We start from the raw sequence: 120,799 nt of genomic DNA, 5'->3' as shown, positions 1-120,799 counted from the left end.
CACCGTGTTGGCCAGGCTGGTCTTGAACTCCTCACCTGGTCTTGAACAGGTGATCTGCCCGCCTCCGCTTCCCAAAGTACTGGGATTACAGGAGTGAGCCACCTCGCCTGGCCAGATGCTCTCTTTCCCCTAAGGTTGCTAATTGGCCTGATGTGAGCCTGGATGGAGCAGCTGGTGGTCTTTGCCGTCATGTTGGGAGAATCTGCCTGAAAATAAAATCCTGCACAGAGGAGAGCAGGGCTGAGGGACGGAGTCCTGACAGCATCATCTGGACTCTTGCACCCAGTTCCACCTGGACTTTTATTTATTATTATTATTTATTGCCAACCAGTAAATTCCCTTTCAGCTCCCCCAAGTTGGGGTTCTGCCCTTGCGACATCAAACAGCTGGGGACAGAGTGCTGGGATTCAGAGCAGCACCAGTCAGACGCCAAGTGCCCATTGGGGGGCTGCGGGGAAAAGTTGAGTGCAAAACGCTGATTCTGCCTTTCACAAGCCAGGGACACAGGCAGCAAGGGGGTGCCTAGGACAATGTCCTAGACCAGCATCGTAGACATCCGGGCTCTCATTTGATCTCCTCCCCAAAAAATAAGCAGAGGAAGCATAACCATCTCAGAATGATGAGGAGTCCATGGCTCAGAGAGATGAGGTCACTTGCGCAAGGCCACACAGGAAGTGGCAGAGCTGAGGTTTAGCCCAGGTGTTTTCAAGTCTCAGCCAGGGCGCTTGGTGTTCCTTTGGCCACTCCCAATGGGGCTGGGTTCTGCCTGGAATCACAGCCAATGTCTGCTGAGTGCCCGCCATGTGCCGGGAACATGTAAACTGTAAGCACTTTACATGTTTTTTTCTTTGTTTGAGACAGAGTCTCACTCTGTTGCCCAGGCTGGAGTACAATGGCACGATCTCGGCTCACTACAACCTCTGCCTCCCGGATTCAAGCAGTTCTCCTGTCTCGGCCTCCCCAGTAGCTGGAATTACAGGCACCCACCACCACGCCCGACTAATTTTTGTATTTTTAGGAGAGGCAGGGTTTCATCATGTTGGCCAGGCTGGTCTCAAACTCCTGACCTCAGGTGATCCGCCCGCTTCGGCCTCACAAAGTGCTGGGATTTCAGGCATGAACCACCGCACCTGGCCACTTTACCTGTTTTTTTTTTAATTTTAATTTAACTTTTTTTTTTGAGACAGCGTCTCACTCTGTCACTTAGGCTGGAGTGCAGTGTCATGATCAAGACTCACTGCAGCCTTGGCCTCCCAGGCTCAGGTGATCCTCCCACCTCAGCCTCCCGAGTAGCTGGGACCATGGGTGTGCACCACCATGCCCACTAATTTTTGTATTTCTTGTAGAGACGGGGTTTTGCCATGTTGCCCAGGCTGGTACTTTATTTTATTTTATTTTATTTATTTATTTATTTTGAGAAGGAGTCTCTCTCTGTCACCAGGCTGGCATGCAGTGGCAAGATCTCGGCTCACTGCAGCCTCTGCCTCCCAGGTTCAAGCGATTCTCCTGCCTCAGCCTCCCGATTAGCTGGGACTACAGGCACCTGCCACCACGCCCGGCTAATTTTTGTATTTTTAGTAGAGACGGGGTTTCACTATGTTGGCCAGGCTGGTCTCAATCTCTTGACCTCGTGATCCACCCTCCTAAGCCTCCCAAAGTGCTGGGATTACAGGCGTGAGCTACCGCGCCTGGCCTGGTACTTTTATTTTTTAATAGCGACTGGAGGCTGGGCGCTGTGGCTCACGCCTGTAATCCCAACACTTTGGGAGGCCGAGGAGGGCGGATCACGAGGTCAGGAGATGGAGACCATACTGGCTAACACGGTGAAACCCCGTCTCTACTAAAAATACAAAAAAAAAATTAGCCGGGTGTGGTGGCAGGCACCTGTAGTCCCAGCTACTCAGGAGGCTGATGCAGGAAAATGGCATGAACTGGGAGGCAGAGATTGCACCACTGCACACCAGCCTGGGTGACAGAGTGAGACTCCATCTCAAAAAAAAAAAAAAAAAAAAAAATAGCGACTGGGTGTCACTATGTTGCCTACATTCGTCTCAAACTCCTCGGCCTCCCAAAGTGCTGGGATTGATGTAGGAGGTGGGACTCGACTCTGGAGGCAGGGCTCACACATTGAACCAAATCAAGGACTAGCTAGGCTGGGTGCTGTGGCTCAAGCCTGTAATTAATCCCAGCACTTTGGGAGGTTGAGGCAGGTGGATCACGAGATCAGGAGTCCAAGACCAGCCTGGCCAACATGGTGAAACCCCATCTCTACTAAAAATACAAAAATTAGCCGGGCACGGTGGCACAGGCCTATAGTCCCAGCTACTTGGGAGGCTGAGGCAGGAGAATCGCTTGAACCCGGGAGGCAGAGCTTGCAGTGAGCCGAGATCGCACCGCTGCACTCCAGCCTGGATGACAGAGCAAGACTCTGTCTCAAAAAAAAAAAAAAAAAAAAAAAACTAAGACAGGTCCTGGCCTCCTGGCCTAAGTAGCTTTCCATAAAACATGTTTGCCAGGCTGCCATGTCAGTTTACCATTGCCATGGCAACACTAGGACGTTACCTCCCCTTTCCACGGCAACAATTTGACAACCGGGAAGTTACCACCCTCATCCTATAAATTTCTGCATAAACTGCCCCTGATTTGCATACAATTAATATTGGGTATAAATACCAGTGCAGGGCTGAGCGCAGTGGCTCATGTCTATAATCCCAGCACTTTGGGAGGTCGAGGCAGGTGGATCACCTGAGGTAAGGAGTTTGAGACCAGTCTGGCCAACATGGTGAAACCCCATCTCTACTAAAAATACAAAAATTAGCCGGGCATAGTGGCACATACCTATAATCCCAGCTACTTGGGAGGCTGAGGCAGGAGAATCGCTTGAACCCAGGAGGCAGAGGTGCAGTGAGCAGAGATCATGCCACTGCACTCCAGCCTGGGCAACAGAGTGAGACTCCATCTCAAAAAAAAATGAATAAATAAAACAAATACATAAATACCAGTGCAGAACTGCCTCTGAGCTGCTATTCTGCGTACCCTGCCTAGAGGGTAGCCCTGCTTCTCAAGGACCAGTACCTCTGCCTCTCCTGTACACTGCCACTTCAATAAAAGTTGCTGTTTAACACCACTGGCTCACCCTTGAATTCTTTCCTGGGCGAAGCCAAGAACCGTCCTGGGCTAACTCCCAAAGTTGGGGCTTGCTAGTCCTACATTAGGATTACAGGATTGAGGCACCTTTCCCGGCCTACTGCAATCTTACAGTTGAGCAAATAAGATACGAGGGGCTAGGTTCTTAGCCAAAGCCACAAAGCCAGGCAGCATCAAGGCCAGATCTGAGCCTAGGGAGTCTGGCTTCCAAGCCTCCTGTGGCTGGAAGTTCACTCACTCATGTTCCTTACTACATCACATCAAGGCAGATGGAGCCCTGTGCTTCTGCTTGCCTTGGTGAGTGTGGCTTACTGGAAACCAGCCTCTGTGTGTATATGTGTGGGGTGGGGTTTGGATGGGAGCTCTTTCTCTGATCACATCGGCTTCCCCAAAATGGCCCCTGCCCAAGTCACAATGGAGAGTCCTCGCTGAACTGCTCACAAAGCACCGTGGGCTGTCTGTTAAGAGGCAGGAAGTGTGGGGCTAAGACTTTTTCGTAGATACCCAAAGAACTGAAAGGAGGGTCTCAAGAGATATTTGTACACCAATTTTTTTTTTTCTTTTCAGACAAAGTCTTTTTTTTTTTTTGAAATGGAGTCTTGCTCTGTTGCGCAGGCTGGAGTGCAATGGCGCGATCTTGGCTCACTGCAACCTCCGCCTCCCGGGTTCAAGCAATTCTCCTGCCTCAGCCTCCCGAGTAGCTAGGATTACAGGCACATGCTACCATGCTCGGTTAATTTTTGTACTTTTTTTAGTAGAGACTGGGATTCACCATGTTGGCCAGGCTGGTCTCGAACTCCTGACCTTGTGATCTACCTGTCTTGGCCTCCCAAAGTGCTGGGATTACAGGCGTGAGCCACTGCGCCCAGCCCAGGTAGAGTCTTGTTCTGTCACACAGGCTGGAGTGCAGTGGTGCAATCTTGGCTCACTGTAACCTCTGCCTCCTAGGTTCAAACAATTATCTTGTGTCAGCCTCCCGAGCAGCTAGGATGACAAGCATGCATCGCAATACCTAGCTAATTTTTTTTGTATTTTCAGTAGAGATGGAGTTTCGCTATATTGGCCAGGCTGGTCTCAAACTCCTAGCCTCAAGTGATCCACTCGCCTTGGCCTCTCAAAGTGCTAGGATTACAGGCACAAGCCACTGCAGCCAGCCCACCAATGTTCATAGCAGCATTGCTCACAACAGCCAAAGGTAGAAGCAATGCATGTGTTCATTGACAGATGAATGGATAAACAAAATGTGCTATATCCAAACAATAAAATATTATTCAGCATGAGCAGTGGCTCATGCCTGTAATCCCAGCACTTTGGGAGTTCGAGGCAGGTGGATCACGAAGTCAAGAGTTTGAGACCAGCCTGACCAACATGGTAAAACCCTGTCTCTACTGAAAATACAAAAATTAGCTGGGTGTGGTGGCGGGCACCTGTAATCCCAGCTACTCAGGAGGCCGAGGCAGGAGAATCGCGTGAACCCAGGAGGCAGAGATTGCAGTGAGCCGAGATCATGCCATTGCACTCCAGCCTGGTGACAGGCGAGACTCTGTCTCAAAAAAAAAGAAGGAAGAACACTCCACCAGGCGCAGTGGCTCACATCTGTAATCCCTAGTGCTTTGAGGGGCAAAGGCTGGAGGATTACTTGAGGCCAGGAGTTTGGGACCATCCTGGGCAACATGGCGAGACACCACCTCTACAAAAGATAATTAAAAAAAAAAAAAAAAAAAGAAAAAAAGTGGGGGCCGGGTGCAGTGGCTCACGCCTGTAATCCCAGCACTTTAGGAGGCTGAGGTGGGCGGATCACGAGGTCAGGAGATCAAGACCATCCTGGCTAACACGGTGAAACCCCGTCTCTACTAAAAATACAAAAAATTAGCTGGATATGGTGATGCACGCCTGTAGTCCCAGCTACTTGGGAGGCTGAGGCAGGAGAATGGTGTGAACCTGGGAGGCGGAGCTTGCAGTGAGCCTAGATCACGCCACTGCACTCCAGCCTGGGCCACAGAGTGAGACTCTGTCTCAGAAAAACAAAAAAAAGGAAAGGAAATTCTGACCCATGCTACACATGGATGAACCTTCAGGATGTTATGCTAGATGAAATTAGCCAGTCACGAAAGCACAGATAGTGTATGATTTCGCTTAGAATAGTCAAATTCAGAGACAGAAAGTAAAATGCTGGTTTTCAGGGGTTGTTGGGGAGGAGGATACAGAATTTCTGTTTTATAAGTTGAAAAAAATTCTGGAAATAGATTATGGTGGTGGTTGCACAACAATGTGAATGAATTTAATACCACAGAACATTTAAACATCTAAAGATGATTAAAGCCAGACGCCGTGGCTCATGCCTGTAATCCCAACACGTTGGAAGCCTGAGGCAGGAGGATCACTTGAGCCCAGAAGTTCGAGACCAGCCTGGGCAATAGAGCAAGACCCTGTCCCTATTTTATTTTTTTTAAAGATGATTAAAATAGTAATCTTTATGTTATATATATTTTACCATAATTAAAAATAAATAGTTTTTTGGCTGGGCATGGTGGCTCATGCCTGTAATCCCGACACCTTGAAAGGCCGAGGCAGGTGGATCATTTGAGGTCACGAGTTTCAGATCAGCCTGGCCAACATGGTGAAACCCTGTCTCTAATAAAAATACCAAAATTACAGCTGGGCGCTGTGGCTCATGACTGTAATCCCAGCACTTTGGGAGGCTGAGATGGGTGGATCACGAAGTCAGGAGATCTAGACAATCCTGGCTAACACGGCAAAACTCCATCTCTACTAAAAATACAAAAATTAGCTGGGAGTGATGGCCGGCGCCTGTAGTCCCAGCTACTCGGGAGGCTGAGGCAGGAGAATGGCATGAACCTGGGAGGCGGAGCTTGCAGTGAGCCGAGATCGTGCCACTGCACTCCAGCCTGGGTGACAGAGCAAGACTCCATCTCAAAAAAAAAAAAAAGAAACCCGTTCTCCACTAAAAGTACAAAAAAATTAGCTGGGCATGGTGGCGGGCGCCTGTAGTCCCAGCTACTCCAGAGGCTGAGGCAGGAGAATGGTGTGAACTCGGGAGGCAGAGGTTGCAGTGAGCCGAGATCGCGCCACTGCACTCCAGCCTGGGCGACAGAGTGAGACTCCATCACACACACACAAAAAATTAGCTGGGCATGGTGGTGTGTGCCTATGGTGCCAGCTACTCGGGAGGCTGAGGCATGAAAATTACTTGAACCTGGGAGGCAGAGGTTGCAGTGAACCGAGATCACACCACTGCCCTCCAGCCTGGGCGATGGAGCAAGACTCTATCTCAATAATAATAATAATAATAATAATAATAATAGTAATTTTTTTAAATTTTGAGACAGAGTCTCTCTGTCGCCCAGGCTGGAGTGCAGCAGTGTGATCTCAGCTCACTGCAACCTCCACCTCCTGGGTTCAAGCGATTCTCCTGCCTCAGCCTCCTGAGTAGCTGGGACTACAGGTGCATGCCACCATGCCTGGCTAATTTTTGTAATTTTAGTAGAGGCAGAGTTTCACCATATTGGTCAGGCTGGTGTTGAACTCCTGATCTCAGGTAATCCAGCCGCCTAGGCCTCCCAAAGTGCTGGGATTACAGGTGCAAGCCACCATGCCCAACCAATAATAATTTTCTTTTAAAGAGTGGTCCTTGGGGACTACCTACTCTCAAATCCTGACTCTGCTACTCAGGAGCTGTGTGACCTTGGGCAGGTTGCTTCCCTTCTCTGTGCCTCATTTCCTCACTTGTAAAATGAGAATAATAATAGCACCTACCTCAACAGAATTGTGGTGAGGCTTTAACAACTTCATGCCAATAAAGCACTCAAAACGGTGCCTGGACCAAAGTAAGCACTCAGTAAAGTTAGCTATTATTATTTTCATACTGGTCCCTTTGGAGCAAGATTGGATGGGAGAAGGAAGATAATGACCACTTCTTCTCTGGGTTCTCAATCTCTTTCCCCAAGTTCCACCAACCTAAAGCCACTGGATTGTCCGTACTTCCAGCCACAGTGTGGACTAGTGGAAAGGACAAAAGAGTCACAGCCAGCCTGGGGTTTCAACCCAGCCCCTCCACGAGCTGCTGTGTTAGGGCCAATTAGCTTCCCTCTCTGTGTCAGAGTATCCTCATCTGTGAAATGAATAAACTACTGCCTCACAGGTGGAAGTGAAGAATAAGAGAAAGAACAGGGTCAGGTGCGGTGGCTCACACCTGTAATCACAACACTTTGGGACGCCGAGGTGAGTGGATCACGAGGTCGGGAGTTCGAGACCAGCCTGGCCAACCTGGCGAAACTCCATCTCTACTAAAAATAAAAAATTAGCCAGGCATGGTGGCGGGTGCCTGTAGTCCCAGCTACTCGGGAGGCTGAGGCAGGAGAATAGCTTGAACTTGGGAGGCAGAAGTTGCAGTGAGCCGAAATCATACCACTGCACTTCAGCCTGAGTGACAGAGCGAGACTCTGTCTCAAAAAAAAAAAAAAAGAAAGAAAAGGAAAAAGAAAAGGAAGAACAGAAGAGAAAGGGCACCCCACACATATCCATTCCTCTCTTCCTCCGTTAAACCGGAGCCAGGGGCTGGGGCTGGGTGTGTGTGCTCCTCCCTTCCCAGGCTCTTGTTGTTTTCAAAGGACCAGAGAAATGTCTGGAGGACTGCCGCTTCAGTCCACGTGACCAGGAGGAAAGTCATTAACAAAAGGCCAATGTTTGGGGAAGAGCATTTGCCCTCCTTTCAGGGCCTCAGCTGGGGGTCAGGGAGATAAGGCGGGAGCAAAAATAAAACTGAAAATGTGTTTACTCTGAGATGAAAGTGCATTGCTAAACACTAACCGCAAGGACTTATATACAAAAACCACATGTCTGGGGGTGTTCTGGAATGTCACAAACTGCAATGGCAAGAAAAGGCAGCAAGCAGGACCAGGACTCCACTCCGTGGGAGCCCCCACTGGTGCCCTGGCTCTGTCACCTCCTAGGGTCTGTGATCTCTCAAACTGGACCTCAGACAGCCTGAGCAGCCCACCCAGCCACATGAGCCACCGTGCCCAGCCTAATTTCTTTCTTTCTTTTATTTTCTTTCACTTTTTAAACAGACACCAGCAGGCCAGGTGCGGTGGCTCACGCCTGTAATCCCAGCACTTTGGGAGGCTGAGGCAGGTGGATCACCTGAGGTCAGGAATTTGAGACCAGCCTGGCCAAGATGGTGAAACCCCGTCTCTACTAAAAATACAAGAAATTAGCTGGGCGTGGTGGCGGGCACCTGTAGTCCCAGCTACTCGGGAGGCTGAGCCGAGATTGTGCCACTGCACTCCAGCCTGGGAGACAGAATGAGACTCCGCCTAAAAAAAAAAAAAAAAAAAAAAAATTAGCCAGGCGTGGTGGTGGGTGCCTATAATCCCAGCTACTTGAGAGTCTGGGGCAGGAGAATTGCTTGAACCCGGGAGGCAGAGGTTGCAGTGAGCCGAGATAGCGCCATTGCACTCCAGCCTGGGCAACAGAGCCATACTCCGTCTCAAAAAAAAAAAAAAAAAAAGCCACGATGAATGAGTTACTCTTGTGAGGAGCCCTCTCGAGCTGGAGTTTGACTCCTGGGAGATGAGATGCCATTGTAACCGGGCAAACATAGGAATAGCTGTTCCACTAAAGTCTCACAAAGCCACTGGCTGGAGGAATTTCTCTAGGGACTCCCAGGAGCAGCTGAGGAAACATGAAGGGGTGGACATTCCCAGAAGCCAAAGAAAGGTCGTTTGGTTACAGAGACTGGTGTCTGTGTTCTTCTAGAAAACGTGAGCTCTGCCGAGATCAGGGAAGACTCTGGCAGGGACCACCAGGCAGAATCCTCCAGACAGACTAGAATGAGTACAAAGGAGAACAGAACAGCTGTTGCTGGGCGGCTGGACTGAATAGACCTTTCTCACGTGTTGTTATTATTTTTATTTTTATTCATCTATTTGGAGATAGTCTTGCTCTGTTGCCCAGGCTATAGTGCAGTGGTGAGAACTTGGTTCACTGCAACTTCCACCTCCTGAGTTCAAGCTATTCTCCTGCCTCAGCTTCCTGAGTAGCTGGGATTACAGGATTGAGCTACCATACCTGGCTAATTTTTGTATTTTTAGCAGAGACGGGGTTTCAGCATGTTGGCCAGGCAGGTCTCAAGCTCCTGGCCTCAAGGGATCCACCCGCCTCGGCCTCCCAAAGTGCTGGAATTAGAGGCATGAGCCACTACACCCAGACTGTTATTATTATTTTTTAATTTGAGATAAAACAGAAGCCATGTACCTTTGAATTATTCTAGCCAAAGGTCTCCTGTTGGGGCTTACACAGAACCACTAACTGTCAAGGGTCTGAAAGATGTTTTTCTGCTGGAAGCCTCAGTTTCCTCGTGTGTAAAGTGGGGAAAATAATAGTACCTGCCTCCTGGGACTTAAAGTTGTCTATGAGAAATGCTCAGTGCTGGGCATGGTGGCTCATGCCTCTAATGCCAGGGCTTTGGGAGGCCAAGGTGGGAGGATTGCTTGAGGCCAGGATTTTGAGACCAGCCTGAGAAACATAATGAGACCCTATCTCTACAAATTTTTTTTCCATGAGGCATTTTATTTGTAAATATATGTATTACATCCCTAGAAAAAGAATCCCAGGATTTTCCCTCCTGTGTGGTTTCGTCTTGCTTCTTCATGGTCCATGATGCCGGCTGAGGTTGTCAGTACAATGAAACCAAACAGGCCGGATGGAAGCAGATTATTCTGCCATTTTTCTAGATCTTTGAGCTGCACATCAAATCTGGGGCTGATCACTCCACACTTGTTTAGCCTGCCTGTGAGAGTCACAACAATTTTCCCAGCTCTGTGATCATCAATGATTTCAAATTCGTCAGTGTAATCATGCTTTATCATCACAGTGAGAAATCAGACGATGACTTTGGAGCACGGCCTAATAAGCACCTGGTGTTTGCCTCTCTTTTTGGCATTGTTGATGCTCTTGAGAGCATCAGCCAGGGGCCGGGCGCAGTGGCTCACGCCTGTAATCCCAGCACTTTGGGAGGCCGAGGCAAGCGGATCACAAGGTCAGGAGATTGAGACCATCCTGGCTAACACAGTGAAACCGCGTCTCTACTAAAAATACAAAAAATTAGCTGGGCGTGGTGGCAGATTCCTGTAGTCCCAGCTACTCGGGAGGCTGAGGCAGGAGAATGGCGTGAACCCAGGAGGCGGAGTTTGCAGTGAGCTGAGATCATGCCACTGCACTCCAGCATGGGTGACAGAGCGAGATTCCGTCTCAAATAATAATAATAATAATAATAATTTTTCCTCCAAAAAGCACTTTGCAGAACCTCAGCAAGGCTGAAAAAAATAACAATAAAATAAAAATAGTCCGGGCACGGTGGCTCATGCCTGTAATCCCAGCACTTTGGGAGGCCGAGGTGGGTGGATCACCTGAGGTTGGGAGTTCAAGACCAGCCTGATCAACATGGAGAAACCCCTTCTCATCTAAAAATACAAAATTAGCCGGGCGTGGTGGCTCATACCTGTAATCCCATCTACTTGAGAGGCTGAGGCAGGAGAATCGCTTGAACCCGGGAGGCGGAGGTTGCAGTGAGCCAAGATCGTGCCACTGCACTCTAGCCTGGGCAACAAGAGCAAAACTCTGTCTCAAAAAATAGATAAATAAAAAATAAAAAATAAAAAAGTGCTGGACACCCAGACTGCAGACCTAGTTTCTGGCTTCTACTCTTTTCTTAACTTGCTGGCAAGCCTGAGGCAAATCCCTTGTCACCTCTAGGATTCTATCGGCACATCTGCGAAATGGGCGTTGTTGTCTTACGACATAGGGTTTCAAACATGTATGTTTCACAGTGAAACGCTTTGTGCAAAAAAAAAATCTTACGCTAGATGCCGGCACTGTTAGGCCTCCAGTACTCTGAACCCTGGTGGGACTTACATCTGCTAGCACCTGTGACACTTTGCCGAAGGGCTCAACCCAAGCTCAGGAGGCTGCAAGTGCTGAGGACGTAATGCCCTTTGGGTGCAGCTCTCGACTTCGCCCGTGCTCCCTTAACGCTTGGGCAAATAACTGGGAGGTCCTGTTCACTTGCTAGATAGCTCCTGCTTCCCTTCTCTGTTTCACTCTCCCACTCCCTTACCTAAGTTGCCTGGGATCACAATCCAAATCAACCACGTGTACTCAAATTTTTGTCTCCGATCTGCTTCTGCTTCAAACCAAGTTAGGATCCCCAAATGCAAAACAAGTACCAGCTATGGTCCCAGGAGACAGGCGGGTCAGTGAGGGCTGAGCTGTGCAGGGGCCTTCCCCAGGGGTGGGCCTGCACATGGGCCTTGAGCGATAGATTACTTTATTATTTATTTATTTTTATTTATTTATTTTTTGGGACGGAGTTTCGCTCTTGCTGCCGGGGCTGAAGTGTAATGCTGCGATCTCAGCTCACTGCAACCTCCGCCTCCCAGAGTCAGGCAATTCTCCTGCCTCAGTCTCCCAAGTAGCTGGGATTACAGGCATGTGCCACCACACCCAGCTAATTTTGTATTTTTAGTAGAGACAAGGTTTCACCATGTTGGTCATGGCTGGTCTCGAACTCCTGACCTCAGGTGATCCACCCGCCTCGGCCTCCCAAAGTGCTGGGATTACAGCCGCGAGCCACGGTGCCTGGCCTCAATAGGATACTTTAACAAGGAAGGGATTGACCGAAACATGGTCAGGTTGGGCGAGCAGGGTGGGGAAGAAAGGGACTAAATAGAAAAGCCCAACTAGAGAGGGAAGCTCATGAGCTAAGACACCCGGTGGTGGGACCCTGACGTGACAGTGCTCTGTCCCATCCTCCATGGTGACCAAGTTGCTCAGTGGCAGTTCTCTCCGTATCTTCCCTTTTCACCCAAGACCATGTTCCTCTTTTGACCAAGAAAGTAGCCCAAAAGGGATTATGGTCACTTTCTTATCAGGCCTGTGGTGGAGGCAGAGGATACACGTCAGGCCCTTCCCAGGCCCATGGCCCCAAGCAATTCCTCCAAGGATGACATCCCAGCTCCGCCAGGGCCACTGCAGGACACCTTCCAAACTCTGAGCCGGACGAGGGAAGGAGCTCCATGCAGTGTCCTGCGATTCGGGCCCGATGCACAGTGGGCAGCCTATTCCTAGGGAGTGGGCACTGGGAAGGGAGTCCAGCTGCTGACTTACGTCATGGCCTCACCCAAGAGTCTTTATCCTGAACTTCTTCAGAATTTCCTCCTGAATTTCTTCAACAACATCCACACACCAAGATCATGGGACAGGATATGTGAAAGAGCTTCATGAACCACAAACCATAAACAATCGTGCAATTCAGCTACAAGTTATTATTCCAGTGGCTTCTGGGGGGCAAAGCCCTGTCCTTATTCCACATTGTGTCCCGGAGCCTGGCTCAGGGCCTGATGAATGGCAGGAGCTCAGTCATTGCTTGTTGAATGAATGAATGAGGGAATGAATGACAGAGTGGATATGTCATCCAGTTTGACAATTCAATCCAACCAACTATCGCTGAGGGCCTACTATGTGCAGGAGCTGGGCTGGGCACTGAGGAAAATCACAAATAACAGATGGGTTTGTTTTTTTTTTTGAGACAGAGTTTCGCTCTTGTTGCCCAGGCTGGAATGCAGTGACACGATCTCGGCTCACCGCGACCTCTGCCTCCTGGGTTCAAGTGATTCTCCTGCCTCAGCCTCCCCAGTAGCTGGGATTACGGGCTCCCGCCACCATGCCTGGCTAATTTCTGTGTTTTTAGTAGAGACGAGGTTTCTCCATGTTGGCCAGGCTGGTCTCAAACTCCTGACCTCAGGTGATCCACCCGCCTCAGCCTCCCAAAGTGCTGGGATACAGGCGTGAGTCATCGTGCCCGGCTTAAATTTCAGTTTCTTTAAGCCAACTGAGTCAAGTTTCCGTCATTTGCAAAAGATAAAGTCCTGATTAATACACTCAAGTTTACGGATGTAATTCAGTAACACCCCTTCTCAGGGATGCCTGCCCTGAAAACCACGTGGCTCCTCCCTGCTCCAGCACTCTCTCCTCCTACCATTTGGTTTTATCCTCTCCTTGTTGTTCCTTAGCATCCTGCATGTGAATTGTGCCACTCCAATAAGATTTGAGACACTGTTTAAAAACTTTCTTTTTGGCCATGCACAGTGGCTCACGCCTGTAAACTCAGCGCATTGGGAGGCCAAAGCAGCAGGATCCCTTCAACCCAGGAGTTTGATACCAGCCTGGGCAACATGGCGAGACCCTGTCTCTACAAAAAATAAAATAAAAAAAATTAGCTGGGTGTGGTGGAGCACGCCTGTGGTCCCAGCTATTCAGGAAGTTGAGGTGGGAGAATTGCTTCAGCCCAGGAGGTTGAGGCTAGGCTACAGTGAGCTATGATCACACCACTGCACTCCAGCCTGGGCGACAGAGCAAGACTCTATCTATAAAAGAAAGAAAAAAAGGAAGAAAGGAGGGAGGGAGGGAGGGAGGGAGAGATTGATTCACAAGGCAAAGAAAAGAAGAAAAGAAAGAAAGAAAGAGAGAAAGAAAAGAAAGAAAGAAAGAGGAAGGAAGGAAGGAGAGGGAGAGAGAGGAAGAAAGAGAAAGAAAGAGAGAAAGAAAGATTTCAGAAGACTCTAACAAAAAAAAGAAGAAAAAAAGAGAGAGAGAGACAAAAAGAGAAGGAAAGTGAGAGAAAGAAAAAGAAAGAGAAAAAGAGAGAAAGAAAGGTGGTTAAAGAAAGCTCAGGTGTGGGGCCAGGTGTGGGGGCTCACACCTGTAATCCCAGTACTTTGGGAGCCAGAGGTGGGCAGATCACAAGGTCAGGAGTTCAAGAGCAGTCTGGCCAATATAGTGAAACCCCGCCTCTACTAAAAATACAAAAAATTAGCCGGGCGTGGTGGCACGAGCCTGTAGTCCCAGCTACTCGGGAGGCTGAGGCAGGAGAATCACTTAAACCCAGGAGGCAGAGGTTGCTGTGAGCTGCGATTGTACCACTGTGCTCCAGCCTGGGTGACAGAACGAGACTCCATCTCAGCAAAACAAAACAAACAACAAAAAAAGAAAGCTCAGGTGATTTTTTCAATTTCTTCTTTTTTTTTTTTTTCCCAGAGACAGCGGCTCACGCTGTTGCCTAGGCTGGTCTTGAACTCCTGGCCTTAAGCAATCCTCCTGCCTCGGCCTCTGAAAGTGCTGGGATTACAGGAGAGGCACCACACCGGCCTCAGGTGTTTTCTGTGCTTCTGTGCATTTCTGCTCCTCTCTGGGTTTCTATCTCTGACTCCCCGTGTCTCTCTCTTCCTCCCACACTCTTGCCGTCTTTCTCTGTGTAGTAACTTACTTTCCCCCTCTTGTTTCCTTTTCTCCTGTCTCTGCTTCTATGCCTCTGACCACTCATCTTCTGTTACCTTCTGTCTCTGGTTCTCTCCTTTCTGTCTCCCATTGTATTTTTTTTTTTTTTTTTTTTTGGTCTCTCCCAGGCTCTTCCAACTCCTTCTGCCCTTTCCCCTTCCTCCTCCTCCTCTCCTTGCCCCACTTCCTCCCTCCCCCTCCTCCTCTCTCCTCCCACCTCTTTCCCTGCTCTGTCTCCCCCTGGAGCTCCCACACAGGGTCCCAGCTGGCCTCTCAGAGAGAAGAGGCTCCCTGGGGGCCCAGCAGGAAGTGCAGTTTCCCCTTTGACCTGTCAGCTGGTCACTGGGGACGCAGCTTCCCTCCCACTCCTGTCCACCCAGGCAGCCTGTGCAGGCTCCCTGGAGCTCGGGATAGAGTTTTGAATCTTGCCATTTGAGGGGCTCTGAAGACAGGCTTTACCCGGAGTGGGAGAGAAGGGGACTGGGCTCCAGGGGAGGAGAACCCCATTTTCATGGGGCACCTCCTGGGTGCTGGCTCTCCACTGGGTCCTGGGGAGAGAGATTGTCAAAGGCCACAGTCCCTTTCTGGGAGACAGACACAAAAGGGAAAGAGCTGAGGGATGGGGGCAAGAGAGGTCTCAGTGGAGGCAGGGCTTCCGGGCCAGCCTGGATGAAAAGAACACCCCCACACATTACAGGGCTCATAAGATATTTTTACAGGGACTGATGACCCTTAGGAGGGGTGGTGTGGTGTCAGAAAGCGTCCAGGAGTCGGAGTCAGAGGTCTGGCTTCCGAGTGCATTTCCACCGTGCTGTGTGCAAACTTGGCCATCTGGGGTAACCTCTCCCTGCCTGTTTGTGTCAGAGGCATTGGAACCACGGCAACTCCATCTTGAATAGGGGCTCCCGGGTAAAATGAAGCTGAGACCTACTGGGCTGCACTCCCAGATGGTTAAAACATTCTAAGTCACAGGATGAGATAGGAGGTCAGCACAAGATACAGGTTGTAAACACTTTGCTGATAAAACAGGTTGCAGTAAAGAAGCTGGCCCAAGGCCAGACACGGTGGCTCACACCTGTAATCCCAGCACTTTGGGAGGCCAAGGTGGGCAAATCACCTGAGGTCAGGAGTTTGAGACCAGCCTGACCAACATGGAGAAACCCCGTCTCTACTAAAAATACAAAATTAGCCGGGCATGGTGGCACATGCCTGTAATCCCAGCTACTCGGGAGGCTGAGGCAGGAGAATGGCTTGAACCTGGAAGGCAGAGGTTGCTGTGAGGCGAGATGGTGCCATTGCACTCCAGCCTGGGCAACAAGAGCGAAACTCCGTCTCAAAAAATAAAAAAAATAAAAAAAATAAAATAAAAAATAAATAAATTTGTGGAGCCCTCCTACTGTTCGTAAAGCAAAATGCTGAGTGCCGTAGAGGGATACACAGAAAATGAAAATGTGGGCTCTTAGGCTGAGCCTGGTGGCTCATGCCTGTAATCCCAGCACTTTGGGAGGCTGAGATCATCTGAGGTCTGGAGTTCGAGACCAGCCTGGCCAACATGGTGAAACCTTGTCTTTACTAAACAACAACAACAAAAAAACCAGCTCAGTAAAGGTAGCTATTGTCATTACTACTATTTTAATTCTTTTTTAAAAAAGCAAACCATGTCTCCCAAGCACATCCTACCTGGAATGCCAATGGGCAGGACAGAGAAAGTGGAGTCCTGGGTCCCACCCTTACCCACCGCATCAGCTCCACAGCCGTGGGGTTTTTTGTTTGTTTTTGAGACGGGGTCTCACTCTGTCACCTAGGCTGGAGTGCAGTGGCATGATCATGGCTCACTGCAGCCTCAACCTCCCGGACTCAGGTGATCCTCCTGTCTCAGCCTCCTGAGTAGCTGGACCATAGGCATGTGCCACTATGCCCCGCTAATTTTTTCTATTTTTTGGTAGAGCTGGGGGTCTCACTGTGTTGCCCTGGCTGGTCCCAAACTTCTGGGCTCAAGTGATCCTCTTGCCTCAGCCTCCCAAAGTGCTGGGATTCCAGACATGAGTCGTCACCGATACCTGGCCCCTCGGGCCTTCTTATTTTTCTCAAGTATCTCATGTTCACTGCCCCTCACCCAGGCCTTTACTTCTCCTCCTCCCTCTCCAGAGGCAGTGTGCCTAGCACTTCAAAGCAGGGACTTCAGGCTGGGTGCAGTAGCCATGCATCTAGTCCCAGCAACTCAGGAGGCTGAAGCAGGAGGATTGCTTTAGGCCAGGAGTTGGAAACCAGCCTGGGCAACATAGTGAGATTCATCTCTACAAAACAAAAAAGCAGGAACTCTGGAGTCCAAATACTGGTCCCTGCACTTATCTGCTGTGTGTCCTTGGACAAGTTACTTACCCTTTCTGGGCTCTGGCCCCTTCATCTGTGATATGGGGATATCATGGTAGCACAATCACAGGGCTGTGTGAGGAATAAATGGGGGTCCTCACATCTGGCCTGCAGCAGCGCCTGACCCCCGGTGCACACCCCCCAGGCTCACTGTTTACTTCACACAGCATAGACGTGGGCCCTCCTGAAGGCCATTTCTGACACCCTACATCCTACTCCCCTGCCCTGCATCCATTCCATAAACCCTCATGGAGTGCTCCCCGGTGCCAGGTTGCGCTGGGCATGACGGGGAGACTAGCAGGAACCAGGCAGGGCCTCCTCTGGGAGCTCTGAGACGGGAGCCCAGAACCCTGGGCGGGAAGCCCCAGGAATTTGCTCTTGAACATTCTCGGGCTCCCCAAGGCCTCCTTCCCTGGGAGCTGAATGAATTGGCCTCACCTGCCAGTCCCCAGATGACCCCGGGAAGGAGCTGAGAGCCTGGGACGGGTGCTGGTTTCCTTCTTCATTTTGTTCCTCTGGGTCTGTCCCTGTGCTGAGAAGAATGGCCCCTGGCCCTCTTAACCCAGGAATGCTGAGCATTTCTTAACACCACTAAGGAGGAAGGGGCGGAGGCTTCCTCCCCCAAGCTCTAGAAGGATCCAAATTATTTGCTAAAACCACAGTCCAGGCAAGGTCTGGGCAGATGGGGGTCTCAGAAACCAGGCAGAGATTCTGGCTCTGATTACTCTGTGGGGAGCGGGAAGGGCAGCTGTCCCTAAAAAGGAAAATTAGCCATGCATGGGGGTGGATGGATGGAGGCAAGACAGGAAAAGAACTCTTCTCCCGCAGGGCTGTGGGGCTGCCCTGGACACGCATGGGCAGCTGGTCCTCCCAGCCCAGGCCCCTTCTCATCCCACTCCCTACTCCAAGTCTCCACCAGGTCATCCTTTTCTCTCTTCCCAGGACTTATTTGTCAAATGCCTCTTTCTAGGGCCTCTGTTGGCTGGAGTCTGGTCTCAGATCCTTCATTCCATAGCTCTTTACTACGCGCCAGGAGCTGCGCTTACTGGGGGTCCAGGCAGCTCAGGGAGGGGGACAGTGTGCTCCATGCGGGCAGGGCCTATGTCGTGTCTTCCATGGTGTCCCCAGGGCCTGGCTCAGCCTGGCCACAGGCTAGACACAGGAGCGGGACTCGGCAGGGTTGGCCCGGCTTTCCCAGCACCTCCAGGCCCACTCTTTGTCCTCACCTGCATCCCACAGCTCCTTCCTCTCCCCGTCCTTTCCCCAGCTCTGCTCCCCCAGCCCCCACTCCCGTTTGCTCAGCTGCCTGTAGGGGCCTGCACGGGCCTGCACTCCACCTCCACTGGGCCCACAGCCAAGGTCAACAGCCAAGGACCAGCCTCCTGGCCCTGGAGATGTGGGTGCAACACAGGCTCCAACTGAGGGGCACCAGACCCCCCGGACTATTCCTAGGCCAGCTCTCCCCTACCCACCTCGGCCACATTCTGAGTGGTCTCCCAAATACAGACTCAGGAGGCCAATCTCCTGGGCTCCTGTATCAGTCAGGGCTTAACCAGAGAAACAGAACCTGGAGGAAATATAGAGGCAGAGAAAAAGATGGACAGATAGATTGCAAGGAATTGGCACATGTGATTGTGGGGCTGGCTGGGAAGGGTTGACAGGTGCAGGCAGGCCGGCGGGAGGGGTGGGCTGGGGATCAGGCAGGGACTGAAGCCGCTGGCCGTAGGTGGAATTTCTTCCCATCTCCAGATTCCTAACTCCATCACATCTGCAAAGTCCCTTTTGCCATGTAGGGTAACACATTTGCAGGTGTGGGGGATCAGGACGTGGACATTTTGGGTCATTATCTGGCTCACTGCAGCCCCCGAGGGCCTACTGCCCTTCCATTTATTCATTCACTCATTTCTTTTCTTTTTTTTTTTTTGAAATGGAGTCTCACTCTGTCGCCCAGGCTGGAGTGCAGTGGCGCGATCTCGGCTCACTGAAACCTCCGCCTCCCAGGTTCAAGCGATTCTTCTGCCTCAGCCTCCAGAGCAGCTGGAGTTACAAACGTGAGCCACCATGCCCAACTAGTTTTTGTATTTTTAGCAGAGACAGGATTTCACCATGTTGGCCAGGCTGGTCTCGAACTCCTGGCCTCAAGCGATCTGCCCACCTCAACCTCCCAAAGTGCTGGGATTACAGGCGTGAGCCACCGCGCCGGGCCTCATTCACTCATTTCTTTTCCCAGGGTCTACCTACCCAGGCTAGGCCTGCTGTGCTGAGGACACCAAGGGAGGCAGACCGTGGCCCTGCCCACCATAATTAAGTGTTGGAGGCCACTGTCTAGTGGCAGAGGCAGCCACAGAAACAGATAGAGATACAGAGAAACAGGTGACTCAGGGAGGTCAGGGCACAGGACCTTTATGACATGTGGGGAGGGTGAGGTCTGAGAATGGAGGAGGGAAAGACCGGCTGTGTGGAGGGAAGGGGGTGCCTGTGGGGCCTCGCCCCCAGAGCCCTGGGACCCTGCTGTGCTAGGGGTGCAGAGTCCACAGCGAGGGACAGTGCACAGTTAGGCAGGCTCTGTGCAGTCAATTTTACTCCAACCCTTTGTTGGCAAGAGGGGAGGGAGTCGGTTATATTAAAACAAACACAGAGCAGGGAGTGCGAAGGCCACATTCACAAGGTTCCTTCAGTAAACAACAAAGACCTGGAGAACTGTCGAGTGAGCCTCTAGTTCAGTTCCTTGACCCGGCTTTTCCCTCCCCACTTTCTCCTGTATCCCACCAGCTCCTCTTACAATGAGGCACTGCTGTGGGTTTGAGAAGCGCTGAATGGCCCAGAGCTCAGCCTGGACTAGAAAGACTCAGGTGCACCGGGCGTAGTGGCTCACGCCTGTAATCCCAGCACTTAAGGAGGCCGAGGCAGGCGGATCACCTAAGGTTGGGAGTTCAACACCAGGCTGACCAACATGGAGAAACCCTGTTTCTACTACCAATACAAAATTAGCCGAGCGTGGTGGTGCATGCCTGTAATCCTAGCTATTCAGGAGGCTGAGGCAGGAGAATTGCTTGAACGTGGGAGGCGGAGGTTGCAGTGAGCTGGGATCGCGCCATTGCACTCCAGCCTGGGCAACAAGAGCACAATTCCATCTCAGAAAAAAAAGAAAAAAAGAAAGACTCAGGTGCTCCTTCATTCATCCACAGACAGTCACAGAGATGCCCAGTCAGGTTCTTCCTGCCAACATGCACATCTGAGGAAGGGACCTGGCCAAGGGCTGGCTGGTCAATAAAAGGCCCCTCCCTTCACGGCCTTCCCTGTCCCCACCCCCTAACCTCTGGCTTTCACCAGCTTCCTCTAGCTTCTTTTCAACACAGCTTTCACTGCTGGCGGCCTCTGTGTCTTTGATATCCCACTGGGTGCCGGGCTCTCTGCTCAGCAGTGCGGATGCAAGAGGAAACCAGGGTGGCCTATCAAAGCAGCCCCTGGGTTTGAATCCTGGCCCCACCGCTTAAAGCCGAGTGGGGCAAGTTTCCTTTCCTCTGCTGTCAAATTAGGGTATTTCCCCACCCTCACACCTGGCTTAAGGCGCTCATCTTCAGCTCAGGAGGAATCCTGCTCATGGTCACAAAGGCCCAGTTTCTCAACCTCCTGCTGCAATAGGCCACACCCTCCACTTCAAGAACAGTCCCCAGAAAAGCAGCCACTGTGACTGCTGGATTCACCACAGCGTCGCCAGTGTCTCTCACCAGGTCTGGCACGTGGCAGGGACACAATAAATACCCCCCTTCATTCCTTCAGCTAATGCATATTAATCAGCAGACAAGTGCTAAGACTTAGGCATATCATTTTTCATTTTCCAGCTGAGCAAAGTGAGACTCAGAGAGGTCAAGTGGTTTGCCCATGGTCACACAGGAAGTAAGTGACTAAGCTGATATTTAGAACTAGTTCTTCTACCAGACTTTTTCCACTTGACCCAAAGTATCAAAGTGTAGAAATGTGGAGGCAAGGAAAGGGGTGGTCTTTTGGGGAGATGACCAGAACAGCAGATAAGAAATGGGCTGGGGCAGGTTCCCTATGGGCATTGAAGGTCAAGTGGGGGATAGGAAGGCTTAGGCTGTCTTCCTATAGGCCACAGGACTGGAGGTTTGTTCCTGCTTTGGGCCCTTGTAAAACTAAAGTGGAGGCCGGGCATGATGGCTCATGCCTGTAATCCGGGCACTCTGGGAGGCTGAGGTGGGCAGATCACCTGAGGTCGGGAGTTCGAGACCAGCCTGACCAACATGGAGAAACCCTATCTCTACTAAAAATACAAAATTAGCCTGGCGTGGTGGCGCATGCCTGTAATCCCAGCTACTCAGGAGGCTGAGGCAGGAGAATCGCTTGACCTGGGAGGCAGAGATTGCGGTGAACCAAGATCATGTCATTGCACTCCAGCCTGGGCAACAAGAGCGAAACTCCGTCTCAAACAAACAAAAAATAAAGTGTCACAGGCCGACGGCTTATCACACTACTCAGTTTTCTTACCTGAAAACATGGCAGAGATGTACTGATAAGGGTTAATAATCCCAGTGGAAAGTTTGAGCCTTGGAGTCAAATATATCTGGGTTAAAATTCCAGCACTACCACTTCCTGGTTGGGGGATCTCGGCAAACAATAAAATGATTTACCCGTCTGCCTCTCAGTGTCCAGCTCAGGAGAATAGGTCTGATCTTTTTTTTTTTTTTTTTTAAGACGTAGTCTCGCTCTGTTGCCCAGGCTGGAGTGCAGTGGCGCGATCTCGGCTCACTGCAACCTCCACCTCCTGGGTTCAAGCAATTCTCCTGCCTCAGCCTCATGAGTAGCTGGTACTACAGGCGTGCACCACCACGCCCAGCTAATTTTTGTATTTATTTATTTTTTTAGTAGAGATGAGGTTTCACCATATTGGCCAGGCTGGTCTCAAACTCTTGACTTCAAGTGATCCACCCACCTCAGCCTCTCAAAGTGCTGGGATTACAGGCGTGAGCCACCATGCCCTGCCTGATCTTTTTTTTTTTTTTTTTTTTCCCCAAGACGGAGTCTTGCTCTGTCACTCAGGCTGGAGTGCGGTGGCGCGATCTCGGCTCACTGCAACCTCCACCTCTCTAGTTCAAGCGATTCTCCTGGCCCATCCTCCCGAGTAGCTGGGATTACAGGCACGTGCCACCACACCCAGCTAATGTTTGCATTTTTAGTAGAGATGGAGTTTCGCCATATTTACCAGGCCGTCTCGAACTCCTGACCTCAGGTGATCCACCCACCTCGGCCTCCCAAAGTGCTGGGACTGCAGGCGTGAGCCACTATGCCCAGCCACTCTACGGGCTTTTCATTTCTTTTTTTTATTTTTTATTTTTTTTTTGAGACAAGGTCTCGCTCTGTCACCCAGGCTAGACTGCAGTGGTGCAATCACAGCTCACTGTAGCCTCGACCTTCCAGGCTCGAGCTATCCTCCCACCTCAGCGTCCCAAGTAGCTGGGACCTCAGGCTCATGCCACTGTGCCTGGCTAGTTTTGATTTCTTTTTTGTAGAGATGAGGTCTCACTTTGTTACCCAGGCTGATCAAACTCCTGGACTCAAGCATCTTCCTGCCTCAGCCATCCAAATTGCTGGGATTACAGGTGTGAGCCACAGTGCCTGGCCTCTTTTTCTTTTTTTTTTTTTTTTTTTTTTTTTTTTTAAGAGTTGGGGTCTCAGGCCGGGCGCGGTGTAATCCCAGCACTTTGGGAGGCTGAAGTGGGCGGATCACTTGAGGTCAGGAGTTCGAGACCAGCCTGGTCAATATGGCGAAACTCCATCTCTACTAAAAATGCAAAAATTAGCCAGGTGTGGTGGCGCACGCCTGTAATCCCAGCTACTGGGAGGCTGAGGCAGGAGAATTGCCTGAACCTGGGAGGCGGAGGTTGCAGTGAGCTGAGACTGAGCCACTGCACTCCAGCCTGGATGACAGGGCGAGGCTCTGTCTTAAGAAAAAAAAAAAAAAGTCAGGGTCTCACTCTCTCACCCAAGCTAGAGTGCAGTGGCATGATCATACCTCACTGCAACCTCCAATTCCTGGGTCAAGCGATCCTCCCACCTCACCCTCCCAAATTCCTGAGATTACAAGTGTGAACCACCACACCTGATAATTTAAAAAATTTTTTTGTAGAGATGGGAATCTCACTATATTGCCTGGCCTGGTCTCGAACTCCTGGCCTCAAGGGATCCTCCCACCTCCCAAAATACAAAGATTACAAGCATGAGCCACCACACCCAGCTAATTTCTTATTTCAGTAAATGGGGCCTGGAGGTGGAAATTCAGCACTGGACGCAAACCCTGGAGCTTCTAGAGCCTAATTCAGAATATAGTCAGAGAGTGGACACCCACCAAGTCCAGGCACCTGGTTCCTGAAGCCCCCAAGGATTTAAAATAAGGTGCTCCCATATAAGGTAACAAGGGTGGTCAGATTTAACAAATACAAATATGGAACATCTGGCTTGAATTTCAGATAAATAAATAACTTTCTAGCATAAGTACGTCCCAAATATTGCATGGGACAAACTTACACTAAAAAATTCTTTTTCTGTATTGGAAATGCAAATAATTCAAATTTAAGTAGGCATCTTGTATTTTATTTGGCAACCCTAAACACAGTGAAAGAAAAAAATGAGGAAGTTCTGTATGTGCTGATATGAAGTGCTGTCTGTTTGGGCTGTGGTAACAAAATACCTTAGACGTGGGTAATTTATAGATGATAGAAATTTATTAGCCAGGTGCCGTGTCTCACACCTGTAATCGTAGCACTTTGGGAGGCCGAGGCAGGTGGATCACCTGAGGTCAGGAGTTTGACACCCACCTGGCCAACATGGTGAAACCCTGCCTCTACTAAAAATACAAATAAAAAATTAGCCAGGCCTGGTGGCATGTGTCTGTAATCCCAGCTACTCGGGAGAATGAGGTGGGAGAATCGCTTGAACCCGGGAGGCGGAGGTTGCAGTGAGCGGAGATTGCGCCATTACACTACCGCCTGGGCAACAAGAGTGAAACTCCATCTTAAAAAAAAAAAAAGGCCTGGTGCAGTGGCTCACGCCTGTAATCCCAGCACTTTGGGAGGCCGAGGCAGGCAGATCACGAGGTAAAGAGATTGAGACTATCCTGGCCAACATGGTGAAACCCCGTCTCTACTAAAAATACAAAAATTAGCTGGGCATGGTGGCGGACGCCTATAATCTCAGCTACTAGGGAGGCTGAGGCAAGACAATCGCTTGAACCAGGGAGTCGGAGGTTGCAGTGAGCTGAGATCACGCCACTGCACTCCAGCATGGGTGAAAGAGCGAGACTCTGTCTCAAAAAAAAAAAAAAAAGACTGTAGGAAGTATGTTAAGTATAAGCAACTGGAAACGTGGAAACGTGGGCTGCTTCTTGGAAGAGGACCTAGGTGGCAGGAACAAGAGAGGGTAGAAGACTTTGTCTTACTGTGCCCGCTTTGTGCCTTTTGAATTTTGTACCATGTAACTATTTCAGGCAGGCAAAAAAAAAAAAAAAATAATAACATAATTAGGCTGTTTTGTCCTGACCCCACTCCCTGAATCCTTAACCTCCTGCATTTTAGAAATACTCCAGGGCTTGTCTTATTCTTACCAAAATTCCTGTAGGCCTTTGACTCCTGACTCACCCTGTCTGCAGTGTCCCCCAGCCTGCAGGGGTGGGTGAGTCACAGCCACCCTCAGCCACCAGCTGTTTTCCATCTGCCGGCCTTTGTGGGGAAGAGTCCCTTCCAGCTGTAGCCCCTGCCTATGGAAAAAGTCTCATGTCCTTTTCATCTCTCCCCCCTGCACACTGTCTCTCACCCCAGACTATAATTCAAGTGAATTTGACCTCCATTTATTGGACATGCCAGGCACTGTGCTAGGAATAATGAAAACCATCAGACGAATCTGAAGGGGATGGATCACTAGACTAAGGGGGAGAAATGTGGAGATGGGAGTAACTTTCTGCATGTCTTTGCAGGAGGTGGCATGTGGGAAGGCTTCTTGGAAGAGGTGGCATCTGAGCTGTGGAGGGAACAGCACTCCAAAGGGTAGTCCAGAGGGACCAGCGTGAGCAAAAGCCTAGAGTAAGAAAGAAAGATGACGCTGGGGCCGGGTGCGGTGGCTCATGCCTGTAATCCCAGCACTTTGGGAGTCTGAGGTGGGTGGATCACTTGAGGTCAGGAGTTCAAGACCAGTCTGGCCAGAATGGTGAAACCTCATATCTACTAAAAATACAAAATTAGCCAGGTGTGGTTGTGCATGCTTGTGATCCCAGCTACTAGGAGAGTAGGCTGAGGCAGGAGAATCGCCTGAACCCAGGAGGCGGAGTTTGCAGTGAGCCAAGATCGCACCACTGCACTCCAACCTGGGCGACACAGTGAAACTCCGTCTCAAAAACAAAAAACAAAAAACCAAAAACAAAAAAGAAAGATGAGGTTGGAAAGATGACTGAGGCTGGATTCATAGGGCTTAATGACTGATAATGTGAATCTGGTGGTGTCTGAGGAGAAGGTTGAACAGAGAGGTATGTTCTAGAAAGCTTGCTCTGTCATCTCCTTGAAGTTTCTCTCTTTTCTAAAAATTTTTTAAGCCAGGTAAGGTTAGCAGTGGAGGGTTGTGTACAACTTCAGTGACACAAATGTGAATAAGTTCTGATAACCGACTGCCATCGGGCCAGCCTTCCTTGAAGTTTCTCTTGCTGGGCCTGTGGTGTTCACTCAGTGGAGACAGTGTTTGTCTGAGAGTTGTAAGAAAAGCATTCTCTAGAGCAAAGCTAGGGTCTTCGGGAATTTCTCAGCAAGTCTTTATTGGGCACCGTGATGTGTACAGCTCAGCACTAAGCACAGGGCAGAAGGCAGGAAAAGCAAACACAGACACAGGGGCTTGCCCTCGAAGAAATTACAGTCATGGGGAGGAAAACAGCACATCTTTTTTTTGTTTGTTTTTGAGATGGAGTCTCGCTCTGTTGCCCAGGCTGGAGTGCAGTGGAGTGATCTTAGCTCACTGCAACTTCCACCTCCCAGGTTCAAGCGATTCTTCTGCCTCAGCGTCCTGAGTAGCTGGGATTATAGGCGCCCGCCACCACGCCCAGCTAATTTTTGTATTTTTAGTAGAGACAAGGTTTCACCATGTTGGCCAGGCTGGTCTTGAACTCCTGACCTCAAGTGACCTGCCCGCTTCGGCCTCCCAAAGTGCTGGGATTACAGGCATGAGCCATCGGGCCCAACCTAGCTCAGTGCTCTCTACACAGCGCCCACTGCCTCCCACGAGGCTGGGAGCTCAGGGCTGGCATCAGGGAGGGCTTCTAGAAGCAGGGCCTTGCCAGGCACTGGACGCCAGGCTGTCCCATGTGTGTGGCACAGATGGGTGCTGCTCCAGGAAGGACACAGGCTTTCCCCTGGACCTCCCTAGTCTGTAACCTAGGTGACTCTGTCCTGGTTGGGCTTGGCTCTCAGCAGCCAGTCAGGGTGACCTGGGAAGAAGGCCACGATTTCCATATAATTCTTGCCATCTAGACTGGTCCGGTAGCTCATGCCTGTAATCCCAGCACTTTGGGAGGCCGAGGCAGGCAGATCACCTGAGGCCAGGAGTTGGAGACCAGGTTGGCCAACATGGCAAAACCCTGTCTCTATTTAAAATAAATACAGAAATAAAAATTAGCCAGGCATGGTGGCACACAGCTGTAGTCCCAGCTACTCAGAAGGATGAGGCATGAGACCCCCTTGAACCCAGCAGGCAGAGGTTGCAGTGAGCTGAGATTGTGCCACTGCACTCCAGACTGGGTGACAGAGCAAGACTGTCTCCAAAAAAAAAAAAAAAAGCAACCGGGCGTGGTGGCTCAGGCGGGCAGATCACCTGAGGTCGGGAGTTTGAGACCAGCCTGACCAACATGGAGAAACCCCATCTCTACTAAAAATACAAAAAATTAGCCGGGCGTGGTGGTGAGTGCCTGTAATCCCAGCTACTTGGGAGGCTGAGGTGGCAGAATCGCTTGAACCCGGGAGGCGGAGGTTGTGGTGAGCGGAGATCGCGCCATTGCACTCCAACCTGGGCAACGAGAGCGAAACTCCATCTCAAAAAAAAAAAAAAGGCTTAGGGAAATGAAGTGACTTGCCCACAGTCCTGTAGGCAGTGATGTCAGAGCCTTAGCAGCAGCACCCTGGGCTGTTTCCATAACACCATTTTGCCAGCACTCAGGAAATCCACAGCCCTCCCGCAATGGACATTCCTGACAAGGTGCTGAAATCTTACCATGAACTCCCTTCCCTCCTAGTTACCACAAATGTCCCCTTAAAAGGAGCAGGTGGCTGGGAGCGGTGGCTCACGCCTGTAATCCCAGCACTTTGGGAGACCGAGGTGGGTGGATCACCTGAGGTTGGATGTTCGAGACCAGCCTGGTCAACATGGTGAAATCGCATCTCTACTAAATATACAAAATTAGCTGGGCATGGTGGCGCATGCCTGTAATCCCAGCTACTTGGGAGGCTGAGGCAGGAGAATCGCTTGAACCCGGGAGGCAGAGGTTGCACTGAGCCGAGATCGCACCACTGCACTCCAGCCTGGGTGACAGAGTGAGACTCTGTCTCCAAATAAATAAATAAATAAGTGGAGAGGTAACCCTGAAGGCGTAATCAGCCATTGATACCTCAGTGTAAATTAGTTATCAGACCCTGAGTCTGCCAGCTGAATGCAGAGCCCTGCCCAGAATGACACAGGACAGGTGAGGAGGGAGTGACCCGAGGGCTTCGGCTGTGCCCTGGGAGCGGCTGGGTGGAGCTTCTTCAGTTGCACCTGGCCCTGGGCTCCATGTCAAGGTGGCACTGAGAAGGGAGGTGCCCACAGTGGAAGCTTATGGTGATGTGGAAAGTGCACCAGGCCCAGGCTCTCCACCCACTACCTACGTGGCCTTAGGCAAGCCGCTTACCTCCCTGAGCCTTAGCAACCTCATCTGGGAAATGGGGATAATGCCACTGTATTTAAGTTGCAGGTGGGGTGGGCGTGCTTCAGAGGATGCTCCAGGGAGCTTTAGAATCCCCTAGGTGGCTCCTTTAAACACAGCTTATTGGGCCTCACCCCCAGTTTCTGCTTTAGTCTTCGGAGGGGCTGAGAAAGTGTGTTTCCAACAGGCTCCCTAACAAGCTCCCAGAGGGGTCTCATAAGAGGATCTCTACGAAAAGCTAGGAGATGGGGAGGGAGGGTTGCAGAACACAACCTGGAAAGGACTAAATGCAAACTTCACACTCTCATCACCACAGCTAGACACAGGGTGCCCAGAAGGGGATGAGATGACAATGGCATACAGGGCAGATCAGGGCTCTCAGCTCTTTCCAACAACTGCTCCCATTAATGCTAAAGTATCCCATAAAATGCAAGATGTCAAATCATTTTCTCTCCCTCCCTCCATCCCTCCCTCCCAAAGTTCCCCTCCCTCCCTCCCTCCCTCCTTCCCTCCCTCCTCCCTCCCTCCCTCCCTCCTTCCTTCCTTCCTTCCTTCCTTCCTTCCTTCCTTCCTTCCTTCCTTCAAGACAGAGTCTTGCTCTGTCACCCAAACTGGAGTGCAAGGGTACGATCACGGCTCACTGCAGCCTTGAAGGTCGCACCTCCCACCTCAGCCCTGCAAGCAGCTGCAACCACAGGCGTGCACCACCATGCCTGGCTTTTTTTTTTTTTTAGAGATGGGGTCTCACTATATTGCCCAGGCTGGTCTCAAACTCCTGCGCTCAAGAGCTCCTCCTGCCTCAGCCTCCCCAAGTGCTAGGATTTGTCAAGTCATTTTCTTATGCCAGCACTCTGCTAAATGCTAAATGTTTCACATGAATCACGGTACATCAACTTCCCCCCCACCAAGTCTGTGAAGAAGGTTAGCAATACCCCCATTTGACAGGTAAGGAACCTGTGGTGCATGGAGTAATGGCCCCCAAAGATGTCTACAGTCCAATCCCTGGAATCTGTGAATATTACCTTACATGGCAAAAGGAACTTTGCTGAGAGGATTTTGTTAAGAATCTTGAGATAAAGAGATTATCCTGGATTATCTAGGTGGAGGTGATATAATTTTGAAGACCCTAGAAAGGGGAAAGCAGAAGGCCAGCAAGTCAGGAGGTATGAGGACGGAAGCAGAGGTTTCAAAGATGGAGGATGGGGACACCAGTCAAGAAATGTGGGCAGCCTCGGCTGGGTGCGGTGGCTCACGCCTGTAATCCCAGCACTTTGGGAGGCCAAGGCGGGTGGATCACCTGAGGTCGGGAGTTCGAGACCAGCCTGACCAACATGGTTAAACCTTGTCTCTACTTAAAATACAAAAATTAGCTGGGCGTGGTGGCATGCACCTGTAATCCCAGATATTCGGGAGGCTGAGGCAGGAGAATTGCTTGAACCTGGGAGGCGGAGGTTGCAGTGAGCCGAGATCACGCCACTGCACTCCAGCCTGGGCAACAAGAGTGAGACTTTGTCTCAAAAAAAAAAAAAAAAAAAAAGTGGGCAGCCTCTGGATTATGCTGGAAAAGGCAGGGAAACAGATTCTCACCTGGAGCCTATATAAGGAACATCACCCTGGCCTGGTGCGGTGGCTCATGCCTCTAATCCCAGCACTTTGGGAGGTGGAGGTGGGTGGATCACCTGAGGTCAGGAGTTCGAGACCAGCCTGACCAACATGGAGAAACTCCGTCTCTACTAAAAATGCAAAATTAGCTCGGCGTGGTGGCGCATGCCTGTAATTCCAGCTACTCAGGAGGCTGAGGCAGGAGAATCGCTTGAACCTGGGAGGCGGAGGTTGCAGTGAGCCAAGATTGCACCACTGCACTCCAGCCTGGGCAACAACAGTGAAACAAACAAAAAGGAACATCACCCTGCTGACGTCTTGATTTCAGGCCTGTAAGATTAATTTTGGGCCAGGCGTGGTGACTTATGCCTATAATTTCAGCACTTTGGGAGGCTGAGGCACTAGAAGCCCTTGAACCTGGGAGGTGGAGGTTGCAGTGAGCCAAGATCGTGCCACTGCACTCCAGCCTGGGCAACAGAGTGAGACTCTATCTCAAAAAAAAAGGAAAATTAAAAAGTAAAACTAAATTAAAAATTTTTTAAAGATTCATTTTGGACTTTTAATCTCTGGGATTGTAAGCTAATGGATTTGTTTTATTTTAAGCCACTAAATTTGCAGTAATTTGTTACAGTGACTGTAGAAAATTCATCCTAAACCCGAGGCTCAGAAACGCAAATGTGGTCTTTCTGTCTGCAGAAATGGGGCTCAGACTCAACCACAAGTTGACTCAACAGCTGACAAGGGTCAGGAGTTGAAAGTACCAATAATGCCAAATTTCTTTTCCCGGGGATGAGTGTTGGGGAATTCTGCTGTTTTTAAATGTCAGAATTGTTATGGGAAAGAGGAATGGTTTGGGTCAGGCAGAGCAAAGAGTTTCCATATTTTGGACCAACTCCAATTGATGAGAACTGGCTGTGCAGAGCTCTGTGAAGCGGGAGCTAAGTCTTGAGGCTGAGCCCAGGCTCCCATGGAAAGGGTGCTGGGATCGACTGGCAATGTCTGCTCTGGGTGTTCCATGGGAGAGGAGCTGTGTCTGCTGTTCTGGATTAGATGAGTTTCCCCTGTGCTGGCACTGGGTCTGACTCTTCCCTGGGCTTATTAGTATGCCTGAAACAGAGCAAACAATTAATTTGTGAGGGAGGGAGGAAAGAGGAAGGAAAGGCGGAGGAACACAGTGAAAGAGAAGTTTGCATTCAGGGAGGCCAGGACCAGAACAGACAGGTGGCCTTCTGGGGTGGGGAGCTTCTGATTGGCCTTCCCAGCATCTCTCACCTCCCTCTTCTGGTCATAGCAACCCCTGTCTTTGAGGATCATCTTAATCTATTCAGGATGCTTATAAACAACAGAAATTTACTTCTCACGATTCACAGTTCTGGAGGCTGGAAGTCCAAAGTCAAGGTGCTGGCAGATTCAGGGTCATATAGATGGCACTTTCCTCACTGTGTCCTCACATAGCACAAGACACAAGAGAGCTCTCTTGGGTGTCTTTTATTTTTCTTATTTTATTTGTATTTATTTATTTTATTATTTTTATTTAAATAGAGATGGGGTCTCTCCATGTTGCCCAGGCTGGTCTCAAATTCCTGAACTCAAGCAATCCCCCCACCTTGGCCTCCCAAAGTGCTGGGATTACAGGGGTGAGTCACTGCACCCAGCCAATTTATTTTACATGGCTGTTTGTGCATTGAGTGTCTTTTATTTTTATTTATTTTTTTATTTATTTTTGAGACAGTCTTACTCTGTCACCCAGGCTGGAGTGCAGTGGCATGATTTCTGCTCACTACAACCTTGACCTCCTAGGTTTAAGTGATTCTCCTGCCTCAGCCTCCTGAGTAGCTGGGATTGCAGGTGCGTGCCACCTCGCCTGGCTAATTTTTGTATTTTTAGTAGAGATGGGGTTTCACCATGTTGGCCAGGCTGGTCTCGAACTCCTAACCTCAGGTGATCCACCCACCTCAGTCTCCCAAAGCGTTTGGATTACAGGTGTCGGCCACCGCACCTGGCCCAGAAAATCTGTTTAGTTGGGACTTGAGAAAGGGACTGGGGTCCATCTGGTGGGAATGGGAGGGAGGTTCAGGGCCTGCTGCCAGTGAGACCTGGGTTTGTTCCCTCCCCACTGGCTGTGTGACGAAGGCAAGACCCTTCATTCTTTGAGCCTCAGTGTCCTGTCTGTGAAACAGGCAATGAGCACATTTATCTCACATGTCCCGGTGAGGCACATCGGGATAACATAGGTGAAGCCCTTAACACAGTTCTGGGCAAAGCAATGTGGCTTCTCTCCTCCCCAGGGGCACTTGCACCATGTGGAGAGAAACTAGGTTAATACATCCCTGCCACACATAACTACCGAGTGCCTGCTGTGTGCTGGCCACAACACTAAGAGCCTTACATGTGGTCCTTCATTTAATTTTCAAAGTGATGACGATGATTCTCAGTGCACAGATGGGGACTCTGAGCCCAGAGAGGCCAAATAAACTGCTCTCAAGGACACCAGCACTTTCTGCAAAGAGCCCCAGATCCTAACTAGGACTTACGTTGCCTGCACTGGGAAGAGACCCAAATGCCTCCCAGCTGTAGGAGTCCCTGATTGCAGATGTAGGGTCTCAGTCCCCGCCCCAAGAAGCTGTAGGTCCAGTTGAAGAAGAGACACCCACAAGGAAGAGGAAATTGAACGGAGAAGGCAAAGCGTGACTGTGGGGCCTCTGCTATATCCAGGGTCTCCAGAGAAAGGACTAGAAGCCACTATCCCAATTCTGAGGACTCAGGGAAGCAGCAAGTTCCTGGGAGGAAACAGGATCCCACGGGTTTCATATCCTCCTCCTCACTCTTCTAGGTGGGGAGGGAGGGCTCCCCCACATCCCACATAAACACACAGAAAGGAGAGGCCAGGGCAGCACAGGCTCAGAACCTGAAGGACTTGGGGACGTCACCAGCCCCATATCCTTGTTTTATACACCAGGTAGGGCAGGAACTATGGCAGGTCCACAGAAAGGGGCCGGCAGAAGCACAGCCACGACGCAGGCCCCCTGGGCTGTCCAGTTTCTCCCGGACAGAATATTTCCCTTCCCTAGCAGCCCCCAACGTGGAGCACTGGATTTGGAGTCAGGAGACCTGTGTCTTCTGCACTCACTCTGAGACCAACTCCTGTGTAATCGTGAGTGAGCGCCTTCCCATCTCTGGGCCTCAGCTTCCACCTCTCTAAAATGAGGGGGTTGGATTTCATCCAATGTTATAAGAGCCAAAGGTAATGAGTTGGTAGCGCCCCCACCACTCCAGGTTTCTCCAATCTCTCCAGGGGCCTCAGAGACCCCAGACAGGAGAGGAACTTGGACCGAGGCTTGGGTGGGGGTGGAGGTGGGGATTCCGAGCCTTGGCTCCACCCTCTGCTGAGTGCCAGGCCTACAGGCAGGTGGTAAGAGCAGGCAACAGCCATCCCCTACACAGAGGGATTTGGCCCCTCGTGGTGGGACAGAGGCCAGAACCCAGCTGGGGCTTCAACCACCCTTCTCTCCTCCACAACCCCCTCCCAGGGACGGTGGCATCTGAAGCCAGCCTGGCAAGGGAACTGGTTGCCAAGTGGGGACTTCCTGGAGCTGGGGGTGATGGGAAACAGGGTGACGGGAAACGTCTTGAGGTTGCTTCCTCCCCTTTTGTTTGGATCTCAGACTGACCTGGGAACCAACTGGGCAGCCATGGGGTATTCTGATGGTGGGGAGTTGGAGGGGGAGAAGGGACCATCCCCTTAGGCTGCTTTGCAAGTTAAAATAGCTGTGAAGATCTCCCAGAATTCTAAAAGCTAAAATACCTTATGAACCACCACCAGATCATTATGCCTGGAGTGGAAGGATGCTTAGAGGAATCCCTTTTTTTTTTTTTTGAGACGAAGTCTCGCTCCATCACCCAGGCTGAAGTGCAGTGGCGCTATCTCGGCTCACTGCAACCTCCACTTCCCAGGGTTCAAGCAATTCTCCTGCTTTAGCCTCTCGATTAGCTGGGATTACAGGCGTGTACCACCACGCCCGGCTAATTTTTCTATTTTTTAGAAGAGACGAGGTTTTATCATGTTGGCCAGGCTGGTCTCGAACTCCTGACCTCAAATGATCCACCCGCCTCGGCCTCCCAACATGCTGGGATTACAGGCGTGAGCCACTGCGCCCATCTCGAATCCCTTTTTAAAACTTCAGGTATGGCTGGGTGAGGTGGCTCATGTCTGTAATCCCAGCACTATGGGAGCCTGCGTTGTGAGGATCATTTGAGCCCAGGAGCCTGGGCAACATAGGAGACCTCGTCTCTATTCAAAAAAATACCAAAAACCAAAAACCAAAAAATCGTAAGTCATGACCCACTGGTGGATCTCGAAATTAATTAAGTCAGTACTCTGAGTAAATCAGAATTTTTCTTTGAAATGGAGTCTCGCTCTGTCGCCCAGGCTGGAGTGCAGTGGTGTGATCTTGGCTCACTGCAACCTCCGCCTCCTGGGATCAAGCAATTCTCCTGCCTCAGCCTCCCAAGTAGCTGTGACTACAGGCATATGCGGCCACGCCTGGCTAATTTTTTGTATTTTAGTACAGACGGGGTTTCACCATGTTGCCCAGGCTGGTCTCAAACTCCTGAGCTCTGGCAATCCGCCCACCTCGGCCTCCCAAAGTGCTGGGATTATAGGTGTGAGCCTCTGCGCCCGGCCGTAAATAAGGATTTAATAATGATGATGATAAAATAGAAGAGAAAATATCAGAGCACATCCTGGGTAGTAATAGTAAACTGTCTTGGCTGTGCGGTGGCTCATGCCTCTAATCCCAGCATTTTAGGAGGCCAAGGCAGGAGGACTGCTTGAGGCTAGGAGTTAAAATCAGCCTAGGCAATACAGTGAGACCCCATTCCTACAAAAAAAAAAAAAAAAGAAAGAAAGAAAGAAAGAAAGAAAAAATTAGCAGGGTATGGTGGTGTGTGCCTGTAGTCCTAGCTACTCCAGAGGCTGAGGCGGGAGGATTGCTTGAGCCCAGGAGTTCAAGGCTGCAGTGAGCCATGATCGTGCCATGGTACTGCAGCCTGGGTGACAGAGCACTCTGAAAAACAAAATAAATACAATAAAATAAAATGGTCAAAATGGCCTGGTGCAGTGGCCGGTGCCTGCAATCAGAGCTACTTGAGAAGCTGAGGCAGGAGAATCACCGGAGCCCAGGAGGTTGAGGCACCTCTGAACTCTAGCCTGGGTGACAGAGTGAGATCCTGTCTCTTTAAAAAAGAAAACAAAAAAGCAAACTGTCTCATGAAACTCTTGTTTCCATGTTGCACGCTCTGCCAGGTTGTGATATAATGTATTTCTTACTCTGGGTCACAGTCACAAAACCTTGAAATGTCACTCACTGGCTTGGCTCATGCGTCGTAAGCCTTTGTTCACCAACAGGGGGAAGTGAACCAGCACACAAGGCCCTTCTGGTCCTGCAGAGCTCACTGCCTTCCTCAGCTCCTGGCCCGAACTTCCGACCACACACTGGGGCCACACCCTCTGGGGGGCCCCACCCCAGCAGCTGCCCATGTTCACACCTCTTCAGTTATTTCAAATTCCCCCTCTCTTGGCCTGATGCCCAACACTTCCTTCACCCAAGGAGGTCCTGTTCAAATGTCACTTCTGGCTGGGCGCGGTGGCTCACGTCTGTAATCCCAGCACTTCGGGAGGCCCCGAGGCAGGCAGATCACCTGAGGTCAGGAGTTTGAGACCAGCCTGGCCAACAGGTGAAACCCCGTCTCCACTAAAAATACAAAAATTAGCCAGGTGTGGTGGTGCATGCCTGTAGTCCCAGCTACTCAGGAGGCTGAGGCAGGAGAATTGCTTTAACCTGGGAAGCGGAGGTTGCAGTGAGCCAAGATTGAGCCACTGCACTGCAGCATGGGAGACAGAGGTAGACTCTGTCAAAAAAAAAAAAAAAAAAGTCACTTCATCTGCCAGTCATGTCTTCGTCAACCCCGAGGCGCCAGGCAGGACGACCCCTTTACCCTCTGAATCAATTGGTCTGTATCAGGATCTGGCAGAGGGAGCGGAAGTTGGCCCCTCTGATTTAATGGATGAATCAGGAAAATGTGTGACTGAGCCATGGATTCATGGGGATGGGGTCCTGGAGCAGAGGCTTGCTGTGCACCTACTAGGCGCTGTGTACCTCACAAGCCACTGGGGACATCAGACCACCAGAATAAGGCCACTTTCCCCAAGGAAAGTGGTCAAATGTGGGAGCCAGGTGTGCTAATCCCCACCCCAGGGTGATAACAGCCCCAATAAAGGCACATGCAAGGGGGACCTTCGGAGCTGATGACACTGTACAGGCATCTAAGAGGCTGGTGACAGGGTCACCAAACAAAGGTCTAGAGCAGGGCTGAGTGAGGTAGGGGGGGTTCTTCCAGGCAAAAGGCAAAAACTCTCTTGGTACCATGTAGGTCTTCCACAGCACATGCCACATTAAAAGAAACATTTGCCTGGCGAGTGGCTCGAATCTATAATTCCAGCACTTTGGGAGGCTGAGGCAGGTGGATCGCTTGAGCCAAAGAGTTTGAGATCAGCCTGGGCAACATGGCAAAACCCCGTCTCTACAAAAAGTACAAAAGTTAGCCAGGTGTGGTAACCCATGCCTGTGGTCCCAGCTACTCGGGAGGCTAAGGTGGGAGGATTGCTTAAGCCTGGGAGGTCAAGACTGCAGTGAGCCATGATTGTGCCACCACACTCCAGCCTCAGTGACAGGGTGAGACCCTGTCTTGGAAAAAAAAGAGAGAGAGGAAAAATTTTATTTTACATTTATGTATTGAGGGCAGGGACCATGCCTGCTGGGCTGCTCACCACTGCTGAGCAGGATTCCTGGTGTGGCATCCCAACACAATAAATATTTACTGAATGTATACTCAGCAAACTGCAAAGGGTTCAGGCTGGCCTGAGAGTAAAGTGAAAGAAGGAAGTGGTAGAAGAGCCCAGAGGTCTGTGGCCCCAGAACCTGGAGGGCACCTGTGGGCTAGGTCTTTCTCCTGCAGGCACTGGGGAAAAGTCGGAGGGTTTATTTAATTAACTTATTAATTAATTAATTTATTTTTTGAGATGGAGTCTCACTCTGTCACCCAAGCTGGAGTGCAGTGGTGCAATCTCAGCTCACTGCGACCTCTGCCCACTGGGTTCAAACGATGCTCCTGCCTCCTGAGTAGCTGGGATTACAGGCATTCGCCACCACGCCCGGCTAATTTTTGTATTTTTAGTAGAGACGGGGTTTCACCAGGTTGGCCAAGCTGGTCTCGAATTCCTGACCTCAAGTGATCCGCCTGCCTCGGCCTCCCAAAGTCTTGGGATTACAGGTGTGAGCCACCGCGCCAGGCCGGTAGGAGGGTTTAAACAGGAAAGAGACAAGCAGTCAGATTCATAGTGTAGAAAATCCTCAGGTTCTGGTGTTCGGGTGGATGCCTGGGGTGGGCATCTGGAAATCAGGGGCAGGTGTTAGTAATAACCCAGGCGAGGAGACTTGAGTCTAGAGGCAGCCAAGTGGGGCCCTCTAGCGTGGAGGAATTCACGTGCTGCAGGTGTGCGCCGCTGAGGCGGAGCCAGGCTTTGGAGCTGCCAGGGGCTCTGAAGCCTCCCTCTCAGATCTCTCCCCTTTTGGCCACAGATGGGAAGGAGAGAGGCACTCACCCGACCCAGCGTGGCAGTAGTGTCCAACCTGTCACTGTTGGGCGTGGTGGCGCGTACCTGTAGTCCCAGCTACTGAGGAGGCTGAGATGGCAGCAGCACTTGAGCCCAGGAGTTGGAGGCTGCAGTGAGCAGACAGCGCCACTGAACTCTAGCCTGGGTGACACGGCGAGACCCTGTCTCTAAAAAAAGAAAAGAAAAATTACAGGTTGGGCACAGTGGCTCACACCTGTAATCCCAGCACTTTGGGAGGCCAAGGAGGGTGGATCACGAGGTCAGGAGTTCAAGACCAGCCTGGCCAATATGGCGAAACCCCGTCTCTACTAAAAATACAAAACTTAGCTAGGCGTGGTGGTGTGCGCCTGTAGTTCCAGCTACTTGGGAGGCTGAGGCAGGAGAATAGCTTGAACCCGGGAGGCGGAGGTTGCAGTGAGCCGAGATCATGACACTGCACTCCGGCCTGGCAACAGAGCGAGACTCCGCCTCAAAAAAAAAAAAAAAAAAAAAAGAAGGAAAGAAGAATTACATAACAGTAAGCAACCTAGCTAGACTTGCACCAGGCCCTGCAGCTCTAAAGCACTGGCTTTTGCGGAGCGGCACTCACTCCGCATCGTGGCATAGGTAGATTTCTTTTCTAAAGGTGAGTTCAGTGTTGGGCACTTAGCAGGCGCCCCGTGGGCTGCGCCGTCCTGGAGGAAGGCTGATTCCTCCCACCCCGACTCCTGGCTCGTGGGTGGGTAATCCAGCACATTCTCCCCACCCGGCAACCAAACTTTGTGGCCGAACAAGCCCTCCCCGGCTTGTTCCGCTGATCCCAGGCTCCTGCGCATCCGGACGCGATGAGGAGCAGGTGAGCGAGGCCGGGGTGTTTTCGAGGGGGTCGTGGGCGCCTGGGCTGCCTCCCCGCGGACGGCGGACTGGGCCGGGGTGGCACTTCCTGGCAGAGAGGCGCGGAGGGGCGTGGCTTTGGAGAGGTGCCCCTGGCGGGCTGGCGGGCTGGCTGCGGTGAACGGCCGGCGGACGCAGGTGACGACAACCGCTCCATTAAGGGCGCGGCGGCGCGACGCTCGCCTTATATGGGCAGGCTCGGCGCGGGAGGGGCGGGGCGTTCCACCCAGCTGGCCCCGCACCGAGGCCCGGCCGAACCCCCGCGGGGGGGAACTTCTCTGCGAGGGTGGAGCCTCCCCAGCGGCATCCCCAGGTCCCGAGAGGGGTCCCTACCCAGGCTAAGACCCACGACGGGCTCCACCCTGCTGGGGCTCAACTTGCAGAAACCCTGGGGCCTGCCTTCCCCAGGGGTCTGCCTTCCTCAGGCCCTGCTAGGGCACTGACTCGGCTTGTGCTTTGGGGCGTTTTTTCCTTCACCCCACCTGGGCCGGAGGTCCTCGCTAGGTAGCCGAGGGAGGGTCCTTTAAGTGAGCTCGCCTTGGAGCTCCCAGATAACCAAGCCTGCGCCTCCCGGCTACATGGCGAGGCTTCCCCCATTCGGTCAGCCCCAAGCAGGTGCCTTTCTCTAACTGGCACAAAGGAAGTCTCCTAGCCAGGCTGAGCCCAAGCCTCGGTAAACATGAGCCTTGGATCCATTGGAAGTGTTTGGCTAACTGGGCCCTCTTGGCCAGACAAGACTTTAACCCTAAGAGGAAGCTGCCAGCGTGACGCAGCCCACCATATTCTCCCTCCAAGCTCTCTTCATAGCCTGGGTCCTTAAAAACCCAAATCTGTCCAATTGCTACTTGCCGTCCAGTCGTTGACAGTACTCCACTTCACAGCCTCCCCATCACCTGAGTGTCCTCCCTGGGCTCAGTGCACAGGGCTCTGTGAGCTTACAGTTCCCTGGTTGCCGTTCCGTGCCTCCCAACCCTGCACCTGCTGCTCCCTTCTGGAAAGCCCCTTCCTTGCACACTCCCAGACACGTGCTCATCCTTCAAAGAGATACTTCTTAGTGTCTTCTTCCTGACATTGTAGTGATCACTTAACCTTTCTGAGCATCAATTTCTTCATCTGCAAGACGGGGGTAAAATAATCCCCACCTCACTGTGTTATTGTGAGGATCAAATGAGTTAATGTTTGTAAAATGCCTGGCATATAGTAGCTGCTCATGAAAAACTCGTTGTTGACCAAATTCCTCTTCCTGTGCTCTAATTGCTCATGTATGTGTTGTGAGTGCCATGAGGGCTGGCCTCTTCCTTTTCCAGCTATGCATACCCAGTTCCTGGCACATATATAGATCTTGAACCAGTGTTTGTTGGCGAATGAATGAATTTCAGGCAGTAGGGGTCGGGGAGAGAAGAGACCCCTAACTGCGATGGTCATCAACCCTCACATCTGCCGGGATGTAGGGCATTCTAACTCTCCCTCAGTTGCCCAGAGCTTCATGGCAACCGGGAGGGACACAGGATGGATATGGACCCCATTTTCCAGATAAACCTATGAGTGATTAGAGGTGAAGTAACTTCCCCATGGTTACGCAATGAGTGGAAGAGTTGGCATCAGGGTGACCAATGTGTACTTCTTTTTTTCTTTTCTTTTTTTTTGAGACGGAGTTTTGCTCTTGTCACCCAGGCTGGAGTGCAATGGCGCGATCTTGGCTCACTGCAACCTCTACCTCCCAGGTTCAAGCAATTCTCCTGCCTCAGCCTCCCAAGGAGCTGGGATTACAAGTGCCCACACGCCCGGCTAATTTTGTATTTTTAGTAGAGATGGGGTTTCTTCATGTTGGTCAGGCTGGACTCAAACTCCCAACCTTGGGTGATCTGCCCGCCTCAGCCTCCCAAAGTGCTAGGATTACAGGCGTGAGCCACTGCGCCTGGCCCAATGTGTACTTTTTTTTTTTTTTTTAAGCACTGAGAGTTCCATGTCCCAGGAATCTCTTTAGTCTCAGGCAGCCAGGATGGTTGGTCACCCAAGATCAAGTTCCAAAGGTTAGTCTCTGAGGACCACCACCCTCCAACCTCCCCTGCACCCATCCCATTATTCCCAAGTATTTTACTGAGTTCCTGAAGGGGACACAGTGCTCTCCAGCCCAGAAGGTCCAACAGATTTTAAAAAGTCACACTGTGATTCCCCAAAAAGTTACACTCACAGCACAGTAGGGATGGGAGACAAGGACATTAGAAGGGCATTGAGGCCAGGCGTGGTGGCTCACGCCTATAATTCCAGCACTTTGGGAGGCCGAGGCGGGTGGATCACTTGAGGTCAGGAGTTCGAGACCAGCCTGGCCACCGTGGTGAAACCCCGTCTCTACTAAAAATACAAAAATAAGCCGGGCATGGTGGTGCACACTGGTAGCCCCAGCTACTCGGGAGGCTGAGGCAGGAGAATCGCTTGAATCTGGGAGGCAGATGTTGCAGTGAGCTGAGATCATGCCACTGCACTCCAGCCTGGGCAACAGAGCGAGACTCTGTCTCAAAAATGAAAAAAAAGAAGGCCCAGGTAGGAGTTTGCTTCACTTTGACGGGCACTCATGGGCCGCTCCTGCACCCAGGCCCTGGGCCTGGGACCAGGAACTGAGAGAAGGCTGGCCCCCACCTCTGGGACTCCAGCCAGGTGGGAGAGACAGGTGTGTAGACACAACGCCAACAGTTTTGTTTCCTCGATGGCTGGAGAAAGGAGTGATCGACCAGGGTTTCTGAAGAACCCCCTCCTGACGTGGCCACTCACCAGCTGACCTCAGGCCTGTCCCCTCCTTTGGCTGGGCCTGGACCTTCTCTGTCAACTCAGGCAGTTGGAGCCGGTCCCTGAGGGCCTTCCTGCCCTGAAGTTCGTGACTTGAGGGGAGCCGAGTTCTGGGAAATGCATCCTCTGGAGAGGAGGCACCAGAGGCCGCGCATGCCTGAGTGAGTGTGGGGGCATGCCCTGGCCTCAGTAGCCAAACACCAACTTCATCTTCCCAGGCTACCCTGGCCCGAGCAGCTCTGGCTCCTTCCCTGCCTGCCTCGTCCTCCCAGGCCACTGTCCAGGAAGCTGGCCTCTCTGCCTGTTCCCCACAGCCCCTGGGGGTGGGGCCAGAGTAGGGCAGAAAGGGCCTGGGCCTGGCCCAGCAGAGCCCCTGCTCCTCCTTCGGAGGCTCCTGTTCTTGTTGGCTGAGAGCTGCAGTCCTGTAGCCATCCTGGCTGTGGCTCAGTGGTCAGGGGCAAGTGCGGAGCAAACACTGTGCGTACTGGGCAGCCATTTCACAGTCATTCCTAGGCTGCATGGGGTCCCCAGTCGGGCAACTAAGTGCAGACGTGAAACAAAGAGCTTTCCAAGATCCGGAGATTTGACCCTTGGAAAAGAGACTCCCTAAGGGAACTGGTTCCTGTCACTCCCCAACCACCACTTTGAGAAATAATTTTCTCTCCCTCAACCTCACTGCCAGCCTCAGTCAAGAGCAACCCGAGGACTGGTAGTGGGAGCTCAGGGCCACCTTGGGATTCTCTGCTCTCGCTGCTGGCTGAGCCCAGGCAAGGCCCCTGCCCTCTCTGGGCTTCCATTTCCCTCTCCTGCTCCCAACTTGCTAGCTTCCTTCCCCATCTCAACATCATAGGGACCCTTCGAGATGGGAACTACTAATAGGGGAAATCATATGGGAAACCAGGCCGGGCGCGGTGGCTCACACCTATAATCCCAGTTCTTTGGGAGGCCCAGGCGGGAGGATCACCTGAGGTCGGGAGTTCCAGACCAGCCTGACCAACATGGAGAAACCCCGTCTGTACTAAAAATACAATTAGTCGGGCGTGGTGGTGGGCGCCTGTAATCCCAGCTACTCGGGAGGGTGAGGCAGGAGAATCACAGGCGGAGGTTGTGGTGAGCCAAGATCGCGCCATTGCACTCCAGCCTGGGCAAAAAGAGTGAAACTCCGTCTCAAAAAAAAAAAAAAAAGGCCGGGCGCGGTGGCTCAAGCCTGTAATCCCAGCACTTTGGGAGGCCGAGGCGGGCGGATCACGAGGTCAGGAGATCGAGACCATCCTGGCTAACACAGTGAAACCCCGTCTCTACTAAAAATACAAAAAATTAGCCGGGTGTGTTGGCGGGTGCCTGTAGTCCCAGCTACTCGGGAGGCTGAGGCAGGAGAATGGCGTGAACCCGGGAGGCGGAGCTTGCAGTGAGCTGAGATTGCGCCACTGCACTCCAGCCTGGGGCACAGAGCAAGACTCCATCTCAAAAAAAAAAAAAAAAAAAAAAAAATTATGGGAAAGCACTAATATGTCTGTTTCACAGGGGACAGAGGACACAGTGGCTCAGACACAAAGAGGTGCCCAAGGTCACACAGGAAGTGGCAGAGGTGCTGGGGTCCATCCAGGCCTCCCTGGGGAGAAGAGAGGCACAAGGTCTGACACAGAACAAGTCCTTGGTAAGGTTACACACGTCATTCATTCATCTTGCAGAATTCTGGGCTCCTCCTTTGTTTTTTTTGTTTTTTTGTTTTTTTAATTTTTGAGGTAGGGTCTTGCTCTGTCGTCCAGGCTGGGGTGCAGCAGTGCAATCATGACTCACTGCAGCCTTGACCTCCTGGGCTCAAGCAATCCTCCCGCCTTGGTCTCCAAAGTGCTGGGATTACAGGTGTGAGCCTCCATGCCTGGCCTGGGCCTGTGCTCCTCCTTTGTGGCTGGCCCCATGGGAAGGGTAAGGGCATGGAAGGGTGCTCAGGGAAGAGGTACACTAGGAATGGGCTTGGAGAGGGCTGTTGTCTTAGGATCCGAGTCTTCCTAAAGTGTAGTCCAGGATCCCAGGGGCTTTTAAAATGCACATTCTCAGCTCCCACCCCAGACCCAGAACCATAACCAGATCCTTGGTCGGGCATGGTGGCTCACGCCTGTAATCCCAGCATTTTGGGGGGCCGAGGCAGGTGGATCACCTGAGGTCAGGAGTTCAAGACCAGCCTGACCAACATGGTGAAACCCTGTCTCTACTAAAAATACAAAAATTAGCTGGGTGTGGTGGCAGGTGCCTGTAATCCCAGCTACTCAGGAGGCTGAGAGGCAGGGGAATCACTTGAACCTGGGAGGTGGAGGTTGCAGTGAGCTGAGATCATGCCACTGCACTCCAGCTTGGGTAACAGAGTGAGACTCCATCTCAAAAATAAAATGAAATAAAGAATGACCACATCCTTATAGGAACCACTATTTTAACTCAGAATCTCAGAAAAACCAGGATTTGGGGCCTGGAACTTTCTTTGTTTTATTTTATTTATTTATTTTTTTTTTGGAGACGGAGTCTTGCTCTGTCGCCCAGGCTGGAGTGCAGTGGCGCGATCTAGGCTCACTGCAAGCTCCACCTCCCGGGTTCATGCCATTCTCCTGCCTCAGCCTCCCGAGTAGCTGGGACTACAGGCACCTGCCACCATGCCCGGCTAATTTTTTGTATTTTTAGTAGAGACGGGGTTTCACCGTGTTAGCCAGGATGGTCTCGATCTCCTGACTTCGTGATCTGCCCACCTCGGCCTTCTAAAGTGCTGGGATTACAGGTGTGAGCCACCACGCCTGGCTGGGGCCCGGAACTTTCTAAGGCAGAGGCGGCAGACACAAAGAGGAGGCTGGAGGTGGGGCAGCACCGAGCCAAGTCTCAGGACATCCCTGCTGCCGAGCCTCCCCTCCCACAAAGTAAACCGGCAGGTGGGCAGTGCAGGCGGGGCCCAGCTCGGGTTTCACTCCTTCCCTGCTCTCGGGGACAATAAAATGCTCCCTTTGCCCTGGAAATCCCACTTGTATAAAATCTAAAAGAAGAAATAAGCTCTTGTGTTCAAACAGGTTTGTTCCAACCTCATTTATAATGGAAAATTATAATGAAAAATTCCTCAGTATCCGACAATGGGGGAGAAGTTAACAGTGTGACTGGAGCTGAGTGACATGCAAAAGAGTGTTTGTGGAGTGCAGGGAGCTCCTGCTATGTGTGTAGGAGGGTGAAGAGGGCATGGGGAGAGGAGTAGCGACCCCAGAGTCAGATCGTCTAGGTTTAAATCCTGTCTGCTCCTTCCTAGCTGTGTGACCTTGGGTCATAACCCAAAGCCCTCTGTGCCTCCATGTCCCCCTCCATAAACTGGCACTGGGCTGGGCATGGCAGTTCACGCCTGTAATCCCAGCACTTTGGGGTGCCAAGGCAGGTGGATCACCTGAGGTCAGGAGTTCGAGACCAGCCTGGCCAACATGGTGAAACCCCGTCTCTACTAAAAATACAAAAATTAGCCAGGTGTAGTGGCAGGTGCCTGTAGTCCCAGCTACTCAGGAGGCTGAGGCAGGAGAATCGCTTGAACCCAGGAGGCAGAGGTTGCAGTGGGCCGAGATCGTGCCACTGTGCTCCAGCCTGGGCAACAGGCAACAGAGCGAGACTCCGTCTCAAAACAAAACAAAACAAAACAAAACAAAGGAGAGAGAGACTTGGGGGATGTGTGTGCCCAGAGGAAAAACCATGTGAAGACCCAGCAAGAAGGTGGCCACCCGCAAGCCAAGCAGAGAGGCTTCAGGAGAAACCAACCCTGCCAGCACCTTGATTTTGGACTTCCAGCCCCAGAACTGTGAAAAAATAAACATCTGTTGTTTAAACCACCCAGTCTGTGATAATTTGTGATGGCTGACCTAGCAAACTAATACACATTACTAACACCCAATAAGAGAAGCGTTTAATAGGGCGCTTACCACGTAATTGCATCATGTTCTGACATTACATTTATGATCTCATAACCATGAGGAGGGTCCTGTCCTCCCATTTCAGAGATGAAGGAAACTGAGGCTTGGCTAGTGACAGAGAGGGCTGTAATTGGAGCCAGGACTGTGTGACTCCAAGGCCCCACCAAAGCCTCCTCCTGGGATGGACCATGGACTTTTCTGCCTCTGTGCCATTCATACGCTCTCCCCTCTGCCTGGAATACCCTTCCCACCGCTTGCCTCTCAGGACGAGTCCCATTCGATTCTTCAAAACTTTTCTTGGCTGGGCAAGGTGGCTCACACCTGTAATCCCAGCACTTTGGGAGGCCAACGCGGGTAGATCACTTGAGGTTAGGAGTTTGAGACCAGCCTGGCCAACATGGCGAAACCCTGTCTCTACTAAAAATACAAAAATTAGCTGGGCCTTGTGGTAAGTGCCTGCAATCCCAGCTATTCAGGAGGCTGAGGCAGGAGAATTGCTTGAACCTGGGAGATGGAGGTTGCAGTGAGCCGAGATCACACCACTGCACTCCAGCCTATGCAACAGAGTTAGACTGTCTCAAAACAAAAACAAAAAATAACCCTTCTCAAGCATCACCTCCTTCCCATGCTTTACCCGACAGCCTCCTTTTGCAGAAGTGCTGCTTTTCAGGGCTTGCGGCCAGTCTGTACTCTATCACCATGGTGGTAAATGTCATCTCTCCTATAGCATTTAGACTTTAGATTGTGTCCATGTGTTTGCTGTGAACTCCTGGAAGGCAGGGGCTGTGTCTTGCTCTAGTTCCTATCGCCCAGCAGGCCCAGAGGGGCCCCGCACAGACGCTTGCTGGCTGAGGTTGCCAGTTTGGCCTGGAGAGAGTATTCCCACCTTAGGAGTGGATCATGAGGAAATGGAATCTCCTGCCTCCTTGTGGGGTGGGGGTTGGGGGAGATGGATAAAAGAGAGAGGCCCCGCCCAGCGCAGTGGCTCATGCCCGTAATCCCAGCACTTTGGGAGGCCAAGGTAGGTGAATCACCTGAGGTCAGGAGTTCGAGACCAGCCTGGCCAACATGGTGAAACCCCATCTCTACTAAAAATACAAAAATTAGGTGGGCTTGGTGGCAGGTGCCTGTAATCCCAGCTACTCGGGAGGCTGAGGCTGGGAATCGCTTGAATCCAGGAGGCGGAGCTTGCAGTGAGCCAAGATTGTGCCACTGCACTCCAGCCTGGGGGAAAAGAGCAAAATTCCATCTAAAAAAAAAAAAAAAGCAGATCAAGGTCCCTACTCTGGGCATGAGAGGAAGGATCCTCTGACCCTCCTGGGAGCAGCAGTGTGGCAGAGGAGGAGGAGGAGGGCATGGGGTCAGCCACCCTCAGCCCATTTCCCAGGGTGTGGAGTTAGGCACGGTCACTACCTCTCTGGGCCTCTGTCTCCACATGTATGAAATGGAATCAGTCCCTCCTTCCACAGTTGTTAGGTCGGAGAAGGCACCTCTGGTGGTGTGGGCACAGAGGCTGGACACTGGATGGCTTCTTTGCTGGGATGCTGAGGTAGGGGGCAGACCAGAGACAGACAGCTACTTGCCTAAGCTTGCCCAGCAAGCTGGCTGAAGGTGCAGAACTGGCTTGTCCTCCAGTCGGTAATTAACAGCTGTGTAGCAGGGGTGTTCTTGCTCCCAGGAGACGCTCCGTTGGCCGCCACAGAGGTATGCGTGAGAGTGCGCTCAGAAGTGGCTGGGAGGCATGGAGAATAGAGGAGCAGGTTCAGGGTGAATTCCAGTGGGCATTCTCCAAGGGTGAGGTCACTGCCTCCAACTCCCTAGGGCTGCCTGAGACACAGGCACCACCAAGCCAGCTCCAGAGCGGGAGGAGGTGGTGGCAGGGACCTGGGCCAGGGCACAGAGCTGAATGTAAGGCCCTCAGCCTGGTACAGCGACAGGCCCCTCCCATGGTGCTGGGGTCCTTATCTTGGGAAGCCTGGTGTTTCCTGTTTAAGATGTGGCTGGGGGTAGGGGAAAGGAGAAAGCCACACAGCTAACACTTCTGGAGCTTCCAATGGGTGCCAGCGTGCTTCCACCTGCTGAGCCGTGACCTCATTTGCAGGGACTGTCATGAGTCCCAACTTGGAGATGGTGCAACTGGGGCTCAAAATGGTGAAAAACCTCGTCCCAAAAGGAAAGCAGTATAGCTAATGAGCAAGAACAAAGAGAATTTGAAATTAAAGACATTGGGGTTCATTCTTTTCCCCTTTTTTAAAATTTATTTTTGGGCCGGGCATGGTGGCTTATGCCTGTAATCCCAGCACTTTGGGATGCTGAGGCGGGCAGATCATTTGAGGTCAGGAGTTTGAGACCAGCCTGGCCAACATGGTGAAACTCCGTTTCTACTAAAAATACAAAAATTAGCCAGGCATGGTGGCAAATGCCTGTAATCCCAGCTACTTGGGAGACTGAGGCACGATAGTTGCTTGAACCCAGGAGGCAAAGGAGGTTGCAGTGAGCAGAGATCATGCCATTCCACTCCAGCCTGGGCAACAGAGCAAGATTCCATCTCAAAAACAATAAAATAAATAAATAAATAAAATTTATTTTTTATTTTTTTATTTTTTAGAACAAGATCTCACTCTGTCACCCAGGCTGGAGTGCAGTGCTGAGATCACAGCTCACTGTAGCCTCAAACTCCTGGGCTCAAGCGATCCTCCCACCCCACTCTCCCAAGTAGCTGGGACTACAGGCACACACCACCATGTCAGGCTAATTTTTTTTTTTTATTTTTTGTAAAGACAGGGTCTTGCTATGTTGCCCAGGTTGGTCCCGAACTCCTAGGCTCAAGCAATCCTCCTGCCTTGGCCTCCCAAAGTGCTGGGATTACAGGTGTGAGCCATCGTGTCCGGCCACGTCGGAGTTCAAATCTGAGCTCTGAACTCCATTCATGCCAAGTAACTGAAGCCCTCCAAGCCTCAGTTTCCTTGTCTGTAAAATGGCGGTAACAATGGTCCCTGCCTTTGGGGTTGCAGTGGAGACTCAGTGAGAGGATTCGTGTAGCACGCACTCAGTAAGTGCCAGCTGTCACTGCCAGCCTATTTCACCATCGTGAACACAGAGCCTCAGAATGGAGAAGCAGCTTGCCCAAGGTCGCACAACTTGCAGGTGGCACAGGCAGGATCTGAATCCAGATCAGATTCTTCCCACCCTACTTCTATCACCGTGGAAGGGCTGGGGGGGCCCTGCTGCCAGGAGGTGGCTGGAAAGGGAGGTTCCTTGGAACAACCAGCGGCCCAGGCTTCCTGCAGAGCCAGGGACCCCAGCCCTGGCCAGGGCAAGGGTCACGCCTGAAGCTGGTGTTCCAGGCATCGGAGAGGAACTGCGGCTGCAGGCCTGGCAGCCTTACTGTCGCCAGCATCCTGCCCTCCATGGACACGGCCCCAACATTGTTTTCTGGGCCCTTCCCTGCCCAGAGCCCACACATTCGGGATTTCCGCAGCTTGGCCAGAACTACCTTCGCTTCCTGGAGCAGCTTTCCCCAGGCGGCTGGGGTGGGGGTTAAGCTGGCCCTGGGCCCTGGCAGGGGCAGGCACTGCTCGGAAGGTAGTGGCAGCAGTGCCGTCAACATCCTCTTGACCTGACAGGTCCTTACCCGAGTTCTCCCTCCTCAGAAACACAGCGACCCTCCTCACTCCCTTCTCCTGAGGCCAGGGTAGAAAAGGCCCTGCCTCATTTCCACTTTAGGGTAGGCTGGAGTCAGAGCATGGGTTAAAATCCTAGCCCTACTACAAAGGTGCTGTGACCTGGGCAAGCCTCCCCTTCCCTCTGCCTCACAAGGGATGCTGGGTAGCCTGAGGTGCCTTACGCTGCCCTGACATCAGCTCAGGGATGACCGGAGCCCTGTGCTCTGAGGTCTCTGGGCATAAGCTCCTCGAGGACAGGGTCATTTTCCCTCCTGTGTTCTGCAAGATTATTTATTTTTTATGTTTTATTATTATTATTATTTTTGAGATGGAGTCTCGCTCTGTTGCCCAGACTACAGTGCAAAGGTGTGTTCTCGGCTCACCGCAACCTCTGCATCCCGGGTTCAAGCGATTCTCCTGCCTCAGCCTCTCGAGTAGCTGCAATTACAAGCGTGCACTGCCATGCCTGGCAAATTTTTGTATTTTTAGTAGAAACGGGGTTTCGCCGTGTTGGCCAGGCTGGTCTCGAACTCCTGACCTCAGGTGATCCGCCCGCCACGGCCTCCCAAAGTGCTGGGATTACAGGCGTGAGCCACCGTGCCCAGCTCCATGTTCTGTATATTTAGAAGGAACCTGTGTTGGTGGCCACCAAACGCTCACTCTGAGCCATGCTGGCGCTGCCTGGAGGTGAGCGTGCCTGCCCAGAGTGGTGTCTCAGTTGTCTCACTGCCCACCCTGGCGCTCCGTCTCCTCTGTGGGCTGGCACCTGCTCCCTGGTAGGGCGCAGCTGAGGGGCACAAGGGAGCACAGAAGTCAAGCAGCCAGCCCAGCAAACTCGAGCTTCCATCCCTGCCGCCTCTCTGCAGGCAACCACGCGCACTTGGTGTCCAGAAAAAATATACAGGGGCCATATCCCGGGTTGTCTTCAGGCTTGGGAAGCCTGCGACTTTGTCCCCTTTCCCCGGCTTCCCAACCTGGTGGCCAAAGGCTTCCAGCAGGTGTCTGCCAACCCCATCCACAGTCATGGGGCCCAACGTGGCACCCAAAGATTGACCGTGGGCTGACAGCCCAGAGCCAGCGGCATCCCCAGTGAGGTCAGTGTCCTGGAATTGGTCAAACAGGATCACCCGGAGGATTCTGTGAGCACAGCCAGCATGACTCATGGCCATGATCAGCCTCATGGGCAGAAGCTGCCAACCTGGGATGGCCACAGCCACCGGCTCACCTTGCAGGGCAACACACCTTTTAAGGAGAAGGAGCTGGAGCAGCGCCCGGGTCCTGCCTCTGGCCAAGGCCTCTGCCACACTTCTCCACGCCCACCTGGGCAGAGAGGCCAGACCCCCACTGGGTTCAAATTTGGCATCATCACTTTTCAGACATGACCTTGGGCAAGTCGATTTCTCTGAACTGTTTTTTTTTTCACTTACGATATGGAAATAATACTTGCCTCACAAGAGTGGAATTCGATGAGGTAATGTGTGTAGAAAGTGCGTGGCAAACGGTCCCTTTTAAGGAGTGGCAGTGGAGTCCGGTGGAAAGGGCCAGGTCTCAGGAGTCAAGGCGCCCCAGCATTGTGCTCTGGCCCCACCCTGGGCTCACTGGATGTCTTCGAAAGAGTTACTCAACCTCCGATCTGCTCCGCTCCCACTGTGTCAAATGAACTGACACCACCTGCCTTGTTGCCTGTTGTGAAATGAGGATCACACACACGCCACCTTCTATCAGATGACAGGAGGCAGCGAGGGTGGTTCCTGGGGGTGGGTGTGGAAGGCTGCCTGGCCTTGAATCCCAGCTCAGCCACTCAGGGGCTTTGTGACCTGGGGAAGGCTCCTCAACCTCTCGGGGCAGGTCTCAGGTGGAACCTGAAGGGCAACGCCTTCCCATGGGGCTGTGGTGAACTGAGACCCTCAGAACAGTGCCAGGTACCTGGGAGGTGCCTCCTGAGCCTAGGCAGGTCCTGCTCATCTTATCCAGGGCTTTTGGCCTTTGCAGGATGTTCACTCCACAAGCTTCAGTCTCCACTGACACCAGTTGCTGGTTTTGTCCCCTCCATGTGCCTGTGACAGCCCCCAGGGTCTGGGGTCCTTCAGAGGCCACGGGCCCCTCTCCTCCCTCGGTCTCGGCAGCCTTCCCAAGGCAGTCCTTGGGTGGGCCCCTGGAGAACGCAGGTAGTTCTAATAGGAACAGGGTGAGCCTCTGAGAATAGAGCAATACCAGCCCCATGGCATCCCTGGGGCCACAGGGTAGGGTGTCAGGATCCCCCTGCCACCAAGCACCCAATTCACAGGAAGCTGGGGCCTCATCCAGGCAACCGAGCCCTAATGACAGCTTGGCCCTAGGAGCGAGGCAGATGGAAGGCTTTCTTGACTGGCAAGCCTGGCTCCCCTGGCACACTCCTCTATGGCCAAGGGGAGCTGGGGGACAAGAGGGGGTATCTGGTTCCAAGGCCCAGAAGTTCCTGCAGGTACCCGTGGGAAGGATAGCCTGATCCCCACAGGGCCAGACACCTGCTGGGGCAGACAGGAGCCTGTCAGTTGGGGAGGCCTCAGAAGGGTCATGGGGATCAGCTGTGGGAGCCCAGGTTTCAGAGGCAACCACGTCTGGATAGAAACCCCAGCTTTGCATCCCATGAGCCTCAGTGTCTTCATCGGGGTAATGGGGACAACAGCCTCTTGCCTTAGGAGGGCACGAGGACTGGCACGTGGCATCCTTAGAATAGCAGCCACTGCTGACAAGCATATTAGTGAACAGGAAGGGCTGGCTGGAGAGTGTTGTGGAGTTAGGGGAGGATGCGGGGACAGTGGACAAGCCCCCCTGGGAAAGGGTCACAAGTGCTCTGAGCCCACACAGATGCGACATTGCAGATGGTGCAGACCCTTGCTTTATTTGTCTGACTTGTTCACAGTTCAGCCCCCTGCTCAGAAAACCAACGGGCCAGCTAAGGAGCGAAGGAGACGCCTTGAGACTTCCAGAGTCGAGGTTCTCCAGGGCTCCCCAGCCCATCAATCATTTTCTGCCCCTCTGCCTGGGAGGCAAAGTGGGAGGCAGCTCCCTGGGGGGTGGGGATGGGCGACTAGAGGGGATTTCAGTGTGGGACCCAGGGTCTGCTCTTCACAGTAGGAGGTGGAAGGGATGACTAAGTTCTTTATCACAGACCTACAAAAAATGAGATAATTAGATATTACTCCCACTAGTTTGGGCTTTTTTCTTTTTCTTTTTACAAAACAGCAGCAGGAAAGAGAAATGTACGTGGCAGATGAGCCAGGCACGAGGCTTCAGATTGGAAGGGACCAGAGATGAGGACCAAGGTGTGGCTGCCTGACCAGGAACGCTGTGGGCTGGCCCGGGCTCTCACCACGCATCCTGGGAGAACTGCCATAGGCCTTAGAGGGAGGGATGAAAGGCGTGTGGGAGTGAAGTCAGCGGTCCCCGGATCAGCAGCAGCACCATGCTCTGACGGCCCCTGGGCAGTCCACCAGCTCGGAAGCACTCAGGGCTGGAGTCTGGGCTCTAAGCATGGGCCCTAGGAGCCAGACAGGAGGGAGGTGGCAGGAAGGGCTGGTGTGGAAGGGCTGAGTTCTATTGGGGTCCCATGTGGGCAAGGGAACCAGGACTTGTCCCTGCTTGTCAGCCAATCAGCTTCTTCAGGAAGGCCTCCAACTGATCCTCATCCTTGATGCCCACAAACTTATCCACCACGTCCCCATTCTTCATGGCCAGCACAGTGGGCACTGCCGACACCTGCGTGGAGAGGACAAGGGGGTCCAAGTGAATTGGGAGTGAACACTTCTCAACTACCACTCCCGAGCCTTTGTGGGGAAGGCTGGTGGCTTATCCAGGGCACTGACTTCCCAAAGCCATGGGCAGGCCTAGAGGAATGTGGCTCTTCCCTCGGTGCAGGGGTACTGCAGGGCCCGGGGGCCACCCGCTGAAGAAACTTCTTCCACTGCAGGCTCCCAACAGTACCCTTCCTCCCTTAACCACAAGACTGACTCACTGGCCCAGTGGTTTTGCTGGAATGACAGGAGAGATGAAAATAACCCTTGCAGCTGCAGGCCAGGGCTGGGGGCAGGGAGGAGCTCAGGGGAAGCCTGGCCCGGGAGGAGACAGAAGCTGGGGGATAGTTCGAGTCCTGGCTTTGCACTCACTAGTAAGAGGGCCTTGGCCAGGTCACAGCACCTTTCTGAGCCTCAGTGTACTTTTCCATAAAATGAGGGTAATGTCTACCTTCAAGGTTTGGGATGAACATTAAAGATTCAAGTATAGGCTGGGCACAGTGGCTTACATCTATAATCCCAGCCCTCTGGGAGACTGAGGCTGGGGGATTGCTTGAGTTCAAGAGTTCCAGACCAGCTTGGGCAATATAGTGAGACCTTTTGTTTACTAAACCCCCCCAAAATATTAGCCAGGCATGGTGGTACATGCCTGTACTCCCATACTCAGGAGGCTGAGGCAGGAGGATCGCTTGAGCCTGGGAGACTGAGGCTGCAGTAAGCTGTGATTGTGCCACTGCACTCCAGCCTGGGTGACAGAGTGAGACCCTGCCTCAAAAAAAAAAAAAAAGAAAGATTTGAGTATAAAGCAGAGCTCAGGCTGGGCGCGGTGGCTCACACCTGTAATCCCAGCATTTTGGGAAGCCAAAGCGGGCAGATCATTTGAGGTCAGGAGTTCGAGACCAGCCTGGCCAACATGGTGAAACCCTGTCTCTACTAAAAATACAAAAATTAGTCGGGCATGGTGGCGGGCGCCTGTAATCCCACTACTCGGGAGGCTGAGGTGACAGAATTGCTTGAACCTGGGAGGTGGAGGCTGGAGTCAGTGGAGATTGCACCACTGCACTCCAGCCTGGGTGACAGAGTGAGACTCCATCTCATAAATAAATAAATAAATAAAGCAGAGCTCAGGTTCTGGCTGATGCAATCCGGCTCCTACCAGCCAGGTGAGCTGGGGCATGCCCCTCAGTAACTAAGCCTCAGTGTTCTCAGATGCAGGAGGGAGATACTAATGGCACTTCCATTAGAGGGCATGAAAGCTGAATGAAATAATGCAAGTAAAGGCTCAGCACAGTGCCCAGCAAATAAGCTTAGGAACCTGGCATTGTGCCTGGCATACAGTGGGCATTCATAAAACAGTGACTACCGAGGGCATGAGGAAAAGTCCAACACAGGCCCCACGAGAGCACGTTAGCTTGCTGCCGTGATGAGTGACAGGGTCCAGAAACTCAGGGACTTCTACTGGACAGCATGAGAGGAGAGGCTTGGCCATACACAACTTGACGCTTATTAGCGGGTTGCAGGCAGATGGCAAGGGCAACATTCTTGGTCTGTGAAGCATTTACTCAGTTCCCTCAGGGACCTGCATAGGTTACGTGGAACACAGATGAGGCTGTGGCCCACCAGACTGGCATCATGAGGTCTCTGCTGCCGGGGATCCCTGCCTGGCATTCGTGGGCATTTGAGAAAACCATTTAAACAGAACAAGATAGGCCGGTCGCTGTGGCTCATGCCTGCAATCCTAGCACTTTGGGAAGCCGAAGCGGGCAGATCACTTGAGGTTAGGAGTTCGAGACCAGCCTGACCAACATGGTGAAACCCCGTCTCTACTAAAAATACAAAAATTAGCCGGGCGTGGTGGCGCATGCCTATAGTCCTAGCTACTCGGGAGGCTGAGGCGGGAGAATCACTTGAACCCGGGAGGCGGAGGTTGCACTGAGCTGAGATTGTGCCACTGCACTCCAGCCTGGGCGACAGAGCAAGACTCCGTCCCACTGCCCCCCAAAAATAAATACATAAAAATAAACAGAACAAGATAAACACAGACTTTTCTTACACATAAATTAAACTACAAAGTAAGAGCAGAGATTCACACAAACATACCAGGTCTTCACATATCCCAGTGCTGCCCTGCCACGGCCCATCTTGGAAGCCGGTAAGATTTAGAATGTTCAAAAACCGTGCACGTGGTAGTTAGGAAAGGCATGCAGGCCAGACCATCCCGCCATCACCCACTAACTTTACGTGGCAGGCCCTGCACCCCACTCCTCATGGACACTTTGGGGACAAACACAGCAGGTCAGAGGACACAGTCCTTGTCCTTGTTAGTGCCTCAGGCCCCTTCAAAGGCTGTCCCTGGGCTGATGTGGGTGGCAAACCCTGTCTCCAGGCAGAGCAGGGCCCGAAAGAGTTTACTCCAGGAGGCTCCAGCACCTGAAGCCACCAGGGCCTTCCCAGGCATTCTTTGGTGCCCTCTAGTGGTCTGCAAAGGCAGCTGGAGTGCCTCAAAGCCAGAGCCTCTTGGCAGAAGCACAGAGCTCAGCCACCGGCTCCCACTTGCACACTGTCCTATTCCTTTAATTAAAATAAATGCTTTATGCCACTATATAAGAAGTGGCCTAACTTTTTTCATGGCAGGACTCTAAGTTCACTGAAGAGCCTCAGAAAGTGGACTCAGTGTTCCTTAAGAACTCCAGATAGGGACAAGCACAGTGGCTCACACCTGTAATCCCAAGCACTTTGGGAGGCCAAGGCAGGAGGACTGCTTGAGGTCAGGAATTCACGATGAGCCTGGGCAACATAGCAAGACCTCGTCTCCATAAAAAAATTAAAGAAAAAAAAAGCACTCCAGATGAAGGCCATAATGATCTCACTCATGTAAACCTCCACACATGCTTGAACATGCACAGACCCTGCTGGTGTCAGGTAGACAGCAGATGTGCTGTGAATGGAGGTCTGGTCATCATTGATCAAGGGGATTTTTTTGAAGTTGAGCTTAAACACACACACACACACACACACACACACACACACACACACACACACACCGCACTAGGGGCTCACAGGAAACCTGAGCTGGAATGGGACTTCCCTCAACCCTGACGAGGCGGCTGAGGCTCTGCTGCTCCCGTGTTTGGCTCACACATCAGGAGGGGCAAGTGCCTGTAAGCACTGCCTTACATGGAAGTGCACAGGGCCTTGGCACATTCTTCTGGGTGTTTTGAGTGTGAAAGAGGCAGTGACTAAGCCAACTGAGGGGCCGAGAAAAAGATATGCTATGACGTGCTGCCTGTCCTATTCCATGAAGCCACTTGGAACCTCCTATCCTTGGATAAAGACCCTCTGAACTCGGCAGGAGTGAGAGAGTAGGGGAGTGTGTACGTGTGTGCAGTCTCTTTCTGCTAACCCACAGCTTGCCTGCACCGCCACTGGGCTCCGTGTCCTGGCATGTCTTCTCCTGTCTCACCCCGATGGCATCCATAACTCAGCTAAGGGCCTACCAAGGGAAAGGCACAGTGCTGGGTGCTGTGGGATGTTGCAACCTCCTCCTCGCCTCATTGCAGTTAAAAGGAAAAGATCACTGTCACATGCTGGGTGCTTTTTCGTGTCAGGAATGATATAAACACCTGTATACACTATCTCACACTCTCCTGGCTGTGGGTAGGATCATTTTAACGATGAGAATACTGAGGCTCAAAGGGTGAGCAACTGTTCCAAAATGACGTGGTGTAGGCCAGTCGTGGCAGCTCCTGCCTGTAATCCCAGCACTTTGGGAGGCCGAGGAAGGTGGATCATCTGAGATCAGGTGTTCAAGACAAGGCCAGCCAACATGGTGAAACCCCATCTCTACTAAAAATACAAAAATTAGGCCGGGCGCAGTGGCTCATGCCTGTAATTCCAGCACTTCAGGAGGCCGAGGCGGATCACAAGGTCAGGAGATTGAGACCATCCTGGCTAACACAGTGAAACCCCATCTCTAATAAAAATACAAAAAATTAGCTGGGCATGGTGGCGGGTGCTTGTAGTCCCAGTTACTCAGGAGGCTGAGGCAGGAGAATGGCGTGAACCCAGGAGGCAGAGATTGCAGTGAGCGGAGATCATGCCACTGCACTCCAGCCTGGGTGACAGAGTGAGACTCTGTCTCAAAAAAAAAAACAAAAAAACAAAAATTAGCCGGGCGTGGTGGTGGGCACCTGTATCCCCAGCTACTCAGGAGGCTGAGGCAGGAGAATGGCTTGAACCCAGGAGGTGGAGGTTGCAATGAGCTGAGATCACGCCATTGCACTCCAGGCTGGGTAATACAGTGAGACTCTGTCTCAAAACAAACAAGGCCAGGTGTGATGGTTCATGCCTGTAATCCTAGCACTTTGGGAGGCCGAGGTGGGTGGATCACCTGAGATTAGGAGTTTGGGACCAGCCTGGTGAACACGGTGAAATCTCGTTTCTACTAAAAATACAAAAATTAGCCAGGCATGGTGGCACACGCCTGTAATCCTAGCACTTTGGGAGGCTGAGGCAGGAGAATTGCTTGAACGCGGGAGGCGGATGTCGCAGTGAGCCGAGATTGCGCCACTTCACTCCAGCCTAGGTGAAAGAGCGAGACTCCCTCTAAAAAAAAAAAAAAAGCTGGGATCTGAAACAAGATCTGTTTGACTTTGCAGTCCAGGGGGTCAAACTCTGTCGTGCTTCTGCCCAGCAGCAAAGAGAGAGACATCTACTGAGTCCCAGCAGGGGGAAGAACATGTGGGGACGCATTAAAGGATTTCATGCTTCAAATGCAAAATGTCAAGTGCTTTGTAAAAGCTTTTAGATATGAGAGGGTTCTTGGAAAAACGATTATTGAAAAAATCAACGACATGACATTCTGGCAAAATTAGGGAGACAGTGAAAAGATCAAGAGTTGCCAGGGCTGGAGGGAGGAGGAAGGAGAGATGCACAGGCAGAGCAGAGAGGACATGGAGGCAGTGAAATGACTCTGGATGATGCTAGAATGGTGGACACCGGCTATGACACATTTGTCCAAACCCACAGAAGGCACAACACCAAGAGTGATCCCCAGTGTAAACTTTTGGCTTTGGGGGATAATGATGTCCATGTAGGTTCATAAGTTGTGACAAATGGACCACCCTGGTATGGGCTGTTGATAGTGTGGGAGGCTGGGCATGAGGGAGGACAGGGGACTTATGGGAAGTCTCTGCACCTTCCCCTTCCTCTCAATTTTGCCATGAACCTAAAACTGCCCAAAAACATAAAATCCTCAAAAAGAACAACAACAAAAAATGAGATCAGTGACTGCTGGGGGGTTAAGGGGGTGAGGGGCAGGGAGGAGAGGTGAACTGCTGGAAAACAGGGGAACCGAGGGCGGTAGAATGGTTCTGTATGGTGCTGGAATGGTGGACACATGCCATTATACATTTATCCATCAACTTTCTCACTGGCAAGCAGTCTGTGCTGAGAGCAGCAGCTGAGACACAGCCTTCCAAAGAGCAGTTCCTCCCCCACAGAAAGTCAGTCCGGGGCCTTCAGAACCAGAAAGTCAGTCCAGGGCCTTCAGAACATTGGCTTCTCTCCATGTTGGCTCAGGACACCCAGCCTTGGCATCACCTGGGAGCTTGTTAGAAATGCAGTCTTGGTGGCTGGGCGCGGGGGCTCATGCCTGTAATGCCAGCACTCCGGGAGGCCGAGGTGGGTGAATCACTTGAGGTCAGGAGTTTGAGAACAACCTGGTCAACATGGTGAAACCCCATCTCTACTAAAAATACAAAAATTAGGCCAGGCGTGGTGGCTCATGCCCACAATCCTAGCACTTTGGGAGGCCGAGGAGGGCTGATCACCTGATGTCAGGAGTTCGAGACCAGCCTGGCAAACATAGTAAAACCTTGTCTCTATTAAAATTACAAAAATTAGCTGGGCGTGGTTGCGGGCACCTATAATCCCAGCTACTCGGGAGGCTGAGGCAGGAGAACTGCTTGAACCTGAGAAGCGGAGGTTGCAGCGAACCGAGATCGTGCCATTGCACTCCAGCCTGGGCGACAGAGCAAGACTCCATCTCAAAAAAGAAAAAGGACTTTAGGCCTTAAAGAAAGCCATCATGGGGGGCGCTGTAGTTCTCTCAGAGGAAACTTCTTCCTCAGGCTCTCTCCAGAAAGAAAAGAGGAAGGAAGGAAAGAAGGGAGGGAGGGAGAGAGGGAGGGGGTCAGGAAGAACCCTGGCGGGAGCTTCCTAAACCCTGCAATGATGTCACACCAGGATTTGGCTAAACAACACGGCTGAGACCAAGTGATGTGGGCCCAGCAGCCTTGAGGCCTTTCTGTGTGACAGCGCAGTCCCCAGGCAGTGGACGGGGTGGGAGCGGCGGGTGGCGGGGAGATTGAGAGGATTCCACAGGAGGCATCTCCCTCACTTCCCAGGCTTCACTGCAGGCCTTCAGTGCCCACTCCCACAAGAGCCTCCCGGGGACGGTCCTCAGCATTCCCGCCACCCCAAGAGACACTGGGGCAGGGCCTGTGGGCTTCTTTGCATCTGCAGTAGTTACCATAGTCCCTGCACATGGCTGGCCCTCAGGGGCTGTCTGCGGAAGAGTTACGAATACATTGTCTGAGGCTGAAGCTGTGGTGTCTGGCAGAGCCAGGAGGCCTGAGACATCTGAAGCCCATGCATGACCTGTGGGAGGCCCTAGGAGCCCCAGCCAGGGCTCTCACCCGAGGCATAGCCAGACAGGGGAAAGCCAGGGGTGTCCAAATGGGCAGACAGATGCCTCCCTCCCTGAGCGATCAGTGGCCAAACTTTTTGAAAAAGTGACTCACCCCTCCCCCAGCCCCTGTAAAACAGCCCTCAGTTACTAACTCCCAAGGCAGGCCTGTTCCAGTGGCCATCACGTTTGTCTGCCTGGTCTCCATCTCCCCTGCTTCTGGTCATCGCAGATTGATATTCCTTTGGGTAATTACTCCCCATTCCCTGCATAGCTCAAGGGGCGGCCAGCCTGTTCTCACCCCACTCCCAACCACCAATTTCCTGCCACAGGGGACTGGTTCAGGGATGGGTGCCTCTATTTGAGCTAGTCTAGTAGGAGTGAAACCTGGACTTGTAAACTCTGAGGAAGAAAGAGGCCTCTTTCATTCACTTGTTACCTGGAAGAGGAAGGAGGGAAGGGTGAAGGCTCACTCCGGCCAGGTTAAGATATTTCAAGAAAATCAGAAATCCAGATTTTCACATGAAATCTGAGTTTCAAATATCAACATCTGGTTCCTGTTACTTTAAAATACTTCGAGTGCCAGACTAAAAGTGTCTGTGAGCCAGGTTGGGCCCAGAGGCTGCCAGGAGCGCCCTCGGCTCTGTAACAGCGCTACCTTTAGCATGGCTATCCAGAGACCCTCCCAATCCAGCTATAGTCTGCTTTCCCCAGCTCCGTACTCAGCCCTTCACTCTGGTCACCCAGACAAAGTGGGCCTCTCCCCTTTCTCCAATGCAGTGGTCTCCAAGGCCCAGAGGTAGCCCCCACCCCAGACACCTCCAGGCAGCTGGCCCCTGCCGGTCTGTAAGCAACCCAGGCTCATCAGACCTCAGAGCTTTTGCTTTGCCTGAATGGTTCTTCCAAAGACCCACATGCTTCAGTCACTCCCTTCCTGTTTTTGCTCAAAGGTCAGCTTCTCAGGGAGATCTACCCTAGCCCACCCTTTAAAAAAGAAACCCGCCGGGTGCGGTGGCTCACGCCTGGAATCCCAGCACTTTGGGAGGCCAAGGCAGGCGGATCACCTGAGGTCAGGAGATCAAGACCAGCCTGGCTAACATGGTGAAACCTTGTTTCTACTAAAAATACAAAAAATGAGCCGGGCGTGGTGGCGCGTGCCTGTAATCCCAGCTACTCCGGAGGCTGGGACAGGAGAATTGTTTGAACCCGGGAGGCAGAGGTTGCAGTGAGCCGAGATTGTGCCATTGCACTCCAGCTTGGGCAACAAGAGCGAAACTCCATCTCGAAAAAACAGAAACCCTGCCTCATACGCAGTACTCCCATCCTCTCTTCCTGATGTATTTTTCTCCATTGAACTTACTATCTAAAACATGGGTCAGCAAACTATAGTTCACAGGCCCGATACAGCCTACTGCTTGTTTTTGTAAATAAAGCTTTATTGTAACACAGCCACGCCCATTTGTTTGTATAGTGTCTATGGCTGCTTTCAGCTACGAGCACAGCTGAATGGTTGTAGCAGCGACCACTGCCCTGCAAGGCCTCAAATATCAACTGGTCCTTTAGAGAAAAAGTTTGCTGACCCTTGATTTAAAATACTAGAATGTAAACTCAATGAAGGCAGAGATTTTGTCAGTTTTGTTCATTGCCTTATCCTCAACACCAAGTAACAGTACCTGGCACTCAAGGGACTCTCAAATATCTGCTGAATAAACGGACAAACCAACCAACCAAGTGAGACGACCCCATGTCTTTGTGCACGCTGCTTCCTCAGCCCTTCCTCCTTCTCTGCGCATCCTTCATGGCTTGGCTCAGAGGTCCTCTCTAACGTGAAGCATTCCCTGTCCCCTCCAGCTCCCCCACAAGCAAACAGTCCCTTCTTCCTTTATGCGCCTCCTCTTTTAGCACTTCTATACTGAGATGATCTTTCTACCTGCTGTTCTCTCCTGCTAGACTAGGAGAGATCTTGCTTGGAGACAAGATCTCATCTTGTGTCAGAATCACAAATGCTGGCACATCGAGCTCCCAAATGACTGCTCATTGAACATGTGGGTAGACGAATAAAGGAATGTACCAACGTCCGAGACTAAGTGAATGACGTGCTGTTTTTGGGTCACACGATCTACTTCCTAAAGGTGGTGAAGAGAGACAGGTGGCTCAGAGGATCAAAAGCCACCTCTGCAAAGTGCTCTGAGCTCCTAAAAGCTCCGGAAAAACCGGCCGGGCGCGGTGGCTCACGCCTGTAATCCCAGCACTTTGGGAGGCCAAGGTGGGTGGATCATGAGGTCAGGAGTTCGAGACCAGTCTGGCCAACATGGTGATACCCTGTCTCTACTAAAAATACAAAAAATTAGCCAGGCGTGGTGGTGTGCGCCTGTAGTCCCAGCTACTTGGGAGGCTGAGGCAGGAGAATCGCGTGAACCCGGGAGGCAGAGGTTGCAATGAGCTGAGATCATGCCATTGCACTCTAGCCCAGGTGACAGTGAGAGACTCCGTCTCAAAAAAAAAAAAAAAAAAAAAAAAAGCTCTGGAAAAACCAAGACACCTTGCTTACTGGCTACCTGTGCTCCCCAAGATACCCCTGGGCCCGACACCTCCTATACTGGCTGCCCTGTGGCAACTCCCTGTCAATCCATACCTCATACTCAATGGCGAGGTCTGTGTGGTCATCAATATCCACCTTGGCCATCACCACCTTCCCGTGCTGCTTGGCCACCATCTTCTCTAACCTCGGCCCCAGGATCTTGCAGGGTCCACACCACCTCAAAAGGCGAGAAAGGAAGCATCCAGTCAGTCAAAAGAGCACTCAGCATCCCCTACTGGCTTCCCAGACCTGCATCTTTCCAAGGAATCTTTTGCCCTTATTATCTCTGTTTACCATGTTTAAAAATTAAAAATTAACACACCAAATGGTAATGCCAGGAGATTCTGCACATGGGAAATCTTCACAGATCCCAGACTTCTAAAACACAGGCCTCATCAGAAGACTCTTAAAATAAAAGTGACTCATTTCAGTATATCTCAGATAAATATACTGTCATATAAAAGGATATGGGATTGGAAGTTAAAAGGTTCAAACAGAGGCTCCTCACCAACCAGCCAATTATTCTGCGGCCCTAGTTTCTTTTTCTTTTTTTTTTTGAGACGGAGTCTCGCTTTGTCCTCCAGGCTGGAGTGCAGTGGCGTGATCTCGGCTCACTGCAAACTCCGCCTCCCAGGTTCACGCCATTCTCCTGCCTCAGCCTCCTGAGTAGCTGGGACTACAGGTGCTCGCCACCACACCCGGCTAATTTTTTGTATTTTTAGTAGAGACGGGGTTTCACCGTGTTAGCCAGGAAGGTCTCGATCTGCTGACCTCGTGATCTGCCCGTCTCGGCCTCCCAAAGTGCTGGGATTACAGGCGTGAGCCACCACGCCTGGCTTGGGCCCTAGTTTCTTCATCTGAAAAAGAGAGATTATGGCTCTCAAAGTTATTAGGAGAGATCAACTAAGGCAACGTGGGTAAACATGCATTGGAAGTTGTGGGGATATTTCAAACACCATGTGGACTCAGAACTAAAAGGAGGGGAACCAATGGCCAGGAGTGTCTACAGCGCACCAGTCCCTAGCTCACTTTCTCTGCTTTTACCAAACACACCCCTCAACTCTGCAAAGAGAACACACCTTCCAAAGAAACTGAAGCCCATACGAGTTAAGAAACCTGTGCAAGATTAGAGAAGCACAGCTGGGATTGATCACAACCCAAAGCTGTGTTGAAAGTGTTTTCTTTGGCCGGGTGTGGTGACCCACGCCTATAATTCCAGCACTTTGGGAGGTCGAGGCAGGCGGATCACCTGAGGTCAGGAGTTCGAGACCAGCCTGGCCAACATGGTAAAACCTCGTCTCTACTAAAAATATAAAAATTAGCCAGGAGTGGTCGTGTGCACCTGTAATCCCAGCTACTAGGAAGGCTGAGGCAGGAGAATCACTTTAACCTGGGAGGCGGAGGTTGAAGTGAGCTGAGATCGTGCCACTGCACTCCAGCCTGGGCGACAGAGACTCTGTCTCAAAAAAAAAAAAAAAGGAAGTGTTTATTTCACCCACAGGCTACTCTGATCCCACAGCCCCTGAGTTGACCACTATCACTGCCCTGATCATAGGTATTCCCCTCTCGCTGGGGAAGCTCATCCAGGACAGGCCTGGTGCTGTTATCTCTATGTATGTCGCACCAAGGAAAGTGCCTGGCACTGAATGAACAACTCACACCACCCCACTTCCTTACTGAACAAAATGAGGCATTATTCCATTTATCGTTCATTTCGGAAGCCCTCTCTGGAATGCTCACTACACCAGGAGGCCAAAACAGTTCCACCTTTCACAAACCCCTGGCTGACAACTCCTATTTTATTCTCAGCACTTATTTATTTTTGGGATGGAGTCTCTGTTGCCCAGGCTGGAGTGCAATAGCACGATCTCGGCTCACTGCAACTTCCGCCTCCTGGGTTCAAGCAATTCTCCTGCCTCACCCTCCTGAGCAGCAGGTGTGGTGGTGCACACTGCACCTAGCCAGGCCTGAGGGTTTTAAATGCTGAAAATAGGCCCGGCATAATGCCTCACACCTGTAATCCTAGCACTTTCGGAGGCCAAGGCAGGAGAGAATCACCTGCGGTCAGGAGTTCAAGACCAGCCTGGCCAATATGGTGAAACCCCGTCTCTACTAAAAATACAAAAAAATTATCTGGGTGGTAGTCCCAACTACTTGGGAGGCTGAGGCAGGAAAATTGTTTTAACTCGGGAGGTGGAGGTTGCAGTGAGCTGATCGAGCCACCGCAGTCCAGCGAATGAGACTCCGTCTCAAAAACAAAAAAAGAAAAAAAGCCCTCAGGCCTGGCGCAGTGGTTCATGCCTGTAATCCCAGCACTTTGGGAGGCCGAGGCGGGCGGATCACCTAAGGTCAGAGTTCGAGACCAGCCTGGCCAACATGGTGAAACCCTGTCTCTACTAAAAATAAAAAATTAGCCGGGTGTGGCGGCGCATGCCTGTAATCCCAGTTATTCGGGAGGTTGAGACAGGAGAATCTCTTGAACCTGGGAGGCAGAGGTTGCAGTGAGCTGAGATCGCACCACTGCACTCCAATCTGGACAAGAGCAAAACTCCATCTAAAAAAAAAAAAAAAAAAAACCCAGTGTGCAAGACCTTATCTCCTATTACAAGTGAAGAAAGGGTGCACAAGGATATCAAGTGGCCTGCCCAAGGCCACAGGGTGAGTCAGAGAAACAACTGGAAAGCCGGCAAAACAATCTGTCAGAGACCTGACCAGAAGGCCCTTCAATTTCTTTTTCTTTCTTTTTTTTTTGAGATGGAGTTTCCCTCTGTCACCCAGGCTGGAGTATAATGGCGCGATCTCAGCTTACTGCAACCTCTGCTTCCCAGGTTCAAGCAATTCTCCTGCCTCAGCCTCCTGGGTAGCTGGGATTACAGGTGCCTGCCACCACGCCCGGCTAATTTTTGTATTTTTGGTAGAGATGGGGTTTCACTATGTTGGGCTGGGCAGGTCTCAAACTCCTGACCTCAGGTAATCCACCTGCCTTGGCCTCCGAAAGTGCTGGGATTACAGGTGTGAGCCACTGCATCCTACCTGAAGGCCCTTGAATTTTTAACTTATGCTACACTGGTTTCTCCCAGGATGCCTCATTCAGAGGGCTTTGTCCAGCTTTTGTGTAGTTGGGTGTCTAGCCAGGCCCCAAAGGTCTAGAAATGAAAAAAGCCAGGCTAAAAATCAGAAGGCCAGAGGGACTTAAATATCTCTAAAGCAAACTCAGACAGCACTGAAAGGAAACTCCTTCCTATGCCCTGTATGCTTGGACACTACGGTAGTGGCACTGGTAACTTTTTTTTTTTTTTTTGAGATGGAATTTCACTCTTTTGCCCAGGCTGGAGTGCAATGGTGCGATCTCAGCTCACTACAACCACTGCCTCTTAGATTCAAGTGATTCTCCTGCCTCAGCCTCCCAAGTAGCTGGGATTACAGGCAGACACCACCACGCCCAGCTAATTTTGTATTTTTAATAGAGACAGGGTATCACCATGCTGGCCAGGCTGGTCTTGAACTCCTGACCTCAGGTGATCTGCCCACCTCAGCCTCCCAAAGTGCTGGGATTACAGGCATGAGCCACCGCACCCGGCCGACACTGATAACTTTTTGCCAGCCCTTCTTGCAGTTTTCATGGCAAGATGTTAACATCAGCTTATCTGCAGGGCCAGGAACTGGTATACACCAAACGCAAGGTGACAGCCATATTTTTCCAACTCTGGTCCATGCTGAAGATGACGCTGAGCTTTCTGGGGATTGAGAAGCAGAACATGTGTTTCCCAGCACTAACTGCAGTCAGCTTTGCAGACTGTTCACTTGTCTGTCTTCCACCAGACTGCATTTCCCTTGAGGGCAGGGACTGGGCCTGACCAGTCTGTATATTGAGTCTACATATGAGCAGCATAGAACATGGCCCTGGGGCATAGCAGGCATTCAATAAATACTTGAACAAATAGGACCCTAGTCTTCTGTGGACCCCCCAATACTCACTGTGCGTGGAAATCCACAACCACTGGCGTCTCACTGTTGACCACTCGGTCTTGAAAGTCAGGTCCATCCTGGATATTAAAGGTTGTCAAGGAGATCCTCGTGGTGTATATTGTCCGGGCTGGGTTGGGTGTTACAGTCAGGCCACCAGGACTGCATTGTGGGGTCTGCAGGGCTCTGGAAGTGAGGGGTGGCCACTGACCCTGAGAGGGCTTCCTGGAGATGACAGAAGCCAGGAACCTCCTCAGGAGAAGTCGCTGAGCCATCTGTGAGGGAAAGAGGTAGAAGAATTGGGGCACACAAAAGGAAGTCGACACACTAGAAAAAGAAAGAGATCTGGGGAGTACTCAGGGCTCAGGAAGAGGCAGAGTTGGAAGCAAAATGCAACGAAATAGTATGTAAGATTTGTAGCGTGGAAGTGAGGAAGCAATAAGAATCAAAGGGAAGCAATAGCTAGGCAAACCAGAAGGACAGGAAAACTGGCTTCACAACCAAAAAGAAATCGGGTTTTAGATTATAACAGAAGAATGGGAGGAAGAAACCAACAGATTTAATAATGTATGTAAGGACCAAGCACCTTACACACATTATTGGTCTTCCTACAGCAACTTTGAGGAAGTTGCTATTGTACTGCCCACATTGCAAATAAGGGAAGGAATCCGAGGCTCAAGTAAGTGACGTGCCCAAAGTAACCCCGCTATTAAATGACAGCCAACACTGGAACCCAGGGTCGTCTGAAAAGATGAAACGCAACAATTCAAGGAGGAACTAAGAGTGTGAGAGGAACCAAAAACGAAGAGACATGTACTGGAGGGAACCAATAAAGAAGGGACATGTGTGGAGGGAACTGGGAAAAATCAGACGCCACCAGGGACCCCGGCTCTCCGGCGAGCTAGGGCCCCCCGCCCGCCCGGCCCCCAGCCTGCGCAGGAACGCGCTCGCGGCATGCCTTAGCCGCGACACCACCTCGAGCCATCCCCACAGGGCTCCTACCTCCCTGCAACGCGAACGGAGGGATGCACAGCCTAGCCCTCCCTGCCTGTCAAGGGCACTCCTGTTGTCACTTCCTCAGGGGGCGGACATGAACGTCACTTCCGGGGACAGGCAGGCGGAAGAGCGTCCCGCTCCAATTTTTTTTTTTTTGAGCCAGAGTCTCGCTCTGTTGCTAGGCTGGGGTGCAGTGGCGCGATCTTGGCTCACTGCAACCTCCGCCTCCCGGGCTCAAGCGATTCTCCTGCCTCAGAACCGGGACTAGAGGCCCGCGCCACCACGCCCAGCTAATTTTTTAATTTTTAGTAGAGACGGAGTTTCGCCATGTTGGCCAGGCTGGTCTGGAACTCCTGAGCTCAAGTGATCCGCCCGCTTCAGCCTCCCAAAGTGCTGGGATTACAGGCGTGAGCCACCTTACCTGGCCTCCTGTTTATAACTGGCGTCGTCCACTTCCTACAGATGGGACAGGTTCTGTTTCTTCATTTAATAAGTAAAGCTAAGCTCCTCAAAGGCACGGTGCCCTTTATATGTAAAAGAACTCACCCGGGAGTTTAGGGGCCATCCTTTAAGTGGCCCTTGTCTGTGTCCACCTAAAGGAAAACAAATGAAAACTGAGGCGAGCTTAATTTAAGAAGGGAGTTTTTTTGGGTCAAGTTCGAAGACAGCAACTTGGAGCAGAGATTCAGGTTGTCCTGCACATACACTCGGATTAGCAGCAGCTGAAAGAGTGTTTTTAAAAGAACAGGCAGTTTCCAAATTGTTGATCTTTTTTTTTTTTTTTTGAGACAGAGTCTTGCTCTTGTTGCCCAGGCTGGAGTGCAGTGGCACGATCTTGACTCACTGCAACCTCTGCCTCCTGGGTTCAAGCGATTCTTCTCCCTCCACCTCCCGAGTAGCTGGGGCTACAGGCGTGCCTCACCACGCCTAGCTAACTTTTATATTTTTAGTAGAGACGGAGTTTCACCATGTTGGCTAGGGTGGTCTCGATCTATTGACCTTGTGATCTGCCCACCTTGGCCTCCCAAAGTGCTGGAATTACAGGCGTGAGCCACCACACCCAGCCTTTTTTTTGGACAGTCTTGCTCTGTAGCCAGGCTGGAGTGCAGTGGCATGATCTTGGCTCACCACAACCTCCACCTCCCGGGTTCAAGCGATTCTCCTGCCTCAGCCCCCCAAGTAGTTGGGATTACAGGCGAGCACCACCACACCCGGCTAATTTTTTATATTTTTGGTACAGACTGGGTTTCACCATGTTGGCCAGGCTGGTCTCGAACTCCTGACCTTAAGTTATCACTCGCCTTGGCTTCCCAAAGTGCTGGGATAACAGGTGTGAGCCACCACGCCTGGCTGCCCTGCCCATTTTTGTATCTGCTTTTCTGTGTCTCTAGCACTTTCTTATTCCACAGCTACCCGTCAATCCTATTCTGCACTTCCACAGTATTTTCTAGAGAGCCAGTTTTCCTGCCTAATTCACATTCTGAGTTTTAAAGGAGGACCAGTCCTGTTTGTCCTTATCCCATAGTCACTTCACCCTGATCGGCCTCAGGCTTCTCATCTGAGCAATGGGAAGAATGCCTTTCTCATAGTTGGGCTGAGGGTTGCAGTAGAGACAGAATCCACGTCACTGCTGCCTGATGACTCCTGTAAGGAAAGCCTGTGAGACACATAGAGAAGGCTGAGCTCTCAGCGCGCTACAAAGGGGCTCTCAGCTACATGGTGGCTCCTCTGACCAGCTACAGCTGAGCTGGCCTGGGTCTGGCTTAGTCACAAGCAAGCTCAGGGCACAGCTGTGAGGCAAAGGGAAGGAAGCCAGGACTGGCAGCCTGGGCTAAGGGTAAAACTTCTCCTACCTCTTACCAATATTTATTGCAGTGTTTTTCAAACTACAGGATATGGACATCAGTGGGTTTGCAAAATTAATTTAGTGGGTGGTGATCAGCTTTTTAAAAAAACAAACATGGGGCCAGGCGTGGTGGCTCACACCTGTAACCCTAGCACTTTGGGAGGCCAAGGCGGGCAGTTCACTTGAGGTCAGGAGTTCGAGACCAGCCTGGCTAACATGGTGAAACCCCATCTCTACTAAAAATACAAAAAGTAGCCAAGTGTGGTGGTACACGCCTGTGGTCCTAGTTATTCAGGAGGCTGAGGCAGGAGAATTGCCTGAACCCAGGAGGCAGAGGCTGCATTGAGCTGAGATGGTGCCACTGCACTCCAGCCTGGGCTGCAGAGTGAGACTCCACCTAAAAAAAAAAAATTAAGGAGAAAGCAGCAGGTGTCACATATTTAGGCATCAGTAAATTATTTGCTGCAGCATCTCATATCCTTATTGGAACAAATGGCTCAGCCACTCTTCAGGAACTGGGTGGCAAGATGTGTGTAACAGGATTTGATATTACGAGTTCGATCCTATCAGAGATTTATTTTTAAAAAATGTTTTTAAAAAGGCAGGGTAGGATGCCAGGATCCAAATTCTGGTTTACCTGTAATCTGTATGCAATCCAGCATCCTGGGTTAGGGAGAAACCCTTATTTTAGAAGTTTCAGCCTCATGCAAACTATCCCAAGTATTACTGTTAGAAATAAATTTTTGGTGCCACAAAAGAAATAGCACTTGAACATAAATTTTCTCAGCAAGGCAATTTTACTTCTATTGAAGGGTGTGTCTCATGGATGGAGCAATGGTGAGAGCACACCTGAACCAGGGAGGGGAATGGGTTCTTATCCCTGATGCAGGTACCCCCTACTGCTGTGTTGTTTCCCTATTGGCTAGGGTTGGACTGCACAATCTAAGCTAATTCCGATTGGCTATTTTAAAGAGAGCAGGGGTATGCGCTGGAGTGGCAGGCTGAGCAGTTTTGACGGGAAAGACGGTTACGGACCAGGTGACTAAAGGTGACTCAGGTCAGAGCAGGTGACAGAGGCTAGGAGGGGGTTGTTTACTGAAACTAGGGGCAAGGAGACATAAAGAACGAGGAAATTAAAACTTTAAAATGAAGAACAAAGAACGGGAGCTAGACATACTGATACATTGGTTCTTTGGAGAGGATCTCAGAACTCACTGTACTAAACAATTTACAGGCTAAAACTTTTGAAGAGGAATTTATTATATCCTACATTATCATGGGGTAAACAATTCATCCCTGACAGAATAAGGCTACTGGAGTCCTCTTCTTGTAACTCTGGGAAGGACTGGAGGGAACTGTCTGCAGAGAGTAGGGCCAGGTGGTTACAAAGTCTGGACTGGGCCGGGCGCGGTGGCTCACGCCTGTAATCCCAACACTTTAGGAGGCTGAGACAGGCAGATCACCTGAGGTCAGGAGTTCAAGACCAGCCTGGCCAACGTGGTGAACCCGTCTCTACTAAAAATACAAAAATTAGGTGGGCATGGTGGCAGGCGCTTGTAATCCCAACTACTCGGGAGGTTGAAGCAGGAGAATCATTTGGACCCAGGAGGCAGATGTTGCAGTGAGCCGAGATCGTGCCATTGCACTCCAGCCTGGTGACAAGAGCAAAACTCCATTGCAAAAAAAGAAAAGAAAAAAGAAAAAGTCTGGACCTAGCCAAGAGGGGAAGAGGATGTCCCCATGAAAGAGCTTTGGATCCAGAAAGCCTGGGTTCTTGGAATTTTCTTTTTTCACTTTTGTTGTAGCATACTTTATTCTTTTTTATTTCTTGAGATGGGGTGTGGGGGCTTCACTGCGGGCCTTGCTTTGTCACCTAGGCTGGAGTACAGTGGCTTGGTCTCTGTTCACTGCAACCTCTACCTCCCAGGTTCAAGTGATTCTCCTGCCTCAGGCCTCCCAAGTAGCTGGGATTACAGGCATGCACCACCATGCCCAGCTAATTTTTTAATATTTAGTAAAAACAACGTTTTGCTATGTTGGCCAGGCTGGTCTCGAATTCCTGAGCTCAGGTGATCGGCCCACTTTGGCCTCCCAAAGTGCTGGGATTACAAGTGTGAGCAACCGTACCCAGCGCATGCTTTACCTTCATTTAATTTAATTAATTTATTTTTTGAGATGGAGTTTCCCTCTTGTTACCCAGGCTGGAGTGCAATGGCGCAATCTTCGCTCACTGCAACCTCTGCCTCCCGGCTTTAAGTGATTCTCCTGCTTCAGCCTCTCGAGTAGCTGGGGTTATAGACATGCGCTACCATGCCTGGCTAATTTTGTATTTTTAGTAGAGATGGGGTTTCTCCATGTTGGTCAGGCTGGTCTCAAACTCATGACCTCAGGTGATCCGCTTGCCTGGGCCTCCCAGAGTGCTGGGATTGTCCTTGGAATTCTAAGTGGATACATGAAGAGTTAGTAAGAACCAGTGAAAAAGCAATCACCTACGATCCTGGGCTTTGAAAAATCACTGTGATTATCTTATGCACTTATAAATGAGACTAAGATGCCTGACGGAAGAGTGCAGACTGCTGGTAAGGAAGGACAATGAAGAAGAGACTAGGAACCAAACTCATCATCATTATCACACAAAGGCATTAGGAAATGTCACCTTACACATGGTGAGCACATATGGGTGCCCGCCCCAGAGACAGCAGGATAGGTTTCACAAAACTTGACCAGGCAGGTTAGAAGCAAGGCATGGTTCAGGATGGCAGAGGGCAGGGAGACGGAAGGGAGTAGGATGGGAGAGAAAAGCCAGCTGGAAGATGAGTCGGGGGTGCAACTGGGGAGAGCAGCTCTGAATCCTGCTGCTCAGGGAGAAAGTTGCTGAGATAAGATGGCTTTGCAGGGAGCCGTCCTATTGCTGCTCGAGATCAGCCTGCTGGGCCTATGATGATAAGCAGGGCTGACCCTCGTGGGCTCCGTAGCTAAGTCCAAACCCTGCTGAAAATGGGGCGGGGAGGTTGAGGCAGTGTGTGGCAAGTGACACAGATGGGGACTCCCAGCTGGGGGTCCCTGGAATTACTTGACATCCCTCAGCTGGTGTCTTCAGCAGTCGTCTGGGGCAACAATCCCACCTGCCTGTTGTGGTTGTTGAGGATATCAGAGCTTTTGTTTTAAAGTGCTTGCCACAAACCTTAAGATGCAGATGGGTTTCCCCTGTGAAGCACTCCACGGGCGGGATGCAGGCCCATCTGAGGAGGGGCTTGGAAGGAAGAGGAGCACTTGAGAGGGGGCAAAACTAGGCTGGCCTGGGGCTCAGCGACAGCTCCACTGCAGACAAGCTGGGCTGGGGAAGGCAGCTCCCACCTGGCAGAGGATGCCCTTCTTCTGCCCCCGACAGGATAGAGGAGACCACCGCATCCCCGACTTTCAGCCCTCACGTGCCGTCTGGTGGCTTTGCTGTAGTCACTGCCATGATCTGAGTGGTCTTTGGCAATCACGCATTGGCGGGAGTGTGAGGTTGCGGAGAAAGAGGGACTGACCATGGGCCTAGGTGGGGAGGCCTGGCCACTGTGCCCACAGCCTAGGAAGGGCCAGTCAGAGCTCCTCTTTATTGCTATCGAGGGACCGAGCGAGAGGCCCTGGAGCCAGGGGGGAACCTGGTGGCTCTTGGTCGCCAGGCTGCTGGCTGCTGTCCTCCAGGCGTCTGCCTGTGGGGGCGTAGTCCCGCAGGAGCCTGCTCTCCACTCTGTGCTGCTGAAGGCTCTCGGTACTCACGAGTCCCTGCATCCTCAGGTACCCCTGCTGGCAAAAGGGTGGCAGCTTCTGGCGCGTGAGGGCGAACAGGAAGCAGGACTCTACACAAAAGCAAAACGAGGACAATGAGCCAGGCTGGGACATGTGGGGAGGGGTGCAGAAAGGGGAGCTGCCAATGCCAGGTGTGGGGGCTTCACTGCAGGCCTCGCCTGATATCTTCCATCCCTTGAAACTGGGAGCTGACCTTCCTGGGCATCTCACGTCCAACCTGAGTAGGTCAACAATCATGACCCTCCATGAGGCGCCAGGGCAGGGGGCTGCCTGGACACTCTAGAAGAACAAGGCTCCAAAATGAAAGCAAACCACAGCAATGCCTCAGCTCCCTGATATCAGGCTGAGCACGGGGCTCTGCAGGCAGCCACACTGGGGTGGGGGCTCTGACCCTCATGAGCTGACCCTCGGCCTGGCGCAGCTGGGAACTCAGTGGTCAGTTCCACTGTGAGCTCAGATATGCCTGCAAAGATGCATTCCCTCAACAACATTTGAGTTGCAAATACCATGTGCAAAGTTTTGATCTAAACAGTGTGGGGTACAGAAAGATAAATGGGTATATCCTCACCTGTCCCACAACAAAAAGCTGATGCATGAATCAAATTTGGTCAATCATAAGATAGCTGTGGATACTTATCATGTAGAAATATGAAGAAACTGCTGGGCGCGGTGGCTCATGCCTTAATCCCAGAACTTTGGGAGGCCGAGGCGGGTGGATCGCCTGAGGTTAGGACTTCGAGACCAGCCTGGACAACATAATGAGAAAGAAACCCCGTCTCTAGTAAAAATACAAAAATTAGCCAGGCATGGTGACGAACACCTGTAATCCCAGCTACTCGGGATGCTGAGGCAGGAGAATCACTTGAATCCAGGAGGCAGAGGTTGCAGTGAGCCACGATTGTGCCACTACACTCCAGCCTGGGTGACAGAGACTCTGTCTCAAAAAAAAAAAGAAAGAAAAAGAAATATGAAGAAACAACCAAAAGAAGCCATGTGAAGACAGCAGCTACTGAAAGGAACAACCACTAGGGCTGGGAGTTCCTTGTGGGACTGAGAATGAAGGTAGGGAAGGTGGGTGACATAGTTTGGGTCTGTGTCCCCGCCCAAATCTCATGTTGAAATGCAATCTCTAATGCTAGAGGTGGGGCTGCTAGGAGGTGACTGCATCACGGGAGTGGTTTCTTTTTCTTTTTTTTTCCTGAGGCAGAGTCTCCCTCTGTTGCCCAGGCAGGCTGGAGTGCAGTGGCACGATCCCGGCTCACTGCAACCTCTGCCTTCTGGGTTCAAGCGACTCTCCTGCCTCAGCCTTCCCAGTAGCTGAGACTACAGGCGCCCGCCACCACGCCCCGCTAATTTTTTTGTTTTTTAAGTAGAGACAGGGTTTCACCATGTTGGCCTGGCTGGTCTCGAACTCCTGATCTCCAGTGATCTGCCTGTCTCAGCCTCCCAAGGTGCTGGGATTATAGGCGTGATCCAGCAACCATAAATAGATGCTGCCATGCATCCTATACAGCCTGCAGAACTGTGAGCCAATTAAACCTGTTTCTTTATAAATTACACAGTCTCAGGTATTTCTTTATAGCAATGTGAGAACAGACTAATACAGTGAGAAAAAGTCGTTTAGCCAAGTACTTGTAAGACTTTAAACAAACAGAAGAGCTGACACAGATATGGACTCAGCCTTCTGAGGGAGTTAAGAGACAAAGGCAGACGGAGTGTCAGGAATGGGCTGGAGTCCTTCTGTAACTCTGAGCGAGCCTTCTTGCCTCCCTGAGCCCCTCTATCTCAAGTGAAAAATGGGCACAGCAAAAGGATGTCATGAGGCTTCCATGGGTGACCAGGCTGAAAGGTGCTCCAGAAATATGACTTCCTGTTTATTTCTGACTCTTAGCATGGAGGCCCCTGGGAGGCCAGGCCATGGCAATCCTCTCCAAGTGGGTAAGAGAGCAGGTGCGCGAGAGGACAGCGGGAAGACTGGGAGGACAACAAGGTCGCTGTTTGGCAGGCACCACCTTCTGACGACATCATCCCCTCTGCAGGGGACTTAGATGCCCAGCAGAATCTGGGGCCAGCACTAGCAGCTGCACATCAGCTACAGGAACGGAGGGACGGCTGCCACTATGCCAGCTGGCCATCTGCTGGGGGGATTCTCTCCAGTCCAAGGCAGCAGCACACAGTGGCCTGTACAGTCGAACAGTATCTAGAAAGTGGGAGACAGGAGGCTAAAGGGCCTGGGATGATGCATCGGTGGGACTCACAACTCAGGGTAGGAATTCACTCCCTCACACACCTTGGCATTTTGTTGTTGTTATTTTTGAGACGGAGTCTCACTCTGTTTCCCAGGCTGGAGTCCAGTGGCATGATCTCGGCTCACTGCCAACATCTGCCTTCCGAGTTCAAGCGATTCTCCTGCCTCAGCCTCCTGAGTAGGTAGCTGGGATTACAGGCGCCCACCACCACCCCCAGTTAATTTTTGTACTTTTAGTAGAAATGGGGTTTCACCATGTTGGCCAGGGCTGGTCTTGAACTCCTGACCTCAGGTGATCCACCCACCTCGGCCTCCCAAAGTGCTGAGATTACAGGCGTGAGCCACTGCACCTGGCCTAAAAGTGTATTTTTTGAGAAGGTGTGCATTTGCTTCCGTGATTTCTACAGCTCAATGATCTCATGAAGTTTGGCCCCAGATTTACACAAGTGGGGCCTACTGGTTGAATATTTTCAGAGATTTTTCTCTCCCACTCTTATCTAGGGCCAAAACCATGCATGTCATCTATCTCCTCCTTTGGAGGGTTTTGACTCCCAGCTTCCCTACTGAGATCCAAGCTTTATTTGAGTGTCTCTAAACAGGCATCCCATCCTGCTCCAGCTCTGTCTTCCCACCCACACCTGGCCCTGGCGCCTTCCCAAGGCGCCTGGCCCTGCTAATCCTTTTGAAAAGACATATTATCAGCTGGGTGCGGTGGCTCGCACTTGTAATCCCAACACTTCGGGAGGCTGAGGCAGGTGGATCACGAGGTCAGGAGTTCGAGACCAGCCTGGCCAATATGGTGAAACCCAGTCTCTACTAAAAAATACAAAAATTAGTTGGGCATGGTGGCATGCGCCTGTAGTCCCAGCTTCTTGGGAGGCTGAGGCAGGAGAATTGCTTGAACCCGGGAGGCAGAGATTGTAGTGAGCTGAGACTGCGCCACTACACTCCAGCCTGGGTAACAGAGTGAGACTCCATCTCAAAAAAAAAAAAAAAAAAAGAAGACGACATATTATCCATTATTTTTAGGTGTGTTGTAATTTAGCCCACGGCATTGTCGGGAACAGTAGTCTGGGGTTTGGATTTCCAGATATGGGTCCTGAAACTCCACAGGGCTTGGGTCTCTGCGACCTTTCTTCAACCTGGAGCTCAGACCCTTTGTCTTTCTGGGAGCTTAAGTTACCTGCATAGAAGCTTCGCAAATCGGTGTCCAAACAGTTCTCCAGGAAGCGCCTCAGAGGTAGGATGTGCCCGATTGGGGCGGTCCAGTCTGTTAAGAAGTCTTCCACGATGTGATGGATGGCCGTGGGCCGAGGCAGGGGCCAGTGTGCAGGGCGGAACCTCACCTCCTGTTCTGTGGAGAGGACAGAGAGGGCCGTGTCAGAGCTGCGGGGCTGGGCTTCCCCTCCTCAGGCCGACACAGCACGGATCCCACACAGCCCAAACACTTCCCTCATTCGCTCGTGCTCGGCTTTCCCGACAGCCTCCCATGCTGGGCTGTGGTCAGCCTGTTCAAGAGCCACCTGCAGATATTTGAAAGGCTGCCATGAGGAAGAGGAACTAGGCTTTTCCCTTGTGGTTTCGGAAAGCAGTGCTGAAACTAATAACTTGAGGCTGGCGTTTCTCTAAGACTCACATGGACTGAGATCTACTGTGGCTGCTTTCTTTTTATTTTTTATTATTATTTGTTTGAGACAGAGTCTCGCTCTATTGCCCAGGCTGTCGTGCAGTGGCACAATTTAGGCTCACCACAACCTCTACCTCCTGGGTTCAAGCGATTCCTGTGCCTCTGCCTCCAGAGTAGCTGGGATTACAGGTGCCCGCCACCACACCCAGCTCATATTTTACATTTTTAGTAGAGACGGGGTTTCTAGTCTCTACCATGTTGGCCAGGCTGGTCTCAAACTCCTGATCTCAGGTGACCCACCCGCCTCAGCCTCCCAAAGTGCTGGGATTACAGGCGTGAGCCACTGCACCTGGCTGTGGCTGCTTTCAAACTGGCCTTTCTATGAGAAGACTCAGATAGAGGTGAGGGGTCTCAGCACTCATCTAGTTCAGCTTGCCCCTGGTGTGGGCTCTCTTCTGTGGTGTCCCACTCAGATGGCCATCGAGTCATGACTTGGCCATCGCTATTCTGGGAAACCTGAATTTGGAGGTGACCAATTCCCCCACTGAACAGCTTTAACTCTTAGTGCCTCCTTTTTCTTTTTTTTTTGAGACAGAGTCTCGCTCTGTCGCCCAGGCTAGAGTGCAGTGGCACAATCTTGGCCCACTGCAGCCTCTGCCTCCTGGATTCAAGCGATTCTCCTGCCTCAGCCTCCCTAGTAGCCGGGACTACAGGCGCGTGCCACCATGCCCGGCTAGTTTTTGTATTTTTATTAGAGACGGGGTTTCACTATGTTGGCCAGGATGGTCTTGACCTCCTGACCTCGTGATCCGCCTGCCTTGGCCTCCCAAAGTGCTGGGATTACAGGTGTGAGCGACCGCGCCCGGCCTTTTTTTTTTGGAGACAGAGTCTTGCTCTGTAGCCCAGGCTGGAGTGCAGTGGCACAATCTCGGCTCACTGCAACATCTGCCTCCTGGATTCCGGTTCAAGCAATTCTCCTGCCTCAGCCTCCTGAATAGCTGGGATTACAGGCATGTGCCACCATGCCCAGCTAATTTTTGCATTTTTTTCATGTTTTTTTAGAGATGGGGTTTCACCATTTTGGCCAGGCTGGTCTTGAACTCCTGACCTTATAATCCGCTTGCCTTGGTCTCTCAAAGTGCTGGGATTACAGTCGTGAGCCACCGTGCCCAGCCTCTTAGTGCCTCCTTATACTGACCACAGACCTGCACCCGTCACTGCTACCTGCTGACACGACTTCTGCCTTTGGGAACAACCCGTTTAAACCACCCTCTTCCACCTGACTGCCCTTCAAGCTCTGAAGCAAGGGGTGCGTTCCCGAGGTTGTTCATTTATCGGTAGCTACTCTGTGCCTGCACTGGGCTGGCATCCTGTGTACGCTGTCAGGTTTAACCTCATGGAACCCTACAAGAAAGGTACTGTTGTAATCCCCATTTTACAGAGGGGAGGTTGAGGCTCAGAGAGGTTAAGTAATGGTCCAAGGTCACACAGTGACAAAATGACAGGCCTGGGGATTTTGCCCAGTTTCTCTGTACCGTGTTAACCAGCTCCGGTTCCCTCTACTCTTCAGACCCCTCCCGCCCCACCATAGTCAGCCTCCTCTGGAGACCTGCAGCGGGGCTGTGTCCCTCTTACTACACAGTGCCTGGCGGAAAGCACGACACTCCCCGCATGGCCTGTGCCAGTCACGGTATGTGTCAGAATCTGGAAGCATCGTTCATCGTTCTCGGACCTTCTGCCTAAGTGGTCTCTAGGCAGAGTCCCGCAGCCATCCCACCTGTCAGCTGAGCATGTGTGTGAAGGTTTCAGGGTGGGTGACAACCTTGCAGATGGTGAGGTCTGAGGATCCCACAGGTTGGGGGAAGGCAGAGACCTGCTCACCGGTGGGGAGGTATCTGTAGTAGTAGATGACGGGATGGAGAAAGTTAGACTGCCAGGCGTCTTCTGTGTGCCCCACAGACCGGTCATCGAAGAAGACGTCCTTGTCGGGGCCAGAGAAATTTCTGCCATATTCCATGTTGATGACAAAGAGCCCGTGCTTTGCCTTCCTCCCTGTGAGTGTCTCCAGCTGGGCCAGCATCTGTATGGGGAACTCCTCCAGGTACTCAAAGGCCGTGGAATTCCTGGGAGAACAGCAACGCGGGGGAGGCCCTCAGTGCTGTGGCAGAGGTGAGGGGTGCGGCCCGGGGGTGAGCATGTGTGTGTGCGTGTGTGTGTGTGTATCTCCTCCTCTAAGGAGGGTCAGTCAAGCAGTCACCCCTCACTTAACATTACTGTTTCAGCTCAGCTCTCACGCACGTGTGGGATAGAGTCCAGAAAATTCCACGTAACCTGAATGGGATATCTGGGGAAAGAGTGTCCCAGACAGAGAGAACAGTCAGGAAAAAGCCCTGAGGAGTATGTGAGCACTTTATGTTCAAGGAACAGAAGAGGCCGACATGGCTGAGGGGAGTGAACAGGGGGCAGAGGGCAGGAGAGGGGGTCGGAGGCCCGAGAGGTCAGGTCAAGGAGGGCTGCGCCTCCCATGACGAGATGTGAGGGGTCGTCTGGCCTGAGAAGTGACACTGCTGGTTGCTGGGGAGGACTGAGCAGAGCTGGGATCAGCGTGCCTCAGGTTTCTAAGGACCACTCTGGTTACTGTGATGAGAACAGACCCCAGGCCAAGTGGGGCGGCTGTTGTATGGGTGCAGGTGACAGAGCCTGGTGATTGGGACGGAGATGGTGGTGGTAGAGCAGGTGAGAGCTGGTTGGGCTCCAGACATCATCTGAAGGGAGAGGTGACAAGACTTGCCCATGGTTTGCATGTGGGGTGTTGAGACAGGGGTGCCAGGTATGCTGACTCACGTCTGTAATCTCAGCACTTTGGGAGACCAAGGCGGGTGGATCACCTGAGGTCAGGAATTTGAGACCAGCCTAGCCAACATGGTGAAACCCAGTCTCTACTAAAAACACAAAATTAGCCAGGTGTGGTGGCGTGGGCCTGTAATCCCAGCTACTCAGGAGACTGAGACGCGAGAATCGCTTGAACCCGGGAGGCAGAGGCTGCAGTGAGCCAAGATCGCACCACTGTACTCCAGCCTGGGCAAGACACAGCGAGACTCTGAGTCAAAATAAAAACTAGCCAGGCATGGTGGCGGGTGCCTGTAATCCCAGCTACTTGGGAGGCTGAGGCAGGAGAAGTGCTTGAACCCAGGAGGCAGATGTTGCAGTGAGCCGAGATCGCACCACTGCACTCCAGCCTGGGTGACAGAGCAAGACTGTCTCAAGAAAAAAAAGACAGGGGCAGGGGCACGGAGGGTGATGCAAGGGTTTTGTGCAGAGAGCGGCTGCACTACCTGCATGTCCCTGAACTTGATGTGCTATAGCACACCCTGCCTTTGGATCGGGCTGTTCCCTCTGACTGAAGGTTGCTCCCCTGCTTCTCCCTGCCACCTGTCTCCCCCCGCCCCTCACCCCTCTGTGCTCTGCACCGTTTCCTTCTCAGGAACTGTCCATCCTCTGGGATCTGCTGCTTATCACTAAATTGACTCTGACGATGTTGGCCGGAGAGGCCCTGGCCTGAGGGAGCTCTGAGATCCACGTGGCTGCCTCTGCCACGTGATGCCAAACACTTTCCACAAGTGACCTTTACTCCTTCCCTTTATTGCTGCAAGGTAGGCACAATTATCCCCATTTTGCAGATGAGGAAGAAGGGCTCAGAGAGGCTCACTAATGTGCCCATGGCCACTCATAGGACCGTCTGTATAGTTGATGTCATTGTTTTTCCCCAGAACAGACATGTTCCCCCCAGCAGCCTTCATTTTAGGAAAGAACTGGGCACCCCACACCTGGAATAGGAAGAGAAACACTATGCGGCATGTGGGGGAAGCTGGGCCAAGGGGAGTAGGGTGGGGACAGGCTACTCACTCCTTCAACAGGATGACATCGGCCAGCACACCAAACATCTGGTAGAGCCCAGAAGCCTCATTCACGCGCCGCACAATGGAGCTGGTCAGCTGTGTGATGGGGAGCTCGGTGGCGGGCCAGGTGACGCTGTGGTGGCGGTGCTCCAGGAGCCGGTGAACAACACGCACTGGAACAGCCAGAGGGAGGAAAGGGACGCTGCACTTACCATTTTATCTCTGGTCACCGGGAGGGATGCCCAGGCCTCGTCAACCCCTGAGAACGCCATACGCACTGGTCTCCATGGCCCAGAGCAAATGTGTAGGTGGTGAACACATGAGGGGAGGAGATGGCAGCTGCCTTTAGAGCAGGGCCAGCAGGTATTTTCTGGAAAGGGCCAGACAATCCATATTCTCTGCTTTGTGGGTCATACATGACTCAGTGATGCTGCTCAATTCTGCCCCTAGTGTAAAAGCGGCCAAGACAACAGGCAAAGGAGTGAGCACAGCTGGAGTTGGTCTCCAGGCCAGAGTCCGTCTGCCCCTGTTTCAGGCCATCTGCATGTGGGAGTCCCACAGGCCCCACCTCACATAAGGAACGTCAAGTCCGACACGGAGCCTTCCCCAGAAACCTTCCCCACTTCACAGCTCTGTTTCCATCAGAGACGTGCCTACGGAAATCTTTGATTTCACCCTCTCTTTCACAGCCTAAATCCATCTGTCTCTAAGTTCTTTTTTTAAATATTTTTTATTTTTATTTTTGAGACAGGGTCTCGGTCTGTTGCCCAGGCTGAAGTGCAGTGGTGCAATCTCAGCTCACTGCGACCTCTGCCTCCTGGGTTCCAGGAGGAACTGACTCCCAGAATTGAGTCCAATCGTTTGCCTGTACTTTAAGACCCCTCTGCAGTGGTCCTTACACTTATTGTAGTCCTCTAACCTGGAATAAAGTCCACCTTACCATCTTCATTTTTATTATTATTTTTTAGACAGAGTCTCTCACTCTGATGCCCAGGCTGGAGCGCAGTGGCGCAATCTTGGCTCACTGCAACCTCCGCTTCCTGGATTGAAGTGATTCTCCTGCCTCAGCCTCCCAAGTAGTAGGGATTACAAGCCTGGCTAATTTTTGTATTTCTAGTAGAGATGGGGTTTCACCATGTTGGTCAGGCTGATCTCGAACTTCTGACCTAAGCTGATCTGCTGGCCTCGGCCTCCCAAAATGCTAGGATTATAGGCATGAGCCACGACGCCCAGCCTGCCTTACTGTCTTTAAAAAGAAAAAAGAAATATAAATATTGAATGTCTTTGAGTGGCACAATATAAAGATTACTCCCCGTAGTTCCCTATATTTTCACATTTTTGATGCTCAGGCTAGGCGTGGTGGCTCGTGCCTGTAATCCCAACACTTTGGGAGGCTGAGGTAGGCGGACCGTTTGAGCTTGGGAGTTTGAGACCAGCCTGGGCAACATGGCGAAACCTTGTCCCTATCACACAAAAATAAAAACAACAAAATTAGCTCGGTGTGATGGTGCATGCCTGAAGTCCCAGCCACTCAGAAGGCTGAGGTGGGAGGAAGGCTTGAGTCTGGGAAGTTGAGGCTGCAGTGAGCCAAGACGGCGCCATTGTACTCCAGCATGGGAAACAGGATGAGACACTGTCTCAAAAAAATTATAATGCTACTAATTTTTTAAAGCTCAGCTGTAAGATTATGACTCCATTCTTTCAAATAGACTCACCTGAGTACTGTATGCCTCACTGAGTGAATTTCAACCAACACCCTGTCCTTCTCAGAAGGTTAACCACAGGAAAGGGAACATCTAATTTTTATTTATTTATTCATTTTTGAGATGGAGTTTCATTCTTTTTGCCCAGGCTGGAGTGCAATGGCATGGGCTTGGCTCACTGCAACCTCCACCTCCAAGGTTCAAGTGATTCTCCTGCCTCAGCCTCCCGAGTAGTTGGGATTATAGGCTCCCGCCACCATGCCCGGCTAATTTTGTATTTTAAGTAGAGATGGGATTTCACCATACTGGCCAGGCTGGTCTCGAACTCCTGCCCTCAGGTGATACGCCCACCTCAGTCTACCAAAGTGCTGGGATGACAGGCGTGACCCACCGTGCCTGGCCACATCTAACATTTTAGACTCCTCTCCACAGAGAGGGCGCCGGTTTGCTTTCTATGAAAGAAGAGAAGACCTTTGTAGAAAGGGTTTTTCAGGAAAGCTCCTGGGCCTTGGAGTTTAATTCCCATAACGGTGAGAAAATCACCAAAACTCTGAGGCTCAGAGTTTTACACTCTTGAGGAAAATGGAGATTTCACACCCACCTTTCAGGGTGTTGGCAGCCCTGCCAGGGTCGTGTGTTAGTGCTCAGCCCACTGAAGTCACCCAACATGCATGAATTCATCTCTCTCACTTCCTTTTTATTTCCCATTTACTCCTAAAATCACAAGTATCAATTTTTGGTTGGGGATTATTTTAGTGCAATTAATAGAATTATGTTTTTACAAGATATTTTAGTATTTTCTTTGTAAACATTCTCAAGTTAGCAGAAAATTTATACCCTTGGTACTAAGAGTTTTGAAAAAGAACTGATATAATCCAATTGCATTTTTTTTTTTTTTTTGAGACGGAGTTTCGCTCTTGTTGCCCAGGCTGGAGTGCAATGGTGCGATCTCAGCTCACCGCAACCTCCACCTTCTGGGCTCAAGCGATTCTCCTGCCTCAGCCTCCCGAGTAGCTGGGATACAGGCATGTGCCACCACACCTGGCTAATTTTGTATTTTTAGTACAGACAGAGTTTCTCCATGTTGGTCAGGCTGGTCTCGAATGCCCAACCTCAGGTGATCTGTCTGCCTTGGCTTCCCAAAGTGCTGGGATTACAGGCGTAAGCCACTGTGTCTGGCCCCAGTTGCAATTTTTATTGAAATGTGTCAGTACCCAAAGAGTCTATATGGGCCTGGAGCATCATAGGTGCTTGGTGGCCAGGTATTGCCTTATTTAGCTCTCACAATGGACCCATGATGGTGGAGAGTTCACTTCATTTCCATCTGTGACGTTAGGATGTCCATCAGGGCCTTGGAAGCTTCATCTCTAAGACCACCCAGCTGGGGAGGAACCCAGGTTTCACATTCTTCAAGCTCAGCGTTCCTGCCAACACATGATACTTAACCTGTCCGGGGCTTATGCACATAACATACCACTTTCAGATGTATCTACTTTTATGCTTGATTTTAATTCTTTTTGAGACAGGGTCTCACTCCGTTGCCCAGGCTGGTGTGCAGTGGTGTGATCTTGGCTCACTGCAACCTCCACCTCCCGGGTTCCAGCAATTCTCATGCCCCAGCCTCCCGAGTAGCTGGGACTACAGGCATGCATCACCACACCTGGCTAATTTTTGTATTTTTAGTAGAGACAGGGTTTCGCCATGTTGCCCAGGCTGGTCTTGAACTCCTGGCCTGAAGCAATCCACCTGCCTCGGCCTCCCAAAGTGCTAGGATTACAGGCGTGAGCCACTGCACCTGGCCTACACTTGATTTTATTTTATTTTTGAGACCAAGTCTCGCTCTGTCGCCCAGGCTGGAGTGCAGTAGCATCATCACAGCTCACTGCAACCTTGACTTGGTGGACTCAGGGGATCCTCCTGCCTCAGCCTCACAAGTAGCTAGGACTACAGGCGTGGACTTTTACACTTTATCTGATACTTTCCTAGACATGTCTTCAGACCACAAAAACCTGTTGTCACTTCCCCAAGACAATTTATGACAATGAGCTACTGACAAGCAATCCCCTAATGCTTCTGGACATAGGAGTAGATTTATAAGCCCTGGGATGCTGAGAGTGGTTCTGTCTGGGGACAGTTCTGCCTTCTCAGCTGGGCTCACCTGTGTATCGGAATCCGTGGATGAAGCCCCCAGCAGATTTCCGGTAGTCCACCGAGTGGCTGGCGGTACCCAGGATAAACAGACCCCGGCTTCCTTTGGATTCGTAGCTAGCTCGAATCAGCGGGTACTTCTTGCCGAATGCATTTCCCGAGTTAAGTCTGAGGGACCTGTCAGTGGAAACGGCTGTTCATGAAAATAGCTGCTATGTAGGAGGCACTTATTTATTTAGTTAGTTTTGAGATGGAGTTTCGCTCGTCGCCCAGGCTGGAGTACAATGGCGCGATCTCGGCTCACTGCAACCTCTGCCTCCTGGGTTCAAACTATTATCCTGCCTGAGCCTCCCAAGTAGCTGGGATTATAGGCTCCTGCCACCACGCCCAGCTAATTTTTGTATTTTTAGTAGAGACAAGGTTTCACCACGTTAGCCAGGCTGGTCTCGATGTCCTGACCTTAGGTGATCTGTCTGCCTTGGCCTCCCAAAGTGCTGGGATTACAGGCATGAGCCACTGCACCCAGCCAGGAGGCACTTATTACAGTGGCACTTATTACTGGCACTGAGTGCCTTACATTTCTCGTCTCATTTAAACCTCACCATGACCCTAGGAGGTGGGTATTATCATCTCCATTTAAGAGATGAAGTTGGCCAGGTGAAGTGGCTCACGCCTGTAATCCCAGCACTTTGGGAGGCCGAGGAGGGTGGATCACAAGGTCAGGAGTTCAAGACCAGCCTGGCCAACATGGTGAAACACTGTCTCTATGAAAAAAATACAAAAAGAGTTAGCTGGGGGTGGTGGTGCAATGGCTGTAATCCCAGCTACTCGGGAGGCTGAGGCAGGAGAATTGCTTGAACCTGGGAGGCAGAGGTTGCAGTGAGCCAAGATTATGCCATTGCACTCCAGCCTGGGCAACAGAGTGAGACTCTGTCTCAAAAAAAAAAAAAAAAAAAAAAATGAAGTCAGGCCAGGCACGGTGGCTCACGCCTGTAATCCTAGCACTTTGGGAGGCCTGTGGAAAGGAGGGTCTGGACAGGCACATCAGCTTCTCCTTTGTCTTTCTGCACCCTGGTCAGAAGGCAAGTGAAAGACTGGATGCTGCTTTGATACCAAACCTCCCGAGGTAGTCGGCAGCAATGTTTAAAGTCTAGGCTTCATAAAACAGCCCTTCAAAATACAATGATAAATAACTTTAGCAACTAATATTTTATTGAGCACATGATATATGCCAAGTACTTTCTTTATTAAGAGATAGGGTCTCATTATGTTGCCCAGGTTGGAGTGCAGCAGCTCTTCACAGGCATGATCATAGCACACGGCAAGTACACGGCAGCCTTGACCTCCTGGGCTCCAGTGATCCTCCCGCCTCAGCCTCCCGAGTAGCTAGGTACTCATCACTGCACCTAGTTCCCAGCACTTTCTTTCCTTTCTTTCTCTCTCCCCTCTCTCTCCTTCTCTTTTTTTTGTTTTTGAGACGGAGATCTCGCACCGTCGCCTCAGCTGGAGTCCACAATGGCGCGATCTCAGCTCACTGCAACCTCCACCTCCCAGGTTCAGACGATTCTCCTGCCTCAGACTCCCGAGTAGCTGGGATTACAGGCACGTGCCACCATGCCCGGCTAATTTTTTGTATTTTTGGTAAAGACGGGGTTTCATTACATTGGTCAGGCTGGTCTTGAACTCCTAACCTCATGATCCACCCACCTCAGCCTCCCAAAGTGCTGGGATTACAGGCATGAGCCACTGTGACCAGCCATCTTTTTTTTTTTTTTGAGACAGGGTCTCTGTGCCCAGGCTGGAATGCAGAGGCATGATCTTAGCTCACCACAGCCTCGACCGCCTGCGCTCAAGCAGTCCTCAGCCTCCTAAGTAGCTGGGACCACAGGCATGTGCCAACACACCTGGCTAATTTTTGTATTTTTTGTAGAGATGGGGTTTCACCATGTTGCCCAGGCTACTCTTGAACTCCTGAGCTGAAGTAATATGCCCACCTTGGCCTCCCAAAGTGCTCATGAGACCATGAGCCACCGCGCCTGGCCTCTGCACACATTCTTCTTCTTTTTTTTTTTTTTTTTGAGATAAGAGTCTTGCTCTGTTGCCCAGGCTGGAGTGCAGTGGCGTGATCTTGGCTCACTGCAACTTCCGCTTCCCAGGTTCCAGTAATTCTCCCACCTCAGCCCCCTGAGTAGCTGGGATTACAGGCACCCACCACCACACTTGGTTAAATTTTTGTATTTTTAGTAGAGACGGGGTTTCACCATGTTGGCCAGGCTCGTCTCGAACTCCTAACCTCAAGTGATCCGCCTGTCTCGGCCTCCCCAAGAGCTGGGATTACAGGTGTGAGCCACCGCACCCAGCCTCCAAGCATATTCTGTTAATCCTTGCAATAACCATATGAGAAAGAAACTTTGAATCCCATTTTAGACATGAGGATACTGGGCCACAGCGTGGTTAAATAACTTTCGCCGAGGTCACAGATTTGCAAGCAGAGAATCTCAGGACAATTCTGGCACCTGTGCTCTCAGCCACTACGCTACATTGCCTTCCAGCAAATTCCCCTCTGTATTCTCTCTGAGCCGGCCTTTCCATCTCACAGATGGAGGCTCCCAATGCTGATGAAGATCTGCTGGTGCTGCTCCAGGACCAAGGGCCTTGGGGCCACCTGGGACCCTCAACAGTCAGAGAGCTCATGTCCTGGAGGGAAATCAGGCAGCACTCACATCCATTCTTAGGCTGCTGTCCTGAGAGCTCTGTCACCAGCCTACTGAACAGCCACTCTGTTCCGCTAGGGAGGGGTCAGGAGGGTTTGCTAGGAGAGCCCACCTCCTCCCACATGGAACTCACTTATTGAAAATGGAGAAGTCAAAGTTCCAGCCCAGGCAGCGGATGACCCGGTCATAGGGCACGCGCATGGCAAAGTTGTCATTGTCATCCTGGGGGAGGGTGATGGAGTCGGCACTCTGATTGGTGCTGGCTTCTTCCAGGAAGAATTTCAGGGTGACATGGAACTTGCCTTTGCTGTCCTTCAGGATGGCCAGATCCGTCAGGTCAGACTCGAGCAGCCCGTCCAGGGACTTCAGCTGGTAGGTATCCAGCAGGCCATTGTTGATGGCTCTGAGCCCACAGAGAATGTAAGGAGAGAGACTCAGAAGAAAGCTGGGCAGTGCAGCTGGGGTCAGGAAGGGCAGGGGAAGGTTGGGGAGGCTCTTTCCACACTCTGGGCTCCCAGCACAGAACACACATGTGGGGATGTGGCCTACCTGAGGTCTCCAACGTAGTGGGTGGCCCAGGACAGACGGACCCGGGAGCGGCTGAGCATGTGGATAAAGTTTGTGACACCCAAGATGTTCTCTGCCGTCTCAAAGGCTGAGTTCCCACGGCCCAGGATCAGCACATTCTGGCCTATAAAGTCCTCAGGATTCACGGACACGGACTCATAACCCTCTGTGTATTCCGAGCCAGGGAAGTCAACCTGGTTGGGGACTGATAAACCAGTGGCTACAAGGAGGACGCTGCAGGTGGGGACAGAGGAAAGATGGCTTAGTTTCTTTTTCCTGAGACGGAGTCTCGCTCTGTTGCCCAGGCTGGAGTGTAGTGACGCGATCTCGGCTCACTGCAAGATTCACCTCCCATGTTCATGCCATTCTCCTGCCTCAGCCTCCCGAGTAGCTGGGACTACAGGCGCCCGCCACCGCGCCCGGCTAATTTTTTTTTTGGTATTTTTAGTAGAGACAGAGTTTCTCCGTGGTCTCAATCTCCTGACCTCGTGATCCGCCCGCCTCAGCCTCCCAAAGTGCTAGGATTACAGGCGTGAGCCACCGCGCCTGGCTGGCTTAGTCTGTTAGCTATAAGACCACTAAGTGAAAACCACTCCCTGGACCCACCCACCCACCTGCCTTGCTCCAACCGCTGGCGCCTAAAAGAAAATAGGACATTCATTCATTCATTTTTCATTCATTCATCTGCTTACGCCCTCATCCCAGTGCACTTGAGAGGCTCTGCCCTTGCCTCTCCCTGAGCTCACAGTATTTTCCCTAGCACTGTACTGGAGGTTAATTTTGCCCTGTGAGAGAGAAGATGACACTATGAGAAATGGAGAATTCACCTAACTTTGCACACAGCAGTCAGACCGGGTATGACCGTTGGTGATGAAATGAAGCCGGACATTCTACTTTCCCCTTTCTGAGTCCTCTGATAGATACATCTATCTACTGAGCAGTAATTCTGTACCAGGCCCTGTACTAAGTGTATCTGTGCACCATCTTTCTGACTCCTCCAAGCAACCTGGAGGTGGTACGTGGCCTGTTACAGATGAGGAGGCACAGGCCCTGCAGGCCCATGGCTTGAAAGCTCCTAAAGGCAGCAGAGCCGGAGTCTAAACACAGATAGGCTTGATTCCAAAGTCCTGCTCCTTCCATCGGTGAGGATCACCGTCCAGGGGAGGGCAGCTGGGGACTTGGATCCTGCCGGCTTGCAGAAGAATGCTTTGATCACAGGGCGGTTTCAAAAATAGAATGGAAGGCCAGGTGCGGTGGCTTATACCTGTAATCCCAGCATTTGGGGAGGCTGAGGCGGGTGGATCTCCTGAGGTCAGGAGTTCCAGACCAGCCTGGCCAACGTCGTGAAACCTCATCTCCACTAAAAATATAAAAAAATTAGCCGGGCGTGGTGGTGCGTGCCTGTAATGCCAGCTATTGGGGAGGCTGAGGCAGGAGAATCACTTGAACTAGGGAGGCAGAGGTTGCAGTGAGCCGAGCTTGTGCCATTGCACTCCACCCTGGGCGACAGAGTGAGACTCTTGTCTTTAAAAAAAAAAGCGAAATACCCTTTTTAGTCCATTCCTCCCACACTTACTGGCCAACCAAGGTGTGTGGTTCGTGTGGGGAAGGTCCCAGCTTCCGCAGGTGAGCTCTGGCACAGGCCTTACCTGCACTGATGCACCTGGCCCTTCTGCTCGGTTAGGATGAAGTAGTGGCCATTCCAGGCCTGTCGGTCCTTGTCCAGAGTGACGTGGGCGATGGTGGTGTTGTACTGGACACGGAGCCCCAGTGTGTCCGCGAAGTCTCCCAGGTAGCGCACCATGTCGCGGGCGTCGGGGAAGTAGGCACGCGAGTAGTGTCTGAAGAGCAGCCGGGGGTCGTGGCTGAGCAGAGAGTTCCAGTCGTGGCGGAGGTTGAACTCGGCGTTAGCCTTGCCCGTGTACCGCTTGTTGATGCTGATGAGCTTGCGGTGCCGCGGGTAGCGTGTGAAGAAGCTGCCGGGCCGCGGGGCCCGCTCGAACACTGCGTAGTCGCGTCCGGCGCGCTGCAGGAAGTAGGCCATCTGCAGGCCCGCGGGCCCAGCGCCCAGCACGCAGTAGTCCCGGTGCAGGGGCACCGACAGCGCTGGGTGCAGGGCGATGGCCAGGAGCAGCCCCGGGGGACCCCACAACGGGGCGGCAGCGGAGAGGCCCATCCTGCAGCAGATCAGAGGAGTAAGGCCTCGCACCCAGCCGGGCGGCGGGAAGACACGAGGCCCAGAATGAGGCGGGGCCTGCGGGAACTCTCACTGCAATCTGGGTCACGGCCAGGCCCAGAAGCCGTCCTCAGAGCTCATGTGCCCGGACTCCGCCGTTTCAAGCTGGGACCTGGGGCTCCCCGGAATCCCGAGCCCCTCCATCTTATCTCCTTCAGGGTCTCCTTCCTCAGGGGCACCGGCTCCCCGCTTATGATTGTAGCAACCTCCACCCTGGGGAAGGAGAGGGTGCTCCCCAATTTTCCCCTAATTTGAGGGTGCCCAACATCCCTTTGAACCACCCTCCAGGTTGGACCTTCCAGAGGCGCAGTTCGCCTTGGCCCCTCTCCAGCGCCCGGGCAGAAGCCTGAAGGGGGTGTGGCCTGCGTGCGCCCCGCCCCCTGCCAGGGTCCGCGCGTCCCAGGCTGTTCAGTCACGTGACAGGGATGCCCCGCACACCTGCCGCCCGCCCGCGTGCGCCTCAGGAGCTGCCAGGTCCCCACGCCCGCAGCTCCGGCCTCCCCGCCTCGGACCGACCCCCGAGAAGAGCACGAACCTCCCAGCCGCTAATGAGGCCGCGCTTGGCTCGCTCGCTCCGCGGATGCCCCGCCCCTCGTTCCCGGACCAATGGCAGGGGGCGGGGTCACGTGCGCGGCGCGCGGCACGCCGGGACCAGCTGGCAGGCTGCCGGCTCCCGGCCCCGCGCAGGAGAGGCACGCACGTGCTGCGTGCGCTGCTCGGGGGGCTGGCAGAGGGGCCGGCCGAGGGGCCTGGGGCTGGCGCGCACCGGCGAGGGTGGAAGGTCTGGAGATCCGGGATGGGGAACTGGGTCCTTCGTTTTAAAATGTGCCACTCTACACGGAGGGAGGGGAGCACGTGATTTTTGGAGCTAATCCTAGCTCTCATATTCCATGAATATAGCCAAACACTAAACCTAGTTGGCCTACCCAGTTTTGTGGGACTGGAAACCAGCGTGATGGAGCCAGGACAGATAAGCCAATTAACAAGCGTTTGCTACAGTGACTCAATGTACTGCTTACCAAGTAACATACACAACTGTCCTGATCTTCCGCCAAACAGGAGAGGTGGGCAAGGCATTGTTTCCGACCTTCGGTAGCTGACTGGTCAAATGGAGACACAGGGATGAAGGGATATGTTTACAATCACAGGAAGTGGAGCCTGGAATTAAAACTCAGTGGAGGCAAGATAAATGGCAGGAGGGAGATAACGTGAACTGGATGATCAAGTTTGGCTTCCCGGGGGTGGCATATGGCCCCTGCATGAGATTTACATGGGAAGAAATACGAGGTCAGTGTAGGAACCTTCAAAGTCCAGTGAAATGGGGCTGAGTGTTCTTGTGGGAAGGGCAAGTGGAAAGAACTGCGAGTTTGCAGCTTTGCATGGCTGGAGATTCTTTTAATTAAAAATTGTAGCTGGGGACTCCTTAGAAAAACTTCCCTGACCTCTCAGGCCTACAGGTACCTACCAAAGAATGTCATTTACTTTTTTTTTTGAGACTGAGTCTCGCTCTGTCGTCCAGGCTGGAGTGCAGTGGCGCGATCTCGGCTCACTGCAAGCTCCGCCTCCCGGGTTCACGCCATTTTTCTGCCCCAGCCTCCCGAGTAGCTGGGACTACAGGCGCCCGCCACCACGCGCGGTTAATTTTTTTGTATTTTTAGTAGAGACGGGGTTTCACTGTGTTAGCCAGGATGGTCTCGATCTCCTGACCTCGTGATCCGCCTGCCTCGGCCTCCCAAAGTGCTAGGAATTACAAGTGTGCACCATGGCCCCTGGCCAATTTTTAAAAAAAATTTTTAGGGGCATATGTGTATATATTTATGGGGCATATGAGATGTTTTGATACAGTCATGCAATTTCGGGATGTGAAGATTATGAGAATGGGTGCTGGCAAAGAAGTTCCTAAAATAATTGCTGGTCTTATGTGAATACAGTAGTGGGAAATTAAACAGAATTCGTGAAGTTTGGTAGGGCCCTACGAGTAGGCTGACCCTAGATTGTAGGCAACAGGATGCTACTGCGAGTTTCTGAATGTAGGATTACTGCAGCAGTCAAATTGGTAGCCCCATGCAGAACAGATAAAAGCAGTGGACAGCTACTCAAGAGGCTGAGGCAGGAATGGCGTGAACCTGGGAGGCGGAGCTTGCAGTGCCTGAGATTGCGCCACTGTACTCCAGCCTGGGCGACAGAGCAAGACTCCGTCTCAAAAAAAAAAAAAAAAAAAAAAAGCAGTGGAAACTGATGCGAAGTATTTTCAGGGAATGAGCCTGAGTCACTTCCACTTGCTGCTGTTAATCCTGTTGGATAGGGCCATGGTTTGCAAGAGGCAATTTGGTGAATACTGGTCCAACCTGGAAACCCCCGGCACTAGTCACACCACTTTAATGTTTTTTAACACTGTATTCACATTGAAAACTCCCCAAGTACACTTTTTCTCTCCACTGCTTCTAACACAGTTCAAGAAACCTTTTGCTTGCCGAGGTTCAATTGTTTTTTCAAGCTAGTTTTTTTTTAAAAAACACCTGTAACTTTAGAAATGCTGAGCTTTTTTTGAGAGTCTCTGTCATCCAAATTGGAGTGCAGTGGTGTGATCTCAGTTCACTGCAACCTCCGCCTCCTGGGTTCAAGTGAATCTCTAGCCTCAGCCTCCCAAGTAGCTGGAATTAACAGGCGTGTGCCACCATGCCTGGCTGTTTTGTATTTTTAGTAGAGACGGGGTTTTGCTATGTTGCTCAGGCTGGTCTCGAACTCCTGACCTCAAGTGATCCACCCTCCTCGGCCTCCCAAAGTGCTGGGATTACAGGCATGAGCCACTGCACCTGGCCTTTTTTTCCTTTTTTGATAAAGGGCCTCCTTCTGTCACTTAGGCTGGAGTGCAGTGGTGTGATCATAGCTCACTGCAGCCTTGAACTCCTGGGCTCAAGCAATCCTCCCACCTCAGCCTCCTGAGTAGCTGGGACCACAGGTAGAAGCACCATGACTGGCTAATAGTTTATTTTGTAGAGACAGATTCTGGTCTCCCTGTGTTGCCCAGGCTGGTCTCAAACTTCTAGGCTAAAGTGATCCTTCTGCCTCAGCCTCTCAAAGTGTTGGGATTAGAGGTTTAAGCCACCATGCCTGTTTCCTCACCTCTACAATGGTACTACTCCTGCCAGCATCACAGTTCTGTATGAGGCTTAGATACTACAGAAAGCTCAGCATTAATACCTGGCAGGGTAATTACTCCATAAAGTATCCAGAACAGAACAGTGCCCACTTACATAGAAGTTTACATATCCTAGGCTGGGTGCGGTGGCTCACGCCTGTAATCCCAGCACTTTGGGAGGCCAAGGCGGGTGGATCACCTGAGGTCCGGAGTTCGAGACCAGCCTGGCCCATATGGCGAAACCCCGTCTCTACTAAAAATACAAAAATTAGCCAGGCATGGTGGTGCATGCCTGTAATCCCAGCTACTGGGGGGCTGAGGCAGGAGGATCACTTGAACCTGGGAGGTGGAAGTTGCAGTGAGCCGAGATCATGCTACTGCACTCCAGCCTGGGCAACAAAGTGAGACTCCGTTTCAAAAAAAAAAAAAAAAAAAAAAAAAAAAAAAAAAAGTTTACATATCCTCAACATCCAGAGCTCTTATGATGCATGCTTTGTAGGGACAGGCCTGAGGGTGTCACCAGCCCAAGCCAAGCTTAAAAACAATTCATAAACCATTACACAATCACCCAGTGGGACATCCATCAAGCTCTCTGTGGCAGCCTCCCTCAGGCGCAGCAACCCCACCTCATCCACACCCTGCTTCGCGCTGTACTAGTGCTCTGCACTGCAGCTCCTCACAGTGAACTCTCCAAAAGCAACAGTTGGCTCTTCACACAGCCAGCAGGCACTCATGCTTGTGGAAATGGACTTCTTATAACAAATGAGGACAACCAGATTCTGAATTCCACATAGAAATTGCTGAATCTCATCCCCACTCTGCCAGGAATCTTTGAAGAAACGACTGTAAATCGTTAATGCAGGCAGACGATGAGGGAAAGACTAAACAGATGTATATTTTATTTCATCTGCTAAATGTCAGAGAGCAATTTAGACACACATTCCACTAAGCATCAAAGGCCCTCGTAGTCTCGGTGGAAGGACAAACTCCAGCTCCACATCACTGGTTTAAGTTTCTTCCTCTGAAAGACATAAAAAATGTAAGAGAAATGAGCCAGGTTGTGTGATATGACGTTCACTTTCTTTTCTGAACCTCTGCTGGACTGTGTATGAGTTTTCAACACTTCCACTCAGAAGTTAAGCCTTTTCAGATGCTCACAGGGCCGGGCAGGTATTTCCTTCAGTCACCAGCTGGTGGAGCAGGAGAGATAACTTTCAGGCTATTTAACCCGGAGCGGAGCTTTTCCCTCTAGACCAGCGGCTTCAATCTGGGACTTCCCTCATCTTTCTCTACCTCTGCCACAGTCCAGCCACTTCTCTAAAACACCACTATCCTCCCCAACCACTTAATGTGATCTAAAGGCTCTGGAAGAAGCTCTTGGAGCCAAAGTGAATGCTTCTTCATACTTAAGTCTCAGGGAATTCTCGAAGTTTTATCAAGGTTAAAGATCACAATGGCTACAGAACTTGCTCCCGTGCTAGCCCGCAGATCACTCTAGACCTCACAAAGTGGGTTGCTACCTACCTTCTTCTTCCTCTTCTTCCTCCTCCTCTTCCTCCTCGTCTTCATCAGAGCTGAAGGTGCCATCAGGGAGGCTGTAGACACGGATGACCTGCTTGTTGGGGTCCTTGAGGATGAGGTATTTGCCCTCCTCCAGCTTCATGCAGATGTCAATGACGCAGCGTAAAATGCCCCAGGCATTCTCCACGCTCAGGTTGATCTGGCTGGCAAACTCATTAGGCTTGAACTGCTGGGTGCCCAGGATGACGTGGCGTGAGGAGTCTTTCACATGGTACCGAGACACATAACTAAGGGGGAAGGGGTATCAGTGGTCAGAGCAGGGCAGCACAGAGACAGCAACACTTGGGATCAAATGTCAATTAAATGGTGATACCTGGTCCACTGCTATTCTCTTTTTTTCTTTCTTTTTGAGACGGAGTCTGGCTCTGTCGCCCAGGCTGGAGTACAGTGGCGCCATCTCGGCTCACTGCAAGCTCCGCCTCCTGGGTTCACACCATTCTCCTGCCTCAGCCTCCCAAGTAGCTGGGACTACAGGCGCCCGCCACTACACCCGGCTAATTTTTTGTATTTTTAGTAGAGACGGGGTTTCATTGTGTTAGCCAGGATGGTCTTGATCTCCTGACCTCGTGATCCGCCAGCCTCGGCCTCCCAAAGTGCTGGGATTACAGGCGTGAGCCACCGCGCCTGGCAGTCCACTGCTATTTTCAAGGGAAAGGGAAAACATCGTCTTCTGAGTTCTCAGTTCTGGATTTCACTGACACCATTGCCTTAGTTCAGGACTCCATTCAGCATGCCTACTGTTTGGCATTTGTCTCCTAACTGACCCCTCCATCTCTACCCCACCCCTGGATTTATCTCTGCCAGTCAATTGTCCAGTACACGGGGAGGGGAGGGTCAACCTCCCTACCCAGACCCTTCCTTTCACAAGATCAGCTGCCAGCTCCTGCACAGGAATCTCACCCAAGCTTGAGGTACTCAGATCCAGCCAGCAAAGCACAGCAGGTCCACCGGGCCAACTTGTAGCTGTTGTTCTTCAGCTCCGTGGCAATGACGGCCCCTCGCTGAGAGTCCAGCTTCTGACGCCAGTCAACGCCGTTACAGTGCTGCAGGAGAGCCCCATTAGAGAAACAGAAGCAAGCTCCAAATGCCCAAGGTGCTGGGACCTCCTCTGGCAGAGAAGGAACTCCCCAGTCTGCTTGCTTAGAAAGTGGGTAGGTATGCACTAAATCTTACCATTTAAGAGACAAAGACATAGTCCCTTCCCTTGCACAGCCTGCCGCACAGCAGGCACTCAACTACTTACAATTCCTCTCTTCTAAAAGCTCACCTAGACAGGGAATGATGGGCGGACACACACTTTAGAAGTGCCATATAAACAGCAGAGACAAGTGTTTACTATGTGTTGCATGGTAAGGAAGGGCTTCACAGAGGATGTGTAACAGTGAGCCAAGTGGATAATATTGGCACAAGTGCAGGTGCAGACAGGAGGTCTTGATCTGAGAGGCATGGTGGGATAGGAAAGACAGGCGGAGTTGGCCTTAGATGGGGGTGGAAGCCTGCAGTGGGTGCAAAGCTGAGTCTGACATCTTACATAAATGCACACACAGTAGAAAAGGACCCCAGAGAGATCCTCTTTTCTAGCCATATCATTTGTAGATGTGGGAAGTTGAACCCAGAGTGAAATGACTGGTCAAAGGTCTCATGACAGAGGTTCCCAAACTTTCTTCATTCATGGCAACCACAGGGCAAAAGAAATACTCAAGAATTCCTTTTATTTTTTTTGAGACGGAATTTTGTTCTTGTTGCCCAGGGTGGAGTGCAGTGGCATGATCTCAGCTCACTGCAACCTCTGCCTCCAGGGTTCAAGCGATTCTCCTGCCTCAGCCTCCCTAGTAGCTGGGATTACAGGTGCCCGCCACCACGTCCAGCTAATTTTCGTATTTTGGTAGAGATGGGGTTTCGCCATGTTGGCCAGGCTGCTCTCGAACTCTTGACCTCAGGTGATCTGCTTGCCTCGGCCTCCGAAAGTGCTGGGATTACAGGCGTGAGCCACCGTGCCCGGCCAAGAATTCCTTTTATTTAGTTAGGTTCAAACCATGTAGTAGTATTCTGACAAGATGTCTCTGTGTTTCCCTAAAAAATTTAAAATATCCTGCAGTACTCCTGTGAGTTTGCTGTGGCACATTTTTTTTGAGATAGGGTCTCACTATGTTGCCCAAGCTGGTGAGTTCAGGATTTGAACTCCTGAACCCAAGTGATCCTCCCACCTCAGCCTCCTGAGTAGCTGGGACTATAGGTGCATACTACTGTGTGCAGCTTGCTGGGGCACGTTAGACTCCTTCTCCCAATCTGTGCTGCTGATGAAGCATGTATTGGACAATTGATTGGCAGAGATAAATCAAATATAGAAGTTGGGTGGAGGTAGAGAGATCAGTTAGGGGACAAATGTCAGACAGGCATGATGAATGGGGCCCTGAGCTAGGACAATGATATCAGGGAAATCCAGGATGGAGTCAGAAGACAGCAAAGCCTTCTATTTTGCTAACAGCAAATGTAAAAAAGGAGTTGGAGATGTTGGAGGCTCAGAGCTTAGATGGGAGAAAGACAACGCTGATGGACAGCTGGCCCAGAGGCAATGACGGGACTGGGGACACATGGAAGGGGAAGGTGTTTTAGCAGAAAAACAATGGGAAGTATAATAAATCAGAGTAGATTTGAGAAATCATTTTCAAAGAGCTCATGGTTGAGGCCTGGGGTGGGCAGAATTCTAAGATGACCCCCAGTGACCCTTGCCCTTGCAGAATCTCCTCCCCTAGACTGTGGGCAGAACCTATGGCTAGGATCAAGTGTCACCCCCATGATTATGCTACCTTGTATGTCAAAAGGGATTTTGCAGATGTAAGGCCCCAAATCAGTTAACCTTAATATACACTACCTGGCTGGGCCTCATCCAACCGTATGAGTCTCTTAAATCTAGGTGTAGAGGTCAGAGACAGAGGAAGTTAGAAACCTGAAGGACGAGAAGGATCTGATGTGCTGTTGCTAGCTTGGAGATGGAGGGGGCCATGTGACAAGGAATGCAGGTGGCCTCTAGGTGCTGAGAGAGACTCCCAGCTGACAGCTGGAAGGGGGATGGAGGCCTCAGTCATCTACCTGCAGGGAAATGAGCTCTACCCTCAATGAGAATGGGCTTGGAAGTGGCTTTTCTTTCAGAACCTCTGGATGAGAACTCAGTTCTATTTCTATTGACACCATGATTTCTGCCTTGTTTGGATTTGTGTCCCCACCCAAATCGCATGTCAAATTGTAAACCCCAATGTTGGAGGAGGAGCATGGTGGGAGGTGACTGGATCATGGGGGCGGATTTCCCCCTTTGGCACTATTCTTGTGACAGAGTTCTCAAGAGATCTGGTTGTTTAAGTGTATAGCAACTTCCCCCTCTCTCTTTCTCCTGCTCTGGCCATGTCACATGTGCCTGCTTCTCCTTTGCTTTCTGCCACCATTGCAGGTTTCCTGAGGCCTCCTCAGCCACGCTGCCTCTAGAGCCTGCAGAACTGTGAGCCAATTAAACCCTTTTCTTTATAAATTACCCACTCTCAGGCATTTCTTTACAGCAGTGTGAGAATGGACTAATACAAGGACCAAGCACACAGCACTGGACTTCTAACTTACAAAACCGTGAGCTAATAAATCAGTATTGTTAGGCCAGGCGCGGTGGCTCACGCCTGTAATCCCAGCACTTTGGGAGGCTGAGGTAGGCGGATCACCTGAGGCCGGGACTTCAAGACCAGTCTGACCAACACAGAGAAACCCCGTCTCCACTAAAAATACAAAATTAGCTGGGTGTGGTGGCGCATGCCTATAACCCTAGTTACTCGGGAGGCTGAGGCAGGAGAATCGCTTGAACCCGGGAGGCAGAGGCTGCGGTGAGCTGAGATTGCCCTGTTGCACTCCAGCCTGGGCAACAAGAGCGAAACTTAAAATAAAAAATAAAAATAAAATAAATAAATCGGTATTAAGTCACTAAGTTTCTGTTAATTTGTTATGGTGCGAAAGAAAACTAATACAAAGTTGTATAATACAGAAGTACGTATGGCAAAGAGCTGTCCAGGTGACTCCACTGGGGTCAAAAAGGAGGGGAGCCAGCAAAGACGACATGCGAAGGGAACAGGGAAACAGGTGAGACCAGAGTAACGCGGTAACACAGAGGGCAAAACGACACAGGCACGACGGCCCTGAATGCTTTGGGGAGCTTACCAGGAAAAGTTCAAAAAAAGGCCACTGGCCCCAGAGGGAGGTCACAGCAAACCTTCCAGTGTGCCCTTTCAACAGGTGATGTGGGCGGGGGGCGGGGGCGGCTGGGGAGGGGTGGGGTGGAAATAGAAAGAGGAGGAAAAGTAAAGGAAGCATGTTTCTTTCAAGGTGCCTCTGAAGAGTCAATTCTGAGCCAGATCTTAGAATCCATGAGTTCCAGAAATGAGGAATTGGAAAAAAGGTATGAAAAGATTGAAGGCAGTGGCTGAGTCTATGAAAGAAGAGGTCAAAAAGAAGAACGGCCAGACTTACAGGAAGACTGCCAACCCAGATGATAAGGAGAGGAAAAAATTAGATGCTCAGGGAGCAGAAGCCAACAGGAGGCCACAATGGAACAGAGATAAGAAAGTACTGGAAGAAGGGAGTTAACTGGTTCCTGTGTAAAAAACAAGCAGAAAAGTTCTTAACATAGTTCTACACACACAGTCATGCTCTTTCTCAGCAAGGAACTAAGCAGAGGAAAAAACTCACAAGACAAAAAAAACATCCAGGTAGCTCTATAAGTAACGAAAGGGGATAAGAAACAGTTTATACAACCTAGCCTGCGTAAACAGGCACTGTAGGGAATAGAGACGTGCTGTCACCAGAGGGTGATGGAGATGTAGGCTCACCCTGGAATCCCATTCATTGAGTGTCTTGATGTTGATGAAGGACACTTCCCCATTGGCTCCAGTCATGACGCCATCGTGCTCACAACGGACAATAAGGTCAATATCGTCTCCAAGCTTCCACCTGCGGTAACTGCAGCGAAGAAGAAGCTCACGTGGTCACTGGGGATTCTATAGAGTGGGGCCCGTACTCCAATCTGGTCACAATACCCACCAGAGAGGTGACCTACCGGTACGCAACAGAGGCGATTTCATTCTTATCCATGTCGTCCTCCACAAATGGGTTTGGGTTGGGGAAGTTGTATCTTTCCTTCCCCTGCAAAAACAAAGGTGTCACAAGACAGAGCTAACTTTGCTGACAAGGCCAAGGCCAATCAGTCAGACCCAGCACCTCTGCTTAGTTGCAGCTGTGGCCAGGTTCCTGGGGCCCTTGATGGGGCTCTGAGCTTGCTGCCTGTTTTGTGCCTACTTGACCCCTCCCAACTGTTAGCACCTGATGAATTAGAACAATGAGTTAGTAACCATGCCCATCTCTACTTCTTTTTTTTGCCACGGTACACATCACCATTTGATGTAAATCAATTATTATTTATTGTTCACGGTGTTTCCTCCTCCACTATCATGAAATTCTGTAAGGGCGGGAACTTTGTTCAAAGTCAGAGAGCCTGACCTCCAAGCCCAGGCATGTAACTCCCCTGCTAAAGGTGGGGACTGCGTCTGTCCTGCTCAGTCCCACAACCCAAATGCTCCACAAACAGCAGCTGATTAAATAAGAATGAATCAATGCCCAGAGACTCGTTTCCTCACCATTCTCAAGCACTGCTGGGAGAAATTGTGGTTGATGTAGGTTGCCTCCATGGCCAGGTTGCGGGGTGAATTGAAGGAATTACCTTCATCTTGAGGGGGCTCATTGGCAGTCTCACTCACTGTCAGGAGGTCTGCAAAAGCGTGGCATGGTCACTCACCATGCAATAAAGAGTCACTGACAATGTGTGCAGCGCTGTGGGGAGATGTGGAGAGGCAAACAACACAAGTCCTTCCTTCAAAGAACCGCCCTCTCCTAAAGTGGGTCTCCCTGGTGTGGAACACATAAGCGGGGGAGTGGGGCAGCTGCTCCAGGATAACTCAAGATACTGTCCAACATTCAATTCAATCACACAGTAACGAAGCTGTCCCTTTTCAATTGTTTTGGACTCCTCAAGAGAATGATTTTGTAAGCTTTTTAATAAAGACCTCGGGCTTCAGGCTCAGAATATAAACACGGTTTTTTTTTTTTGTTTTTTTTTTGAGATGGAGTCTTGCTCTGTCACCCAGGTTGGAGTGCAGTGGTGCCACCTTGGCTCACTGCAACCTCTGCCTCCTGGGTTCAAGCGATTCTCCTGCCTCAGCCTCCTAAGTAGCAGGGATTACATGTGTCCACCACCACATCTGGCTAATTTTTGTATTTTTAGTGGAGACCAGGTTTCAACACATTGGCCAGGCTTGGTCTCGATCTCCTGATGTCAGGTGATTCTCCGCTTCGGCCTCCCAAAGTGGCAGGATTACAGGTGTGAGCCACCGTGTCCAGCCTGTTTTGTTAATTTTTGAGTGACATGGTTTTCCTTTATGGTGTATAAATACATATATGTATGGCATAAAATATATATGTGTATATACTGCAAGCAAACACTGAAGAAGGTATGCAAGATGGCAAAAGTCAAAAAAGGGGTATTTAAATGAATAACATTTGGGCCGGGTGCGTTGGCTCACACCTCTAATCGCAGCGCTTTGGGAGGCCAAGGCTGATGGATCACTTGAGGCCAGGAGTTCGAGACCAGCCTGGCCAACATGGTGAAACCATCTCTACTAAAAATACAGAAAGTGGCCAGGCGTAGTGACACATGCCTGTAATCTCAGCTATTCGGGAGGCTGAGGCAGAAGAATCACTTGAACGCGGGAGGCAGAAGCTGCAGTGAGCCAAGACTGCGCCACTGCACTCCAGCCTGGGTGACAGAGTGAGACTCTCTGTCTCAATTAAAAAAAAAAAAAAAAAAAAAAGGCTGGCGCGGTGGCCTGTAATCCCAGCACTTTGGGAGGCCGAGGCGGGCAGATCACGAGATTGAGACCACCCTGGCTAACACAGTGAAACCCTGTCTCTACTAAAAATACAAAAACAAAATTAGCCAGGCATGGTGGTAGGTGCCTGTAGTCCCAGCTACTTGGGAGGCTAAGGCGGGAGAATGGTGTGAACCCGGGAGGCGGAGCTTGCAGTGAGCCGAGATCGTGCCACTGCGCTCCAGCCTGGGTGACAGAGCGAGACTCCATATCAAAAAAAAAAAGCAACATTTGGAAGCCTGCTATTAGGGTGCTGTGAGGACTCCAAAAGCTGAGGCCTCAAGCAGGTACTGCAGTGAGTCTCTTCTCCTAACCTCTAAAGAGCCTGGGAGATTCAGACACTGTTGCTGTCAATGCCCTTGGGAAGACGGACCACTTTCTATCCATTCTCTAGTACCAGAGACTTGTTCTGTACCAACAAAAATACTCAATGCCTTTTAGTCGTTTCCCAGGCATGCTTCTTACCAAAGTCAGAGTTGTCTCTCTTGTCAAAGAAAAGTTTGGACCCAACTCTCTGGACGACAATATCCCAGGAATACACTGAGCGGGTACAGCTCATCAGCGTGGCCAGGATGGCATCAGTGGCAAACACATTCCCCTGAGTTTTTGCCAGCTGCGGAGGATCAAAGAGAGAAGATGGAAAGACACTCCCAGCTCTCACTGCCCACTCACATGGATGGGAAAGAACTCCTTTGCTGACCACATAAATCCTTAATAAGGAGGCCCCACCTCATTGACCAAAAACGCTACAGCCAGTGAGCCAGCAAGTTTCGGGTGGCAGTGGCACTGCAGCCCCCTAAGCACCTGCTAGATTCCAGCCAAGTGCTTCAGATGCTTTCACCTTTGCCCCAATGGTATGTGCTATGTACATCTACCCCTTGTTGCAGATGAGAGAACTAAAGATCCAGAGACTAAGCCAGGAAGCGTGGCAGAACCGGGCTTCAAGTCCAGCTGTGCTTAACATCCACATTTCCAGTCTACCTGGCAAAGTGCTTTTACATATAATACATACATCATTCCTATGTCTTCTGTTCTTTCTGCAGCTTCAGCTGTAGAAGCCGACAGCATTCCTAACAAGTGGGAGAGGGGCAGAAGGAGGCGCACACCTTGCGGATGACAGGGTCATCTGTGGTGGTGACAGTGTGGAAGATGCGCTTGATGCTCCGCAGTGGCTTCTCACTCCTCGTGGTGATGCGGTCAAAGGCTTTGTCGTAGTATTCTAGGGCCCCACAACACTCACTGTGGGAAGAGCAGGCAAAGACACGCAAAGTAAGGGAGATAATCCCCACTATTTTCTTTTAAGCCATAGATCCAGAAGTCTTATCCAAAAGTCTAAAAGAGGTGGAAAGCAATCTCTGGCCAGAACACGAGATGAATCCTCAGTGCTTGCTCAGTTCCTGTCCACTTAGCTCCTGTCATAGAACACAGCAAGCACAACTCATCCAGCCCAACGCCCCATTTTAAAGGTAGGGCGACCGAAGCTAAGACAGGAGATGACTAGTTACAGAGGCACCTGGGTAGGCTGACTTCTGGTCTGGTGCTCTGGTTTCCCACTACCTAAGTTCCACCTACTTGTCCTTTGAGGTAAGGAGCTATTTGAAATGTCAGGAGAAGCAAAGATTCTCCTGAAGAATTGCTGTGTTTCTTTTCCTGCCAAGAGTTTTACAACTTAATCTTATTGCTCTTTTGCTCAGGATGCCAGGAAACAGAAATATACAGTTTAGTAATCAGCAAATTCCATTCTGCTTTCTTTCTCTTTCTGCCAAGAGTTGTATAACTCATTTCTTCTTTGCTCAGGATGCCAGGAAGTTGAAAAGAAGTTTGCAGTCAATGAACTTCTGCTTTTCCCCTTGGTCTTGATTTTTTTTTTTTTGAGATGGGGAGTTTCGCTCTTGTTGCCCAGGCTGGAGTGCAACGGCCAGATCTCAGCTCACTGCAACCTCCACCTCCACGGTTTAAGCGATTCTCGTGCCTCGTCCTCCTGAGTAGCTGGAATTACAGGTGTGTGCCACCATGCCCGGCTAATTTTTTGTATTTTTAGTAGAGACTGGGTTTCACCATGTTGGCCAGGCTGGTCTTGAACTCCTGACCTCAGATGACCCACTGCGCCTGTCCGGTCTTGATTTTTTTCAAACACCTCTTTTAACCTTATGAAATGTGTTTTGAGTAAGTGGCTTCAAAGCCTTTTTGGAAATACTAGGGCTTAAGAAAATACCCATCACCAGCTGGTCCACACACATAAGAGCAGGGTAGAAAGTAGTAAAAGATGCTGCTTACATGTCCTGTGGCTCTGATACTTCCAAGTAGCGCATCTTCATCAACTGAGGAAAATCCATTTCCTCTTTCACCTCCCAGTCACTACGAACTTCAACTGAAGAGTCTCGGGGTTTCTGCAGTTGAAAACCATTAGAGGAAAAAAAGTTACAGTACATACAAAACATAAATAAAAGACAGGCTAAAATTATGAAGAGCTGGCCTGGTGCAGCAGCTCATGTCTGTAGTCCCAGCACTTTGGGAAGCTGAGGCAGGAGGATCGCTTGAGCCCAGGAATTTGAGGCTGCAGTGAGCTATGATTGCACCACTGCACTCCAGCCTGAGTGACATGAGATCCTGTCTCAAACAACCACCACACAAAATGGAGGGGCTCAGTGGCTCATACCTGTGATCCCAGGTCTTTGGGAGGCCAAGGTGGGCAAGATCACCTGAGGTCAGGAGTTTGAGACCAGCCTGTCCAACATGGTAAAACCCCATCTCTACTAAAAATACAAAAATTAGCCAGGCGTGGTGATGCATGCCTCTAATCGCAGCTACTTGGGAGGCTGAGGCAGGAGAATAGCTTGAATCTGGGAGGTGGAGGTTGCAGTGAGCTGAGATAGCACCACTGCACTCCAGCCTGGGTGACAGAGCAAGACGCCATCTCAATAAGAGAGAGAAAAGAAAAAGAGCTTTTATTCAATAAATGGAGTGATGGAGTGCTGACTGTTTTATAAGACAGAATCCCTGACTCCCAGGAATTTATGGTTTGGAAGAGGACCAAACGGATCAAAAGTTCAAAAACAAATGGGGTTCCACTCCCAGGTAATGATGTCACCTGATGAACATGTAGCAGGTCCTTTATATTTCTCTCGGGGTATTAACTATTCATGATACAGCATCATATCCAACAAAATGTAGTTTCGCTTTTGCTTACACGTGTTCTGTTCTCAGAATGCCCACACAAGCACACACAGGCGAATGTTCACAGCAGCATCAGTAATAGTCGGAAAGTGAAAAGCGAATGTTCATCAGCGTGTAAATGGCTCAAAGCAACGTGATGTATCAATTCAAAGGACTCTTATTTGGCAATAAACAAGAAATGAAGCTCATTTGGGCTGGGTGTGGTGCCTCACACCTGTAATCCCAGCACTTTGGGAGGCTGAGGTGGGCAGATCATCTGAGGTCAGGAGTTTGAAACCAGCTGGGCTGACATGGCAAAACCGTCTCTACAAAACAAATGAAAAAAAAAAAAAAAAAAAAAAAAAAAAAAAAGCCAGACGTGTTGGCGTGCGCCTGTAATCCTAGCTACTTGGGAGGCTGAGGCATGAGAATCACTTTAACCTGGGAGGCGGAGGTTGCAGTGAGCCAAGATCGTGCCACTGGCACTGCAGCTTGGGTGACAGAGTGAGATTCCATCTTTAAAAAAAAAAAAAAAACAACCAACAACAGATGAAGCACAGCTGACCTTGAGCAACATGGGTTTGAAGTACGCGGGTCTACTTATATGCAGATTTTCTTCAAACAAACATGGACTGAAAATACAAGCCGGGCGCAGTGGCACAAGTTTGTAACCCCAGCACTTTGGGAGGCTGAGGTGGGCGGACTGCTTGAGCTTAGGAGTTTGAGACCAGCCTGGGGAACATGGCAAAACCCCATCTCTACAAAAAATACAAAAATTAGCCAGGCATGGTGGTGCACGCCTGTAGTCTCAGCTACTCAGAAGGCTGAGGTGGGAGGATCACTTGAACCCAGCAGGCAGAGGTTGCAATTGGCTAAGATCATGCCACTGCACTCCAGCTTAGGTGACAGAGCGAGACCCTGTCTCAAAAAAGAAAAAAAAAAAAAAAAAAAAAAAAGAAGGAAAAAGAAAAAGAAAAAGAAAAAACAGTACTCTTGGGATGCAAACCCCGAGTATATGGAGGGCCGACTTTTCATATATGTGGCTACCACAGGCCGAATGTGGGACTTGAGAATGTGTAGACTTTCATATACTGAAGGACAACTGTACCGACACATGCTATGGATGACTCTTGAAAACATGCTAAATAAAAGCTTCTAGTTACAAAACACCACATATCGTATGATTCCATTTATGTAAAATGTTTAGAACAAAAAATCCAGAAAACAGATTCGTAGCTGCCTAGGGCTGGGGGATTGGGGGTGTTGGCGTTTGGGTGTGCCTCCTGGAATTCATTTGGCAATCTGGTTGCTACTGCGGCAGTGTCAGGAGGCAGGGCCTTTAAGAGATTAGGTCGTTAAAAGGAATAAATGCCTCATGCCCTTCTCTCAGGAATGGGCTAACTACCCAAAGTTTAGCCCTTTTCTCTGTCGCACCCTCCTCCCCCTTCTGCTTTTTCTGCCATGCTATCAAGCAGCATGAGGCCCTCACCACATGTGGCTCCTGATCCAGGACTTCCCAGTCTCCAGAACCATGAGCTAAAGAAACCACTTTATAACTTACCCACTCTCAGGTATTCTGTCCTAGCAACAGAAAACAGATCAAGACAGCGTGACTGCTAAAGGGTAAGGGATTCTTTTGAGGGTGATGAAAATGGTCTGAAATTGACCAGTTACAGAACTCTTCAAATATATTAAAAACCACTAAATTGTACGGTATGTGAAGTATATCTCATCTAAGCTATTAATAAAGACAACCAAATAAACAGAATCAAATTCCAAGGCAGAATTCTGGTATAAATACATTACCTGTGATTTCTGATCCCATTTCTGCCTAACCCCAAATTGTTTCTGGAACTTTTTCTGCAGTCGAATGCGTTCTCTGAAAAGATAGAAATATGATCTCAGTGCAGACCTTTAAATCAGTGGCTTCTTCAAAAGGCACATGATGCCATTCTCTTCAGCTATACCTTATCATCACCACTAACTCCTTTAAACTATGAAAAATGGGCTTAGAGAAAGGAAGAGACCCAGACGGTGCACACTGGAGGTGCTAGAAAAGGCACACTTCCTCCAAATACTGACCAGATGATTTCACTATCAGTGACTGTTCACTGATAGCTCCAATCTGGGGTGTAGTGGCTGCTGGACCATGCAACACCAGGAGGCTCACAGGACCAGCACACATGGGGCTTCCTGGAGTTGACCCACAGCAGAACTGAGCCCAGGTAAGCTCCAGAGCCTCTTCTTGCCTGCCTGTGTTTCCCTTTAGTGCGCACGACCAGCACAAGGAGTTAGTTTCCTGCCCATGCTATCTGCCATGAACCAGCCTGAGAACAACAAGCTAAAAGGGGGCTTAACTGGTTGTAGAAAGTATTTTCCTTTTTTGCAATGGTGGGGAAGACAACCATCCTCCTGCTTTGGTCCTACAGTTTCCAAATACGGCCAGTCTGGGAAGGGTATCTTGTTCCAGCAGGATGAAAATCTCACCTCTCTTTCTGTTTGGCACTCTTAGGCAGGATCTGCAGGTTGAACTGCAACATGTTCCGACGATCTTTGTCTCTGCGGAGGTTCCTCTGGGCATCAGCAAGAAACATCCGTGTTAAAATCTTGGAGATTTGGCTCACAATAGGCAGAACAAGTGGGAGGTCTCTGGAGTAAATTTAGGATGCCAAATCCCAAGTTTCACATCTTACTCTGTGCTTTCACCCTACGGCATCAACAGCTTGGGGGTGTTAGGGGGTAAGTACTTGGACTTCACTTAGACTTACACTCCCATGATATATTTTTCACTGAAGTATGTTTACTGGGTCTCATTAGATTTAATGAGTTTGCCTCTTTAAGTAATAATAGGCAACCTGACTGGAACATCTACTAATAAAGTCTGCACACAGCAATTAAGTATGGTAACAGGCACGGGTGCACCTTCTTATCCAGCACAAATGTTTTTAGCATACAAGTCTGATGTCCTAGCTACTGGCAAACAGAAATATAAACTATTTAAATGCATCCCTGATCCTAGTGCAGGTTCACCTTGGTACCACTTGTTATATGGAACAGTGACCTGAGATTCACTAGGAGACCTATAATATGCTTCCCTCTCTCATTAGGAGTCACAAGGTAGCATTTTTTAGCAGGCGATGGCCAATAGTAATAGCCCCGAGATGGTGTAGTTGCTGGCTCTTGGCCTACCTGGGCAAATCTCATCCGATTCCGCTGGTAGGCTGTCTTCTGTGTGCGCGCTGTATCCACCAGCTGGAAGCTACTTTCATCTTCCTCGTGGAAATAGGCATATTGACTCCCACCACCAAACTGAGAAGAGTACTTATCTGGAGGCAAAGGTGATGGCATGTAGTAACTACACCCACAGACTTTACCAGATACGCACCAGTCTAAAGCCTTGCTATTTCAAGTGTGGTCGAGACCTGCAGCACTGGCTGAAAGCTTGTTAGACACACAGACTCACAGTCCCACCCCATACCCACTGAATCAGAACCAGCATTTTAACAAGATCGCCAGGGATTCATATGCACATTCAATTTCGAAAAACTCTGGCCTAAAGAACTTTCTAAGCCAAGAATCTGAAGGACTCAAGCTAACCCATTTCACTCTCTGCTTTATTGTGCGAGAATCTGAGGTATTTATTGCTAACCACCATCTCCATTATCAGGGGCCCAAGGCAGGTATGTCTAATAGATCACGATACACTTTCTTGCCAATCTCAGCCTCAGCTATCCTAACTTAGTTCTCCAGGCAGCCACATCCAACCATCTGAAATGGCACAGAGAAAAAGCCTTTTTATGGTACCAGGATCTTAAAACCAGGGGTTTTATTTTTATTTTTTATTTTTTGGAGACAGGGTCTGGCTCTGTCACCAGGCTGGAGTGCAGTGGCATGATCTTGGCTCATGCAACCTCTGCTTTCTGGGTTCAAGTGATTCTCCTGCCTCAGCCTCCCGCGTAGCTGGGATTACAGGCGCACGCCACCATGCCCAGCTAATGTTTTCAACAGGTTTTTAAAAGGGCCCAAAACCCCACTTTAATAGGCTAGACCTCTTTAATGAATGGTCTAAGTTTTGAGGGCTATTTCCAAAAATGTGGTTATTGTTAAAGTCCAGACTACATCTCTAAAAGTTACGAATTATTGTTGGCAGTTCCTTCCTATTCTAAAAAGCTTTCAGATGAAGGTCATTAGAATAAAGAACAACTCTCCCAAGGCCCTGATTGGGGCATTCAGTTGCAGAAACACTTACTTGTGTACCTCTTATCTTGGTACGTGGCTCCTGTCCAGTCTGCAACCTATGAAGAACAACAAGACAGAGAATGCACAGGTCAACCAGGCAAGTTTCTGCAGACTCACAAATCCCTGAGAGCGAGAGGACAGCGTGGAAGAATCTCAGAATTCGGCTCGTGAGTTCTCAATTTAGTGTTGTGAACTTCTGAGTTCACAAGTACAGAATTTACGGCTCGTGAGTTCTTCCCCCCAACCCAGAGGAAGCGGGAGAGCAGTTTACGACAGCGCCGGTTGTATTTACGGCGGCGCCCGCTGCGCGCGCATCTTCCCTCTTTTCCTGGTTTCTCAGAGTGCTACTGCTAACGCGGTGCCCGGCCCGCACCATCTGTTGCCATCCCGGCCGGCCGAGGCCGTTACAGGTGAGCGGCGTGTTTCATAGGTTCCTGCGGACCTCCAGAGCCAGCTCGGACTAGGTCCAGCCTTCGGGGGCCTCCCGGAAGAGACCTCTCTTAGTCCCTTCCTGCTGTTGCCGTCCCTCTGCTGGGCGGGGCAGGAGTCCACTTTCGGGGGCCCCACGTCCGGCACACTACTGGACGCGGGACAAGACCTGGTGGGTGAGGTCACAACACCTCTGTAAGTGCCCAGCTCTTCTATGACTACACCCAGAGATAACCTTCCTCAGCTGACATCCCTATAAGAAATTCAGGAGTTAAGATTTTGAGACAATAAAATCTAAACAGGGACTCGAGAGTAGCAGCCACAGCTGCAAAGATTCAGATTCCTGCTGACAGGCATGTACCTTTCCTAGCCGATCTCCTTTGCTGAACGGCTGGTAGGGCATATCCCGAAACTGTTCGGGAACCGCACAGGGACCCCAGCCTGAGGGGTTGTCCTGGATCACGGGTGTCATGAACTTTGCCATCTTCCAAAACCTGAAAAATATAAATCATGTGAGTAGTGGCATGAACGGAGGCCTCAGAGTACAAAAAGCCCTCCACATGAAGTAGGCAAAGACATAAGGATAGAACTCAAAAAGCAACAAACAAAATGGAACCCTCAACTGTTGAGCAACTACTACTGTTTTTTTGTTAATTATATTGTGAATATGTACTTAAAACTCAGAAGAATGCAAACAAAATTGATTTTCCATATTTCATTAATTCCACGCCACTCTCTTTTTACTGTAACATCTTTAAAATGAGGCTTCCCCTCGTGCTTGACAGAGTGTCATATTGATTGGTAGTTTTTCTTTTTTTGTGTTACGTGTTTAAAAAAGTTTAATGGTGTCACAGATTTGACAAAATGTACTAATGTTTTTTCTTTTTTTTGAAACGGAGTCTCGCTCTGTGGCCCAGGCTGGAGTGCAGTGGTGCAATCTTGGCTCACTGCAAGCTCTGCCTTCCGGGTTCACGCCATTCTCCTGCCTCAGCCTCCCGAGTAGCTGGGACTACAGGCGTCTGCCACCATGCCCGGCTAATTTTTTGTAGTTTTAGTAGAAACAGGATTTCATCGTGTTAGCCAGGAAGGTCTTGATCTCTTGACCTCGTGATCCGCCCACCTCAGCCTCCCAAAGTGCTGGGATTATAGGCGTGAGCCACCGCGCCCGGCCTTGTTTTTTCAAATATAATAACCTTGTTTTGGTTCTGAGATATACCTTCACCAATTCATACAAACTCAACTTCCCTAAGACTTAGTAGTCTTTTCTTTCTTTTTGTTTTTTTTTTTCAGACAGCGTCTCATTTTGTCACCCATGCTGGAGTGCAGTGGCATGCAACCTCCGCCTCCCGGGTTCAAGCGATTCTCCTGCCTCAGCCTCCTGAGTAGCTGGGATTACAGGTAAGCGCCGCCTGGCTATTTTCTGTGTTTTTAGTAGATCAAATCTACTCCTCTATCCTAGCCTCCAGTTTCACAAAAAAGGGAAGGTAACCTATGCACTGTGAATTCCTAAGAACAGGGGCCAAACACCGCTCAGCCTGGCACCCCAAGACCCCACTCAAAAAGTCAGGGAGTCTTCGGCCACTTCAGAAAGACCTTGTTGTTACCTCTCCGTCTTAACCCAGATGAGTTTCAAGTGACAAATTCACCCAGCTCATGAGCACTGAGCAGGGCCTAGGGCCAGGGACCTCACCCACAAGGTCTTGTCCCCCGTCCAGTAGTGTGCCGGACGTGGGGCCCCCGAAAGTGGACTCCTGCCCCGCCCAGCGGAGGAACGGCAACAGCAGGAAGGGACTAAGAGAGGTCTCTTCCGGGAGGCCCCCGAAGGCTGGACCTAGTCCGAGCCGACTCCGGAGGTCCGCAGGAACCTATGAAACACGCCGCTCACCTGTAACGGCCTCGGCCGGCCGGGATGGCAACAGATGGTGCGGGCCGGGCACCGCGTTAGCAATAGCACTCTGAGAAACCAGGAAAAGAGGGAACATGCGCGCGCAGCGGACGCCGCCGTAAACACAACCGGCGCTGTCGTAAACTGCTCTCCCGCTTCCTCTGGGTTGGGGGGAAGAACTCACGAGCCGTAAAGCGAAGGCCCACCCGGAAATCCGTTACTGCGTTTCGCCGGGCGTCCTCTTTAGCTTCGGAGGGGCAGAGACGCGAGGGGTGGGATTGGTATTACGTCAGGCGGTATCCGGGGACGCCCAAAGAGGGCGTTCATCACTGAAACGTGGCGGCCGAGCCATCTAACCTCGAGGCGGGGAGCGGCTGGCGCCCTTCTGTGTCCCACAGTGCTTCGCGGCACGCCTCAGCCCCCATGTATCCCACAGTCACCCACAACTCGCCGCCTGTTCTACCTGCCTGCTTAGTGTGAAACTCAGCGCAGGGGAGGTCGGTCGGGGTCTTAGGCGGACCTTATTGTTACCCCTCCGCCTTTATAGTTGTGGAAACTGAGGCTCAGAGGTGCCGAGTGACCTGCCTAGATCAGACCCTAGGGTTAGAACCCTAAACCTGCCTAGATCAGTTTAGGGTTCTAACCGCCAGAGTTCAAAGCATACTTCCACAGCTCTCAAACTTAACTGTAGGACAGGGATTTCTGGAACACCGTTTTTATTTATTTTTATTTATTTTTTGAGACAGGGTCTCGCTCTGTCGCCCAGGCTGAGATGTAGTGGCAGGATCACGGCTTATTGCACCCTCGACTTCCCAGGCGCAAGCGATCCTCCCAGTTCGGCCTCCCGAGTAGCTATGTGTACACAGGCACGCACCACCACGCCTGCCTATTTTTTGTGTTTTTGGTACAGATGGGGTTTTGCCATGTTGCTCAGGCTGGTCTCAAACTCCTGAGCTGAACAGTCCACCCACCTGGGCTAGGGTTACAGGCATGAGTCACTGTACCCGGCCAGCTAATTATTTTTAAAAATTTTGTAGAGACAGGGTCTCACTATGTTGCCCAGGCTGGTCTTTAACTCCTGGTCTAAAGTGGTCCTCTCGCCTTAGTGTCCGGAGCAGCTGAGGCTACAGGTGCATGCCACCAAGCCTGGCTAATTTTTTTTTTTAGATGGAGTCTTGCTCTGTCTTCCAGGCTGGAGTGGAGTGCAGTGGCACTATCTCAGTTCACTGCAACCTCTGCATCCCAGGTTCAGGTGATTCTCCTGCTTCAGCCTCCCGAGTAGCTGGAATTGCTGGCGTGTACCACCATGCCCGGCTACTTTTTGTTTTAGTAGAGACGGCGTTTCACCTTGCTGACCAGGCTGGTCTCGAACTCCTGACCTCAGGTGATCTACCGACCTCAGCCTCCCAAAGTGCTAGGATTACAGGTGTGAGCCACTGTGCCCGGCTGCCTGGCTAATTAAAAAAAAAAAAAAAACCTTTGTGGAGACGAAGTCTCATCATGTTGCCAAGGCTGGTCTCGAACTCCTGGGCTCAAGCGGTCTCCCAAAGTGCTGGGATTACGGGCGTGAGCCACCACACCTGACCAGGATAGTATTTTTAAAAATTCGGATTCTGGGTCTCATTTTGATAGATTATATGGATATATTTATGCTGGAGCCCAGGAGCTCCACATTAACTGTGATTCCGAAGTGACGACTCGGGAACTGCTTTACTACAGTAGATAACAGTGCTGTCCTCTCAGCAACTCCCAGGCTATAGAGTTCCTCCTGGTGTCCTTCTTTCGGAATTTTAAAACAATGAAAGATAATCTGAGGGCATGACTTGATTCAAACCTCAGATCCTTTCTACCTGACATAGGTTTCCTTAGCCTCCTAGCATGTCTTCTTTATTAGAAAATATACCTGATGTCTAGGCTCTGCCACATTCTTTTTCTTTCTTTCTTTCTTTTTTTTTTTGAGACGGAGTCTCGCTCTGTTGCCAGGCTGGAGTGCAGTGGCGCGATCTCAGCTCACTGCAACCTCCACCTCCTGGGTTCAAGTGATTCTCCTGTCTCAGCCTCCTGAGTAGCTGGGAATACAGGCATGCGCCACCATGCCCAGCTAATTTTTGTATTTTTAGTAGAGACAAGGTTTCACCATGTTGGCCAGGATGGTCTCAATCCCTTGACCTTGTGATCCCCCGGCCTCGGCCTCCCAAATTGTTGGGATTACAGGCATAAGGCACTGCACCCAGCCAGCTCTGCTACTTGATAGCTATGTATGGCCTTCACATTCCTTGCCTTGTTTCCTTATTTGTAAATTGAAGATGATAATTAGAGGGCGCGCTAAGGGTTAAAGTAAATGTATGTGAAAGGACTTAGTAATTCCATTTATCATTTGGGTGAACTTAGACAGGTTATTCAACCTCTTTTTTTTTTTTTTTTTTTTGTGACAGAGTCTTGCTCTGTTGCCCAGGCTGGAGTGCAGTGGTGAGATCTCGGCTCACTGCAACCTCTGCCTCCCAGTTTCAAGCAATTATCTGTCTCAGCCTCCCAAGTAGCTAGGATTACAGGTGCCCACCACCATGTCTGGCTAATTTTTTGTAGTGTTAGTAGAGACGGGGTTTCACCATGTTGGTCAGGCTGGTCTCGAACTCCTGACCTTGTGATCCGCCCACCTCGGCCTCTCAAAGTGCTGGGATTACAGGTGTGAGCCACTGCACCCGGCCTATTCAACCTCTCTAAACCTGCTTATTCATCTGAAAAATGAGAATGCTAATAGCAGCACCTATTTCCATAAGGTCTCTCCCAACTGCTTATTTTTTTTTTCCCAATTTTTGTTAATGGTGTCTGGTGAATTGTGCCCAGTGGAAAACCTTGTAGTCATCATTGGTAGTTCCTTTTTCCTTCCCTCCCACATTTAGTTCTTCACTATGTTCTCTTTATTCTACTTGCACAATGCATCTTAAATGCTATCACTTTTTTTTTTTTTTTTTTGAGACAGAGTCTTGCCCCGTTGCCCAGGCTGGTGTGCAGTGGCACGATCTCGGCTCACTGCAACCTCCGCCTCCCGGGTTCAAGCAATTCTCCTGCCTCAGCCTCCCAAGTAGCTGGGATTACAGGTGTGTGCCACCATGCCTGCCTAATTTTTTGTATCTTTAGTAGAGATGGGGTTTCTCCATGTTGGTCAGGCTGGTCTCGAACTCTTGACCTTGTAATCCATCTGCCTCGGCCTCCCAAAGTGCTGGGATTACAGACGTGAGCCACTGTGCCCAGCCGAATGCTATCACTTTTTATCTCCATCTCACATCACACTTGGATACACTCTTGCTGCTGTAGGGTTTCTTCTCTATATGGTGGTCAAAGGAATCTGTCCACAACCTTCTAGTAGCTTCCTATTATATGCTTAGAGGGAAATATGAATATCTTTTTGTGGCCTGTGTGGTCACTGTCTACCTTTGTTATTTTTTAAATTTTTATTTCTTTGAGACAGGGTCTTGCTCTGTTGCCCAGGCTGGAGTGCAGTGGTGTGATCATGGCTCACTGCAGTCTTGACCTTTTGGGCTCAAGCGATCCTCCCACCTCAGCCTCCGAGTAGGTGGGACTAGAGGCTCATGCTGCCACTCCTGGCTAATTTTTAATTTTTTGTAGAAATGGAGTCTCACTATGTTGCCCCAGCTGGTCTTGAACTCCTGGGCTTAAGCCATCCTCCAGCCTTGGCCTCTCAATATGCTGGGATTACAGGTGTGAGCCACCTCGCCTGGCCTCTGGTCTACCTCTAGCCACCATATTCTTCTTGTGCCTTAAATACACCAAGCTTCTTTCTTTCTTTTTCTTTTTTTTTTTTGAAACAGAGTCTAGCTCTGTTGTCCAGCCTGGAGTGCAGTGGTGTGATCTGGGCTCACTGCAACCTCTGCCTCTGGGGTTCATGTGATTCTCCTGCCTCAGCCTCCCAAGTAGCTGGAACTACAGGTATGTGCCACCACACCAGGCTAGTTTTTGTATTTTTAGTAGAGACGGGGATTCACCATGTTGGCCAGGCTGGTCTCAAACTCCTGACCTCCAGTGATCCATCCACGTTGGCCTCCCAAAGTGCTGGGATTACAGGCGTGAGCCACTGTGCCCAGCCCACCAGCCTTCTTTCCATCTCAGCAGGGCCTCTGCACTTTACATTCTTTCTGCATGGCACATTCTTCCCCCAGGTTTCCTGGTAGTTGAATTGGTCTCATCATCTATGCCTCTGCTCGAGAGTTGACTCCGTATGCAGGTCTTTTCTGACCATCATTTCTAAAATAGGTGATTGTATTAGTCCATTTTAATGCTGCTGACAAAGACATACCGGAGACTGGGAAATTTACAGAAGAAAGAGGTTTAATGGACTTACAGTTCCACATGGCTGGGGAGGCCTCACAATCATGGCAGAAGGCAAGGAGGAGCAAGTCACATTTTACATGGATGGTAGCAGGCAAAGAGAGAGTGCTTGTGTAGGGGAACTCCCCCTTTTAAAATCGTCAGATCTTGAGAGACTTATTCACTATCATGAGAACAGCATGGGAAAGACCCACCCCCATGATTCGATTACCTCCCACTGGGTCCCTCTCACAGCACATGGGAATTGAAGATGAGATTTTGGTGAGGACACAGCCAAAGCGTATCACTGGCATAGAGTAGGTGCTTAAGTAGGTGCTTACTGACTGAGTTAATGAATAAAAGAATCTGGCCAGTGGCAGTGTCTCATGCCTGTAATCCCAGCACTTTGAGAGGCCAAGGCGGGCAGATCACCTGAGGTCAGGAGTTTGAGACCAGCCTGGCCAAAATGGTGAAATCCTGTCTCTACTAAAAAACAAAAATTAGCTAGGTGTGGTGGAAGGCACCCTGTGATCCCAGCTACCTGGGAGGCGGAGGTTGCAATGAGCCGAGATCGCACCATTGGACTCCAGCCTAGGCCACAAGAGTGAAACTCCATCTCAAAAAAAAAAAAAAAAGAATCAAAATTGGAGGGCCAGGTGTGATGTCTCATGCCTGTAATCCCAGCACTTTGGGAGGCCGAGGCAGGTGGATCACCTGAGGTCGGGAGTTCGAGATCAGCCTGGCCAACATGGTGGAACCTCATCTCTACTAAAAATACAGAAATTAGCCAGGCGTGGTTGTGGGTGCCTGTAATCCCAGCTACTGGGGAGGCTGAGGACGGAGAATTGCTTGAACCTCGTAAGTGGAGGTTGCAGTGAGCCAAGATCACACCACTGCACTCCAGCCTGGGTGACAGAGCAAGAGTCTGTCTAAAAAAAAAAAAAAAAAAAAAAAGAAAATTGATATGAGATTAACTGGCATTAATGAGGGCCACTCCTTGGCAACAGACCTGTTGTATTTATGATCAATAATGTGAGATTCTTGCTTTCAAAGGGCTTCCATTCCAACCGAAGGAATGATGGCAGAAATGTTTTTTCTTTTTTACAATTTTTTAATTTTAATGATATATTTCATTTTACTTAATATCTCCAAAATATTATCACCATATGATATAAAAGCCTTATTAACGGGAATGTTTTACATTCTTTTTTGTGCTAAGTTACCAAAATCTGATATATATTTCACATGCATAGCATAACTCAGTTTGCACTAGCTATATTTCAAATGTTCAACAGCCACATGTAGCTAATGACTATTATATTGGACAGATCTAAATATAGAGTTTTCCTGAAACTTAAAGACGTTTCATGTGACTAGCACTCAGTAAGTGTGGACAAGAGAGGCATGAGATGAAGCTGGCGTGGGACAGGCAGCGATAGATCACACAGGGCCTGGTAGGCTTGGGAAGGAGTTTGGATTTTGTACTAATGGCATTAGGTCACCTCCTACAAGAAGTCTTTCCTAATGTCCCAAGAAGAGTTAACCACTCCATCTCTTGTGCCACCATGGCTTTTGATGAAAAACCCAATATGGCACCCAGGATTCTTTATTATATCTTTTAGTATATACATGGCTGATTTCCCCTCAAGGGCAGTGAATATGTCTTTATTCATCTCTTTATTCCCAAGGCCTGGCACACCTCTCAGCATATAATAGGTACTATATGTTTATTGGAAGAGCGAAGGAGTGGGGGTGCGAGAATGGATTCCTTCAGATCTATTTTCCAGCTCATTAATTCTCCCTCTAGCTATGTCTCATCTGCTATTTAACACATCCCTTGAGTTTTTCATTTTAACAACTATGTTTTCATTTCTAAAATATCTGTATGGGTTCTTTTTCAAATTTGCCTGGTCAATTTAGAGTTTTTTCTTCTTATCTCATTTTGTGATTCTACATTTCATATCTTTAAATATTTCATAGTTATTTTATATTCTATACCTAATAGTTCCAATGTATCAAGTGCCTTGGGGTCTAAATCTGCTGGTGATTGATTTTCCTGACTCTCACTTATGGTGGCTTATTTTCTTCTGCATCTGATTTTCTTCAGTTGTGAGTTCACATTTGTTCAATCTTAACCTGTCCTGCTTTAGCAGTGGTTTTCAAAGTGTGGTTCCTGGACCAGCACAATAAACAACACCTGGGAATTTTTTAGAAATGCAAGTTCTAGGGCTGGGCATGGTGGCACATGCCTGTAATCCCAGCACTTTGGGAGGCTGAGGTGGGCGGATAATGAGGTCAGGAGTTCGAGACCAGGCTGACCAACATAGTGAAACCCCATCTCTACTAAAAACACAAAAATTAGCCAGGCATGGTGGCATGTGCCTGTAATCCCAGCTACTCAGGAGGCTGAGGCAGGAGAATCGCTTGAACCCGGAAGGTCGCAGTGAGCAGAGATCACTCCACTGCACTCCAGCCTGGGCGACAGAGTGAGACTCCGTCTCAAAAAAACAAAAAAAAAAAATGCAAGTTCTAGAGCCCCCATCCCAGACTTGCTAAATGAGAAATGCTGAAAGTGAGGCCCAGTAACCTGTATTTGACAAACCCTACAGAAGATTCTGACACACACTGGAGTATGAAAACCACTGCTCGCAAGATAATTTGGTTTACCTCTTTAGGAAGCCAAGGAGTGCTCCTGACCAACAGCCACTTTAGTTTTTATTTTTAATTTTTTAGTTTTTTATTGGCTATGCTTTATAAAGGGACCAGCAGTCACTTTAACTTTTTGGGGCTGGGCTTAACCTAGAGTTGCAGGCTCAGCTCTCCTATGCTGCTGCTGGCCTAAGGCTGTTTACTGGCTGTAGTGCTGGTATCATTTGCAGTCAGGGCAATCTTACCTTTAGCGCTGCGTTCTCCACTGCTTTCCCCTCCTGTTCCAGCTCAATATAATTTTGTGGGAGGAGGAGGGGAGGGTTGAAGGAACTGTCTTCAAAGACTTCTGTAATTTACAGTGAACCCAAAAATTACATTAAAAGTCTGTGTTATCCAGGATCGAGCTGTTTTACCATGGGAAAGCCCATCGGAGTACCCAACCCTCCATATGGCCAGAAAGAACAACTCTGTCTGAATACACGAGTTTCAGGGGCTGCTTGTGCCTTCACTCATTAGGATTAAAACATGGTCTTAAAGCTGGAGGCCCCCTCTGACCTGACAGCTCCAAGTCCTTAGGACTTCCGTGCCCAGTAATCACCTCCATGGCGAAGCACTGTTCCTGCTCCCACAGGCGGCTATAGGTCCACAGCAGGCTCTAAAAGTGCTCCCACAGCTGGACACGCTGCCCCAGGTCTGGGGGCCGCAGCTTGGGGGCAGAGCCAGAGAGGGCGGGAGAGACCATGAGAAAGCTGGTCTCTCCCACACCCGACAAAAGGACCAGAGTCCCAGCTCAGCGTCAGAGCCAGGTGAGCCCATGTGACCTGCCCACACAGCTGGGAAAGCGGGCCAGGTTTCTGGCCCAGCTCTAGCTGTGGAGTGGGGTGGGATAGGCACGGAGCCAGAAGGCAGGCAGCTGAGCAAATCGCCTCACTCCTCAACTTCTGTCACACAAACACGTGTCATACAAAGCTAGCTAGAGAGAGCCAGGGTGGTGCTTAAGCTTCTCACACAGAGACCACTGAACATAGAAAGGTCTGGTCTATCATCAGGGCCCTACACAGGGTCACAGCCATCTTGGATTATGGCAAGGTCTGCACTGGCCAATGTGGTTCATGTAACAGGCATCTGCCACCTGCAGCATTTGCCACTGAAACCATGACCTATCTGGGCTAAAATGACTCATGAAACAATGTTTGTGCATTTGAGAAATGCCTCGATATGGGTAGTTGCTCACATCGCTACAAAACTCTAAAGTCCCAGAGCTTCACACTCTGCAGCTTCCCAATCCATCTTAGAGAATCGAGGGTGGTGATACCATGAACTTCTCTTTTCTAGGTCTACATTTCAACTATGAGCCTTTTCTGGGGTCCCTCTCCCCTCAGTGTATACTCTGAACCATCATTCTCTTTCCCCAAATTCTTTACTGTGAGCCCAAAGACAGGTTTTAGGGTCTGTCTCCTGAGAAAACCTTCATGAGACTGTACGAGTGTGCACAGGCTTGTGTTTTTCTGGGAGAGAGTCTGAAGCTTGAGAAGCCAGAGAGGACTAGCTTCGATTTGTAATGACAGGCGACGATGTTGGGAGAATGAAAAGAGCACTGGACTGAGAGTCCTAAGCTCAGATTTCCAGTCTGGATGTGGCCACCAACCAGCTGAATGACCCCAGGCAAGTGAGTTCCATTCTCTGCTCTGTTTCACCAGATATAAATTCAGAGAGTCGGACCAGATGGTCTCCAAGGTTCATTTGAGCTCTGTTTCTCTGACCTAGGGACCCAGCTGGGGGCAGTGTGTGAAAAATGGCAGCTTCACAGGGGCTGGGCACACGCTGCCTGGCCCAGCGAGGGTGCTCGGCAAAGGACAGAGGGGACCTGCTTTGAGGACTCACTCCTTTTGGATAAGGTGACTGTCCACAGTCACCAGCCCAAAGTGCACTTCGAACAGGTCCTTGAGCATGTACAGCTTCTGCTGCAGGTCCCCCTCGCTCTTGGTGTGTTTGCCATTGATGGCAATGAACGGGCATTCTCCAAACAGGTGAAGGACATACAGGGAGTTGCTGTTTTCCATGGAGAAGCAGGTGTAGGTGTCCGAGAGCTTCTCCAGCATTGTCATGGAGGAGATGATGACCAGGTCTAGGAGGGTGCTGAGCTGGTCCTCTAGGGCAGGGAGCTCTTCTTCCTCATTCTCTGACTGCCCGAACTTCAGCTGCAGACTCTCTTCAAACACCTCATCCATCAAGTAGAAGAGGACCTCTGCGCCCTCAGTGGCCACCAAGACGCACTCATCTTGGCAAGGAGCACAGTGGAGTGTCCAGACAGCCAGAGGTTCAGAAAGAGCTGCGGCAGACAGACTCGGTGACTGCCTCATCGGAGAGCAGCACAACATCCCTGGTCCTGCAAATGCGGAACGCGGCGCACACAGTGCCCTGCCTGCAGGACAGAAATGTTTTCTAAGCTGAAAAAGGGGGACTACAGGTGCCTGCCAGGCCCTCCATATACGTACATCCCCATATGTCTGTGTCTAGAAGTGAGAGACACTGTTATTTCTGTTTTCTGATTGGCCTTTTTAGTTTTTTGAGACAGAGTCTCCCCCTCTGTTGCCCAGGCTGGAGTGCAGTGGCTTGATCTTGGCTCACTGCAACCTCTACCTCTGGGGTTCAGGCAATTCTCCTGCCTCAGGCTCCGGAGTAGCTGGAATTACAGGCCTGCGCCGCCACGCCTGGCTAATTTTTGTATTTTTAGTAGAGACGGGGTTTCGCCATGTTGGCTAGCCTGTTCTCGAACTCCTAAACTCAGGTGAGCCACCCCCCTCGGCCTCCCAAAGTGCTGGGATTACAGATTTGAGCCATTGCGCCTGGCCCATTGGCCTCTCTTGTTGTACTGTCCTGTCCCTTCCAGGTAAGACAGGTACATTTTCTAATAGTAAGCTCCTGTGTCTTAAAAAAGAAAATAACATTATTGAGTGCTTACTTTATGCCAGGCACTGTGCTAGGGGCTTTGTATAAATGATTACCTCTTCGAAAAAAACAAAAGCAACAAAAAAATTACTTCTTTGATTCTTTTCTAACGGTTCTTTGAAATTGCCATGGACCCTCCCATTCATGCAGGTGGGGAGAAAGAGGCTCAGAGTAGTTCAGTACTTGGCCCAGTGAGTAAATAGTGGAGCCAGGATTTGAGAGCAGTTTTGTGGACTGAGAAGCTTCCATCCCTTACAGGGGTGGTGAAGAAGGCCATTCCAAGAGGCCCAAGAGGCCCCAGGGCAGAACCATCCAGCCAAGCCCACCCCAA

The 120,799-nt window shown here is 50.8% G+C and overlaps 3 protein-coding genes and 1 pseudogene across 5 annotated transcripts; all 4 read right to left on the bottom strand.

Annotated features, from left to right (window-relative positions):
* Nucleotides 1–51,211: 51,211 nt before the first annotated feature.
* Nucleotides 51,212–66,481, bottom strand: TXN2 (thioredoxin 2). Of its 2 annotated transcripts, none has more exons than XM_030815630.1 (4): nucleotides 66,371–66,481; nucleotides 65,381–65,643; nucleotides 61,457–61,580; nucleotides 51,212–52,098 (listed from the first exon to the last, which is right to left on the bottom strand). In XM_030815630.1, the coding sequence occupies exons 2-4, from the start codon at nucleotides 65,641–65,643 to the stop codon at nucleotides 51,985–51,987; spliced, it is 501 nt and encodes a 166-aa protein (XP_030671490.1). In that variant the 5' UTR covers nucleotides 66,371–66,481; the 3' UTR covers nucleotides 51,212–51,984. The 2 variants fall into 2 exon arrangements, with proteins under 2 accessions (XP_030671490.1, XP_030671491.1); XM_030815631.1 differs by lacking the exon at nucleotides 66,371–66,481 and adding an exon at nucleotides 65,955–66,256.
* Nucleotides 66,482–68,987: 2,506 nt separating this feature from the next.
* FOXRED2 (FAD dependent oxidoreductase domain containing 2) lies at nucleotides 68,988–89,714 on the bottom strand. Of its 2 annotated transcripts, XM_030815628.1 has the most exons (9): nucleotides 89,686–89,691; nucleotides 88,564–89,091; nucleotides 86,897–87,148; nucleotides 86,481–86,750; nucleotides 83,644–83,810; nucleotides 79,790–79,955; nucleotides 77,765–78,006; nucleotides 75,440–75,610; nucleotides 68,988–72,058 (listed from the first exon to the last, which is right to left on the bottom strand). In XM_030815628.1, exons 2-9 carry the CDS (start codon nucleotides 89,088–89,090, stop codon nucleotides 71,799–71,801), a joined length of 2,055 nt encoding a protein of 684 aa, XP_030671488.1. In that variant the 5' UTR covers nucleotide 89,091; nucleotides 89,686–89,691; the 3' UTR covers nucleotides 68,988–71,798. The 2 variants fall into 2 exon arrangements, with proteins under 2 accessions (XP_030671488.1, XP_030671489.1); XM_030815629.1 differs by lacking the exon at nucleotides 68,988–72,058 and adding an exon at nucleotides 73,961–74,208 and having other exon boundaries at nucleotides 88,564–89,714.
* Nucleotides 89,715–93,167: 3,453 nt separating this feature from the next.
* On the bottom strand, nucleotides 93,168–110,727 carry EIF3D (eukaryotic translation initiation factor 3 subunit D). Its single transcript, XM_003264698.4, has 15 exons — nucleotides 110,539–110,727; nucleotides 109,015–109,147; nucleotides 108,235–108,280; nucleotides 107,175–107,311; nucleotides 106,473–106,558; nucleotides 105,792–105,864; nucleotides 103,107–103,219; nucleotides 101,936–102,068; nucleotides 101,295–101,442; nucleotides 99,543–99,673; nucleotides 98,966–99,051; nucleotides 98,739–98,868; nucleotides 94,774–94,916; nucleotides 93,817–94,100; nucleotides 93,168–93,313 (listed from the first exon to the last, which is right to left on the bottom strand). Exons 2-15 carry the CDS (start codon nucleotides 109,135–109,137, stop codon nucleotides 93,300–93,302), a joined length of 1,647 nt encoding a protein of 548 aa, XP_003264746.1. The 5' UTR covers nucleotides 109,138–109,147; nucleotides 110,539–110,727; the 3' UTR covers nucleotides 93,168–93,299.
* On the bottom strand, nucleotides 110,595–119,879 carry LOC100579714 (annotated as a pseudogene).
* Nucleotides 119,880–120,799: the final 920 nt, after the last annotated feature.

Source organism: Nomascus leucogenys, chromosome 7b (genome assembly GCF_006542625.1).
Source record: "Nomascus leucogenys isolate Asia chromosome 7b, Asia_NLE_v1, whole genome shotgun sequence".
NCBI classification, from domain to species: domain Eukaryota; kingdom Metazoa; phylum Chordata; class Mammalia; order Primates; family Hylobatidae; genus Nomascus; species Nomascus leucogenys.
This window is presented reverse-complemented; position numbering and strand designations above follow the sequence as displayed.

Bases quoted from the DNA above. Each gene is read 5' to 3' on its own strand.
- TXN2 (XM_030815630.1), bottom strand. From the start codon at position 65,643: ATGGCTCAGCGACTTCTCCTGAGGAGGTTCCTGGCTTCTGTCATCTCC. The intron at 61,581-65,380 runs GTGAGTATTGGG...TCGCCTTTTGAG, and splicing joins GTTGTGGATTTCCACGCACA to GTGGTGTGGACCCTGCAAGA. The intron at 52,099-61,456 runs GTATGGATTGAC...CTCTCCACGCAG, and splicing joins ACCTCGCCATTGAGTATGAG to GTGTCGGCAGTGCCCACTGT.
- FOXRED2 (XM_030815628.1), bottom strand. From the start codon at position 89,090: ATGGGCCTCTCCGCTGCCGCCCCGTTGTGGGGTCCCCCGGGGCTGCTC. The intron at 86,751-86,896 runs GTAGGCCACATC...CTGTGGGCTCAG, and splicing joins CACTACGTTGGAGACCTCAG to AGCCATCAACAATGGCCTGC. The intron at 79,956-83,643 runs GTGAGCCCAGCT...TGGCTGTTCCAG, and splicing joins CCACGGATTCCGATACACAG to TGCGTGTTGTTCACCGGCTC.
- EIF3D (XM_003264698.4), bottom strand. From the start codon at position 109,137: ATGGCAAAGTTCATGACACCCGTGATCCAGGACAACCCCTCAGGCTGG. The intron at 108,281-109,014 runs GTACATGCCTGT...TGTTCTTCATAG, and splicing joins AAGGAGATCGGCTAGGAAAG to GTTGCAGACTGGACAGGAGC. The intron at 99,674-101,294 runs GTAAGAAGCATG...ACGCTTTTGCAG, and splicing joins GAGAGACAACTCTGACTTTG to ACCTCCTGACAGTGAGTGAG.